The 121,156-nt window shown below is 55.2% G+C and overlaps 4 protein-coding genes across 10 annotated transcripts; 1 reads left to right on the top strand and 3 right to left on the bottom strand.

Annotated features, from left to right (window-relative positions):
* The first annotated feature begins 5,881 nt into the window (after positions 1-5,881).
* TMPRSS4 (transmembrane serine protease 4) lies at positions 5,882-22,952 on the top strand. Of its 3 annotated transcripts, XM_039496054.1 has the most exons (10): positions 5,882-6,203; positions 6,413-6,542; positions 9,252-9,353; positions 10,940-10,980; positions 12,364-12,523; positions 14,150-14,316; positions 15,538-15,633; positions 15,742-15,884; positions 16,330-16,479; positions 19,438-22,952. In XM_039496054.1, the coding sequence occupies exons 2-10, from the start codon at positions 6,499-6,501 to the stop codon at positions 19,447-19,449; spliced, it is 915 nt and encodes a 304-aa protein (XP_039351988.1). In that variant the 5' UTR covers positions 5,882-6,203; positions 6,413-6,498; the 3' UTR covers positions 19,450-22,952. The 3 variants fall into 3 exon arrangements, with proteins under 3 accessions (XP_039351988.1, XP_039351987.1, XP_039351989.1); XM_039496053.1 differs by lacking the exon at positions 19,438-22,952 and having other exon boundaries at positions 16,330-16,735; XM_039496055.1 differs by lacking the exons at positions 15,538-15,633; positions 19,438-22,952 and having other exon boundaries at positions 16,330-16,735.
* A 2,403-nt stretch (positions 22,953-25,355) lies between these two features.
* SCN4B (sodium voltage-gated channel beta subunit 4) lies at positions 25,356-54,073 on the bottom strand. 2 transcript variants are annotated; one of them, XM_039496555.1, is made up of 5 exons: positions 53,975-54,073; positions 34,653-34,816; positions 32,932-33,154; positions 31,932-32,061; positions 25,356-30,827 (listed from the first exon to the last, which is right to left on the bottom strand). In XM_039496555.1, exons 2-5 carry the CDS (start codon positions 34,797-34,799, stop codon positions 30,734-30,736), a joined length of 594 nt encoding a protein of 197 aa, XP_039352489.1. In that variant the 5' UTR covers positions 34,800-34,816; positions 53,975-54,073; the 3' UTR covers positions 25,356-30,733. The 2 variants fall into 2 exon arrangements, with proteins under 2 accessions (XP_039352489.1, XP_039352488.1); XM_039496554.1 differs by lacking the exon at positions 53,975-54,073 and adding an exon at positions 40,831-40,975.
* Positions 54,074-60,391: 6,318 nt separating this feature from the next.
* Positions 60,392-71,384, bottom strand: SCN2B (sodium voltage-gated channel beta subunit 2). Of its 4 annotated transcripts, XR_005586857.1 has the most exons (5): positions 70,448-71,384; positions 65,787-65,953; positions 64,193-64,403; positions 62,738-63,128; positions 60,392-60,536 (listed from the first exon to the last, which is right to left on the bottom strand). XR_005586857.1 is itself a non-coding variant. In XM_039496878.1 (4 exons), the coding sequence occupies exons 1-4, from the start codon at positions 70,515-70,517 to the stop codon at positions 62,929-62,931; spliced, it is 648 nt and encodes a 215-aa protein (XP_039352812.1). In that variant the 5' UTR covers positions 70,518-71,384; the 3' UTR covers positions 62,131-62,928. The 4 variants fall into 4 exon arrangements, 3 of the variants coding, with proteins under 3 accessions (XP_039352812.1, XP_039352813.1, XP_039352814.1); XM_039496878.1 differs by lacking the exon at positions 60,392-60,536 and having other exon boundaries at positions 62,131-63,128; XM_039496879.1 differs by lacking the exon at positions 60,392-60,536 and having other exon boundaries at positions 62,131-63,128; positions 71,038-71,384.
* Positions 71,385-74,765: 3,381 nt separating this feature from the next.
* JAML (junction adhesion molecule like) lies at positions 74,766-120,622 on the bottom strand. The gene is made up of 8 exons (XM_039496708.1): positions 120,518-120,622; positions 117,690-117,744; positions 115,649-115,812; positions 79,175-79,400; positions 78,469-78,607; positions 77,621-77,681; positions 75,983-76,078; positions 74,766-75,609 (listed from the first exon to the last, which is right to left on the bottom strand). Exons 2-8 carry the CDS (start codon positions 117,736-117,738, stop codon positions 75,367-75,369), a joined length of 978 nt encoding a protein of 325 aa, XP_039352642.1. The 5' UTR covers positions 117,739-117,744; positions 120,518-120,622; the 3' UTR covers positions 74,766-75,366.
* Between the last annotated feature and the right edge of the window lie 534 nt (positions 120,623-121,156).

Raw genomic sequence — 121,156 nt, 5'->3', positions numbered from 1 at the left:
TCAGTGAACATGGAGAACATCGGATCACTGCTCTCTTTATAACAGCCTTTACCGTAGTTAAAGACACTGCTCAGGTCCCCCCTTCAGTCTTTTTTTCTTTTTGTATGACTAAACATAGCCAGTTTTTTCAACTTTTTCCTCATAGTTGAGATTTTCTCCCATTTGTCCATATCTTTCCTAAAGCGCAGTGCCCAGCTGAGGCCTCACCACTGCCAAGTAGAGTGAGAATTACCTCCCGTGTCTTACATACAACACTCCTGTTAATACACCCCAGAATGATATTAGCCTTTTTCACAACTGCATCATGTTGTTGACTTATTCAGTTTGTCAACCGATAGAACCCCCAGTTCCTTTTCAGCAGTACGACCACCTAGCCCAGTGGCTCTCAAACTTTTTTTTTTTTTTTTTTTTACCGGTGACCCCTTTTACATAGGAACCCTCTGAGTGTGACCCCCCTTATAAATTAAAAACACTTTTATATATATTTAACACCATTATAAATGCAAAGTGGGATTTGGGGTGGAGGTTGACAGCTCGCAACCCCCCATGTAATAACCTCGCGACCCCGTTTGAGAACCCCTGACCTAGCCAGTTTTTCCCCATTTTGCACTTGTCAAATTTCAACTTGTTGATGTCAGACTGATTCTCCCATTTGTCAAGGCCATTTTGAGTTCTAATTCTGCCCTCCAACGTGCTTGCAACCCCTCCCAGCTGGGTGCCATCCACAGATTTTATAAGCACACTCTACTCCATTGTCCAAGCCACTAATGAAAATCCTGAATAGTACCAGCCCCAGGACTGATTCCCGTGGGACCCCACTACACACAGTCTCCCAGTTTAACAGCGAAGTAATGAGAACTACTCTTTGAATACGGTTCGTCAGCCAGTTCTGCACCCACCTTACTAATTGCGTCTAGAGCACATTTCCCTAGTTTGTTTATGAGGCTGTCATGTGGGACGGTGTTTAACGCCTCACTAAAGTCAAGGGGGAAGGATCACATGCTTCTCTTTAAGCAGGTGAGTAGCCTAATCAGCGGGACTATTTCCCTGCGTATGTCCTAAGAGACCTGGGAGGTCTTGTGTCCACTTGCCGTGCTGGGACGCACAGAACAATGCAACACAGCCAGGTCATTGCAGCCAAAGGCCTGCTGAGCTGTCACCTTATAGGTGACATGGGAACATGCAGCCATTTCCCTCCATTTGGCATATCCTAGTTCATCTCATCTCCAGGGTATCTCCTCAGTATCTAAGGCCTGAATATGGTGGAATAATATCAAGGTCCAGAACAAAATGGTCAGAAATCTCTCCTTGCGATGACCGGGAGCTGCAGAGGCACAGCACCTGGGACAGCCAAGCCATATAGGCTTTGAGGAGACAAGCACGTGGTGACAACACAGACTTCTTGGAGATATTTGGTTACATGAGCAAATGCAGAATTGGGACCTGAGCCTTTAACAGAAAGCACCAGGGTCATTCCGTGGGGAGACCATGGCCAGATCCAGTGGAAAGACTCCCCTGACTTCAGTGGGCTTTAGATCAGTTAGGATCAAGGTCTTTGGTACCCAAGCAAGCAGCCCTGCACCATGCACACAGACTCCCGTCCCAGGATCCTGCCTTTTCCAGCACCCCCTGTACTTTTAATGCACGTATTCAGTTCACTGACTGCTGTTCCCTTCCATCTGCAGGACACAGACTCTGAGCGGCCCCTGAACAGGAGAGGTAATGGCCTTAGGATCTCAGGCGTGGTTGTAAGTGTTGCTAACTGTGCTGGGCTGTGCTCCAAGACCATGTGCTCATGAGCTGCTCTCTGTGTTGCAGGTCCTTCTCCGGCACGCAAACCCCCAACTGGGACACAAAACCTCAAGCGATTTGGCATCCCGCTCATTGCCACCGTCCTGAGCATGGCCACCGTCATTGTAATTGCCTTCCTAAGTAAGGTCCCTTCTCTCCTGTCCCACTTGCATGCTGGGGGCTTGCACAGCAGCCACACTTCCCTCTTGCTCCACACTCCACCAGGTGCCTAGCAGCCCTGGCCAGAGCACGCCTGACAAGGCCCTGTAGCGATCATAGAATCATAGAATTCAAGATCAGAAGGGACCATTATGATCATCTAGTCTGACCTCCTGCTAGATGCAGGCCACATAAGCCAATCCACCCACTCCTTTAGCAAGCGACCCCTGCCCCATGCTTCGGAGGAAGGCGAAAAACCTCCAGGGCCACTGCCAATCTTCCCTGGAGGAAAATTCCTTCCCGACCCCAAATATGGCGATCAGCTGAACCCCGAGCATGCGGGCAAGACTCTCCAGCCATACCCTCTGGAAAAATGTTATATCATATCATTGACCCATTGTACTATTTACCAGTGTGGCACTTAATTGACCTATTGACTAAGCCCGTTATCCTATCATACCATCTCCTCCATAAACTTATCTAGCTTAATCTTAAAGTCATGGAGGTCCTTCGCCCCCACTGTTTCCCTCGGTAGGCTGTTCCAGTATTGCACTCCCCTGATGGTTAGAAACCTTCGTCTAATTTCAAGCCTGAATTTCCTGACTGACAATTTATATCCGTTTGTCCTCGTGTCCACATTAGCACTGAGCTGAAATAATTCCTCTCCTTCCCTGGTATTTATCCCTCTGATATATTTAAAGAGTGCAATCATATCTCCTCTTATCCTTCTTTTGGTTAAGGAAAACAAACCGAGCTCCTCAAGTCTCCTTTCATACGACAGGCCTTCCATTCCTCGGATCATTCTAGTGGCCCTTCTTTGTACCTGTTCCAGTTTGAATTCATCCTTCTTAAACATGGGAGACCAAAACTGCACACAATACTCCAAATGAGGTCTCACCAATGCCTTATATAACGGGACTAGCACCTCCTTGTCCCTACTAGAAATACCTCGCCTAATGCATCCCAAGACCGCATTAGCTTTTTTAACGGCCACATCACATTGCCTACTCATAGTCATCCTACGATCAACCAGGACTCCTAGGTCCTTCTCCTCCTCCGTTACTTCCAACTGGTGCGTCCCCAGCTTATAACTAAAATTCTTGTTAGTCATCCCTAAATGCAGAACCTTACACTTCTCACTATTGAATTTCATCCTGTTACTAATACTCCAGTTTACAAGGTCATCCAAATCTCCCTGGAGGATATCCCGATCCTTTTCCGAATTGGCAATACCTCCCAACTTGGTGTCATCCGCAAACTTTATCAGCCCACTCCTACTCTTGGTTCCCAGGTCAGCAATAAATAGATTAAATAAAATCGGACCCAAAACTGAACCTTGAGGAACTCCACTGGTAACCCACCTCCAACCTGACAGTTCCCCCTTCAATACGACCCTCTGCAGTCTCCCCTTTAACCAGCTCCTTATCCACCTCTGGATTTTCATTTCGATCCCCATCTTTTCCAATTTAACCAGTAATTCTTCATGCGGTACCGTATCAAACGCCTTACTGAAATCCAGATATATTAGATCCACCGCATTTCCCTTGTCTAAAAAATCTGTTACTTTCTCAAAGAAGGAGATCAGGTTGGTTTGGCACGATCTACCTTTCATAAATCCATGCTGTAATCTATCCCAGTTGCCATCGGCCTCATGCTCCGGAACCACTCTCTCTTTTAAGATTTTTTCCATGACTTTGCATACTACAGATGTTAAACTAACAGGCCTGTAGTTACCCAGGTCACTTTTTTTCCCCTTCTTGAATATAGGAACTACATTAGCTAATCTCCAGTCAAACGGTACAACCCCCGAATTTAGAGACTTATTAAAAATTATCGCTAACGGGCTAGCAATATCACTCGCCAATTCCCTTAATATTCTAGGATGAAGATTATCCGGGCCCCCCGATTTATTTCCGTTAAGTTGTTCAAGTTTGGCTTCTACCTCAGATACCGTAATGTCTACCCCCATATCTTCATTCCCATCGGTCCCTCTATCACTATTCCTTAGCCCTTCATTAGCCTCATTAAAGACCGAGGCAAAATATTCGTTCGGATATTGTGCCATTCCAAGATTATCCCTAATCTCCACTCCGTTTAAAGTTTTAAGCGGTCCCACTTCTTCTTTCTTGGTTTTCTTCCTATTTATATGGCTAAAAAACCGTTTGCTATTGGTTTTAATCCCCTTCGCTAGGTCCATCTCCACCCGTCGCTTTGCCTTTCTCACTGCTTCCCTACACCCTCTGACCTCAATAAGGTAGGTTTCTTTGCTGGTCCCTCCCATTTTCCACTCCTGGTACGCTTTCTGTTTTTTCTTAATGACCCCTCTAAGACGCTTGCTCATCCAGCTCGGTCTAAAACTGTTACCTACGAGCCGTTTTCCCCTTCTCGGGATACATGCCTCTGACAACTCTTGCAACTTCAACCTGAAGTAACCCCAGGCGTCATCTGCCTTTAGATCCCTAAATATGTTAGTCCAGTCCACTTCCCTAACTAGTTGCCTTAATTTAGTAAAGTTAGCCCTTTTGAAATCGTAAACCCTAGTCTCAGATGCACTATTGATTATCCTCCCATTTATTTTGAAACGAATTAGCTCATGATCACTCGAGCCAAGGTTGTCCCCTACAACAATTTCCTCAACAAGGTCCTCGTTACTCCCCAAAATCAAATCTAAAATGGCATCCCCCCTCGTCGGTTCAGCAACCACTTGATGAAGGAATTCATTAGCTATCACGTCTAGGAAAAGCTGAGCCCTAGTATTATTACTAGCATTTGTTTCCCAATCTATATCCGGGAAGTTAAAGTCCCCCATGATCAAGCAGTTCCTATTAGTATTTACCTCCTTAAAAACATTAAAGAGCTCTCTATCTGTCTCCAAGCTAGATCCCGGCGGTCTATAGCACACCCCAATCACTATCCCGGGTGAGGCTCTGGTAGTTTTTTTCCCCAATGTGACCATTGCCCAGACAGACTCTGTATTATCCATTGCATTGCGAGTTATCTCATTACATTTCACCTCATTATTGATATACAATGCTTCTCGCGCCTGAGGCTACAGCCTTTCCCCTGCAGAAACAGGACCTCACGCCTGCTGAGGCCAGTATGATTTGGGGAGAAACAGGGCAAGATGCAAACTTCAGCTCCAGATCCCAGCCCCATCCCAAAGCCTGGGGCTGTTGGGATCCAGGGTTTGGGGGGAGGGGCGACTCTATCCTCAGGGATCTCATCCTAATGCCGCCTTTGGGCCAGGTTGTGTCTGACTCCGATATTTATGCAGAAGTTGGGGGGCAAACTGCAAGGAGCCTTTGCCCTCCTATGGGGGGGTGTATTGAGGACTGTTGGACTTTTGCAAGCTGTTGCTTTAAGAGTGGGGGGGTTCCCTGGTCCTGCTTGCAGGCTCTGGGGCTCTGTAGTAATGCCTGCAAGTGGAGTCAGTCTGCCAGGCTGGAAACAGACAGCTTAAAGCACAGTGGGGTATCTCATCACCCTAGGGAGCAGCCTGTTTTCTCCTTCTCTGTTTTTGAGCTCTTGTTCTCAATGCTAAGAAACAAAATTGTGTTACGTCGCAAGCTTCCAAGGAGAGATCTCATCTCTGTGTGCGTATGCCATGAACATAACTCTGTGCAGAAGCCAGGCACAACCGGGCACACGACACCTCCCTCCCTGTTACTGCCCCCAGGGCAATGGGAATGGTGCAGGGCTATGCTTAGCCCCACTGCGCTGGCCAGCTGGATGGGTAGGGGACACCTCTATGTGCTGGTGCAGAGACATGCTACCTCCCTGTGTCACGGAGGCACTGTGCATCTAAAACACACACCCCCTCCTGGTATCCACCTGGCCCCTAGAGCTCTTGGGGGTGTGTCCAACATCCTAACAGCTTGAAAAGCTCAGGGCATGGCTTACGCCAGACCTGAATCTACACTGGGAGAGCATGCATGGAAAGCTTCCCCCCACTCACAGGCCTGCAGAGTGAGTGCTGCCAAACCCCTAGCTCTCAGGAGAAGCCATTTGCAACAAAGATTTAAACCCACCCCCCAATGTTCCCTGGCAGACATGAGACAAACATCACAGACCAAGTTGGACTCTGTCCCTTTCCCCTCTAGTCAAGGCAACTCTGGAACACTACTACTTCCTCTGCAGTAAGACAGTCAAGTTCATCCCCCTGCAGCAGCAGTGTAATGGGCTGGACGATTGCTCCTGGGGAGAGGACGAGGAGAACTGTGTGCAGCAGGTCCCAGAAGGCCCACCCGTGGAAGGTGAGTTGTGGATGTTAAGCCAGTAATGGCAGGTTGTGCAGGGGGCTGAAAGCAGCATTCAGAGCCATTTGCTGCATTTTGAAATCACTGTAATCAGGGGCCAATGGCTGTACCAGCAATTAGCATGCACCAGATACTGCTAATGTGCCAAACTGCAGCCACCTGGAGGGGAGCCTGCAATGCAGCTGACTCTGTGTGTTTCTCCCTAGTCCGCATTTCCAAAGACAGATCCACCTTGCAGGTGCTAAACAAAGAGACTGGAGCCTGGTTCTGGGCATGTCATGATAACTTTCACATGACCCTGGCAAAAGCAGCTTGCAAGCAAATGGGCTACAGCAGGTACCTGCCTTCTATCTCACTCCTGCTCTCTGGCCATCCCTCTCCCTGGTATGGAGCTCACTGCCTCTTTAATAAAAGGATTTCCTGGGGGGACATTTGAAATAACTATTAATGCTCATTAGCATGCAAAGCTCTGGCCCAGTGTCCTCTCTCCACAGAGCAGGAATAACCCAGGTGTCCCCTTCACTGCCCCTGTAGGCATGAGAGGGAGCTCAGCCTCTGGGGCCCATTCAGTCCTTCCTCTCTGCTGAGGCTGCACATGGCTTTGGGGATGCAGACACCTAGACAAACTCCCAGTAGCCCTGCCTGCCTGCGGCACTGGGCCTCAGCTTTCCCTCTTCTCCAGGACCTGACTCCATATAGTCTCATGCACCCAGCGCAATCACCCTCAGATCTCCCCTGCTGGGCTTCCATTTATCATCTTAAACAGCACAGCAGCAGCACACCTAGCCTTGTGTCCTTGTAGCTATCTGCCTGCACCCCTTCCAGGGGTTACGCAGTCACCCTCAGACCAGAGCTTCTCTGCATCTCCCTAGCCAGCTCTGCCACTAGTTTTGCTCCTGAGGTCCTCCCCTTGCACAGGGAGGATCCCCAATCCCCCTGACCTCGTAGCCATTGCCATTGCCATTCTACCCAGCTCTACAGCCAGCCCCACCAACCCAGCACCTTCCCACTTCTCCTTTCTCTGAATGAGTGCCAGGCTCTGCCGTTTATAGCCTGCCTTGCTCACATGATCAGTCACATGATCTCAGGGTGCTAGTCCCGCCCCCAGTATTCCCAGCCTTAAAGGACTGAGGGCACAAACACTCTGATATTCCCACCGTCATTTCATGCAGAGCCCCAAGCTGCCATCCAGGGGTTCTGGGTGTTGCTGACCACCAAGCAGAGCCAGATCTGAAAGAACAAGCTAGCTGTGAAAGGCTGTCTCCCCTCTCTAGCCTGCACCTGCTCTTTTCAGTGAGCAGAGCTGAGCTAATACTGCATGGCTAATTAAAGCCAGGATTTTCTAAGGAGCCTGGCCAACCCTGAGCATCCAAAAATCATGAGATTGGCTAAAAAGCATGAGTTTAAAAAAATACATTGGGGTGTGTTGGAGAGGTTGGGTTTTTGTTTGTGTTTTCCTCCTTCTGGTGTTGGAGCCTTTAAGGTTCAAGTTTGTAAATGTTTCTCCACGATCATGGGGGCTAGAAATTTACTTCTTTAAAAAATAAAAGTGAGGATTCTCACCTAATCCCTGACTCAGGGAGCTGGGACTTAAGCAAAATACCAACTAGGGTGAGAACTGGCAAAAGATTATAGGCAACTAACTCCCTTAGGCTCCTTTGAAAATTCCAGCCTGATTGTTTTCACACTGCATCTTCCCCAGACCCAGAGTCCTTTCCACTCAACCAGCAGCTGATGCATTTTACTAGCAGGTGAGCATGTAAAGTGCCATCAGCAGGGGAGCCTGACAAATCAATACACCCTCCAGGAATCCCAGGGGGCATGAAACATGAGCAGGCTTTCAATTCCTGACGCAAATGGAAATGAAAGTAAAGGATAAAGCACACACCCTCCAGACTCCCAACGGGCTCCTTCCTGGGGTGCATTTGCTGCAGGGACCAGCAAGAAGGGCGTCCATCTGCAATGCTTATTTTAACGAGAAAGGCTCCCTTTGTTCCTCAGCCATACTGGCTCCACCAGCTGGAACAGCCTCCGCCCTGCAGGAAGGGAGCTGGCACTGGCCTGCTGAGCTTGCACTTTGCAAGTGACCAGGGCCCCTCGGGAGGGGTTGTGCAAGGGGGGCAATTTGCCCCAGGAATTGCCCCAGGCCCCACAGGGGCCCCCATGAGAATACAATATTCTATAGTATTGCAACTTTTTTTATGGAACTCTATTGTTGGCGTTTCTGTAGCAAGCTGATTTTTACAGGGTGGAGTTGCTAGCCCCACGCCCAACCCTCCTCCCCTGAAATTGCTTTGCCCCGGGCCCCCTGAATCCTCTGGGCAGCCCTGCAAGTGACACTCCAGGATTCTGGGGTCGTTTGGGGTGAGCAGCGGGTTTGGGGTCTCCCTTTCGCTGTGGCCATTTGGGTTGTTTTTCTCTTTCCATCCCCGTTTTTCTCTGCCTTCTTCTTGCTTCTTTCTCTCCTTCACCCTCTTTTCACTGGTCCTTTCCCCCCTGGCTCATGTTGTAAATCCGCTGCGGGTGCCCTGAAGCGAGGCCGGACGTGCTCTGGCACGGTACAGAGACAGACCTGCCCTTCCCCTACCCCAAGATGATCTGAGCTGAGAGTGGTTCGGTGGGAGCAGCATCTGTCCATTGTCCGGGGCACGCTGGCCTGCAGCAGCTTTCTCCCCGGGGGTTGTCCTTCCTGGGCAGCTGGCCCAGACTCAGTCCCTCTGCCCATGAGGGACCCCTGGGTCTCCTCACAAACCCACTGGGACAGGATCCCCAGCTTTGCCCAACTGAGGGCAGCACTGGCACTTTGCCAGGAGCCGCAATGCAGTATGAATTGAGGCAGGTTGCCTGGCCACCCCAAACTATAACAGGGAAATGTCATGTCCCACTATGCAATGCTCCATCACTGGCCCGGCAGCAGGGAGGTCCTAGCGTCTCTGCCACTCACAGCTCGGATGGATGCAGGCACAGGCCGGCATGGGCTCTGCTGCCACTGGGTGTGCTGCTGGGATGGGGCCACTTGGATCAAACACTGTCTGTATTTTCCAGCGTCCCCACGTTCAGTGCGGTGGACGTTGCAGACACACAGGGCCTGCCCGTCAGGGAGGTCACACTGAACAATGGGGTCCTCCGAGGGCAAGACTCCGGCAGGTGAGTGGAAAAGCAGCCAGTAGGTGATCTGCGGAATGGATTAACTTGGCTGTTTCAGTGCATCTTGTGGAGAACGGCTGCTGCGATCAGCAGGGCTCACTCCTGGGCTGAGAGCAGAGCAGCAACGGTTCTTAGCCTTAGCGCTTAGACAGCATTTCCTTGCTCATCGCACGTTATAGGCAATATTACTGCTCTGCTCCTCAGCACGGGAGGCAGCTGTGTGCCACTCTCCCCATGCTACAGTTGAGAAACTGAGGCACATGATTGTCTAAGGCCACAGAAGGGCTCAGCATCAGAAATGAAGCCCAGGATGCGTTCCTGGCACCCAGCCCTGTGCTCAGACCAACCCTTTCTCCATGAGGTTTATAGAGGTTTGTCAGCTGGTGCCCCCGTGATTCAACACGGCTGGCTGGCACCCATTGCTGACAGCCCCCAACATGACAGCTGACTGACCAGCTCCCCACAAGTGCTCTGTTAGTGATGCTGACCTATAAGCAGGCCCCAGAGTGCTACTGAAATCCCTCGGAGCCGGAGACAGAGATGTTCCCTTGCTGGGAACAAGGTTTAATTGTGACCAGCTCCCCGTCTGCCATGGTGCACACTGAGCTGTCAGCGATGGGTCAGTAACTGAGGGCCTCACCGCTGTGTGTGGACACCACTACGCTGGGGAGCTGCTGAACCTGGGCGGGCTCAGAGCCACACAGCCCCACACGCCGTTCCGATGGGACAGGATTTCTGTCCCTGAGCAGGACCTTTCTGCCAGGCAGTGTCCTGTGAGGTGCTTCTGGCAGCTGGCCCTGGCTGCCCATTGACACACCCTGGTTGGGGCCGTGTTAGGAACATGGCTACACCTTGCCAAACCAGAGGAACGTATAAGCCACTTGCTTGGGGCGGCCTGGTGGGAAGCCTCTGACCCCAGCCTCTCTTCCTATCCCGAGAGCAGGGCCAGGCAGGGGTTAGTGCCAGGGCCGGCGAGCTGGGGGGGGGGGGGGTGAAGCCGGTACAAATTACCGGGGCCCGGCGGTCCAGAAGGGGCCTGGGGCCCAGCTTCCCCGGCCCTGTTTAGCCGGTCCGCCCTTGCTGGGGGGCCCAAACCTGCTCTCGGCGGCCCTGTTAGTGCACAAGAGGACACTGCTCAGCTCTGCAGCAGCCTCCCTCTGTACAGTGAACTCCCCAGGGCCCGGGCCCAGGCCCAAGCCAGCTGCTGACCCCCTAACTGTCAGCCCAGCCCCTGCAGAGTTTATCGTCTCTGTGGTGGCCACTGCAGAGTTTGTCACAAGGTGCCGGTTAAAGCGCTGCTGCTTCAGTCCATTCGACCTTTCTAAACTTGGCACGGCTCAGAAACACGGCCAATCAGGAACCCAGAACAGTCACCCCTCTGAGCAAAGCCCCTGGGTTTGAGGAGGCTCCTCACAGGCGTACTATGAGCAGGATTCACACATTGGGATGGGGGTTCAGTCCACAGGCCAAAGGGCTGATTTCAAGGTAACCGCGTACTAACCACTGCAATGTGCAAACCCCATAGCTCAAGGGCAGAGAGGTGCTGTGAGAGATGTAGCAGTTAACATGCCATTTTCCTGTTCCAGGCAGTGCCTCTCTGGATCCGTCGTTTCACTCACATGTGCCAGTAAGTGTGATTCTGTTATTAACACTAATAATAGAATCTCAGGGTTGGAAGGGACCTCAGCAGGTATCTAGTCCAACCCCCCGCTCAAAGCAGGACCAACCCCAACTAAATCATCCCAGCCAGGGCTTTGTCAAGCCTGACCTTAAAAACCTCTAAGGAAGGAGATTCCACCACCTCCCTAGGGAACCCATTCCAGTGCTTCACCACTCTCCTAGTGAAATAGTGTTTCCTAATATCCAACCTAAACCTCCCCCACTGCAACTTGAGACCACTGCTCCTTGTTCTGTCATCTGCCACCATTGAGAACAGCCGACCTCCATCCTCTTTGGAACCCCCCTTCAGGTAGTTGAAGGCTGCTATCAAATCCCCACTCACTCTTCTCTTCTGCAGACTAAATAACCCCAGTTCCCTCAGCCTCTCTTCATAAGTCATGTGCTCCAGCCCCCTAATCATTTTCGTTGCCCTCCGCTGGACTCGCTCCAGTTTGTCCACTTCCCTTCTGTACTGGGGGGACCGAAACTGGACACAGTACTCCAGGTGTGGCCTCACCAGTGCCGAATAGAGGGGAATGATCACATCCCTCGATCTGCTATCAATGCTCCTACTAATGCAGAGAGCAGCAGGAGGTTTGACAAATCCTGGCATCATTCTTACCTAGTCTTTACTCAGGCCAACTCCAACCTGGACTCAGACTCAGGAGTGCAGGATTTGGCTCAGGGAGTTTAATGTGGACAGATGTGGTACAAGGTATGGATCCGGCACAAGCACGGAGCTGCCAGAGCTGGCAGTTATGGAGCAGTGGAAGGAAGTGCAGCTGGTCTGTGCCATTCTTATGTCATGAGGTGTGACACCGGGCACTGATTCAAATCCAGCCCAGGGCAGTAGTGACTTAGAGCTGTCATCATTTCAGTCCTTGTCTGTACTAGAAAAGTTCGCTTAAGAGCAACGATTTAAAATCTATCCAGCTAAAGCAGTGCAAAAACTAATGTTGACACACTTATGGTGTAACCCCTACTTACACTGGGTTAGCTAGTGCAGGTGAATTATCTAATTAATTATGCTAAGCCAACTAAGGTTTACAGTGTGAAAGGGAAGGCAATACATGAATTGATTTAAGCAAGTGTGGCAAAATTCTAAAGAAAGCTACAGAGTCTGTGATATATGTGTAAGCCCTACAGTGTCAATGGAAGGCAATACACACAAACACACATATACATATATGTTCTTTACCAGCTCTCTGGCTCATAGGAATACAGTCTGCACAGACAGGTCTGGAACATGCATTTCCCCCCCAAAAGGCACGTTCTCGGGCAGTGTGGGGGAGTCACTCTCCCACGTGCTGAGCTAAGATGTTGATTTGTTATCTCTTACCCTTGGATGCAGCCTGTGGAGAAAGTGTGAAGTCTCCACGTGTGGTTGGTGGGGGCCAGGCCAGGATCCACTCTTGGCCATGGCAGGTCAGCTTACAGCACAAAACCCAGCACCTCTGTGGGGGCAGCATCATTGACCCGAGGTGGATCCTCACAGCAGCACATTGCTTCAGGTGAGTCACCCCGTGCAATCCCACTGGGAATTGTGGGTGGGGGACTCACATTAACCGCAGACACAAGCTGAGACTACAGACTGTAGATTAAGTGTATAAATACTGGGGGAGCCAGGGCTGCTTTCAGGAGCTGAGGGCTCGAGCTGCTTGGAAATAGCATTTTACACTCCGTGAAATGTTTTGATGAAAATGGAAAAAAAAATCATATTCATTTTTTTAAATTGTGATGGGAGAGTGATTACTGAAAAATTGAATAAACCAAATGTTTTTGGTTTTCAGTTGTGAAAAAAACAAAACAAAAAATCAGTTTGAGATTTGTTTGTGAAAGCCCCAAAATTTCCATAATCGAGAAATTTTCTCACAAAACCTTCCAGTTAGTCAAAAAGCCATTTCACGTCAACAAGCTCTGCTGAGTGCCCGTAACTCCAGCAGCAGTCTGGGGGGGAGTGGGAGGTGCTCGGCAGCTCAGCCAGCCTGGCTATATACACACTACGGGCTGATTTCCCCGCCCTCTGTGCTGTCATTTACCCCAGTGCAGCGCACGTGTAAAGTACAGCCAACCTTGAACTCCTGCCAGTAACTGGAATTCCCCCGTCCTTAAGCAATTTCTTTTACTATTTCAAAATTAAACTCTGGTTAGGCGCTTATATCTTTCAGGGTTCTCTTTGCTTCTTGTGCCTTGTCCTGTCTGTAATGCAACAATAGTTTGGAAAGAAAACATATAAAATTCCTTGTAGTTCCTCTAATCTTAGTGGACCTAGTCTGTATATTCTTTGAGTATATCGAATGCCTTTCATTTCACATTCTTCAAGGCTTAGGGTAATACATGAGCCATTATTGTGACGGAACAAGGCGGATGATCCATCCAGAGAGTGACCGTGCCTTTGAGCCATAAAGCAAACAAATGGGCAGCTTCAGAGTTCAGATGAAAGCTAGTTTGTTTGGATTTCTTGGAGCATCCAGAAGTTTGACCTCTGGAACATTTTGTATTCTGGGTCTCACAGCAAGTTATTGCCTAGACAGTTCACTTGAATCCCCTCCCCTTCACCCCAATCTATCCCCAAAGTCTGGCACTTAAGCCCCTGTAGCCAGACAGTGACGTGGGAATTCTAGACACATGCACAACTTGAAAGGTTCCTGCCTAAACAATCATTTGAAGGTTTGTTAAGCAGGGGAACTTACATTCTTGAGTGTATTTCAACCTCAGTTTATCTGAGATTCTTTAGTCAACGTCTCATGCTTTGAGTTGTGCAGGTTGATCTTCCAATTCTCCTTAGCTCCTTTAGGAGGGAACTAACATCAGGAATAAGTGAAGATTGCTAAAATGCTGGCTGGAGGCAGTGTAGTTGTACCCTGTGGGGCCCAGGAGATTGGAGAGACCAGGTGGGTGAGGTAATATCTTTTATTGGACCAACTTCTGTTGGTGAGAGACAAGTTTTGAGATACACAGAACAATTCTGCATGTCGTTGCTTCCTGACTAAGGGACAGAGAGGGAGCTATAGTTCTTATTACCAATACATATTCAAGGTGTATTTGACCTCTATACATCTCACATGAGCACCTATCATTATGGAGAAGTCACGGAAGGAAAAGAGCCACTAACCATTCGCTGAATTTGTGCATAGGAACAACCTGGCCCTTCAGAACTGGCGAGTGAAAGCAGGATCTGAAATCCTCTCCAACTTCAACACTATCCCCGTGGAAAAGATCTTCATCACTGACAGTAATTCTATGTTCCCCAAAGATAATGACATTGCCCTGGTAAAGCTGACGTCTCCCTTAAGTATTTCAGGTGAGCGAGAGTCTACTCTCTAAAATCACTTTCAGACACTTCTTTGAAATAAGCACCCCACATAATACCTTGGCATCCATTGCCTATGGATTTGTCTAAATGCGTGATAGGGCCGGATCCTCTGCTTTGGCAAAGTGGGGAGTGCATGACATGGGACAGGCACAAGTCAAAGGCTCTGAGGACACATGAAGGAGATTGATAAGTCCATCTGGGACTGCGTGAAACACCAGTGTGTGAACGGTGCTGTTAGTAAATCAATGTGTGTGACGTAACGACTTGCAATGGCTGTGCCTGGCTCAGCCCGTGAGCGTGCCTGACTGGCCAGACTAATCTGTGAGTGTGAACGTGCCTGATCTGCAGGGCCGGTGCAACCATTTAGGTGACCTAGGCGGTTGCCTAGGGTACTGGGATTTGGGGGGCACCATTTTCTTCGGCAGTGACCGCAGCGGCCCGATCTTCGGCCGTCCCCATCACCACCGGCATTTAGGCGGAGGGAGCTGGGGCAGGGGAGCGCGGGGAGGGCCGCCTGCAGCAAGTAAGGGGGGGCGGCATGCAGGGGAACTCCCCGCCCCGCCTCCTCCCGGAGCACGCCGTGGCTGCTTCACTTCTCCCGCCTCCCAGGCTTGCGGCACCTAAGCTGATTGGCGCCACAAGCCTGGGAAGCGGGAGAAGTGAAGCAGCCACGGCGTGCTTGGGGAAGAGGCGGGGAAGAGGTGAGCTGCTTCACTTCTCCCACCTGGCGCCGCAAGCCTGGGAGGTGGGAGAAGTGAAGTGGTGACGGCGTGCTCGGGGTGCTCGTGCGCGGAGCAGGGGTGAGCTGGGGCGGGGAGCTGCTGCAAGGTGGGCGCCTCAGGGCGGAGGAGGGTAGCTGCCCCGGGGGGGGCACCTCAGGATGGAGGGGGGGAGCTGCCGCCGGGGAAGGCGGGGCACCTCAGGGTGGGGACGCGGGGGGGGCGCAAGGTGGAAGTTTTGCCTAGGGCACGAAACATCCTTGCACCAGCCCTGCTGACCTGCCAGAACTCGACAGAACACACTCACTTCTGCCCCTGTGCACACTGCATTAGGCCTGTCAAGCGCTGTGAAAAACCCACTCTGATCATTCTGGCACGAGTTTAAGATGATCCATCTCTAGTGCCTGGGCAGCCAGGCGATCCTTTCTCCACAAGCCTAGAATTGAGACCCTCTCTCCTGATTCTGTCGTTCATATTCTCGCCCTTCCAGACACGGTTAAGCCAATCTGTCTGCCTTTTTTTGATGAGCAACTGCCCTCTAATGCCCCACTGTGGGTGACAGGCTGGGGCTACACACAGCAGGATGGTGAGTTCAGTAGGTTCGTTCTCTGCCACACAGAACTGAAACCTGCTCTTTAACCCTGGCGCTCAGAGAGGCAGGGCGGAAGCTCTCATTCGTCTCTCTTTTATCGAGGTACATTGTCCAAGTCTCTGCAGCAGGCCCAGATCAGACTGATTGACAGCAACGCCTGCAATGCTCTCGACGCCTACCAGGGGCACGTCTCAGAGAAGATGCTATGTGCAGGCCTCATGGAAGGTGGTGTCGATACCTGCCAGGTGAGTACCTTTCTCCCCTTCGCCACTGTGTAAATCCTGCGTGCTCGTTCCTGCAGCCCCTCTGAAGAGGAGCAGAGTGGAGCCCTGACTAACATCCCTCTAAGTCCAGGCATGTTCGGGGTCCTTGCTAGCCTGTGGGACTGGGGCAGAAGGGAGGCTGGGCCAAGGCTTTGAATGAGTCTGACTTTCAGAAAGCACTGAGCACCTGCCCCCTGAAAATCAGGCCCCTCTAAGGTGTTTCAGGTTTCCCCCGCAGCTCACTGGTCACTTCTGACGCTCTGGCTCCAGGGCCCTTGGCCTTATGGTAAGGCCACACTGCGTGCATATGGGCTTGAGCCAGTCCTGAACTTTATATCTCGGGCCGAGCTCTGCTTCCTCCAGAGCCACTGATGTCTGGAGAGGAGCAGGGTTCCCTGTAATGCCTGCTTGTGTGTCCCCCTCCCAGGGAGACAGCGGCGGCCCCTTGATGTACAATCCAGGGCACTGGCAGGTGGTGGGGATCGTCAGCTGGGGACACGGCTGTGGCGGACGAAGCACTCCCGGCGTCTACACCAAAGTTCAGGCCTATCTCAACTGGATCTACACCGTCCAGAGGGTCAGCGTCCTTGTCTCTGAAACCTGACACTGATCATGAGCAGATTCCTCCCTGCTCCAGGGCTGGCAGCTTGTGCCACCCCTATGCTGTGAGTGCCAGAGGCCAGTTGAGCTCCTGGCATGGCCGATGGCAGCCCTGTGACCTGCCCTACACTGTTACTGCCACAGCACAGAATGGCCATGCCCACCAGAACGCTCACTGCCCCAGGGCCTGGTGGGGTTTGCATGCCGCACCATGGCTGGCACAGAGGTAGCGAGAGTCCATGAAGCATCTGGATTGCACAGAAGCAGAACTACGTTGATGGGGGCTTGCTAGGGCTTCTCAGTGTTTAGTTCACCAGAAAAAAACATACGTTGCTCCTGGGCGCTGAGCTAATCAAAAATCCAAAGTGTTTGCTGCTCCTAGGCTTCCTCAGCACGACGAGTGCCGCTAAGCAGGAGATCTGGCTTCAGGCCCTGACCCCTCAGCAGTAGGATCTGAGACGGGGTGGGCAAACTACGGCCCGTGGGCCGCTTCCAGCCCATCAGACGTTTTGTCTGGTCCTCAAGCTCCAGCCGGGGAGCAGGGTCGGGGTCTTGCCCCTGCTCCATCCGCCCGGTGTTCTCCAGCCCCCGACTCACAATTCCCTTGATGGGCACCATCTTCCAGCATGCGCAAAGTCACACTGCACAGGCACGGCTTCCAGGATCGGAACCCACCCCCTACGCGGCAGCCCCCCACTGCGCAGCAGCCACCCCCTACGCGGCAGCCCCCCACTGCGCAGCAGCCACCCCCTATGCGGCAGCCCCCCACTGCGCAGCAGCCACCCCCTACGCGGCAGCCCCCCACTGCGCAGCAGCCACCCCCTCAGCAGCAGCCACCCCATAAGCAGCAGCCCCCCACTGCGCAGCCCCATGTGGCAGCCCCACTGCGCAGCAGCCACCCCATAAGCAGCAGCCCCCCACTGCGCAGCAGCCACCCCCTACGCGGCAGCCCCCCACTGCGCAGCAGCCACTCCCTAAGCAGCAGCCACCCCATAAGCAGCAGCCCCCCACTGCGCAGCAGCCACCCCCTATGCGGCAGCCCCCCACTGCGCAGCAGCCACCCCCTATGCGGCAGCCCCCCACTGCGCAGCAGCCACCCCCTATGCGGCAGCCCCCCACTGCGCAGCAGCCACCCCCCATGCGGCAGTCCCCCACTGCGCAGCAGCCACCCCCATGCGGCAGCCCCCACTGCGCAGCAGCCACCCCATGCGGCAGCCCCCACTGCAGCAGCCCCTATCGGCAGCCCCCACTGCGCAGCAGCCACCCCTATGCGGCAGCCCCACTGCAGCAGCCCCCTCCATGCGGCAGCCACCCCTATCGGCAGCCCCACTGCACAGCAGCCACCCCTAAGCAGCAGCCAGCGGCAGCCCCCAGTGCGGAGCAGCCACCCCTAAGCAGCAGCCACCCCCTACGCAGCAGCCCCCCACTGCACAGCAGCCACCCCCTCTGCGGCAGCCACCCCCTATGCGGCAGCCCCCCACTGCACAGCAGCCACCCCCTCAGCAGCCACCCCCCACTGCACAGCAGCCACCCCCTCAGCAGCAGCCCCCACTGCACAGCAGCCACCCCCATGTGGCAGCCCCCACTGCACAGCAGCCACCCCTATCGGCAGCCCCACTGCACAGCAGCCACCCCCTAAGCAGCAGCCACCCCTAAGCGGCAGCCCCACTGCGCAGCAGCCCTCCATGCGGCAGCCACCGCCTATGCGGCAGCCACCCCCTATGCGGCAGCCCCCCACTGCACAGCAGCCACCCCCTAAGCAGCAGCCAGCGGCAGCCCCCCAGTGCGGAGCAGCCACCCCCTAAGCAGCAGCCACCCCTAAGCAGCAGCCCCCACTGCACAGCAGCCACCCCTATCGGCAGCCACCCCTATCGGCAGCCCCACTGCACAGCAGCCACCCCTCAGCAGCCACCCCACTGCACAGCAGCCACCCCTCAGCAGCCACCCTCAGCAGCAGCCCCCACTGCGCAGCCACCCCATGTGGCAGCCCCACTGCACAGCAGCCACCCCTATCGGCAGCCCCACTGCGCAGCAGCCACCCCTAAGCAGCAGCCACCCCTAGCGGCAGCATGCCCAGTCCCCTCCCGGTCTCCTATGGGCCCCCCCCGCCAGAGCCGTGAAAACACCCCGGGGCTGCCCCCGTCCCTGCTAGGTGCCTCCACCCGTGGCAGTGCCTGGTACAGCCACCTTGGTGTCATTGCCGGCAGGACCCCTAGGAGTCCCAAGTACTGCCCCTCCCACCCCCCCACCCCACACCCCATGTGTCCCTCCTCCCCACACCTCAGTAACATCCCTTATAGAGCCCCCATGCTATACCCCATAGAGTCCCCCTCCCCCACTGGGCATTGATGGCCCACCATACAATTTCCATACCCAGATGCAGCTCTCGGGCCAAAAAGTCCCGCCGTCCTCCCCCGCCCACACACACACACATTCTGAGAGGGGCACATGGTGCTGGTGCTGCAGTGCCTGCTAGCTAATCAACAGGGCCATGACACTGCTAGCTGCACGCGTGAGCTCAGCTGAATGGAGCTGAGGTGCATTTCTGCTCTTCCTGGCAGAGGAGACTCTCGCTAGCCAAAGCTCCCCGGCGAGGACAGGGCTGGTGATGCAGGGGGGTAGACACGGCCTTCGGGAAGGCTCGATTCTAGTTCTAGACGAGCTTTTTGTTGCCCAGGCTCTGGGCCCTGAGGACCTGCCCAGCCTGTGGGGAATTGCCCCTACAGCTAGAGGGGGCTGGAGGGAACTGGGGACTGAAGGGGTGAATGGAAGCAGGTGGGCCAGGAGTATCATGGGGCATGTTCCACCCTCACGCTTGGCTGTGGTTTGGTTTCCTTGGGAACTGAACTGACATCTGAGGCTAGAGTTTGGTTCAATGTTTATTCCTGCATTTTTGTGTTGCCGGTTTTAATTTCTTGTGTGTCTCACCTTCCAGTCAGAGCTCTGAGGACTCCCGCAGCGGCAGCTTCTCGTCACGGCCCCTGCGTTCAACATCTGGTTGCCCTGGTTCTGAGACCTGCTGGGAAACGACTTCCAGCCATTGCACCTGGGACCTGCCCATCCCTGGGTTCACGTTCTGAAGGCCCTGCACCATGCCATGATTTAGCAGCAGCTCGGGGCCCCGGGGGTGGTTAAAGGGGAGCTACAAGCAGAGGCCCCCGTCACATCCAAGGAATTTGCCTGGCTCAGAGAGGATGAGGTATTGCTCTCTACAGCCACGCCGGGCCAGGCAGGGTTGCTTGGATCCAAGCTGCCATTTGCTCAGCCCAGTTCTACCCCATCGCGGGGCTGGTGAAACAAGCAAAGCCTTTCCCCTGTCGCCTGGTCTCGCTCAGGAAAAGTTTATTCTTCTTAAGAAAAGACCTTTGCAAAAGGATGTAATCCCTATTCTTTGCTAGATCCAAACCTCTGATCCCAACAGAACCAGACTTTGGGGCCCATCCAGCACCACCAGTGGCCCAGGCCCATCTCCAGCCTCTTGGGCAGAAACCACGCTTTGTGGCCTACAGAATATGGAGGTTCTCTGACTCCTCTTTAAATCTCCACAGTCTTAAACCAAGCCCCAGTGCTCAGCTGGGGAAAACGGGCTGCACTGCCACCTGCCAAACTTCTTTATCTGAAATAAGAGCACACTATTGTGTACCCCACATTGGATGATTTTCTGTTGGCAGAACAAGTGCTGTTCTGGGCTGTGGCTGCAGATGGCTGTTTGCTGTGATTGTCACCGGAATGAGCAATTATATTTAGTTCAATATCAGCCTTAGGCGACACCAAGGCTTATGCTGAACCCTGTAATAACTACAGGTCCACAAACAATCTCATGCCTTGCACATGAGACCAGCATGTACTAGTGAACTGAGCGCAGGAACTCCTGCCTTCAAACCTGAGTCTGCCACTTACCTTGTCAGGACAACGGAGATAACCAGAGCACCTCTGGTACAACTCCAGCGGGGTGAGCATAGCGTAAACGTGGTTGGAACGAGAGGACAATTGGCCGCATGAGAAATCTGAAATCTGACACAAACCGTTCGGTGACAATGATCCGCTGGGCTCTCGGGCCAAGACTCGGCACTTCTCCGTCCCGTGGCTGCTGCAATGAGCCTGTGAGGCAGAAACAAAGAGCAAGTCCCTCTCCAGGGTGCATGAGACACAAATCAACAGGCTGAAAGTGACGCTTCTGAGCAAGGCTGCAGGCTGGTGCCAGGGGCTCGGAGACTGAACCCGTGGGGAAGGCGGGAGGGAGGAAAGACACAGAGCAAATTGTATTTCAGGAAAGAATTCCAAGCAAGTGGGCTGGAGAGCAAGAGTGCAATGCCAGAGGCAGCAAATAACTGGACCCGTGGCACTCTCTGCTGCCTCTGCTGCACGGGGTCCTGGTGAGCACTGGGGCCCGGGGGAGCGTGACAGACGCTACAGCAGGTTAAAAGCAAAACCAGCAATCACACAGCGTCTCATTCATTAACGATTGTGCCCCAGTGAGTTTCCCCAGAGCACCCTGCAGTGGGATCCACGTGTCCTACTCCCAGCTCTGGCACAGGCTCCCTCATTGGCCTTGAACAAGTCATGTCACTGCTCTGTGCCTCAGTTTCCCATCTGTGAAATGGGGACAATATCTGCCTCTCTGGGGTGTCGGGAGGGAGAATCAGCTAGTGCCTGTGAAGTGCCTGCAGCCCTCAGGGCAGCAGGTGTCATGGAAGTGCCACGTTTTCTCATCATTGCCTGCAAATCACACACCTGAGTCCATTTCAGGAGTCAAGTTCCTGCTGGTGCTAGATGGAGCGACTCACCATTGGCTTTAGCAGCTAGGGGCGGGAGCCAGCCACCCTTCCCCTCGGTAAAGCTTGGCGCACACACAGCCCCAGGAACGGGGTCGCCGTGTCTGTCAAGCAGCATGTTCCCTGACCCCACTGACAAGTCCTGCCTCAAAAGGGAATCACTCGTGATCATTCCCTGCCCTTCCAGGCTCCAGCACTTCACACAGCCCGTACCCCCATGGCAGTGCAGCTCCTAGTACCGAGGCACGCCTAGGCACTACCACAGGTCCCAGAGCACTCTGGGCCCAGTTCAGGCCTGGCATCATACTCCAGTGAAGTCAGAGGGGTTGCCCCAGGGAGGGATCTGGCCTCTTGTACCTGTCTCAGCCTGTACTAGCCATCTGAGCTCTTTTAAATGCTGCATTTCCCACAACCTCTCAAAGCCACAGGCTTCCAAACACTAGTAGCCTCAGCCCCCGCTCTGTGCCTTCTGCAGGCCTCCAGCCCCCGCATCAGCTCCTCCAGGCTCAGCGCAAGATCTTCAACAGCGAAGGCTTTCAGGCAGGCTCCTGAGTCCACAGCCAGGCACCTAAGCAGAAGGGCTCCAAATTTCAGAGGGGTGAGCCCCCAGCAGCTCCCCAAATCAGGCCACTAATTTCAGTGTCTACAAAACGATTTAGGAGCCTACTTTATATCTCCCATTTCTGAAAATCTGAGACAGTGTCTCTGCTCCAGACCCCACTGCGGCTGCTGCCCCTTCTCCAAACTCCTACTCAGCCTGCTGCTGGTGGGACTGGCTGCTCGAGAGGGGAACATCGCGCCATGGGAACCACAGTAGCCAGGTGTCACTGCGTAGCAGAGAGAGGGTGAATGACTAGCTCTTCAGAAGAAGGGAGATTTGGTGAACAGAGAGACCCGATTCTGAGAACAGCCGGGAAAGGAAAAACAAAAATACCCTTTAAAAGTTCATTTGTGTTTAGGCAAATCCTAGTGGGTTACAACGCTCTCGTTAACCCTCCGCTAATAATGATGATTCCTCTGAGATGCCAAGATTACTCTCACCTGGCCATTGTTCCTGATTCCCATGGGAAAAGGGATGGGGGGAGAACAATCAGAGTTGCTTCCCTTCCTCTCATGAACAAAGCTTTATTGTGCAGAAGTAATGAAGAAAATGCCTTGTGACATTCGCTAGCAAACTGCATTAGTCTAGAGGGATACTGTCATCTTGAATTATCTTAAATGACTAATTTGTTTGGGCTTTTTAAATCAACTTTCTGATATATCCTTAGTCTAACGAGGATCAGGCCTATTCACCTTGAACTTCATCATGAGGGTGTCCAGCATTCTAATTAACCTTCTGTTAGAAGCACTTTGCCCTTCTACAGCTGTACAGCACTTTTCATCTGGATCTCAACACACCTGACGTCATTAATTCTTGTAACACCCCTTTAAAAGAGGGCAGCAGCAGACTCCCCGGTTTACAGAGCGGTGAAGAGACTTACCTTTGGCTACAGCCTGAGGCAGTAAGGGCCAGGAACAGAACCCAGGAGTCCCAAGTCCAACTCTCCTGCTATGATCACCATTCAGTACCCTGGCTGGAATTCCATGTTCTTTCGTGAATAAAAGGAGAGCAAAGCAGCAGTTTTCCATTTATATCAGTCTTGTAAAATACAAAGTGCCTTTAATCTGCTCTGAATACGCTACCACACTGCTTCTGGCACAGTGCTGGGCCTACGCTTAGGGCCAAAGCCAGGATCATCCTGCGACCTAATGCACTGAGCCACTGCACAGAGAATATTGCCACTCTAGGCTGCTGGCACGAGCCAGTGGCGGTGGCAGGAACAGAACCCAGGAGCCTGAATGTGCAAGGCCCTGTATAAACCCTTGCCACACTTACCCCGCCCGGCTATTGGGCACATAGTGACTGAGTGGCACATGCTCAGCACCTTGTCGCTATGTCCTGTCCTCACTCGAGCACCTAGAGCCAGGGGCTTAGCTAGTGCCAACTTTCACTGTCAGCGTCGCCTTCCAGTGAACTAGTCCTACCGCCGCTGCAGGTGACCCAGCGGAACCGGGGACAGCATGCCAAGGATGTCGCACGGCATTGCTTGTGGCACCAATGGTTTCTTGTGGCCCCCAGGGGAAGCGATTGCTCCACCCCTCCCCATTCCTTTGGGTATCCTATTGTTCCAAAGTGGCTGCAGTTTTATTCCAGAGCCAACCCTGACCTGGAGGGCAGAAGGAGAGAGAGAGAGAGGTGTTGTGTTTCTAAAGGCAGGATCCCCTCTTAGAGCCTGACGTAAAGCACTTCAAAATCAACAGCGTCTCCCAGTCTGCAGTGGGGCCTCAGTTCCGGAACCATTCCCCCTTGGTGCATCACTCAGAGCGTGCCGATGCTCCGGGCTCCGCTAGTCACCCAGGCAGCGGACAGAGGGTTTCTCACTTTCACGGGGGTGCTTTAAAGGTCAGGTGATTCTCGGCTTTGCTATGCAGCGCACATGCCCAAAGAGTGTCCCGTGGGCTCAGCCGAGAAAGGCAGAAAGAGTGCAGGGTTTTCTCCGCCCTCACGAATGCCAGGGGTATGGCTGAGCAACAGGGAGAGCAGAGCATGGGGGTAACACACTGCTGAGCTGAGAACAGGATTTGCCCAACGGATGTACCTGATGAAGATTAACATGGTACTCGGCTCATGCAGCTGAACCATCTGAAACAAAAAACCCACCAAAACAGTGACACTAATAATCCCTATAGCTCCCTGGAAAGGTTCAGCGCCGCACAATGCACTCACCCAGCGCAGTCAGGCCTCATGATTCATGGCACAGTCCAATGGCTCCAGGGTCAGGACGGACGGACGGACGCACACACCTGTTTAGCACTGCATGGGTAATTGGGAGATGGTGTCTCTGGTTTTGGCCACTCGGGGCGGGAGACTATCAGCCCTGAAAGATCAGCACGTGGAATAAATCTTGTGCTTGCTACTTCTGCTGCACTCCGCACATCCACACGTGCATTCACACCAAGCTTTGCAAAGATCCCAAATCAACATCAGAAAGAACCCAGGCGAGGGAGAGTTTCTCTATTAAACAAACTTTTATTTCATTCAAGGCAAAGCTAAATAAAATTCTATAGTGCAAAATGTGTTTTAAAGGCAACAGACAGAATGTTCCTCTACATTCTGAGTTTATTTACAACTATATACTATATGTATTTATATACACATATACATGTGTGTGTCTACAGTATACACTCATCCTTAACATCCCCTCTGTTTGAAAGGTTCTAGTGGGACACCCCATTTTAAAGAGAGGGAATAGCTCAAGAATTGGTTGAATTTTTCAAGCCAGTGGAACCTTCTAAGCATGCTCATTGTACAGCATATCTAAATCCATACAGGTACAGAAATGTATCTCAAAAATTGATTGTTATGTTTTCTCTACTCAAGTCAGGAATAATCCATGCATAGAACGGCATTGCATATCATGTGGTAAGTGAAACAATGTCCAGATACCACTTCTAAAAAAGACTAACAGGTTATGACAGCTAAAAATAATACTTTAAAAAATAATATTTTCCTCCCCAAACTTTACTTGTCTCTGGAAGTTCTTCACAAAGGCTGGATTGGGGATTTCATGGGGCAACTGGAAGATTTTATGTCTTTTGGTCTAAAACGTCATGAGCGATGATGATACATTAATAATACTTTGCATTTATACAGCACCTTTCATCCAAGGATCTTAGAGCACTTTACAAACAACCCCTGAGACAGGTCAGTGTTATCAGCCCCATTTTATAGATGGGGAAACTGAAGCACAGAGAGATTCCAATGATTTGCCCATGTTTACCCAAAGAGACGCAGCAGCAGCAGCAGCGCTGGGAACAGAACCCAGGAGTCCTAGCTGCCTACTCTAACCGGTGGACAAGACTGTCCGCCCCAAAGCCTACCCTTCCAGATCACGTCACCTTTGCCCTGCACCTTGTGAAGGTCTGTGCCCTGGTGTAAGCAACTAGGGCAGGTGCAGCACAGCCGCGAATCACTCCCCTCTTGAAAGGCACAGCCACAGACGCACCAGCACAGGGTGCTTCTTGGGGTTCCTCTATTCCAGCAGCTCCTGCAGGTGTTTGCAGACTTGAGCGCAGTTACAAGCAGGCAGGTGGGACGCCGTGTCAATCACGCTCGGATTCAAATGGCCATCATACTCCTGTCTGCAGATGAGGTTCACCACATCCCCCTCTTCTCCAGTAACCCCCCTGCACTGCTTTGGCAAGCCTGTTCATTGGCTGGGTCAGAAACCGACTCCCAAAGAGTCCCCTGCAGTTCAATGTTCTTACCTCCAGAACGGGCTCCCATTCCATTACAGAGCCGGAAAGCTGTCCCACCCCCACCCCGCTCCTGAAAAGCCAAGACCCAGCTCTGATTCCTACAGGGGAGAACAGCAGAGTTTAGTTCCTTAGCCTCATGAACAAAGGCAAAGATACAGCCCACACAAGTAATGAAGAAGTTCGCCTGTGACATTCAAACAACAAATCACATTAAAAGGGTCACAGTCAACTAGAATTATTTTAGATGGAGAATTTTTTAAATTTCCATTTTCAGCTACAGCACCTGGGAATAGCATGTCTGGGGCTGGTTTTAATCCCTTTCGTTTATATGGAGAAGGATTTTCTAGCTCCCCATGTACTCAAGGGTTTAAAGTCAGAGAACAACCCCAACTATCTCAGGCCTGTCTCTGCTCCCCCTCCTGGTTCTGTCCCAGGGTTTGTGTGGCCACCCATCACTGCAGTACCCAAGCCCCTTCAATAGCAATGTCCCTGGCACCTCTCCCTGAACACCTGCCTGCTCTCTCGTCAGTGTCAATATTGCTGCTGCTGTTACTGAGAGGAGCCTCTTTGCAGGACTGGGGAACAATGTGCATGGCAGCTTCCTGTCACCAGGCTAGAGCATGAGACAGGACGCGCCATCGATCAGCCATGAATCAGCCAGGCTGACTCTAGAGTGTGGACAAAGTCACAAACAGAACAGAACTGAAAAGGTCTCTCAGGTCTCGCCAGCTGTACCAACAGAAGGTGTAAGTGTCCAGAGAGAAATCCGATTTCCACATTGACAGTGAAATACAATATGTATGTTTCACCTGATCAGTTTCTACCCTTCCAAGTAGCTCTCGCCTAATGACACTGTGCCCGTCTATAGCACTTGTCATCCAAGGATTTCAAAGCACTTTACAAATGGTACTCACCTGTGAGGTAGGTCAGTATTATTATCCCCATTTTACAGATGGGGAAACTGAGGCACAGAGCAGCAAAGCGACTTGCCTGAGGTCACACAGTGAATCAGCAGCAGAACCAGGAACAGAACCTGAGTCCTGAATCCAAGTCCTCTAACCATGACTAGACCATACCCTGCATAGCGAATGGAGCTCCACATTCTTTCTTAAGTGAAAGGAAAACCGAATGAGCCATTTTTCCCATTTAAATCCATTATACAAATGATTTGCATAACTAATTAAAGCTTTGGGTAGGTCAGCTTCTTCCATGTCTGTTACTGTAAGCGCCAAGCTTTAAAGACTAAAACCGGAACTGATGGAAAAAATACGGCAACTTTTCCCTAGAAAACCGGCCAGGTACATGCCATGCAGTGGGGAGAGCAACTGAATGTACATCAGCCACAGCAGGACACAGGACAGGGTAAGCCAGTGAAGTCAAGGTGTGTATTCCAGGCTGCTCCCCCTGGCATGAGCGCAGGCAGGCAGCACAGAGCACGGGCCCTGCTCACAGGCCTACACAACACCTTTGTTCAGATGCATTTCACGGTGGTTTCTTCTGCCATTGGGCAGAGGCAGCAACTTTGACAACCTCGTCTTTTCGTGGCTGTGGGGCACGGCCTGGGAAGATGCCTAAGCATGTCCACGGCACAGAACACAAGGAGCCATGCGGCACTTCCACAGCATAAAAACAGGCAATCCCACCCCACCCCAGGGATAGTTCCTGGCTGAACGCCCTCAGAAATCCTGCATGTGAACTTAGCCTCGGTGTCGTGCTCCACCCTGCCCCTAAGGCGGAGCTGGGAACTCCGCTGCCTGGTTCTCTCTACAGACTCAAGCAGTTGGTGCAGACTTGGATGCGGACCTCAGTCCGTCGGGGATGGGGCTGAAACTCACGACTCACAGGCGCCACTGACAACCACCACAGCTCACCGGGTTTAAACAGGCAGCCTAGAAATGTAGCTCCATCATCTGCTCTCACTCCCCAAGCTGCCGCCTTCCCCACTCGCTTTGCTGTCTGAAGCTGCCTTCCAGCAGCCCCTCTCTCTGGCCTCTGTCCTGCTGCTTGAGCAGCCCCTCGCAACTGGGGCAACGGGAGCAGGGACAGAACTTTGGGCCCAGTTCTTCTCCCACGTACACCAGGTTTACACTGGGCTTACTCCACTGACTCCTGTGGCGTTACTCCTGATTTACACCCACATAAATGAGACAGGCAGCTGAGAGGTCTGCAACACGAAGGAAATGTAGCATTCGGTGTGAACCGCGCCCACCCATTTCCCGATCTCCCCTGAAGGAAGCGCCTGGTGGGGCAGGCAGGTGTACACGTGAGAAGGGAGGCAGACCCATTCACCAGCAGTCACAGGCGCCAGTTCTCTGGCCTTTCATACCCCGTCACTCACTTCCTGGGCATCAGGAGTGACTCCACTGAAACCAGCGTAAAGCAGGAGAACCAGGCCCAGTGCCCTACAGCAATCATCTTGTGGCCCGGGTTTACACACGCCAACACGTCAGTCTGGAGCCACGGCCTCGTCCCCAGCCAGCCTCTGGCCACTCTCCCCGCGATTGGACGTTTTCATTTTCTGCAGCACTAACTCTCATGATCATGGCCACTGAGGCACTGACCCGAAGCCCAGCGACATCAAGAGAAAGACTTCGGTGGGCTTCCTGCATCGCTCAGGGCTGTCCTCACCTAGCATTGGCCTCCCGGGCTCTCCAGTCCCATCGCTGGAGTTCCTCGTTAATACACAGCCCTCTCGCAGCCAAAGCCCCCAGGCAACCAACGCCCCCAGCTCCTCTCCAAGGACACGGCAGCCACGCTGGCTTCTCTCGGGGTTCCCCCGCTTGGTTCCGTTCCATGAGGTGCACTTCCCAGCACATCCCCCCAACTTCCGCTGGCAGGAAAATCCCCTGCGGGGCTGGTGCTATTTAAACAAATTCCGGAAGGATTCCCCAGTCCGCCTGGATTGGCTCCTTGTGCTTCGTACAATCCCCAGCTCCATTCATGCTGCTCCCTATGGCACAAAGCACCCGGACGTGGCAGGGATGTGCAAACCTGTTCTTTACAATCTGGTGCTCCCTACCCCCGTGGGGCTGAACAATGCAAAGAACCTGCAGCTCTGCTTGGTTCTGCAGCACTGCAGGGACAGGCAGGCAGCACCCAGGCCCATAAGGCGCTCGCTGCTAAAACAAAACTATTCCCAGCACTGCGGGTGTTACCAAGCAACACGGCAACTCTTTGGTAAAGCCCTGTGTTCCCTGGGATGAGACAAGGCTGTGTTTGGTGGAGACGTGACCGGCGTCATAGGGCAGAGCTCCGGGAGATGGCTGAGCCCCAAAGGAACTGTCAGTGCAGCTGGGACTGGGGTGAGAGACGGCTCGGGGAGAGGACGTGTTTGGTACCTCACCAGCACGTGTGGGAGACAAAACCTCCCGGGGCGGATGTCACAAAGCGTGGCACCAGTTCTGCACCAGCACACCCAGTGAGGGCATGGGGCTGCAGCAGCCAATCAGCATAGGGAAGAAGAAAGGATGCTCTGGTCGTTCCACAGAAAGCTCCAGAAGGAGTGGCCGTGCCGGGGGGGTTGTACCAGACCGGGAAGGGTGACAATATCCTCACCACCACCCTGTCACTCTGGGACAGCAAGGGGCTGCTCCCGTGCAGCTCACGGGCGTCACTGGGTCTGGGCACGCGTACCAGACGGCAGAATGTGGGCCTGGCTGTTTGGGAACGTTGCTAATGCAGCCTGGTGGGGATCGCCGTGCCAGGCTCCAGAGCCCAGCTAGGACCCAACGCGGGCTCTGGACTCCTTTCCCCTGAACGCTGCTCAGGGGGCAGGGGAGTCGAGATTTCTGAAAGTAAAAGCACAGCCAGCACTGGACACAGAAGCAGCCACTGCCCTCAGCTTGTGGGCTCGGACCCACTTTGTCACTATTTCCTCTGTCCCAGGAGGACAGTCAGAAACCTGAAGCTTGTCACCCCAGCTGCCTCCTTCCAGGTGTGCGCCCGTCGCCGCGGTGTCTTGGCAGAGTCACAAGGACCCTCCAGAAGGGAGAGAACAAGAATGACACGAGTGTCCCAGCTGCCCTTCCCCCACAAGCAGCACTGCTGCCAGCAGGACAGGGAACACCCCAGAGCAGAACAAGTGCCCTCACCGTGAGCCAGGCGAGTGCTAGTGACAAAGTGCAGGCAGAGGAATGAATCCTTCCCCCGACTCCCCCCAACACTTTACTATTGACCCAGCTTTTCCACGCGGAGCTCACAGGGCAGGTTTGCCAGGCAGCCAGACACAGGACCCCTGCACCTTGTGCTGCCATGTGCAAAGGAAGTCGGACTGGCAGTGCTCTGCACTCCCCTTGCACTAGTGCAAGTGAGGACACCAGGGGCAGGGCAGTGGAGATCCAGGCCCATAGCAATCACACAGGGTAGCAGGTGAATGGCTGCTGTATGTAACTAACGGACACAGCCCCCGTGACTACAGCGACCCCTGGCCGCAGCGTATTCCATCCTTGGCACCAACCGCGGCTGGTGACAATACCACCGAGCTGCACAAGCCCAGACTGACCGAGTGGGCAGCTCACCTGCTGGGGTGGAATGGAAGTGGCAGGGGAGGGAGAGCTCGTCCCAGGAGCCCCCGCTGCTACCTTAACCAGTTAGGGAAAGAGATTAAAGCCAGGCTTGGTAAAGGTGGCACTGGGCATTTGGTTCAGAAGTGTGCTTGGCAGCAGAGCCCCCTTCCTCCTTGGCCAGCCCCATGCTCAGGCAGGGACAGGGGCATCTCTCCCACGCAGCCTTGCGCTCCAGCGGGCTCTGCTCCAGGAACGAGCTGCCCTCTGCCTGATGCACAGCCTCCTCCCAGCGGTTAGCACCCCCGGGAGCCAGGCAGGCAACACCCCCCCTGCCACCCTCTCAGCTTCGCAAGGCACCGTTTCTGCTCAGCGCCCTCACGCCGCCTTTGTGTGACAACCCAGCCGCTCTCACGCACGCACCCACCCCAGCTCAAGCTCCATCGCAGGGAGTGCCCCCCTCCTCCCAGAGAGGATGGAGCTGGCCTGCTCCCAGGCCACACAGCATTCCAAGTCTGGGCTGAGGAGCGGCGCAAATTGCAGGCCTGTGCGTAATACAGAGATGGCTCAAGTATGGTTAGTTTCAAAATACAATAGATTTCCCCTCCCCCCGCCATTAGAGTTTTGCTGCCTCGTGGGTCAGACTGAGTTTGCTTCATGCCTTTGGTGGAGCTTTCTGTTCCGCCTTGGAGCCCGCCAGACCATTCTCAGTGTTGTCGATCCCAGAGGAGCTCACGAGGCACTCCTTCCTAGGAGAGAGAACAGCACTTACAGCACGTGGCTGGCGCCTGCAGCCGCGCTCGGCCTGAACGTGCACCTGGCCCCCTCTGCCCCTCCCCACCTGTCGGAGACCAGGCCGCGGGGTGTACGCACTCAGAGCTGGGAGGAAGCTCGCCCCTCACTGCAGCCATGGAGGGAGAGACGTGCAGGCATGGCTCCAAACACTAGACTGGCACTAGTGCCTGGATCCTCCCTGCCTGCCAAGAGGCACTCTCATTCCCACGGTCAAGTGACACATTGCAGGGCACAGAGGGAGTGGGCAGCAGACGCCAGGAGTCCCTGGCTCACACTAACCGCCCTAGGGTTAGGGTTCCGATGGGTAGGGCTTCCCGCCCTAGGGTTAGGGTTCCGATGGGTAGGGCTTCCCGCCCTAGGGTTAGGGTTCCGATGGGTAGGGCTTCCCGCCCTAGGGTTAGGGTTCCGATGGGTAGGGTTAGGGTTCCGATGGGTAGGGCTTCCCGCCCTAGGGTTAGGGTTCCGATGGGTAGGGCTTCCCGCCCTAGGGTTAGGGTTCCGATGGGTAGGGATTCCCGCCCTAGGGTTAGGGTTCCGATGCCTTCCCCATGCTGGGCAGAGGACTCAGGACTACAACCCCAACACAGAGTTTGTGCCACACTGTCCAAGGGAAGCCCTGTGCTTTGGGCACTGACAATCGGACTGGGCAAGGCAGGTCACAGGGAACTGTCCGGCCATAGGGCAGCAGCAGGCTTCCGTGCATGTCTGCACCGGTTAGACAAATCCTCGTGCCGGCCCCATGACCTGTTAGCTCAGTGTCCCTGGCCCAGTTTTACAGCTGGGGGAATGGGGAAGTGAAAAGCCAGCTAGAGGCAGAGCTGGGAAGAGAACTCAGAAGAGCCCAGTTTCCAGTCCTGGGCCCAGCTTGCTGGGTCATGCTGCCTCCTGCCTTCTCCTTGTGAACACCCAGGTGTCTGGGCTGGGGAGAAAGAGCACAAACGTCCATGCATGTGGTACGCATGACGCGGCACCCAGCACAACCCCAGCCCAGGATTACGCACCGCACCCCCCAGCCGGACGCAACGGGGGCTGGGAGAGGGAAGCCCATCCGTACTCACTTCTTGTCCTGAGACTTTTTGAGGATGAGCAGGACAATTTTCTTGATGACAAAGATGAGGATGAGGAGGCCAACAAGCCCGCCCACGGTTCCCACGATGATGCGCGTCAGCGTGTTGTCCACTGGTACCACTGCAGGAGAGAGCACCAGAGGAGATGTTAGTGGGTGCCAGCCAGAAGAGTCCCACCAGCACGGTGTCTCTGGCCCTGAGCAGCAGGAGACGGACACTCAGCCCTCGGCCATCACCGGAGCTGCAGGGGCCCCTCAGCTGCCTCTGCTCCGCAGAACAGTTCAGGTTTTTAAAGTCGAACAGCCATGGGTGTCACCCTCTAGTCTCTGCTGCCCCAAGCCTTCTCCAACAACTGCACAGCTCATGGTTCAACTTGACCGTACGCCATGGAGGGAGCTTGCCCCATGAATGCCCTCCTTGTGCCCCTGGCTACTGGTCTGTAGCAGGGCCCACAGGGGATGGCCCGTATCTTTATCTTAGCCATCGTCTCCTGGAGGGATTGTAGGTGTCTCAGGTTGTGGGTGCTCAGCGTGAGGGGTCTCAAGTTAGGCACCCAAAATAGATCAAAGGAGCTAAAAGCCAGAGCCCACTCTGTGAGGTCGGCCTTACTTCTTGGCAGGAGGAGGGGTGTGAAGTGAAAGACCCCCAATTCTGCCAATGCCCCTCGGCCAATCCAGCCTTGATCCTCTCCTAAACAGGTGCCTCTCCTGGGGCTCTTTTCTGAGGTAGACGTGGCCATTTGCTGAAGACTAACTAGAATATACACTGGTCACCCGAGCCAGACTAGAACTCCTGGGAGCAGACTCTACTTTCCTTTACACGGATGGAAACCCAACAGAACCCAGCAGTCCTGAGTCCCAGTCCCCTGGTATGACCCCTAGCAGCATATCTTGTTTTAGCTTTGCCCGATCCTGCTGGTCACTCAGGGCAACCTTTGTCTATCGGCACCAGCAGAGTGAGGGTGGGAGGGCTCCTCCTGGCAGACACTTACTCTCCTGGACCACCTTGAGGATGATGGTGGCATTGTGTTCAGCATGCATTTCCTTTGGGTTCTTGACATGGCAGGTGTACTTCCCAGCGTCCTCAAAGTCCACAAACATGGAGATGGAGATGTTGTTTTCCTTCCCAGTGGTTGTGCCAATTAACCGAACCCGAGGGTCTGCGTACAGCATCGTCGGCTCGGATGCTTTGTTCTTTATATTCCCGTGATATATCTGCAGTGGGAGGGAACGCAGCAGGATGCTGAGCAAGCAAACAGCACAGCCAGGCCACAAACTCAGCAAGCCCCAGACAAGAGAAGGCCTTGAGAGCTCTGCCAGCTGAGTCAGACACAACCCAGGGGTGGTACAGGCACAGAGCTACCAAGGCTGAGGGTTGGGGCCCGTCTACATGACAGTTTGCAACCATGTCGCATCCAGGTCAGGGACAAGCAAGCTGTAACAGTGCCATGGGTCAGCGACAGCTGTAGTGTAGACGTGGGTTACCAGGGGACGAGAAATTCTCTTTCCATCCCTCCCTTGCTTTCCGAGGATTTTGTCTCCTCTGGGCTAGGGATAGAATCACTCTAAATGCTTGGCTTTTGGCCAGGGCTCCCAAAGCCAGTTATTCCTCTCAACACATCCCTTCCCCACCCCCGAGATGTCTCCTGCATGCTAGGTATGCACCAGTGAAATGCAACAGTCATCAACAGGGAAACTCAAGGGGCTGAGCAGAGTGGAGGGGGGTCTTTTAATGGAGGCAGAGCAGAACCATACTCCATGCATACTGCCCTTCAGCACGAGGTTAACTCCCCCACTCCTCACCTGCATCTGGCCAAATGCTGGGGGGGCTCGTCTCCTTATTAAGCCACATGTGTCTGAAATGACGACTTTGTTTAGTGCCTGTTGGGCCCCAGAACTCTTCCCCTCCCTCGTTTCTGCACACGCACACACATACCCACCGCCTCCTGCCTCCCACATGAAAGGGCGAAGCAGCTGAATGCTTGGGGCAAGGAATGGGGCAGTCCAGTCAACAGGCCCCCATGAAAGCTGCCGGCCTGTCTCAGTTGCCAGGTGGCTGCATCGGCCACCTTCTGCCCTAGGAATCCATGAGCTGCAGTCAGCCGCAAGCGTGCCTGTCTCATACGCGCACATTGCAGAGGAGCTGTGCATTCCAGCAGCTAGTGCTGTGCATACCTGGCCAGAGAGGCAGGCTCCAAGGTCCTCTCCCAGCTGGCCAAGGCTGCAGGGCAGCTGGGCTGACAGGAGGAAGCAATGCCTCACACTAACGAGCAGGGGGCGAAAGGTGACGCCTCTCAGAACCAATGGCCCTTTGGCATCTCATGGCGAGCACGAGTAGGGGCCTGTTTAGCTGGAAAATTCACTGTGTTTTGCTCAGTGCTGACCTGCTCCTGAGTGAAATGGGACATTTCCGAGCCAAAGCTCACAGACATGCCTACAGGAAATGAAATGGTGACTTTGTGGCCAAACCGAGTGGGAGAAACTGCTCCACCTAGCGGTGTCTCCTGTGGGCAGTTATGGTGCCCAGCCAACAGGGTGCAGTGGGCTCTGAGAGGGCAATTGCCAAACTAGATCCCTCGTGGCCAGCAGGGTGTCCTAAAGCAGGAGAAACGGGATCCAAAACACTGTTTGAAGCGCTAGCCGCCGCTCTGTGCCGGGGGGACCCGGGAGGACTGGCAATCAAACCCGGCGAGGAGCAGAGCGTGCCACGCACCAGTTCAGTGCTGTTGTAATACCAAGTGAAGTCAAGGTCCTTGAAGCCCATGCAGGTGGTGAAGATGCAGGGCAGCTGCACTTCTGAGCCGTTCAGAGCCATCACAAGGTTGTTTTTCCCCACTGAGACCTCCAAGGTGACAGCCATGGAGAAGAGATGGAAACCTGCCCGGGGCAAGAGAGAACAAAGACACGTCAGTTTCCACAGGGGCAGCGCCCAATACCCGATTCCCATTCAGAGACAGCATCTCCTGGGGCATGCCCAGAGGCTACAGCCATGCAGTCCCCTGGTAACGAGATGAGATTGCTGCTCCATTCATTGGGCTCCCTGGAGGCACCACAAGCCAGGAGCAGCGAGGTTTTTGCAGCATTGTCCCATTTCTTCTCCACAGGGAACTACCGGTCAGGGGAACACCCACTGGACTGGCCTGGGGAGGAAAGAGCTGGCACGTTCCCATGGAATAACAATGCCCAGCTACAGCACCGTCAACCAAAACTCTCAAAGCCCTTTGCTAACATTAAACTTCCCCGTGCCCTGCAGCTTGGCTGAGTTCCCAGGGGGGGCCCACAGTCAGTGGCAGAAGTGGGACTGGAACCCAGGCAGGAGCTCTAACTCCTCATTCCCTGGCCTGCTCTAATCACTGAAAACAACCCTCACGTAACCCCGTCCGCATTGCACTGGGCTTGCCCGAGCACACTGCACCTGAAACAACCCACCCAGCCCTGGGACAGGTCAGGACAGCACCTGAAATCGACTGGAGCCGCCAGCGAGGGCCTAGTGCAATGGGCGGCTGGGATTCACCTAAATGGCCACTGGAGGCCTCTGTTGTTTTACGAAAGGGCTGCAGAAGAGCACTTCTGTCACTAACAACAATCAACCCGGCCCCGTCCCACAGACAGCTCACTGGGACAGAACCCCTTCCCCAGGCTAGATGGGCTCCACCCCCTGCCACACAGCACCAAGGAGGGAAGAGATCACAGTCCGCATGGAGCAGAATCCAGCTTTGCCATCTTAAAAGAACCTTTACATGTCAGCCCTTTTCCTAGGTACCTCAGCATGCTGGGGTGGGGGGGGCACAACCACCCCTTTGCGGTACAGGAGATGGACAGTCTATGAGGGTCCCTGAAGGAGAGCAGAGCTGATAGCACACCCTTTGTTGTAGTATCGAGGTACCACTCCCTCTCTGCCCCAGAGTCCTGCTTGGTGGTGGCTCTGGCTAACCAGACCTGACCGTGCAATGAGCCTCACAGCCGCAGCCACAGAAAAGCAGAATTAAATTACTCAGCTGCAGACAATTTGCACTGAGATTCCTCCCCCCAACCTTTTTTAAGCCTGGCTGAGTTGCCTGAGGTGCAAAGGGGTCCGATTTCCTTCCTGAGATCAGAAGAACCAGCACCTGGTTTTAGAACTCAAGATGACTCCAGCTTAAAATGTCTGAGCCTCTGTTCTAACTATGACAACACATGGCCAGTTTTTCCTTCTTAAAATGAGGCTGCCCTTGGATTATCTGGGCTGGGATTTCAAAGGGAATTAGGCACCTAAATCTCACTGGACTCCAAGCTCCTTTGAAATCCCAGTCCCTCTCTCTCTAATTTCTCCAACTCATTTAAAATTATCTTGAGAACCAACAGCTCCTTGCCCGACCAGAAGCCCCTCACTGGAGTTTTCCAACAGGCAGTGGGTTTTAAGTACTGAAAATTCAATTAAATTCTTGTTTTCAGGTTCTCTGTTCAAAGCAGGGCCAGCTCCAGGCACCAGCAAACCAAGCAGGTGCTTGGGGCAGCACATTTTCAGGGGTGGCATTCCACAGACAAGCTTTTTTTTTTTTTTTTTTGCACTTGTGGCTACAAAAGCTAGAGCCGGCCCTGGCAGCAGCGCGTCCTGCACGGGGGGTGCCCTGGGCTGCTGCGGTTTGCGTCTGGCCGGGCGTCTGGCCGGGCGGGCTCTGAGCACAGGATACTCGGGCTAGGGGCCGCCCCATGGGGTGCACGGGGCCGCCTGCAGGTGCCACAGGGCGGCCGCCCCCCAGCACTACAGCCGGGGCTGGGCGAAGCGGCCCGAGCCACCCAGGGACTGCGGCAGGGCAGCCAGGAGCAGCAGCTAGGCCATAGTGGGGACCAGTGCCCCGGGCGCTGCCGTGCGGGGCCCGCATCCCACTCTCCAGGGCTCCGCTCCCTCTGGGGCTGCCCTGCCCTGGCTCCTCAGCCCTCTGCCAGACGGTCCCCCGGCTCTGCCGTCCCAAGTCCTGGCCAGTCCTGGAGGGAGGAGCCCCAGCTGGAGGGACCCTGGGCTGACGCGTGACCCAGGAACCTCACTGCTTATCCCGACCCTGACAGCGCCGGACCGGCTGGAGGCGAGGGGGGGAAGCAGGCGGAGTCAGCACTGGTGGGGGGAAGCCCAGGGCTGGGGCAGCTGGGAGTGCGGGGTGGGGGGAGAGCCCAGGGCTGGGGAGGAAGGGGTGGGGAGGGGAGAACCCAGGACTGGGGCAGCAGGGAGTGCGGGGGGAGAGCCCAGGGCTGGGGCACCAGGGAGTGCAGGTGGGGTGGGGGAGAGCCCAGGGCTGGGGCGGAAGGGGTGGGGGTGGGGTGGGGAGAACCCAGGGCTGGGGCAGCAGGGGTGCAGGTGGGGAGAGCCCAGGGCTGGGGCGGAAGGGGGTGGGGTGGGGGAGAACCCAGGGCTGGGGAGGCAGAGAGTGCAGGTAGGGTGGGAGAGCCCAGGGCTGGGGCGGAAGGGGTGGGGTGGGGGTGAGAACCCAGGGCAGGTGTGGTGGGCTGGGGCGGAAGAGGGTGGGGTGGGGAGAACCCAGGGCTGGGGCGGCAGGGAGTGCAGGTGGGGTGGGGAGAGCCCAGGGCTGGGGCGGAAGGGGTGGGGGTGGGGGAGAACCCAGGGCTGGGGCGGAAGGGGTGCAGGTGGGGTGGGGAGAGCCCAGGGCTGGGGCGGAAGGGGTGGGGGTGGGGTGGGGAGAACCCAGGGCTGGGGCGGCAGGGAGTGCAGGTGGGGTGGGGGAGCCCAGGGCTGGGCGGAAGGGGTGGGGTGGGGAGTGGGGAGAACCCAGGGCTGGGGCGGAAGGGGTGGGGGTGGGGAGAACCCAGGGCTGGGCGGCAGGGAGTGCAGGTGGGGTGGGGGGAGAGCCCAGGGCTGGGGCGGAAGGGGTGGGGTGGGGAGAACCCAGGGCTGGGGCGGAAGGGGTGGGGGTGGGGAGAACCCAGGGCTGGGGCAGCAGGGAGTGCAGGTGGGGTGGGGAGAGCCCAGGGCTGGGGCAGCAGGGAGTGCAGGTGGGGGGGGCAGAGCCCAGGGCTGGGGCGGAAGGGGGTGGGGTGGGGAGAACCCAGGGCTGGGGCAGCAGGGAGTGCAGGTGGGGTGGGGAGAGCCCAGGGCTGGGGCGGAAGGGGTGGGGTGGGGGAGAACCCAGGGCTGGGGCAGCAGGGAGTGCAGGTGGGGGCAGAGCCCAGGGCTGGGTGGGGAGGAGAGCCCAGGGCTGGGGCGGAAGGGGTGGGGTGGGGAGAACCCAGGGCTGGGGCGGCAGGGAGTGCAGGTGGAGGGGGGGAAGAGAGAGCCCAGGGCTGGGGCGGCAGGGAGTGCAGGTGGGGTGGAGAGCCCAGGGCTGGGGCGGAAGGGAAGGGGGTGGGGGTGGGGTGGGGAGAACCCAGGGCTGGGGCAGCAGGGAGTGCAGGTGGGGTGGGGGAGGCCCAGGGCTGGGGCGGCAGGGGGTGGGGTGGGGAGAACCCAGGGCTGGGGCCGCAGGGGGTGGGGGTGGGGGGGAGCGCCCAGGGCTGGGGCGGAAGGGGGTGGGGGGAGAAGCCAGGGCTGGGGCGGCGGGGGGGGCAGGTGGGGTGGGGGGGAGAGCCCAGGGCTGGGGCGGAAGGGGGTGGGGTGGGGAGAACCCAGGGCTGGGGCCGCAGGGGTGCAGGTGGGGCAGAGCCCAGGGCTGGGGCGGAAGGGGTGGGGTGGGGGGGAGCCCCGGGCTGGGGCGGCAGGAGGTGCGGGTGGGGTGGGAGAGCCCAGGGCTGGGCGGAAGGGGTGGGGTGGGGAGAACCCAGGGCTGGGGCGGCAGGGGTGCAGGTGGGGGGGGTGGGGGGAGAACCCAGGGCTGGGGCGGCAGGGGGGCGCTGGAGGAGCCCAGGGCTGAGGTGGGGGGCAGCCAAAATTTTTTTTGCTTGGGGCGACAAAAAAACTAGAGCCAGCCCTGGTTCAAAGAACAACCCCCTACCCAGACTAGGACAACTGCCTAGCAGATAGCGACCCCCTCGGCAGGTACAGGACACTCTGAACCAGCCATATGTGGGGCCTGCTGGGACAGAGAAAACAGCACCAGCAAAAGCTGCCACGGCGTGCCTGGGCTCCTAGCCCCTGGATGTAGCCAGGGCACTTTACGGAACCTCCCCCAGGCTCAGATTTGGGTCTTATGCTCCAAGCAGGGCCCCAGATACGCATTTCTTCCTCTGCTGGGAAGGAAGGTCTGACAAATATTTTTAAATCCATAACTATGAATATTCTCAGCTGCATTAAACACTCACAATTGTTTCCTCTAGTCCCTGACACATATTTTCCCCATTTAATTTTAGCCGTTAGCTGGCTGTGCCCCCTGCTAGCAGATCAGCAAAGCGAGAATGATGGCGCCTATGAGAGCAAACACCAAAGGAGACACCACTGCGTGTATATTAGTATTTGACGCAGGTAGGGCAAAGGCCTGGGAGCCGGGGTTCTATTCCTGGAGCGACCTTGGGAAGTCACTTATCCTCAGTGCCTCAGATTGCACATCTGCAAAACGGAGATCATCCGCCCCAGTCCTGAGTGAAGCCCTGGGAGATTATGGATGAAAGTGCAATGCCGAGTACCCATGACTCTGCAGAGCAGCGGCAATCAAAGCAAGCTATGTGCTGGGGGTTGATCTTTCCTCATGGAAACATAGAGTTTACTTTTAAAATGTAAATATTTTTTGAGGAGGAAGAAACAATAACTTCAGTGTTTATGGGACTTACAGAAATGGTTAAAGCTACTAAATTACAGTAACATAGGAACAGAGGCTCAGAGGGGTCTAGTGTGTAGAAAGATACACACTGTCATACAGGACCATAGCATTACAACAGTGGGTGGGATCGTGCAAACTGTCCAGAATTAATTGACTCTCTCTATTTATTCGGGAGCCTTGTTACATTTGATGTTCTTCCTAAAGCACCAGCTCCTGGAGTCTTGTGATTACATGAGACTCTCGGATTTCCTTTAGAACAAAAGTAAGTTCCAGCCCTCCAGACTGCAGAGAAAAGCCTGAACACGTGGCCTGAGAGCTCCCGAAAGGCTGAGAAACCAGCCATCAAAGAAAGAGCCCAACATTTAGTATTTTGTAGAAGTCTCCTGATTTGGGGGGCCCTTGGCTTTGGCCACACTGTGAACCATTGCTCCAAACCGGTGCCCGTCTCCAAGCCCTGACGACCATGCGCTCCAGCCTCCAGACACAACTCCCTTGGACTAGTTACCAACAGCAAGTTCCTTCCCCACCCCTCAACACAGGGCACCCTCGCTGACAGGGTGCAAGTCCGGAGTCACTCCGCTGCCGTCACTGGACTCTGGCCGTCTCCTTTGGCCAGGAGAGCAGAATTTGGCCCAGGGCTGCGCAGAGGATTCAGGGGGCCTGAGGCAAAGCAATTTCAGGAGCCCCTTCCAGACAAAAAGTTGCAATACTATAGAATAGTATATTCTCGTGGGGGTCCCTGCCGAGCCCGGGGCCTGGGGCAAATTGCCCCACTTGCCCCCGCCCCAGCCCGGATTTGGCCTTGCGCTGTCTGAGGCTCCAGCAATGAAGAAACTCGGGCGACTAGCGGCAGGAGGTGGCTGGCACTTAGTCACCGGGGAATAAGCGAACCGTCACCCCGTAGTTACGGGTTAGGACCGGCCCCAGGAGCTAAGCTCTGCCTCGCCCTAACCCCGCGCACTGCAGCCGCGGTTTCTGCTCCGCACGCTCCCCTAGGGCAGAGCAGCCTTGTCCCCCAGGCGGGGGGCGAGTCCCCAGCCTCGAGCCGGAGCCTGGGGCGCCAAGCGGGTGTACCCCGGGGGGGGAGCCCCGAAAAGCGGAGCCCTCGGCCCGAGGTGTCTCGCTGATCCCGGGGGCAGCACGGCGATGCCTGGGCTACGCGCTCCCAGCCCGTGCCCGGGCCCGGGTCCCCTCGCAGCCGCTTACCCAGCAGAGCCGCCGCCGGCCAGCTCCGGCCGAGCCGGGCGCCGCTCCCGTCCGCCTGCGCCATCCTCTGGGCCGGGCCCCTGGGGGCAAGCGGCCGCCGGCGCGCCCGGTCCCGGCGCAGGGGGCAGGGGAGGAGGCTCGAGCCCAATTCCGGCTGGTCCCCGCAGCGGCTGCAGCATCCGGCCCGGGCTCCGCGCAGCCAAGTCGGAGGGACGCGGCGCCCGCAGCCGGGCGGGGCCGGGGGCGGGGCGGGCGCGCTGCCAGGGGCCGGCTGAGGATGCTGCGGAGAGCTGCAGCCGGGGAGGCGCCTGCCGGGCATCCCGCAGCACCGGGGGGCGGGCGTCAAACCGGCCCGGCTGCAGCTCTGCGGTGCGGTGCGCGCGGTGCCAGGGAGACGTGGCTCCCCGGCTGCAGGCAGGAGCCCCCCCAGGGCCGAGCTCAGCCTAGCGGGCCCCACCCGGCCCCCCGCTGCCTTATCGCCCCTGGCTTCCAAATCCCAGGGCCCTGCCCCTTCCGCTCAAGGAGACTCTCCCGTAGCTACCAGCAGCATGGAGTCTATGAGACACAGCCGAGCCGTGCGGAATCCACCCATCAGCGGAGCCACACAAGCACCGGACCCTGTATTACAGGGTTACTGTAGGTAGCTGCCCCCTGGGAAATCACTGCTCCTTTTCCTCAGCACTGAAACAATGTGTGTTTCTAGAGCAGCTTTCCTCTTAAAATAGTAAAGCAATTAACACCCCGTCATTGTCACCCCACTGGTAGGAGCCAGATAGAAGCGTGTGTAGCTGGGTAAAGAAGCGCTACTGTAACCACTAGACAACACTCTCCTGCTAGGCTTTTGGTGAGGACCCCTGTGTGCCTTTTCCCATGTTATTGTGTATACTTTTACTTCTAGTCTGGTTTCATCAGATTCCCCTTCACTCATAGGGCGCTTTGTTTCTCGGTCAAGTTAAGTAAACACATATTGTTGGGGGGGCGGGGGGTTAAGGAATCGTGACATAATTTTATTGGCAAAGTTGTGACTGCCATGAAAGAGATTCTTGGGTTTTCTCCCGTCACAAGGCATCATCAGCTCACCTGAAATTGCAATTGACTAGAACCTTTTATAATCCACTGTGCATTCTCACCGAGTTTATGTTTTGCTTACACAGGCCTTGGTGGGTGAGAGAATCTCTGTGTATAGTTGGCACAGTGATCATGTGCAAGAGAGGTGTATAGGGGTTGTGTAATTGCAAGGAAAGTTATCATTCAACAGGAGGGAAGTGCTATTAATTTGACTAGAAAATCCACATCTGGAACTAAGAATGGCACCTGCCCCTATATACACTGAAGCCAAAATGTTCAACAGTGGCTACTGGTTTGGGGTGTCTCTGTTTTGGAGGGCCCGGCCTGACAGCTCAGTTCTCATTCTGAGAGGTAATGGGCATCCACTGATTTTAACTGGCCCCACTCACCTGCTTGAAGAACATAACCATTGGAACAGGCTAGCAGGGAAAGTGGTGGCTCTCAGGCTCCTGCTGTCCTCAAATGGAGAGTTCTGCCTTTCTGGCAAAGATGCTTTAGTCAAGCAGAAGTTCTCAGAGCAGGGCCTGCTCCCTGGGTGACATGCGAGAGCCAAGGGTTTACGGGTCCGACCAAAGGAGCTGAGACACCCTTCTGGCTGTAAAACCAGCGATGAAGGGGCCTGAAGGCTGATAAAAGAACAACTGGTTCATGGAATTAAAACCTCTGGGTAAGGAAGGCTTCAGTCTAGCTCAACCAGCTCTTTCCAGCATGCCTGTCCCTGTGGCATCCAGTAACAGAATGCCTGACCCTGCAAGGTGCTGAGCACCTCCTGTGGTGCACTGGTGTCCTCCCTCAGCACCTCGCAGGCTAGGACCCTGTAGGGAACAGGGACCTGGCAAATGAGAGAAGCCATTCAAATGTTTCTCTCATGCAGCTAGTAGACAACCAGGGGGTAAAATCCAGCCCAGAATTTAAGCTCCTAATTAGTTATCAGCAGAGCTCTGCAGGCCTGAGCGCAGTGGAAGCAAGCCAGACATGGAGCCTAGGTATCCCCCATGTCACTGCAGATGACCATGACCCCAGGCTATGGCAATCCCAGATCTCTCCATGCCTGAATCCACATTGGCAGGATAAACAAAGCAAATCCCTCTGGTGTATGACTGGGAGGCATCCACCCAGTGCTCCGGACAGCAACTATTTCCTTCCAGTCTCTGAAACCACAAATAGCAGCACATGGCTACCGTGGCCCAGAGTGAATGTGGGAGAATAAAGAGGGGATGGTAGAGAAGCCAGAGAGAAGACTTTGGAGCCTATATTCATGCCCTGAGCATTTGTTTCAGGATAATTGCCTGAACATCAACAACCTCTTCCTAATAGCTGCATCCATTAGCCCTCACCTTCTGCGGCCCACATCCAAGCCGGAGCAAGGAAGAGCTTTCTTACGGGGGGCCTCTGATAATGCAATTGTGCTAGTGTGGTGCATTACCTTCCTCTCAACTGCATTAGAGAATCACTCTCCTTTACAGGGCACTGCTTCTTTGGAGCTTAAAACTCCTTGGCTCCCGAGGAAAGCCTTGGTGGGAAGGGAGAGGAGATTTTTGTAAATACCAAGGCCATGAGAGGTGCAATAACAGAACAATGATTATTCCTGAAATGGATGATGGGATACAGGATGGAGCAGTTCCTAAGTTACATGCTCAGGATCTAATCCAAATTCACTGGGGAGCTTGGAAAGACCATAGCTCATGAATAGCTCACTGAATATAGAACGCCAGGCTGACCCCATAGTCGTGTGAATTGTCCCTTCACTGGGAGGACTCGGGTCTGGGTGATTCAGCTGCTGGACTGGGCCCCCAGCCTGGAAGATTTGAGGGGCTGACCCATCCCTGTAGGCTGGGGAGGAGCTACCATTCACGTGTTCACCAGAGTCTGCAGTTTGTTCTGCTGATGCAGCAGAAGGCAGTTTGGATGGAAGCTGAGGACAGTGAAGGTAGTTAGGTGAGGTGAGTCACGGATGCTCCTTGGCCTGCCCTGGAGGTTTTAGAGAACGTGCATCAGGGAATGGTTTGTGAAGTAAGGAGGAGCTGTGTACCGGCCAGAGATGCATTAATTAGGATCTCAGAAAATTCTGCGTCACAGCTCTGCACAAACAGAGGGAGGGAGGGAAGAGACTTGCAATAGCACAATTCCTGTTTGATGCAGTTTGTTGAACAACGAACACAGTCAGCAGCTCTGCTGGGCCTCATCTCAGAGAACAGAGCAGGAGCGATAAATAAGACTGAAGCTGATTCTTGGGGCCCAAGTGAGCAGGATTTCAGAGATTCGACATGGTTAAACACTCACTAACACCAAACTTTTTGGCTTTGAGGAAGCTGATTTTGAGGCAGCTTGCAAAGCCCAGATGGCTCCTGATTGGAGCTGTGGGAAGGTGGGGAAATGTTTGAGAAAAAGTTCAGGGAGCTGGCAATAGAAATTCATCCTGGCTGAACCTCAGGCTGCTATGGCTGAGCAGTGAGGAAAGAATAATGGAAGATTTAAGCAGGAGGCTTTTAGAAATATGCACCATCGGGTAGGAAGGAGAATGAGGTGATCACCTCAAACCAAAGCAGCAGCACGTTGGATGATTAGCGGTCCAAGAAGAGGCACATGTTGGACCACAAAGAACATTGCAGCTGGTACCAAGGCCACGTTGTTCGCCTGGGGCATGGAGTGGGATTGCACCGCCTGGGTGTGTGGGGGGATACTAGGAGACATTCTGCAGAGAGCAGGCACCATGGTTCTGCACATCACCAGGCTGTACTTACTTAGCTATTCTTGGAAACTGATTTGCACAGGAAGAGAAAAGGTGTGAAGTGGATGTTGCTACATGGTCCAGGCCAAGTGCAGTGGCAGGCAGCGGACACAAGCGCAGGTGCCCTCTATACACAGCCACGTGATCGATCATTGAGTGTTAAAATAGAAACTGAATGAGCCTGAGAACATGTGCCGGGAGACCAGCTGTTCAGGAGAGCAAAGACATAGCAAGGGAGGCAGAAATGTCACCCCAAGGGGATGGGGGGTGTCACAGCCTTGGGGGGGCTGCACTGAGGTCTGAATGTGAGTGTTTGGTATCTAGCAGCTTTCTGAAGTGAGAAAAGGAACCTGTCCAGAGGCCAGTCTGTGGAGTGTGAAGGGACAGCAGCTGTGGTGAGTGCCTGGGCATGGCAGAACTAGGATCCCCCTGACCCTTCCCCTCCACCACTCCTGAACTGAACCTTTTCTAGGATTCAGAAATGTTTGATCTCCTTTTGTGTTTCTGTTATTTTTGTGCTGGTGCTGCCTACACACCCCTGCTTCCAGTAGGAAAAAGGAAGTGCCAGAATCCAGCACTGCCAATCCTGGTGGTCAAAACCCATGAGACTGGCATTAAAACTACAAGAGTTAAACAGGAATAACTTTGGTATTTGTCCTCTTGTTTCTGAGCCTGTGGGGGTTGCGTTTCCTAGCATTTCTCTGCAGCCAGGAGAGCTGGGAACTCCCTTTTTCATGACAGCTGAAATTCTCTTGCAATTACAGGCCTCCAGGAACTCAACCTTTAAGTAAAACATGAACTGTCACAAGACTCCTGATCCAATCACAACAGTTGGCAACTCGGTCAAATCTCTCCAGAGACATTCAGGCCAGTGCAGCAGGCCCCAGAGGTTCGGAGAATTCCTCTTCCTCCTGGAACGGCCTCAGCATCCAGAGACGCTGGCTCCCCACGTCTCTCCCACCCCTCTGTTCTCTGGCATTCTGCCTTGCACCTTGCCCATGTGGGTGTAGCACACTACCCATTCGGATGCCCGCCCCCACTCACACCAGGGGCAGATGAGAACACAAGCCCGTGGCCAGTTCTGCTGACCCACCCAAACAGCCAGGGGCCCAGTCCAGGTTTGGAGAGCGTTCCAAAAGGACTGTCCCAGCACATGCACAGCTGTCCCATTCTCTCCAAGAACAGGGTGAGCTGTTCACACCCCATTTGTCCAGGCCACTGGGGGTGCCACACAGCAGCAGGTGTCTCCCCGCTTTGGTCCCATTTGTGTAACCTGGGTCCCCTTCCAGCTTTGCTCAAGTGACCCAAGGGGTGTTGAGACCTGGAAGACTCTTGCCTGCTGCCTAGCCAGGTCCCTTCTCTGCAGAGTCTAGTTGTGTCCGATTACAGGAAAAGCCAAGCAGTCCTAGACTGGACGGTGTCACCTTCTCAGCATGGCAGGCAGAGAGAGCTCAAGGGCTCCTTCCCACTGGCCTGTGCAAACACTTAGTCACAGGGAAACCTGCCCAGGGGAAAGAGGGAGACTCATATTTCAAGGGCTTTAGAGTTATTCTGAGAGAAGGATGGAGACTGAGCCAACAGCCTCCGAACGGACATGGCCCTGGCACACAAATAGGCCTGGCCGTCTGCCCCTTCTCTTCTCCCTTGCCTTTGTTATGTACTCCCCACCCCCCATTAATTTCTGCAGCTCTCCTGGTTTCTTGGCACTAAAGCCCTCCGGATTCTGGTTTCCCAATTCCCAGGATTATTCTTTGCAGGACCCCCGATTCCCAGTGGTGGCAGGCAGGTGTTTTTCCCATGATTATTATGGGCTTGCTCCCATATCCCGGTGCCCCCTCCTGGTCCTGGCAGCAAGGATAAGTTATGCTCTTGATCTTCAACCTCTTTGAAAGGCCCGTGAGAGCAGAACTGGCCTGCAGCTTTCACCCACCCCAGCCCCGCACCTAACGCGCACAGACTGCACTCCTAAGTGCGCCGGGATCTTATCTTCCACCCACCTTCCCCTTGTCCCTGGAGAGAGTGTCCCACCACCCGCCTGTGCCAGTGGGGTCTGTCTGGAGTCTCACCTGGGTACTGCAGTGCTGAGTGCCAGAGCATCTCCCATGACGCAGGCACAGTTCTACTGGGTGCATGGGGCAAGCTCAACCCGTGTCGGTGTGCGTGAGGTTTGCCCTCTTGTCTCTGGAGGGGCTCAGTGGATCCAGACTTTCCCAGGGGCTCATGCAGATCTAGGGAAACCCCAGTGGTTTCCAACACATGTTGGATGTTTTCAAGTCCCACGGTCGGTAGCATCATCACACAAAGTGCTGCAGGCACAGCTCCCGGGTGCAGGCAGTGGTAGCCCAGGCCCTGAGTCTGTGTCCAAATTCAAAGGCCAGCCCGTGCTTCTGACAATACACTGTCATTTATTAGCAAAGACAACACACAATAATCTGCCCCCATGTCCACCCAGCCATCCCCCCTTGTGCCCCCTGCACCTCCCACCGCCTCTGCCTCCATGCCCCTGTGTCCCACAGGCCAGGCCTCTGTGCCCCCTGCTCCCCACCTTCTCTGGCCCCCTATTCATGCTTGTCATTCCCCCCACCCCCAGGCCACGCCTTCCCCACACAAGGCACATGGGTGAGGAGGCTGCCATGGAGTTGCTACGTCCCTGAGGCACAGAAGGGTTCCCAAGCTCAGGCCGTAGGGACACATTCCTGTCCCACTGCCATTGGATAACAAAGCAGGTTTGCACTAAGCAGGGCAGGCAGATCCCTGTGGATCCTCCTGAGACAGCGCCCAGCTCCCGCATACTCCCTCTTTGTAGCACAGGTGCCAGGAGCAGACCAGAAGGGGGGGGAATAAAGCCCCTGGGGCAGATGTGAGCCCCAGTTCCCAGCTAGGTAACCACCCTGCTCTCCTCCCCTTCCCACCACTGCTCCCCGAGCTGGGCACATCCCAGCACCCCAATCCCTCTGGAGGCAGATGGAGCGGGGGTGCCAGGGCCACAGAGCACTTTGCTGGGAAAGTCAGAACTCCTCGGCTGGGGAGAGAGGAGATGCTGAAATGTAACTTCCCATCAGCACCATATAGTTCCTGCAAGGTCCTGTCGAACGACCTTTCAATTCAAGCCTGGCAGCCAGCGAGCAGGAGGTGGGGGAAGTGGGAGGGAGAAACACTCTCTGATCAGATGCTCTGCCCTGCAGTCCCAAGTGAGAGAGACACAGAGACAGACCGAGCACCTAGGAACCTGAACAAGGACCGAATGCAGCAGACTGCGGTGAGTGCTTGGCAGCTTTTCCCATTCTAACCCTTTCCTTTCCCTTCTTCAGCGCAGTGTCCTTCTGCTTCTGCTGCCTCCCTTCCTGCTCAGAGCAAGGATTTGTCACTTACTAGTCCTAGGCAAGTCCTCTGCCATCAAATCCTACTGTTCTCCTCCAGCAGTAATGCCACAGGACCATAGAAGTTGGCCCCTTAAAACTCTTTGGAATATGGGGGTTGCCTGTCTGGATCAGACCAGGGTCAGTCTAGTCCAGGGTCCTGCCCCATCAGAGTCCAGAGCCAGCTGTTCCGGAGGAAGGTGCAGGACATTCAGCAGCCGCACCAGTTATGGGCTAATCTGCCCCCAGGGAAAGTTCCTTCCTGACCCCCAGTAGTTACCGGTTGGCTCATGCTCTGAAGCAGGATGATTAACAGCCCTTCCCAAACGCTTGGTTAGTTTCTTGTATTTACTATTATGCTTCTGGCTATTCTTAGTACCAGGGCTGGTGCTACCATTAAGGCGAACTAGGCGGTTGCCCTGGGCGCCAAGATTTGGGGGTGCCAAAAAGCGGTGCCCCCAATTTTTTTTTATTTTTTTTACAGCAGTTCCTCCCCGAGGTCGCTGCTCCACTTCTCCCGCCTCCCAGGCTTGCAGCACCAATCAGCTGTTTGGCACCGCAAGCCTGGGAGGGAAGGAGAATTAGATCGGGGCGGCGTGCTCAGGGAGGACGCGGAGCAGAGGTGAGCTGGGGTGGGGAGGTGCTGCACGGCTCCCTGGAGGGGGCACCTCAGGGCAGGGGGGGAGCTGCCGCAGGGCTGGGGGTGGGGGAGGCACAAGGTGGAAGTTTCACCTAGGGCGCGAAACTTCCTTGCACCGGCCCTGCTTAGTACTCATAGAAATGCCTCATCTCTTATTTGATTCTTGCTGAGCTCTTGGCCTCAGGCCACAGGCTCTTAAGCACAGTAAGCGTCATGCATGAAGAGGGAAGGTTCTCTCCTGGATCAGTAACTGGTTAAAATACAGGAAACTAAGGGTCAGTTTTCACAAGGGAGAGAGTGTCTCCCAAGGATCTGTACTGGAACCAGTGTTGTTCAACATATTCAGAAAATATCTGAAAAAAAAGGGAGCAAATACTGAGGTGACAACATTTGCAAATGATACAAAATTACTCAAGATAGTTAAGTCCAAAGCTGACTGCAGAGAGTTACAAAGGCATCTCACAAAACTGGATGACAGGGCAACACAATGGCAGATGAAATTCAATGTTGATAAATGCAAAGTAAGGCACATTGGAAAACATAATCCCAACTATACATATAAAATGATGGGTCTCCATTAGCTGTTATCACTCAAGAAAGAGATCCTGGACAGTTCTCTGAGAACATCCACTCAATATGCAGCGGAGCTCAGAAAAGCTAACCAAGTTAGGAACCATGAGGAAAGGGATAAGACAGAAAATATCATAATGCCACCCCGGGACTCTCACACCTTGAATACTGTGTGCAGTTCTGGTCGCCCCAGCACTAAAAAAACATATTACAATTGGAAAACATACAGAGAAGGGCAAGAAAAATTAGTTGGGGTATGGAACAGCTTCCATATGAAAGGCGAGATTAAAACGATTGGTACTAGTCAGCTTAGGAGAGAGACAACTGAGGGGGGCTATGAGGGAGGTCTATAAAATCAGGTGAATGAGGTGGAGAAAGTGAACAGGGGAGCGTTATTTCCCTTTCACATAACACAAGAACCAGGGGTCTCCCAATGAACGTAATTGGCAGCAGGTATAAAACAAAAGGAAGTACTTCTAACAATGCACAGTCAACCTGTGCAACTCATTGCCAGGGGATGTCGTGAAGGTCAAAACTATAACTGGGTTCAAAAAAAGTTCCTGGAGGATAGGTCCATCGGTGGGTATTAGCCAAGGTGGTCAGGTCTGCACCCCATGCTCTGGGGGTCCCCAAACAGAGTGTGGCAGAGTCCCACAGGTCAGTTGTGCATTGTGTGAAAACGTGTTCCCACTCGTCAGTTTGGAACGTCCCCCCTTTGAGTGCATCGACGGTCCCCTGGCTCCTGTGCATTGAGACATGGTGAACACGAGTGCCTGAGCTGCCTTCTTCACCCTGCTCATTATTTTAAATAGACTTTTGTCAAGTTCCCTCTTATTTGCCTCTAAGGTAAACAAGCCCAGTCTATTGAGTCTCCCATTATGAACGTTTTTCCAGGCCCCTGATCATTCTGTGACCTTTCTCTGAACCCCTCTAATTCCACTGTAGCCTTCGAGATGGGTTGTCACTTTGATTTACAGAGCAGCATTAGATTCTGCCCCCTGTTCTTGGTGTACCCTAACCTCCCCCCACCACCACCACCACAGGTGCCCATTGGACAGAGCTCTCCATCAATATGTTCACCTCATGCCCCACCCCTTTCCTGAGCTGATACTGTTAATTAGATGTAGGAGTAATTCAGATTATTCCCACTAAACATGCACCACTTTGCATTTAACACCACTCATTTTTATATGACAGCGTGTTGCCACAATTCACCTATTTTGGTTAGGTTCTTCCAGAGTCCTTAACATCTCTTCGGGTCTCGTCGAAGCTAAAGAATGTTGTTGGCAGTGTTGCTGCAGAGGTGTGGGTCCCAGGGCATTAACATGACAAGGCGGGGGGAGGTAACATCTTTTATTGGACCAACTTCCGGTGGTGAGAGACAAGCCTTAGAGCTCCATAGAGCTCTTCAGCAGGTCAGAATGGTGTCATCTGCAATTGTTGCCACCTCTCTGCTTAACCTAGGGTGACCAAATAGCAAGGGTGAAAAATCTGGATGGTGGGGAGGGGTAATAGGAGCCCATATAAATAAAAGCCCCAAATATCAGGACTGTCCCTATAAAATTGTGACATCTGGTCACCCTAGCTTAACCCCTTTTCCGGATTGTTAATGAATCTTCCAGACGGCTGATAGCATAGGGCCAAGAACCAATTTCTGAGTCTTTGTACAAAATTCTCCTTCCTAGCAGGATGGGAATTGCCATTAAAATCCATTATGATGCTGGTGGTAATGAAAATTGACCATTTATTCCTGCTTTCTGTTTCCTATTTAGCATCACTGAAAGTTTGCAGAGGACACAGAAGTTGGGGGAGTGGTAAATAAAGAAGAGGACGATGGGTCACTGATTCAGACCAGTCTATATCACTTGGTAAGCTGGGTGCACCGAACAATATGCATTTTAAATACAGCTAAATGTAAATGTGTACATCTAGGAACAAAGAATGTAGGCCATACAGACAGGATGGGGGCCTGGGAAGGAGTGACTGAAAAAAATTTGGGGGCTGTGGTGGATATCAGCTGAATGTGAGCTACTAGTGTGATGCTGTGAAATGCGATTCTGGGCTGCAGGGGCGGCTCTAGACATTTCACCGCCCCAAGCACGGCGGCATGCCGCGGGGGGTGCTCTGCCGGTTGCCAGTCCTGCGGCGCCGGTGGACCTCCCGCAGGCATGCCTGCCTGCCGCCCTCCTGGCGACCGGCAGAGCACTCCCCATGGCATGCCGCCCCAAGCACACCCTTGGCGTGCTGGGGCCTGGAGCCGCCCCTGTGGGCTGCATAAACAGGGGAATCTCCAGTAGGAGCAGAGAGGATTTTTCACCTCTGTGTTTGGCACTGGTGCGACTGCTGCTAGAATCCTGTGTCCAGTTCTGGTGTCCACAATTCAATAAGGATGGTGATAAATTGGAGGGTCAGAGCAGAGCCACAAGAATGATTAAAGCAGTGGCTCTTAACCGGGGTACATGTACCTCTCGCTCGGGGGACACCACGGTCTTCCAAGGGGCACATCAACGCTTTGAGATATTTGCCTAGTTTTACAACAGCCCTAGCGAAATCAATACAAACTCAAATGTCATACAGACAATGAGTTGTTTATACGGCTCTAGATACTATACACTGAAATGCAAGTACAACGTTTATATTCCAACTGATTTATAATTATACGGTGGAAATGAGAACAGCAGCCACTGGTCAGTACTAGTGGGCTGTGTCGCTTCTGTAGTCTTAGGTCTGATTTTGTAAGCAAGGAGCTTTTAAGGGAGGTGGAAGCTGTGGGTAGGCAAGACAAATCAGCCTCCGGGAAGGGGCACAGTAGCCTGGAAAGGCTGAGAGCTGAAGAGATGCCTTGTAGCGATAGACTCAAAGAGCACAATCTATTTAGCTTAACAAAGAGAAAGTTAAGGGGTGAGATCCCGTGGCTGGAAGTTGAAGCTAGACAAAGGCACATGGAAGTAAGGCACATGGAGTGATTAACCACTGGAACAATTCGGTTTTGAAATCCAGATTGGATGTTTCTCTACAAGCTCTGCTCTGGGAATGATTCTGGGGCTGGTCTCTGGCCTGTGCGATTCAGGGGGTCAGACGAGATGATCCCAACGGTCCCTTCTGGCCTTGGAATCGGTGAATGGAATGAATCAGGCAGGTACTCAGATACCACGGCTTTGGCTGCAGTACGAGAATGAAAGTAGCCTAGGCGAGAGGTAGTGGAAAGGGCCAGGACTGTGTGACAGTGCTCAATGCTATTATTATTGGCACCTAGGTACCACTAAGAGGTGTGAGGCAGGGCAGTAACGAGGGGGACAGAGTATGGACTAGGGTCAGTTTTACACCATGGAATGTATCGTTTCCACGGGTGTATTGTAGCCATGTGATCACCTTCCCCCACTTCATGGGGACTGGAAGGTATAAATGTTTCCAAGGGCAATTTTCGTTTACCCAGCGACATGCTGAACAGGAAAGCTGTTTCCAGTCAGGTTAGCGTCATGTTTACATTGACAAGTCAATGGGCAGACTGCACACATTGAACCCACCCTGTAACCAGACTGTGCAGTCTGGAAAGGTGTGTGCAAACCAGGCATGACCGGATCGATCAGTCACAAACCCTGCACATCAGCGGGTCAGTCATCCCCCTCCACACACACTGCAAACGATCACAGACCTTGTTTTGTTGTGCTGGAGCAGCAGGGTGGAGGGGAAGTTAAATGCAGCCTCTCTGCCCTGTGGCGGGGGAAGGGGGGTTCTGAAACGTGCTCTGCGAGCCACAAGCGGGTTGCACACAGGGCAGAGTGGCATTCCCTGCTCATCTAACCTAAACGGGGCTTGATGGGAGCTCGCCAAGGGAAACCCAGGTGCTGATGGAAGCCTGACTGAGCTGATTGTTCGTGATCTTCCCCCAGGGGCAGAACCCAACCATGCTCCAGGCCACCCAATGCTCAGGCTGGTGCTAGAGGCCCCACCCATGGGGCGAGATGCAGAACTTCAGCCCTCAGCCCTACATGAAACCAAGAGATTTCCCAGAACCTGCTGTCCTAGACCAATCCCAGCTCAGAGAATTACCCTCAGCCTAATTAAACTCCCCCTGCAGCGTCACCCGGATACAGCATTCCCTTCTCCTCCTGTCCCAATCTGTGTGTGTGTGGGGGGTCATTCTAGCTGCCATGTTCTGCCCTGGGGGCAGCTGCATTTCACTGGCAGGTGAAGTCAGCCCCAGCTCTGTGCCATTTGGGACCCTAGCAGATGAAAGGTGCTATAGACATGCAAGTTGCGGATATAGCTGGGACTGAGGAGTTGTGCAATGTTGTGACCAGTATTAATAAAGTGTGTAGTTATGCTAAAAATCAGGCCTCATGTTTCAGGGCACAAGCTAACTACTGACTGCAGGGGTCAAGAGGGAATCCACTCTTCTGCCCCACTGCATTCCCCAGCCGGCCAGATCATCATGGGGACATAGGAATGGGAACTCTTCCAGTGCCAGGCCCAGAGGGGCCCTGGATCAGATCCCACTGACCAAAGGAACCCCCAGCCAAGTAAGGAGGGCTCTGCACCACCCTGCCACTTGCAGGGCCACTTAAGAACTCCACACAGTGCAAAGACAACAAGAAAATCCCCCTACTTGATTTCTACTTCATTAAGTCCAAAAAAAGTTGAAATAAAATCTCTGGCCCCAGCTTCTCCCCTTCAGTTCAGGGGGGTGCACAACCCTCCTCCCCTGGGCCCTGCATGTCTGGGCTCTCAGCTGCTTCCTTCATTTAAGTATCTCTGTGTAATTCTTTTGCTCACCTCTGTGGGCTGAGGTCTACATGTAAACATCCTTCCCCTGCTCTGTTTACCAGTCCTCCACTGGTTACTCAGGGCCTCTTTGTTCTCCACAGCATCCTCAGCTCCCTAGGTTATGGGAAAGCAGTGAGCACTTTTCTCCTCTCCTGCTGCCCCGGCATAGGGCCCAGGTGCAGGGTAGCAGGTAATCAGTCACAGGTGCACTGAACCCTGCTCCCTCTTAAAAGGGCCAGTCAGCCTGGGATAGCTCTGCTCTTACAACTTGCTTTTGTAGCCAGAACATGGGATGACCCTTTAATTCTGCTCCAGCTAATAATGGAGGTTTCCAGTTTAAATAATAACCAATTAATTCTCTGCTGAGGGCTGGAGTCGGGGAGGGGAAGAGAGACATGAATTCTCTGTACCTGGGGTGGGAGCCCCACTGTACCCCCATCCTCTTAATTTCACCAGGCCTGAATTTCCAGCTGTAACGCAGAGAGCAGCAGTCCTGTCCCCTTGTCTCCTCCTAGACTTGCAACGACTGGTTCTCAAGGTCAGAAATGGCCAGGAAAGGGAAGGAGGGAGCTAGGGGGAGGCAAGGAGCAGCTGCAGGGACTGGCACACCGTCTGCACAGACACCAATGCACCTGCTCTCAAAGCTGCCAGAATGAGCAAGGGGCCTTTAGCAAAGTGTCTAGTCACCACTTCTCCCTCTGCTGCTAGCCAGGTTCATGGCTGCGGCTTTCACACTTCCCTGCCTCTTACAGAGCCTGGCCTCCCTGCTGGGGCTCTGTGGGGCGTGGGGACAATGCACTCACAAGAAACCGCATGTCACTGGCCTGGGCTTTGCTGGGTGGCTGCAGGCCCCCAGGGCACGGAGGCACCAGGGAGTCCCTGAGCCCACCGGAGGCAGGCAGGGTGGCAGAAGCTGCTCAGCTCCTTGGGCTGCATCCTGTCTCAGTATCTTGCTGATGCTGATTCAGCAACCGAGAGAAAAGCTGCTCCATGGATAATTGGTGGGGAACGTCAGAGACCAGGGAGAAAAGTGATGGCCAAGGCAGAGGGCATGACAGATAGTCTGGCATGACATACGCTCTGCATCAGGGGCTGCTTTCAGCTCAGGGTTCTGCACTGCCCGCAGAGGCATCTGGCTGCTGTCAGAGGGAAGCTCCTGGCCAGGATGACTCCCTCGCACGATCCAGCCTGGCACTCCCTGCATGCCAAGCACATAGCAGGCCTGGTGTGTGTGCGCCCTGGGGTCCCACAGAGCCCATGCTGGCCCAGGCCTGCATGCAGCAGAGGGGCCTGAGCTTGCCCTGCCTGGCTTTTTCCTGGGCCAGGCTCTGGCTCCGGCTCCGAGGGAGGCTGATTCCATTCACGTTGTTCTGATTGTTTTTCCTCACCTTCGCTATCGAGATAACAACAACTAACCCCAAGCTACCGCCCACAGCCCAGCCTTGCCACACCAGGGGCCATTTCAAACGCCTGCAAGCCACGAACTGGCAGGGATCCTAAACCCCAGTGCCTTCGAGGGGTGTTGAACCATGGAGAGGGTGGCAGGGGCTGGGATGCACACTGCAGTGGGAAGCCTGACGGTGGGATCGGTACCAGGCGGGTGGCACCTCAGCACAGGTGAGCACAGGGCCAGCCAGGGCCCTCACCACTCAGGGCGAGCCTAGCGCAGCCACCAACCACCTCGCAAAGGGGCTCCCATGGGAGCCAGGGAAGGTCACACCCCATGGAGCAGCCTTCACTGGGCTCTGCCTGCACAGCCGGGAGCAAGGGAACAGGGACTTCCGTAGTGTCCGCCCAGCACACTTCACAGGCAATGGCTAGCTCGGCGGGCGGGGTGAGCAGGCAGCAGCCATTCTGCAGCAAAGCCTGGCCCAGCAGCGCGTGGGGCGGGGGGGGGGGGGAGAGCAGCACTGCTGTGTCTGAGCGGGCTGGCCGCTGCACCCAGCCAGACAAGGGGAGGCGGGAGCGTGGTGCTGTCGTGCAGGGCTTTGGAGATGACTGTGCCCTTCGGGCCCCCCAGCCCAGAGACAGGCATCCGCACGGCTCCCCGCAGTGCAACCCAGCCACTGTGCAGTGGCACAACAGCAGCTGCCAGCATGTGGGATGGCCTCCTGGATGGCAGGGGAGCTCCCATGGCTGGTCAGCTACCCGCCCTGCCCTTGCTCACGCCCTGGCTTGTGGGACAGCAGGAGCAGTGTGGCTCTGTGGTGGAGGAAGCCAGTGGCTGGCAGTAATAGCACAGGGGAGCATGGCATGCACACAGGCTGTGCTCTAGTGCCGCTGGCCTGTTAGCAGATAAATCCCCTGCCCCTAGCTGCAGGAGAGGCTGAAATCAGGGCATTTGGGAAGGGTTTGTATCATGCCAACTTCAGGCATTGGCTACAAAACCCACTCCATGATATGCACCCTATCATGTGTGTGCACGCCCTGTCATACCCACAAACATATCATGTGCAAATGAACACACAAAATCATGCATGTACATACAATCACACAACCCCACAGTGTCACACATACACACACACACACACTATCCTACAGACGCCTTTAGGTGCAAGTGCACGTCTACCCCCTGGCTGCAGACGCACAAGCGCGTTGGTGTGGGAGGCACAGGCCATGCCTGACACCTCCTGTCCAAGTGCTAACAAGTCAGGTGCGGTCGCACTGCCTGCCCCTGGGACTCAGCAGCCAGCAGGAGGGCGCAGAGAGGAGCAGATTGATTCCTGACAGCAGAATAGCACATGACATTTTTCTTCCTCCAGTGGCACTGTCCGTCCAGCGGCTCCGCCTGTCGCTGCACTTTTATTGATTAACGTGTTTTAAAGCCCAGCGGAGGCTGCCTGTCTCCATTCCAAGGGGTGGGTCTGCCCTTCCCAGCAGCGCTGCAGAGGGTGGGCTAGCGCCCTTTTGCGACTGCCTCTCCCTGCCCCAGGCCCAGCGTGGGGGGGTGACCCTCTGCCTAACTCACCCCTCACCCGACGGCTCTACGAGAGGGTTTAAAAATCAAGTGCCCCATTGTAAAACGGGTCTTGCTGTGGCGGGTGCTGAGTGCCAGCACTATCAGTGGGCTCGGGGTGTGTAGCGCCGCATGGGTTTGGGCCCAGTGCAAGGAGAGCAGAGCAGCAGGCAGGATCAGGGCTCTGGGTGGTCACGCCCTGCCTCTCCTTACCAGTAACCCTGCTCAGCAAAGCCCGGGGGCCGTGGTGCCTTTCCAAAGGCGAGGAGGCGAGAGCAGGAGGGGGCTGGTGGGATTCTTACAAGCCCTCTGTCAGCACTGAAGCTCAGACCACAGGCCCATGCCCCTTGCGTCAGTGTCAGCGTGTGTCTCCACACCTGGTCGCTTGCAGACAAGCCAGTGCTAATGCTGCCCGCTAGCAGAGCTTGCCCGGGCCTTGCCAGGGAGGGCAATCCATCTCGTTCTGTCCTGCCGCTGCACCTGCTGGGGGTAGGCCTGCCTCAGCACAGCACATACACCCATGCTTACTTTAAGCACCTTCCTAATTCCCATTGATGTCAATGAGATGCAAGGTCATGCTTAAAGGCAAGCATATGAGCCCGTGCTTTGCTGAATAGCGATGGACCTAAGCACGTGCTTAAGCATTTTGCTGAATGCCTCCAGGGACAAGACTTCGGAGCTTAGGGTGAGGTTCACCCCCCCGTGCAGAGGGGCAGCCACAGGCTTCGGCACCAGTGAAATGCCATTTAAACCCCAACACGTGACTGTCAGATGGTGCAAGCAACTCTCTACATACGTCCCTCTCCATCCTGTCTCTGGGCCTTGCTGTTAAGGAGCTCCCAAGTGTGGACGTATGAACGGCCCAATCATCCCTCTTCCCTCGGCAACCCACATCCCAAGAAAGGCGACCAGCCTCATACTGTCAGGAGACACGTGTGTGTTTTGTTTTTATTCCTGTTGCCAGACAGTAATGCTGAAGGCTCAGCTGAGCCGACTCATCTGGGTCAAAGCATCGGCAGAGACAGTGGCAAACACACACCCCTGCACCCCGCCCCCAACAAACAGCACCCAAAAATGTTCAGGGCAGAGTCGGATTTTTGGGGGGTGGGGTTTATTTTGTTTGAAATGTACAAAGAGCAATAGAAACATTCCGCAGGCAGGCTTTGATGAGAACTTCTTCAGATCTGTCCAACTAGATCAGAAGATACAAAACCAAAACGAAAGAGACATTACCTATAACACCTTCCTGTGTATATATTTATACAGCGATAGACTCACACTGTGTATTCTGTGCAAACTCATTGGCAAATTGCAATCCAAGGACAATGTGTGCAGGACGTAAAAGGCACAAACAAGGTCAGTAGTGAGATGTTTTCCAAAGTCAAAGCTCTTTGGCCACACGAGTCACTCTCTGTCCCATGAGGAGCCTCTCGTCCCAAATTTAGAGCAGGCACCGGTCCCAGGAGAACCTGCCTTCTGGTTGGCTCTCCTCTGTGTACCTTTTTAACTGGGCCAGAGATGATGAGACCTGGGTGGTTGTGTGGCTTGTGCCCAGCCCTCCACGGCAGTGGAAGCCCCACAGGGATTGGGAAGCCACCCAACAGTCTGGAGATAAATAGCACATTCAGACTGTATACATAACTGATGATAATGAACAGCAAGGCAGGGAACGGGGACAGAGGGAGGAAATGCAAAATCCCCGCTGGAAAGCCATGAGGGTTCAGAGCCAGGAAACGGACACAGGCTTTTAGGAGGTGACTTCCCCACTGCAAATACATCTCTGTCCCCTCATTTCCTGGTGTGACAGCATCTCCTGCAGCATCAATACAGCACCGTACCAGTCTGGGCTCTAGAGGGGGGTGCCAGGAAGGCTGGCGGAGGGCCAAGGCTCTAGGCCAAGGGCTGTGTGGGCAGCATTGCAGAACCTCCTAGAGGAGCTCTGAGCTCCCCCAAGCCCCTGCCCCAGGGAAGCGTAGTGACCCTGGTCCCAAGTCGTGCAGCAGCAGCCCAGGGGGGTCCATGCATTGCTACTGCCTTGGCAGGGACCAAGCACGCGTGACGGGGACTGGCAGCTAGAGGGGAGCAAACTTAGGTGGGCAAGGAGAAGAGGCCCCTCTAATGAAGAGACAGGTTCCCCCCGCCCCGTCTGAGCTGGCAGGGGGAGAGTCCCGGGCCAGTTCCTCACACCTGTGTCCAGCATCCCTAACGGGCTGGAGTTCCAACCACCAGGTTCTGTTGTTATCCTCCAGCGACTGCTCCAATGCTGCCGTTCTCTAGTCCCTCTCGTTGAGGGGCCCCAGGACCTTCGCACACAATCCGGACGCAGCCCCCAACCACCCGTGATGCAGGCCTCCTAATCCCGCTTTGACGGCGGCACAGAGACCCACGGTAACAGAGAGAGCGGCAGAGCCAGGCCTACAGCCCAGGAGTTCTGGTCCCCCCAGCCCCTGTTTGAGCCCACATTACCTCCCGCAATCCAGTGCGCTTAGAATGGGCCACTGTGGAAGTGAATCTGTCCATTCACAGCACCTGTGCTACCCAGGCCAGTGGGTAAGTAAGATCTTTAATAAACAAACAGCCCCCGTAGCAAAGGCCCCCAGCTGTGCAGCTGCTGTGCACAGGGCAGGGAATAGGAACAGGCTCCGTTCATAAGAACATAAGAACGGCTGTACCGGGTCAGACCAAAGGTCCATCTAGCCCAGTATCTGTCTACCAACAGTGGCCAATGCCAGGTGCCCCAGAGGGAGTGAACCTAACAGGCAATGATCAAGTGATCTCTCTCCTGCCATCCATCTCCATCCTCTGACGAACAGAGGCTAGGGACACCATTCTTACCCCTCCTGGCTAATAGCCATTTATGGACTTAGCCACCATGAATTTATCCAGTCCCCTTTTAAACATTGTTATAGTCCTAGCCTTCACAACCTCCTCAGGTAAGGAGTTCCACAAGTTGACTGTGCGCTGTGTGAAGAAGAACTTCCTTTTATTTGTTTTAAACCTGCTGCCTATTAATTTCTAGCAAGCTGTAGAAATTCTGGGGGCTGAGCCCACCACCCCCCACTTGCGGAGGTTGGCAGGGAAAGCAGAGCAGGGCAGGTTCCCGAGGGACCTGCAGAGATGCCGCCCCGCTGGGCTGACTGGCAGTGTATTGACTTGGCAGTGGCATGTTGTCCTTTGCTCCTAAGAATGTTTGGAAGAGGCAGGTTTTGCATCACATTATTGCTCAAGGAAAGCAGAGGCCAGCCCCACCCTGGCCCCATTGTTTCCCTTGAAACCTTCCCAACAGCAGCCCAGAGTCCCCCCACCCCCACCCACTCAGCGAGTTCAATTTTACAGGCACCAGCATGAGATTTTCCACCAGACATACCCACTCCGGGAAAAGTAACAAAGCCAGTAACTTTGGCTTAGCTGCCTGGGCCCAAATATGGACTCGGACGCATGCGGATACACACTTCCTCCACGGCACGCTCAGCAGGCCTGCAGCAAGCCATTAAAAGGTTCCCCAAAGCAGCAGAGTTCTGCACCAATGCATGGGCTGATGGTCATCATCCAGCTAGCAACAACTGGGGACAACCCAGCCCAGAAAGCCCCCGCTCCTCCTCGCACTGTATATCCCTGCAGGAGAAGGCAAAGGCACAGTCATGGCAGTGTGTTCAGGTGACGTTAACAAGAGGAGTAAACGTCTCGACAGCAGCAGTGCTGCTGACGGGGCCCCACAGCCCCCAGGGAGGCAGGGCTGTTACCCGTGTAACAGACAGGGAAGCTGAGGCAGAGAGAGGGGAAGTAACGCCTGCCCCAGGGCTACAGAGGGCATCTGCCAGAGCCAGGGTTGCCATGCCGGAGTTCCTGGCTCCCTGGCCCACGCTCAGCCCATGCCAACCCCTGCAGAGTCCTCTCCACGCACCGACTGCAAACAAAATGGATCAGTATTTCCTCCTGGGAAACAAACCCAGGGCCTGACAGCTTTGTTTCCAGTCCTTGTGCGGGCAGAGAATCAGGCCCTTGGGATCCAGGCCATGGAAAATCAGTTGCAGGGTCAGGGGCTGGGCCCTGGGATGCTGGATGGTCTGTGAAGGGCTGGCAACGAGCATGAGCGCTGGCAAAGATACGGCTCCCCTCTTCTCCAAGACCTGACGTTAACCCAGCCGCCCTGTGCTGCCTTTCTCCCTCGACCAGAAACAGCCCCAGGCCAGCATGCCGCAGTGCGGTGTGCTCAGCAGGGTCTGTGCATAAAGAGGCTTCACTGGGGCTCCAGGTCGTCATGTCTGTATCCCTGGGGTAAGTCCCCTGTGGCCAGCTCTGGCACTCACAGCCTGAGGGACCCAAGCCAGGTCCTACCCCGCCTATCACATGAATGTTTAAAACACGAAACCCCTGCCAGTGCCCAGCCCGGGGACACTCGTCTCCAATCACACCCCTGGCGCAATCCCACTCCCTCCCTGGGGGGCAGCCCAGACTCTCTGTTCACCTGTGAGGGAACCCAGGTGCAGGGTTACATCTGCAATATTGGGGGGGAGGGGGGCAGAGGAGAAGGAAATGGACAGCCCCCCCCTCCCCCCCAGGTCCCTGTCTGTAATGCTTCCATGGCTCTGCTTAGCTGCGGAACAATCTCTCTGCCGGGGGCTGCTGCAGTCACTAGATTCCTGGCACTTCGGCAGTGGCTCTTCGCCCACCAGCGCGTGGCAGGAAGGCAAGGCCTGCTCAGAATTCATTTCCTGGGGCACAAGAATCAGACCTGGCATTTGCCCAGAGTTGCCCACTTGCTTCCAAGAGGGAGATGCTGGCTAAGAGGAGGCGGCAAGGGGTCCCCTTGGCTCAGGAGTCCCCGGGGGACAGGCCTCTCCCAATGCCAAGGCCTCATGGCAGGGTGCCTGGGATCATCCTGCAGCAGCAAGTGCCAAACTGTCCCACGCCCACACTTCCCTGCTCTCCTTTATGGGCCTTGGCCGGGATGGAGACGAGGCAACAAATTAGACTGTGTCAATCCCGGCTAAGGATGAGAAAATAACCAGCTAGAAAACACAGGCACCTGCATCCAATTGTCAGCTTCCCATCTCCTGCCCAACAGAGGCGCCACGCCCCCTGCCTTCCCGTCCCCTGCCCGACAGAGGCGCCGCGCCCCCTGCCTTCCCGGCCCCCTGCCCAACAGAGGCGCCGCGCCCCCTGCCCTGCCCGACAGAGGCGCCGCGCCCCCTGCCTTCCCGTCCCCCTGCCCAACAGAGGCGCCGCGCCCCCTGCCTTCCCGTCCCCCTGCCCGACAGAGGCGCCGCGCCCCCTGCCTTCCCGTAACACTGGTGCCCTGCTAATGCCCATTACAAATTTTGGATAGGAGCCGGGTGCCTTTGTGGATGGGCCCAGATCAGAAGGGCCTGGGGGGCAGACTGGCCTGTGGGGACGGAGCTCGAGGGGTTCCAGGGAGACCGATCGGATTACTTGACCTAGAAAAGGGTCCCCTGTGCTCGAGGCTCTGCCATGAGTGCAAGGCACAGGAGAACCCTCTGGCCTTCCCAGGAATCTACCCCCTGGCCAGCACACTAACGTCTCACACCAGTGCCAGGGCCTAGGGCAGAAGGGCTCGCTAGCCCCCCGTCCCCACTGCCCATCACGCTGAGAGGCTGCAGCCCTCTCTCCCTCCCCGCCTCCACGGTCCTCAGGGGAGGTCCTGCCTCCCTCTCAGCCACAGCCTGTGCATTGCTCCAGCCCCCGCCCTGGGCAGCACCTTGGCACTCAGGGGCGGGCTCTTCCCGGCTCATAGGGAGAGAGAGGCGGGAGCAGGCAGAGGGGACGGGCTCGTTAGGCTTAGGTTATTCACGCACCTCCGCCAAGCCCTAGCCCAGCCCAGGCGCACAGCAGTCTTCTGCCCAGGCCCTGCTGAAGCCTGGATTCCCGGCGGTCGGGGCTGGCTACGTAGATGAGGGATGCTCAGTAATTCTGGGGAGTCTGAAATCCGTTCTCTGGAGAAGCACACAAGGGGTCACACTGTACAGGGGGAAAGGAGAGGGGGCCGTTACTTGGTGCCCTCCTCGGGGTTCCCTTCGCCATCTGTCTTCCCTTCCTCCTCCGTTTTCTGGTCGTCTGTGTTCAGTTTCTGCTGCTTTTTCCTCCGCACGCACTTGACAATTACCAGCACCAGGATCACCACGGCTAGGAAGCCCCCCACTGAGGCCCCCACGATAACAGCCACCGTGGAGTCGCGCTCCGGGGGCACTGCGGAGAGAGAGCAGGGCAGGTGAGGAGGGAGGCCGGGGGGACGAGGGAGTCTGAGCCGCAGGGAAACCAGGCAGCTCCTGCCAGCACCAATGGGACCACGTTGGCAAATCCAGGCCCTGCCCTACCTTACATGGGGTCTGATGGGAGAAAAGGCGTGCAGGGCCCCGCACACAGACAGGCCATGGGTGGGAGTGGGATGTGCTGAGAGGCATGGCCTGGAGATGGGAGGACAAGCCCCTACATAGCCACGTAAATCACACGGGTCACGGCTGGCATTGCCCCTGGGCCTGTGGGGGGAGGGCGAACTGGGACCAGCCCCACAGCCAGCTGATGCTGGAATGTGGGGTAGTTTCCTTGATTGGAGACCCTGAAGTAAGTGTCTGGGGAGCGACAGTGCTGCCCAAGCAGGCTGCAGATCCTCAGAGCCGGGCGATCCCCACCTTGCCCCTCGCTGCAGGAGTCAGTGTCAGAGCCCAGACCAGGACTCAGGGGCTCCCAGCCCTTCGCTCAGGCCAGCTGACATCCTGCGCCTGCCCCCATCCCCTGCGAATGCCAGTCGTCCAGCTGCTGCAGAGAGCTCCCTGGGGCTGGGAGGGAACTGGGGCACCGCGGACGCTGATTTGTGCCCGTGTGCACGCTAATCCAGACAGAGAAGGGGAACTACGGGAGGCCTCGGAGACCCTCTCCCTCCTCTCGTCGTCGCTCCTGGCCGGTGAGGAGCCCGGCTCTGGGACCATGGCCCTGACCTGTCACACCGCCCCAGAGACAGGCAGGGAGTGGCACAAGGCAGCTCAGCCCGCGGGCAGGGAAGGCTGGGGGTCACTTCCTGGCCCCCTTGGTGACAGTCACCAGCCAGACGAGCCCAAGTCCCCACTGAACCGTCCCTGCCCACGTCGGCCTGGCGAGCTGGAGCGGGCGCGGGATGTGGGCAGGGCAGCGTGGGTCAGAGCAGCTGCCTACACTGTGCCAGCTCTTGCCTCTGCTCTCTCCACCATCGTTCAATATCAAACAGCAGCTCCCTCCCCGTCTGCCCCCTGCTGCCGAGCCTGCTGCGCACCCACCTTCGGTGATCACCTTCAGGAAGATGCGGGCGTGGCCCCGGTTCCTGTCGGGGGGGTTCATCACGTAGCAGTTGTAGGTGCCCTCGTCCTCCAGCTGCACCTGGTGGAGGGTGAAGGACACGTCGTTCTTGCTGGGGTTTCCAGTGAACTCCACCCTGTTCCCGAAGCGATCCAGCCGCCAGTGCACGATCTTCATCCGGAACTGCAGGAACTGGGCAGAGACGGGGGCGGGGCAGTGAGAACGCAGCGGGTGCTACACCCATGCTGGTGCCCACAGAGCTCAGCTGGCCAGACCTGGGGGGCCAGTCAGAGACCACAGCACCTCGCCTCCTTTCCCTGAGGCACCCGCCGCTCAGAGCTCAGCTCCCCGGCCTCGCTGGGATCACCCTGCCCTCGGACAATCACACAGCTCCCCCGAGAGCTACAGTGTCCTGGGCCTGCCAGCGGGAATGGGAGGGATCCCTTTGGTATCACAGCCTGAGAGTGGCCACCCTGGGCCAGGGCATTGGGAGCTAGGCTGCCAGCCAGGGCCAGGGCATTGGGAGCTAGGCTGCCAGCCAGGGCCAGGGCATTGGTCACTCATGACTGTCTCCTGCCTGGGCTTTGCCCCGGCCGTAACAGGAAAGTTTAAGCAAACCCAAGGGTCCAGCCAGCCGCTCAGCACCTGGAAAGAATCCTTCATCTCTGGCCTACAACCCTCTTCTGCCTCGTTTCCAGTTAGCCTCACCCACGGCTGGCCTGAGCAGAGGCCACATCCCGGGAAATGGGACATTCCTTCCGGACACAGGGGGCTTTACTACTCACGTGGGAGTGGGATCTGGGTACCTGCACAGACCCAGCGCTGGGTCAGTGATCCGCGTCCTCCCATACCTTCCCCCACTCAGTGTCTCCTTCCTTCCCCTTCGCCCCCAGGGAACGCTCTCAGGACCAAAGCCTGGGGCCTTGCTCTCTTTCTATTCAGTCCTTACTCAGGCCCGGACTACACTACGAACTGACATCGGCATAGCTACGTCTCTAAGCGGTGTGAAAATTCCTCCCCCTCCCCCCCGACAGACGTAGCTACACCGACCTGGCCCTGGTGTAGACAGCACTAGGGGGGCAGAAGAATTATTCCATCAACCTGGCTGCTGCCTCTCGGGGAGAGCGCCTCCCATCAGCACAGGCAGTGTCTACACAGGACGGTACTGCAGCTGGAGCCTCCCCTGAGCACACACTGAGACAGCCTCAGAGCGAGCCCAGTCAGCAGCGGGACCCGCAAACAGGGTTGTGGAACTCGAATCTGGGTCATCAACTCTTGACATTTTATAACAAGCCAATTGACATTCGGGGTTTTCCTTAAAGCCCAGCTCCCAGAGTCGCCGGGGCAGGAGAATCTCAGCTTTCTTTCCCTTTTGTTAAGGTAGGAAGTTCCCAGCCTGCCCGGAGCACAGAAAAGTTTGAAAATGAGACCCTGCTGGCTCTGAAAGCAGGCGAGAGCCCCAAGTTAGTACTTTGGTAAATCCGATGATTTTAAGCCAGTCTCATGGTTTCGGGGGAGGAGGGGCCTGGCTCATGATGTTTGATGGTTCAGGGCTGGACTGCAGGAGGTACTTACCATCTCCTCGCTGCAGTTCTCACATTCCTGGTAAGTCCAGTTCAGGGAGAACTGTTTGTTCTCCACTTTGTAGCAGGAGTTGAAGGTGCAAGAGAGGCGCACGGAAGAGCCATTCAAAGCACTGACGGTAGGTTGTGCCGTGATTTCCATGCCCAGCCCACAGGGCGCTGGTGAGGAGACAGGAATGAAACAGGAGGGAGGAGAAGAAAGGAAGAAGTGAACAAATACAGAAAATGGCAAGCGCTAATGTCAGTTCCACCCCTTGGGGGCTGTGGGCCTGGCCTGCTGGTGGAGCTGTCCAGGGGGCGGAGAGACCGGCAGGTACACAGAACACACACCTCACGGCTGCTGTGGCACTCCGGACACGGTCATAGGAAAAGAGGCTTTTCCAAGGGACGCTAATCAGCCCACAGCAGTGCACTGACCTCTCCGCTCCCCCTCGCCAGCGGCAGGGTGTAACGTACCCGCTGCCTTGGACACAAAAGACAGACACAGCTTGATCCCAGACTGGCCTGTCTGCCCCTTAGGGAGAGCTGAGCTGAAAAGACCTGCCTTAGCCCCTGGCTAGAGAGAGGGCTGTGTGTATGGGATAGTGGGATAACCCATCTACATGGGATTGCCTGGTTTAGCAACCTGTCACTGCCCCCGTGCTCCACTGCCCCCCTGCCCGCTGACTGCGCTGCAGGCGTTGGGATCTCTCCTGGCCCTTCCCCACTCAGCACTGACTGCAGGTGAATGCTCTTCACGGCCGCTTAAATCAGGTTTGCTATGCAGAGGCCTGGACGCAGCATCAGCTGTGCAGGGCTCAGTGCCACATCTGCTGGGGAAATTTATGGCTGCGCTCATCAGATTTCATTCCCGGCAGGACGCACTGGGGGAGTGACCAGCCCCTGCCAGCACTGGCCTCTGGGGGCTGCAGGGAAAATGCAGATTCACTTTATTTTCCCCCTTAGCTGGTGTTTGAGCAACACTCTCCGGCTGGAAGTCAAGCGGCCAAGCTGCCGGGTGCTCCTGCAGGCAGAAGGGGACAGAGCTGGTTTCTGCAGCAGAGCCCACGCTGCAGCGCAGAAATGGAGAGATTCACACACACAGCTCTGGGGCAGCACGGCATGGCACTCCCTCTGCCTCCCGCTCCCCACACATCCCCGTCTCCCTGCGCCCCCCACCCCAATCGCCTCGCCAAGCCGCACCCTGGCTCCCACCCACTCTGTTGGCCAAATCCAGAACTGAGGAGAGCAGAGACCACAGTGGCTCATGCGGCTCACAGCAGGGCCAGATCTGCGCGTCTCCCCTCTGCTCGCTCACTCCTCCTTCCTGACTCTCCCCTGCTCCCCCTGCCAGGCCTGTAAGGGCAGGATTCCCCAGAGCGCCCGCAGGTCCCGGGCTGTTCTGGGAAACCTGAGGGCTGATGCCATGTGACGGCTCTGGGACCACGTGGGTCCCCCGCTCTCTGCTGTTCTCAGCTCTGGTTGGGGAGTGAGCCCGGCTGGGCTGTGGGGCAGAGCCCAGCTGGCAGTTCCCCACCGGGACGAGCTACATGAACACTGAGAAGTTAAGCAGAGGGTAAGAGGCTGCAGGAAAGGGGCCAAGGAGCTAAAGTGGGGGGGGGGGGCCCACGGGCCTCTCCCCACTGGGCAGAGCACCCCAACGCAGTGCACAATGGGAGGGGTTTGGTGTAATGAGCAGGTGGGTCCTGGTTCAGCATCTGGGTCACAGAAACGCACCCCCAACCCACTCAGCACAGGCCCAGGGCTGAACGGGCCCTTCCCTGCTGCAGCCTGGAGCCTGGCCCGGCGCTGCAGAGCCCTGCTCTATGGAGACTGACACGCGTGCCGGTCTCGAGCACAGCCGAGCCAGCAGCAGATTCATACACCCCCACCCCCCACTTGCAAAGCTTGAGGCAGCCAGAGCAGCGCCCCAGCACAGTCAGGGGCTGGAGACCCTGTGCGAGCAGAAGCAGGGGCCCCTTCCCCCAGGACACAGCCCCAGCAGGAGGGTCTGACTCACTGCGTTCATGGCTGGTGCAGGACAGGAGCCGCTCAGCACCTGCAGCCGCAGGCTTCTGCCAGGCATTTCTGCCAACGCGCTTTGGCCCTCCTGGGCTGTGCTTGGCAGCGGGGAACTGCACTGCTCAGCCCCACGGAAAGCTGGGTCTCTGCGCCCAGCCCCATCAGCACCCCCCTACGGGCTGCCATGGCACACGGGCCTGACCTCACACAGGGGGCCAGGGCAGCGTGGCTAGGAGTCGTCCTTGGAACCCAGAACCAGGCCAGGCTTCCTGGGAGCGGGCTGCATGTGCGTAGCAGACAGCTGGCTGGCCTAGCTGAGCAGGGCCTGTCTGACAATGCAGGACCGTCTTGGCTTCGGCTTGAAAGCGTGTGGCGGGAACCTGCTGACCGAGACGCTGGTGTAGCTGAGCCAGCTAATTTGCTCCCTGCCCGTTAGTTTCTGGTGCTGGGGGAGAGGCAGGCGCACAGCTGGGTTTGCAGCAGTGGCAGCTAGGAAACCTTTTGTCTTGTAAACTGAGCACATTTGATCATTATGACATACCAAATCAGCAGCCCTGTAGCATCCTTCCAGGTTACTGCTCTGGGGAGGGCTGAGCCGCTCCTTCGAACACAGCTTGGAAAAGTGAGATCCAAACCTAAGCCCTGGCACCTCAATCCCACATGTGAAGAGCAGCCCTAGAGCTGACGGATTGCAACGAAGGGGAGATCGGAAAGAGCTGAGCGCCATGGGGCGGGGACTCTCCTCTGTGCCTATGCCTTTGGAAACTCTTCCTGCTTCTGCAGAGGGTGCTTTTAAGGATTTAAAGGGGCTGTAGACGAAGAATGAAGCCATAGCAGTTCCATAACTAAATACCCTACAGCACACACCACATACAAAGCCAGCCCTGGCCAGTCCAGGTCAGGGCTGCTGCGACAGGCCGTGCTGCCAGAGGGATGCTCAGAGAGCACCATGGTGAGTGCTGGCGAAAGCCAGCCCGGGCAGTAGGTCTGCCCTGGGGAATGATTCCTGCTGGCTGAATGCCAGGCTGTGGGAAGAGCCTCAGCCCAGCCTCTTGGAGAGAGGGCGGGAGGAAAGAATCCCTAGCACCAGGCCCAGGGGATCCATGTTGAGTGGGAGGGGGAAGCTGGAGATGGTAAAGTATGCACCTGACAACAGAGCATCCTGCACCACTCCAGCTACTGCAGCAGCTGTCAGACAGGCTTCCACCCCACTCGGCTCTAGGGGAGCGCGCTGAGCTGACCTGGCCAGCACCGCCAGCACTGGGGCTTGGGCAGTGTTTGCAACATGGGCTTAGGCTCAGTCAGAAAAAACCTTGCCAGGTGCATTCAGTGCTGCAGGCTCTGGCCAGGCCATGGCTGCAGACTCAGCTCATGCGGGCCCAGCCCGACGCTCTGACCAGCCTGTCAACACTGTCACTAAACGATGGTGACGAGCTCAGTAAGGGAGGTGGAAAATCCTAAACTGAGACTGGCTGGTGCCTTTCCCTGTCCGATAACCCTGAGGGCGACCTGCCCTGCTGGGACACGGAGACCTGCCCCACAGCTGTGGGCACATCAGGCCATGGGGTTCTCAGAGGCACGACCCCCAGGGACCCGCCCCTGGGACCGTGGGAAAGACGACGCCATGCAGTCTCCTTGGGGCTCTCTCGGTGAAGTCAGAGGGGGTTGCGACATCCGCGCTAGTCACCTGGCTGAGGTCTGACAGCGTCACAGCTAAGGGCTCCTGGGAGAAGATCCAGGGGACACCACGTGGCACAGTCAGCTCCTCAGTGTAAATACTTGTATTCCTCTCCATGCAAACATCAGGGCACGCAACGTGGGCTTCTTCCCCAGAGCTGATGGGCACTGCCAGGAGCCCTGCTAATGCGGGGTCCATTGCAGATAGCTTTGGACTGCTTCCTTCCCGGATCTCCACCCTGCCCCTTACACCCTTTTCCCCCAGTCTTGGGGGTAGCATTACACGCAGCCTCTCCAAAGCAAACGACAAGCAGGATTCCCAGTCGCTGAAGATGGGGAGTTGCTGTCATTTTTCTCCTCCATGTCCCAATCTGTCTGAAAGCACAGCCCCCCCCCCGAACACGACTTGTGTTTTAATCTGACCGTCTCCTGCCTGCAGGGAATCAATACAAACAAAAAGCTGCTGACACACATTCCTGGCTCCACGGCAGGGCAGAAAAGCAAGGAACAGAGCCTAACAGCCCAACATGCCGCACACCCTGCTCCCCACCAGCAGCCAACAAAACAAGGGGCAGCCCCTCGATTGCATTAGAACACATACCACACACGTTAGAGACTTCGCTTTTCAACCTGCCAGATCTGAGCAAAGGAGCAACATCCCCAGCCCTTCCACCTGCGCCAGGCGCTACCCACCTACAGCAGGCAGCCTTGGCGAGAGGCAGAGAGCCAGGCAGGCTAGCTCGGAGATGCAGGCACAAAGGTTACTGTCTCCTCTGTAACGTCAATAAAACCTGCACATTAGCCCCTCTCTGTCCCCAGTTCTCACGCCGGCAGCAGCCAGCCCCACGTCCCTCGCGCTCCCCAGGAGGATGTTTGGGGGTGATGAAGCTGCGTTAATGAGGATGGTGCTCCCCAGCTGTGGGCTGCTGGGTCCCTGTCGGATGCCTGCATGCAAGATGTGCAATAGACACTTACCCAGAGAGACAAGCAGGCTGAGCCCAGTGAGGCACAAGGTGGGCCGGAGAACCCAAGGCTCCTTGCTCATTTTCAAGGACCTTTGTGTAGGGCGAAGATTGTGGTGTTAGTTGTGGCTGGTTTTTGTTGCTGTTGTTTGGCTTTGTTTTTTTCAAGTGCAGGGGGTTATTTCCAAGACACACATAATTTTAGAGCAGCTTTATTTCCCAACCTCCAATATGGCCGGCTGGAGGGTTGCTGCTATTTAAAAAAAAAGCAGTAAATTTTATGGTTGGTGGATTTCATCAAAGAACATGGGAGGGCATCAAAATTTCCTCAGAAGCAAAGGAACATGCTCTCAGCTTCTCTCCTGCTCTGCACTCTGGGAGGTGGTTCTGGTGCCTGATCCTGTTTAAAATTGCCACCTTATCAAAGAGCAGAGTGGGTTTCCTCTGAGCCAGTTAGTGCCTGTGGTGAGGGCAGGAAGGGCTGTATTACTGCAAACTGTTAGTCTCTCTTCACCTTCTGGCCTAAGTAATCTGCAGGGTTTATTTCTCCTGCAGAGACTCCCACTGTGCTCTGGTGACCCAGCATGTTAGCTAAGCACATACCTGAGCAATGGGGCCTGTATTCTGGCTCAGTTTAACCCCCAGCAGGCCTGCCCCTTACATTGTAGCAGCTCTGTTACCTTGGGTGTTATCTCGCAGCTTCCAAAGCCCCGCCTGGCTTCCCTGCAGCAGAGAGTTACTTCCTGCTAGACCTTGCGCAGGTGTGTTGAGTTGGAGGCAGGAGATGGGCAAGGGCTGATTGCCAATCACGCTTTCCTGGGGAACGCCAGAGCTTTGGAATAACAGCTGCTTGGCAGTGGAGTGAGGAGAAGATGCCCTGGTAGGGCAAATGCTGCCCTGGGCTCTGACAAGGCCAGGCTTGGGTTTCCCTACAAAAGGAGAAGGAAACGGGCTCTTTGCTGAGCCAGCATCTCCCCTTCCCCCTTATGAGGGTGTGACATCCAGGCCGTAGGCTGCAAACCACCCCCCACCCTCCTTAACATCGCCACACCCTGCTGCTAACTCCCTGAGCACTGCTGTCCCAGGAGTCAATAAACCACCAGACACTGGGCCCTACCGGCCAGCCAAGGCAATGCAGCCATCTCCAGCGCAGAGCCGTGGTACAGGCTCTTACTAAGAGCAGGAGGTGGGGGCAGCTTTCCTGGAAGAAAGTTCTGGGGCTAATGCAGTTCCCTTTGCTAAGGGCTGGAGAGGAACATGAGCGCTGCGATCATCGCCCACTGGCATGAAGACATGCCAGGAAAATCTCTCACGGCCTAGTGGAGACTGAAACACAGATGGGAACTCAGCTCCCCCCCAGCCAGGACCCAGCCTGGGACTCAGAGCCCTGTTCTGCAGAGCGTTGGGGAAAACGCAGCCCAGCTCGCCACACACGGCTCTGCCCGTGCCCCAGTGCTGACTATTACAGCCCTGGGCCTCGCCTGCGTAGGCCTCCTGCTCTAACGGGTCAGTTAGGTGCATGCTACCTGCGTCACGTTTCCTGTGGCCCAAGCCCACATCTGAACTCTGTTCATCCCCCACCCTGGGGAGCATCAGCCACACCCGTCTGGGGCTGCCGCACTGACAGGCCATGCAGCAATGAGCCCCTCTCCTAGGCTCTGGGGGCAGAATTCTCCTCCAGCCCCGTGGATGGAGCTTGCCCATCTCTGGCCTCTCTCTCCTGCAGAGCACAGCCTGCCCTGGCTCTCCGCGTGCAGCAGACGCCGGGCGGTGCTGAGACCAGGCTCGGCCCAGACAGAGGGAATTCACAGCTCCATGTGGCCTCTGAGAACAGCTCTGGCTGCAGCAAAGGGTGCGCGCTCACTCCTCCCATCCCAGCCAGCATGACACTCACAGCTGTTCTTCCCAGTCGTGCAGAGGGGGCAGGCAGTGAGGGCTCAGGAGCAGGGCGAGCATCCAACCTGAATGGCTACAAGATATTCCCAGCTACTCCGTGGCTCATGCCATTGGGCGTGTCCCAGACTGACTCTGCACCTCGACCTCCAACAGGCTGATGGGCTCTCCAGGGCCTTGGTGCTCCATTGGGACATTCACTCCCTCGGTAGGGAGCAGCATAGGGACATTCACCCAGCACCTGCCCCCACCATACCTGGAAGTAGCACGCCCTGCCAGGCCCTCAGTTTTTCACCAGCACTGAATTCACTGATGGGTGGGATGAGGGAATGGGATCTAATCTAACACCCAGGGGCAAATGAGTACGGCTGGGGAGGGAATTGATGCTGCAGGACCCACAAGTAAGACCCTGTACTTTGGCTCATCAGCCGGGGAGCGGAGGGAACACCCCCACAGAACACAGTCCCTAACATGCGGGCCCAGCTTGGTGAATCCCCGGCACCCCGTGGATGAGTGAGGCTTGCTGGGCAGCCCCCGGCAGTGTATCACTTGTGTATCACGTGGCTGCCCCCCTCCTGTGCCTCTGAACTGAAAGGGGCTCTAGCCTGCAGCAACACGGGAAAGGGCTTTAGTCGGCTGATGCTGGGGAGAGTTCATACATCAGCCGTGGAATGCATGTGTTGGGAGAAGCCAGGGCATGGGAATCCCTGCAGACAGCATGTGCCAACTGTGACATGAAAACCAGCCTGTGAGATGCAAGCACGTGGCCTTTGCTCCGTGGACAGCATTAACCTGTTCCCCTTCCCCACACAGCACAGTTCGCGGGGTGGCGTTGATCCCTGTGCAGTAGGGAGCACAGGGGTGCTGGTCCCCAGGATGTGGGAGCGTGAGCCCATGTGTTCCCTACTACACCCCTCTGAACCATGCTGGGTCAAAAAGGGGAACAGGTTAAGGCCATCCGAGCAGAGGCCACCTCCACTGAGCAGGGGAGAGGTTCAACCACTTGCACGGTCAGTCCTTTACTCACAGTAGCTCAGGGAATAAAGAGGAAAGGGAGCACACGTGTCTGAGAAGCAGGCTCCTCGTCAGGCGAGCGAGGTGCTCAGCTCCCTGTTCCCTCCTGCCAGGCAGGACTTGGCAGACAGCAGCACTCGTGCAGGATCAGGCTCCCAGCTGTGCTCAGCACCTCCTTCCTTGCCCTTATGCTGGCAACAGTCCATTGCTCAGCTAGGAGGTGCCATGAACTGAGACACTGGCAACATCGGCCAGTGGTGCCAGGCCCAGGCAGTCGAAAATCACAAATCGGACCCCCAAAATCATGAGATTGGCTTAAAAGTTGTGAGATTTGGGGTTGGGTTTTGCTTTCTTTGCCTTCAAATGTCTAAGCCTTTAGGTTGCACCTGGGTCACATTTTCAAGCTTTTCCTTGCAACCATGAGGGCTAGAAGCGTCTCTCTCGTTAAACAAGAGCTGAGATTCTCACACAGCGACAGGACTCTCAGAGCCGGGGCTTCAAGACAAACCAAATAGCATGAGACTCGCCCTGGAATCAGGTTAGCAGAACTGTGGGGGACGGACGGATGGACGGATGCGCTGAGCACTGCGTATAGTTTGTAAAGGGCCTCGTGACCCTGCCAGAGAGAAGGCACCTGAAGTATCAGACTGTTCATTAAAGTACAGGATTGTTATATACTAAATCACTAAGCAGATCTATTGCTTGCGTAGCATGACATCTCCCGGCTACACTGAATAGCCCCAGGCACTCCTGGCTGGGGCACTGTTAGCTCTGACCTAACAGGCCCTTAGTCATCACTTACAGCCTTATGTTTGTTTCAACGTCAATAAAAACGTGTTGGCATATTTTTAAGCCACTCACGCTGGTTAGTCCACCTCACCAACAAAAAACGAGTGGGGTGGCAATGTGAAACAAACGACTGCAGCATAGAGCAACTTTTGCTGCATTGGCCCATGTGCCAGCGCTCAGGCTAGGAGCAGGGAGTGGTCCCCCATCCTTTCCAGGAATGGAGCGAGCCCATCTCAGGTCACTGCACGTGGAGGTGTCAAACAGCTATAGATAGCGCCTGGCGGGCGGGCGGGTGAGCGGCCCCAGCAGAGGCTGTGCTCTGGGGGAGGGTTCTAGCCCCAGTGCAAGGAAAGAGATCAGGGCAGGGCATCGACCCGCTCAGAAATAAGGGGCTCAATCAGTCCCGTTGTTTGCCAGCAACTTGGAACCTCAGATGCAGATTTTGCCCAGGTAGAAGAGAGTAAAAGCCCCCGGCCCTGGCGTTACGGATCTAGAATATTCCTAGTTATTGCAAGTGTATAGATGGAGACAGAAACACATGCAGGGATGGGGTGGTGCTGCACGTCTGTTTATACACACACAGCACTGGGGTTGCTACAGTTCAACTGAGCTATTTCCCCAGGAGGTCAGGCTGCTTGTTTCCCAGGCGGCTCTGGCGGAAGGTGCCAGGCGGGCAGCCCAGAGCCCGCTCGGTGCCCATGCAGCAGGCCAGCCCAGGCAGCTGCAGGGCACCCAACACCCGACCAGCCCCTCCTCCCTGTCTGGAGGTGGGACTCTCCCTGGAGTTCTCTCTCACTGGGTTTTGACGGCATCGGCCAATATCCCAGCCGGAGAGTGGAAGCTCTGCCACAGGGCACTGTCCCGCCCGCAGAATGAGGGTGAAACCAGAGCAAAGTCCATTTACCTTCACTGCCCTCGTGTGCCACGCTCCTGGCCCGCCCCAGTTAGCAAGGAGCGTCCTCCCACTGCCCTGTGCGCAGGCCAGGCCGCGCTGGGCTCATGGTGCAGACGCGAAAGCAGCAGCAGCCCCATCAGAGCGTGAAATGACCCTTTCGAAAATGTCCTCAAGGAGCAGCAAGTCTACACAGCGCTGGGCACAATGGGGCCCGACCTGGTGGGGGCTGGCAGGTGCTGCACAAATAGATTATAACCCGGACAGCGAGAGTGATACGGCCCATGCCCTGTGCAGCCCTGCGGCACACTGACGGAGTGGGTAGGGTTTGTCCCTGCGGGAGGTCAACGTCCCTGGCTGTCATGCCAGACTGGGCTCAGAGGTGCTTCCCCCCGATCCAGGGCACAAGGGAATTCCTCCTCTGGGCAGTTGGACTTTTCACAGGTTTTCTTGCTTTCTTGGGCTCCTTCAGTGCCCAGTCTCCCCCCATCCAGCCATTCCACTGGGATCTTCTTCCTCTGCAGCTGGACGTACACGTTGTTCTCCAGCGGTGCAGTGCCCGCCCCATGGAAAGCGGCAGAGGGGTGCTGTAGGGGACAAGGTGCAAAGCCATCAGCGCTGTCAGAGCCAGAGGGCTGTGTTAGGCCTGAGCTATACTAAAAAGTTGGATCAACTCACGACATCGGTCAGGTCCCCTTTGCTTTGCCTTGCCTTGCCGAGGGAGCAGACCCTGCCTTACACAGAGAGTTCTATTGCGTGTGCATCCAGAAGTCACCCTTGGCATTGCATCCCCAACCCCCCATCACCTCCAGAGAGGAGGGCTGGAGGCAAACGGCCCGCGCTGTGCCCTGCAGTGGGTATCAGTGGGGTCATGCCAGTGCATGGCAGGCCCTGTGTTTTGAGGAGACCCTGGTCTCTTCTCCTGCCCCAGCTGCTTGGACCTCCTGACACAGAGCTCACCATGGTAACGTAGGTCGCGTCGGTTCTGCTCCACAGCTCTGCCTCCTGCCCAGCCTGAAGCGTCTCAGCACAGGGTATGAGGGAGTAAATGCCTTCCTGCCAGGAAGATCAGAAAGAGACTCAGGCACTGTGTGGCCTGTGGCGTGCCCGTTCCAGAGAGTATTTCCAGAGGCTCATTTCAGCTGGTGAGCTCTCCAGAGCAGGACCAGGCAGCCTCTGTTTTGAGAGTTCCCAGCTTCTGGTGGGCAGGATGATAGACAAATGCTGAATAGCTCACCGGAGGGCCCAGCTCTGCTCCAAACTCCTCGGCCTGCTCCCCTCCCCACCCCCTCAGACATGCTGGGCGAGGGGGGCACTTACCCACACAGCTGCAGCAAAGTAGCCACCCGGGTAACCTACATTACAGTAAATACAGTGCATGGTGGCCAGCGGAGTCCCCAGCCTGGGCAGACTGATGCCCACTAACTTGTGACAACCACCACCACCAGATGCTGCAGAGGGAGCTGTGTAAAGCCCCCATAACACATCCAATGGGGCAGTCTTCTCCTCTGGGGGAAACACCTTCCTGACCCCAGTGAGCAGCTAATGCTCTGAAGCATGAGGATTGAGCACATTGATCAGCTTATCCTAGCTAGTGTCACTGCAGAGGTGACTCTTGTGCTGGCTGGGATTCATACTAAACCCCTTGCCTTCATAGTACCTAGTGTCAAAAAACCCTTGTATCCTCTGATGAAAGCTGAACAAACTGATACACTGTTAGACAAAGTAAAGGGCCTGTTTATTTCTAATGGGACAACAGATCCCCACAAATCCTGGGAATGCAAAGTCCCCACCACCCACTGAAGTCTATTCAGCAGTGGGTGGTCAGGGCCTTTGTACCTTTAAGGCCACAACAACACTTTACCCTTCTCTGGTGCTTGTCATCTGAGGACATCAAAGCACTTTGAAGACATTCATTAACGAAGCCCCATGCATGGTAAGGCAGGATCCTGATCCCCATTTTGAAGACAGGGAAACTGAGGCACAGAAGTGAAGTGACTTGCCAAGGTGGCTAAAGTGGAACTAGAATTCCAGAGCCCTGGTTCCCATTGCCCCGGCCCAACCACTAACTTACGGCACTGCCCTTCCATTAGTTATATCGCACACTGTCGTCTGCTCTAGAACATAGCAGCTCTTCTCCCACGTCCCTCCGATACCACGATAAATCCTACATCAGTCCTGGGCTGCACCAGCAACAAAGTAGCTGGGACAGAACATTGTCACAGGCCCCACACCTGAAAATAAAGCTCTCGCCTCTGCCTGGGCATTTAGGGAGCAGCAGGAGCCCATTAGCTCACTCTGCTCCGTGGACATTATCTCCTAATTAGGAGTCCCGGCAGGATGGAATTATCTGGGGTTTATTCCAATCACCTCCTACCCTAGGCCAATGATACAGCAAAACAAATGCCAGGCTTTCCTGCCTGGCCCTAGGCGTGTGTGAACAGGCGCATTCAGTGCCTGGGGCAGGCTGGATAGCAGCTCGGCTGTCCCGAATCCTCCTTTTATTCCAGGAATATCCCCTGGATTCTGGCATTTCCCTGTTACAGCGTCCGGCAACATTAGCCCCACTAGCTTGGCAAGCAGAGACTGAGCTCTCACCTCTGCTTTATCCCGGCTGCCGTCATCCCGACTCCTCGACAGGGGCCCGCTCTCCAGAGGTCTGGAAGGAATATCAATTGCATGCAGGTGAAGAGCTGTGCCTGCTCCCCCAGGAGCCATCATCTCCACCCCTCCCCTCCATACCTGAGGGTGTTAATTCCAGAGCTAGTGCCTGGCTCTGCCTGCATTTCCCCTGACACTCTGGCCTTCCCGTTGCTCAGGAACCCCTGGCGACAGAAAGGAGCAAGGAAAGACCAAGTCCACTGCTCAGCCATTCCATACCGGTGAGTCTGGGCCTCTACCCATGCTCAGGTGCAGAGTGACTCTCACTCTGAGTGACTGGCCTTGCATCTACCCCATACCCCTTGGCCTCGCTGCAACCTGTGGTGCACAGCAGTGCTACAGCCAGGGATGCAGCTCCTCCCCATCCACCTGGGCCATGCAGGGGCACATGGGCCAGGATATCTGGGACCCCAGCACTCTGCCTCCCGTCCCTACCAGACAGGAGATCTGTCTGTCGAACCAGGGCAATGCGGGATCAGGCATGTCAAGAAGAGGACACCCCCACCCTCCCTGCCAGGAGCGCTCCCAGAACAGGCGGGTTCGGCAGGGACGGGGAAAGGAGCACGGTGTGGAACCCGGGGAGCAGCCCTGCGCTGATGAGAGAGGAGAGGGCAAGGCAAGCCCATCAGACACAATTGAGCCACCAGGGGGCAGCAGAGGATAGTGTGTGTGGTCACCCCAAGCTGTCACAGGCCAGGATTCCCCAGGTGCTGAAATTCACCCACATCCCGCCAGCGTCCCCCTCTCCCCTCCTGGCCTGTGGCCCTGGAGCCAGGGCCTGTTACCTCTGCTTCTGGAGAAACTTCTTCAGCCCCAGTCCCAACAGGAGGGCCAGGAAGGTGGTCGCACAGACATAGCCCAGGATGGCCCCCCAGCCACTGCTACCAGTGCTCTCAGAGTACTGGGCCCCTGCAAATCCGGACCCTTGGGGGTGAGAGACACATGCAGTAGGGTTAGTGGTGTCTCTGCCCCAGCACACTAGCCATCAGGAGTCAGTCTCTGCCCAGCCCATGCTGATGGGTGCCCAATACCTGGGGAGGGGCACATCACCCCCAAAGGCATCCAGGGGAGGTGGCTGTCTCCTCCCCTTTGTAACAGATTGGTGAGTTCCCACAGGACTGGGGCAGAGATCCGTCCCCAGGGAGCACAGCATAGAGCCTAGGGGCTTCCCAAACCTGGGATTTCTGCCCCACTTCTCACACTTGGTGGCAAACCTGCCCTGGTGAGCCAGAACCACACTCCTGCTTGCACATCATTGTGACTGCATAGGGCTGCAGACGGCATGACCACGGGGCCCTCAAGCCAACCCAGCCCCATCCTGGGGCCAGACCAGACAGGCGTAGCTGGCACTAGAGACGGAAGGGCAGGGAGACACTTGGCTCAGGGAAAGGGGAGGGAGGCTGCCCCAAGCGAAGGGGTGAACCGGTGAGGCTGCTGTGAAATTGACCGCTAGCCAAGGGGAGGCATAAGCGAGCAATGGAGGGTGCATACCTCTCCGTCCGGCAGAGCCCACACGCAGCACGGTGTAGTTTTTGAAGACGCTGCTCCGCCCAAACACCCGGATCTCGCAGGTGTACGTCCCGCTGTCGTCCGCCCGTACATCCTGCAGCCTCACAGAGCCGTCCTTGCGGGCCACATCCCCCAACCACTGCACTCGGGGCCGGAAGCGTCCCACGGGAACGCTGTGGTTACTGTAGTAGTAGAAGACCATCTCCTCCTGCAAGCGAACATGGCTCATCATGTGACCAAGGGTGCATGTGACTGGATGCCAAAACACTCGCAAGGGTGAACTTAGTTCCTTGAATATCCTCCCCCTCTCCTGCTCCGCCCAGCCTCTCACCCCTACATCTCGTCCTGCCCTGGCAGGACGCTCTGCCAGGGGAGCGGTATCACAGCCTAGGCCCCACTGTCTCTCTGCTGAAAGGCCCCACAAGGGGTCAGTCAGTCCCAGTTGATATGGTGGATTCTGTGACTTGAGCACCTAAGAACTGGGCTGAGGTGCATCAAAATCGCCTCACCCAGCGACCTCGGCACAGCTGTGGGCTGGGAACAGCCTCCCCGCAGCCCTGGCTGACTTGGATTTCCAGCTCCCTTAGAGAGTGCTGCTCTCTCTCAGCTGCATATGCTGAACACCAGGGCCGGCTTTGGGAAGTGCAGGGGCCCAATTCAAAAAGTTTTGATGGGACCCTGGCAGGGATGACTTAAAAAAACACCACATGGAAAAAAAACACATGGGGCTTGTATTCACTGGGCAGTCCTCTGAGTGATTGGTGGCACTTGGGCGGTGGGTCCTTCATTCGCTCCAGGTCTTCAGTGGCCACGAAGGACCCGCTGCCGAACTGTCGCTGAAGATGGAGAATAAGCGAAGGACCCACAGCTGAAGTGCCATCGAAGACCCAGAGCGAGTGAAGGACCCACCACTAAAGTGCCGCTGATGACCCAAAGCGGTGACAGGTGAGTAAAAATTAAAAAGGCACCTCGACCCAGGGAAGGGATTCTCACTGGGTGCGGGGCCCTGTTAGGCGCAGGGCCCAATTCGGGGGAATTGGTGGAATAGGCCTAAAGCCAGCCCTAAGGCTAGGGCACTTGGAGCTAGGATTAGGGTTCCTATAGGTAGGGCTTCCAGCCCTAGGGCTAGGGTTCCTAAGGGTAGGCCTTCCTGCCCAAGGGTTCGGGTTCCTATGGGTAAGGCTTCCCGTCCTAGGGTTAGGAATATTAAGGGTAGGGCACTTGGAGCTAGGAATAGGGTTCCTATGGCTAGGGTTTCAAGCCCTAGGGTTAGGATTCCTATAGGTAGGGCGCCCCACCCTAGGGTTAGGGTTCCTATGGGTAGGGCACTTGAAACTAGGGTTAGAGTTCCTAAGGGTAGGGCACTTAGACCTAGGGTTAGGGTTCCTATGGGTAGGGCTCCCGGCACTAGGGTTAGGGTTTCTATGGGTAGGGTCCCCCGCCCTAAGGTTAAGGGTCCTATTGGTAGGGCACCGGGAGCTAGGGTTAGGGTTCCAATGGGTAGGGCACTTGGAGCTAGGGTTAGGGTTCCTATGGGTAGGGCACCCAGAGCAAGGGTTAGGGTTCCTATGGGTAGGGCACTTGGTGCTAGGGTTAGGGTTCCAATGGATGGAGCTAGGGTTAGGGTTCTAGAGCTAGGGTGAGGGTTCCTGGTAGGGCTGCAGCAGCGCTAGGGGGGTTACGGTGGGTGGCACCACAGACTAAGGTTAAGGTTCCTTTTGGTAGGGCTCTTGGAGCTAGGGTTAGGGTTCCCATGGGTAGGCCACCCCGAGCGAGGGTTAGGGTTCCTATGGGTAGGGCACCCCAAGCTAGAGTTAGGGTGCCTATGGGATGGAACTTGGAGCTAGGGTTAGGGTTCCTAAGGGTAGGGAACTTGGAGCTAGAGTTAGGGTTCCTATGGGTAGGGATTCCCGCCCTAGAGTTAGGGTTCCTCAGGGTAGGGCACTTGGAGCTAGGGTTAGGGTTCCTATCCGTAGGGCTCCCGGCGCAGGGGTTAAGGTTCCTATGGGTAGGGCACTTGGAAGTAGGGTTAGGGTTCCTATGGGTAGGGCTCCCGGCACTAGGGTTAGGGTTCCTATGGGTAGGTCACCCCGACCTAGGATTAGGGTTCCTATGGGTAGGGCCACCCGAGCTAGGGTTAAAGTACCTACGGGTAGGGCTCCCGGCACTAGGGTTAGGGTTCCTATGAGTAGGGTACTTGTAGCTAAGGTTAGGGTTCCTATGGGTAGGGCACCCTGAGCTATGGATAGGGTTTCTATTGGTAGGGCCCCCCGAGCTAGGGTTAGGATTCCTATGGGTAGGGCTCTGGTCGCTAGAGTTAGGGTTCCTATGAGTAAGGTTCTTGGAGCTACGGTTTGGGTTCCTATGGGTAGGGCACCCCGAGCCAGGGTTAGGGTTTCTATGTGTAGGGCTCCCAGCGCTAGCGTTAGGGTTCCAATGGATAGGGCACCCCCAGCCAGGGTTAGGGTTCCTATGGGTAGGGCACCCCCAGCCAGGGTTAGGGTTCCAATGGATAGGGCACCGCGAGCTAGGGTGAGGGTTCCTATGGGTAGTGATAGGGAATTTTGAGGGGTCACACACTATTACTCAGGCCTAGGCAGGCTGATTTTAGCTAACCTTTGCTCAGGCTGTTTTGCTCAGGCTGTTGGCCTGGGCCTGCAAAAGCAGAAGCTAAGCAATATACTTATATGGGCATGTTTATCACAGCAGGCTGACCACTGGGGAAAGGAGGAGTTGGGGAAAGGGAACTAGGTGGGGAGTATTGCAAAGGAGACCCCAGTGTGTGCCAACCTAGGTAACTGAAGTGCTTTGGCAAGGACTTTTGCAAAATGTAACCGCAAGTAGGGGTGCAAGGAACAGTCAAACTACCAACTACTACAATAATAGGAAAAACCCAAAATGGCAAAGACATTGATTAGCTTGCTTATGATACAAATTATAATACAAATAAGGTAATGAAGTGTGATACGCGTGCTACCTGTGAATCTACGTTTTGCCGTTTTAGCCTTTATAAGCTTGGTAAAATATTTCCAAAGGAGGGCAGTTAACCCCTTGCGTGGGGCCACGCTGACCCTCCCTGTATGCATACTTGTGTAACAATAAAGGTGTCTCAGGCTGTCTGATATAAAATCAACCGTGTGGTCAATTTTCCACAATAGTAGGGTACTTGGAACTAGGGTTAGGGTTCTATGGTAGGGCCCCCCGAGCTAGGGTTAGGGTTCCTATGGGTAGGTCTCCCGGCGCTAGGGTTAGGGTTCCTATGGGTAGGGCACTTGGAGCTAGGGTTAGGGTTCCTATGGGTAGGGCACTTGGTGCTAGGGTTAGGGTTCCTATGGGTAGGGCACGTGGAGCTAGGGTTAGGGTTCCTATGGGTAGGGCACGTGGAGCTAGGGTTAGGGTTCCTATGGGTAGGGCACGTGGAGCTAGGGTTAGGGTTCCTATGGGTAGGGCACTTGGAGCTAGGGTTAGGGTTCCTATGGGTAGGGCACTTGGAGCTAGGGTTAGGGTTCCTATGGGTAGGGCACGTGGAGCTTGGGTTAGGGTTCCTATGGGTAGGGCACTTGGAGCTAGGGTTAGGGTTCCTATGGGTAGGGCACTTGGAGCTAGGGTTAGGGTTCCTATGGGTAGGGCACTTGGAGCTAGGGTTATGGTTCCTATGGGTAGGGCACGTGGAGCTAGGGTTAGGTTCCTATGGGTAGGGCACTTGGAGCTTTAGGTTCCTATGGGTAGGGCACTTGGAGCTAGGGTTAGGGTTCCTATGGGTAGGGCACTTGGAGCTAGGGTTAGGGTTCCTATGGGTAGGGCACTTGGAGCTAGGGTTAGGGTTCCTATGGGTAGGGCACTTGGAGCTAGGGTTAGGGTTCCTATGGGTAGGGCACTTGGAGCTAGGGTTAGGGTTCCTATGGGTAGGGCACTTGGAGCTAGGGTTAGGGTTCCTATGGGTAGGTCACTTGGAGCTAGGGTTAGGGTTCCTATGGGTAGGGCACTTGGAGCTAGGGTTAGGGTTCCTATGGGTAGGGCACTTGGAGCTAGGGTTAGGGTTCCTATGGGTAGGGCACTTGGTGCTAGGGTTAGGGTTCCTATGGGTAGGGCATTTGGTGCTAGGGTTAGGTTCCTATGGGTAGGGCACGTGGAGCTAGGGTTAGGTTCCTATGGGTAGGGCACTTGGTGCTAGGGTTAGGGTTCCTATGGGTAGGGCACTTGGAGCTACGGTTAGGGTTCCTATGGGTAGGGCACTTGGAGCTAGGGTTAGGTTCCTATGGGTAGGGCACGTGGAGCTAGGGTTAGGTTCCTATGGTTAGGGCACGTGGAGCTAGGGTTAGGGTTCCTATGGGTAGGGCACTTGGAGCTAGGGTTAGGGTTCCTATGGGTAGGGCACTTGGAGCTAGGTTAGGGTTCCTATGGGTAGGGCACTTGGAGCTAGGGTTAGGTTCCTATGGGTAGGGCACTTGGAGCTAGGGTTAGGTTCCTATGGGTAGGGCACTTGGTGCTAGGGTTAGGGTTCCTATGGGTAGGGCACGTGGAGCTAGGGTTAGGGTTCCTATGGGTAGGGCACTTGGAGCTAGGGTTAGGTTCCTATGGGTAGGGCACTTGGAGCTAGGTTAGGTTCCTATGGGTAGGCACGTGGAGCTAGGGTTAGGGTTCCTATGGGTAGGGCACGTGGAGCTAGGGTTAGGGTTCCGAGGGGTAGGGCACTTGGAGTTAGTGTTGGGGTTCCTATGGGTAGGGCACTTGGAGCTAGGTTAGGTTCCTATGGGTAGGGCACTTGGTGCTAGGGTTAGGGTTCCTATGGGTAGGGCACTTGGAGCTAGGGTTAAGGTTCCTATGGGTAGGGCACTTGGAGCTAGGTTTAGGGTTCCTATGGGTAGGGCACTTGGAGCTAGGGTTAGGGTTCCTATGGGTAGGGCACTTGGAGCTAGGGTTAGTGTTCCTATAGGTAGGGCACATGGAGCTTGGGTTAGGTTCCTATGGGTAGGGCACTTGGAGCTAGGGTTAGGGTTCCTATGGGTAGGGCACTTGGAGCTAGGGTTAGGGTTCCTATGGGTAGGGCACTTGGAGCTAGGGTTAGGGTTCCTATGGGTAGGGCACTTGGAGCTAGGGTTAGGGTTCCTAAGGGTAGGGCACTTGGAGCTAGGGTTAGGTTCCTATGGGTAGGGCACTTGGAGCTAGGGTTAGGGTTCCTATGGGTAGGCACTTGGAGCTAGGGTTAGGTTCCTGTGGGTAGGACACTTGGAGCTAGGGTTAGGGTTCCTATGGGTAGGGGACTTGGAGCTAGGTTAGGGTTCCTATGGGTAGGGCACTTGGAGCTAGGGTTAGGTTCCTATGGGTAGGGCACTTGGAGCTAGGGTTAGGTTCCTATGGGTAGGGCACTTGGAGCTAGGGTTAGGTTCCTATGGGTAGGGCACTTGGAGCTAGGGTTAGGGTTCCTATGGGTAGGCACTTGGAGCTAGGGTTAGGGTTCCTATGGGTAGGGCACGTGGAGCTAGGTTAGGTTCCTGGTGGTAGGGCACTTGGAGCTAGGGTTAGGTTCCTATGGGTAGGGCACTTGGAGCTAGGGTTAGGGTTCCTATGGGTAGGTCACTTGGAGCTAGGGTTAGGGTTCCTATGGGTAGGGCAAAACGAGCTAGGGTTAGGTTTCCTAAGGGTAGGGCACTTGTAGCTAGGGTTAGGGTTCCTATGGGTAGGGCACTTGGAGCTAGGGTTAGGGTTCCTATGGGTAGGGCACTTGGAGCTAGGGTTAGGGTTCCTATGGGTAGGGCACGTGGAGCTAGGGTTAGGGTTCCTATGGGTAGGGCACTTGGAGCTAGGGTTAGGTTCCTATGGGTAGGGCACTTGGCGCTAGGGTTAGGGTTCCTATGGGTAGGGCACTTGGAGCTAGGGTTAGGGTTCCTATGGGTAGGGCACTTGGAGCTAGGGTTAGGGTTCCTGTGGGTAGGCACTTGGAGCTAGGGTTAGGGTTCCTATGGGTAGGGCACTTGGAGCTAGGGTTAGGGTTCCTATGGGTAGGGCACTTGGAGCTAGGGTTAGGGTTCCTATGGGTAGGGCACTTGGAGCTAGGGTTAGGGTTCCTATGGGTAGGGCACTTGGAGCTAGGGTTAGGGTTCCTATGGGTAGGGCACGTGGAGCTAGGGTTAGGGTTCCTATGGGTAGGGCACTTGGAGCTAGGGTTAGTGTTCCTATGGGTAGGGCACTAGGAGCTAGGTTAGGTTCCTATGGGTAGGGCACTGGAGCTAGGTTAGGGTTCCTATGGGTAGGGCACTTGGAGCTAGGGTTAGGGTTCCTATGGGTAGGGCACTTGAGCTAGGGTTAGGTTCCTTTGGGTAGGGCACGTGGAGCGAGGGTTCGGGTTCCTATGGGTAGGGCACTTGGAGCTAGGGTTAGGGTTCCTATGGGTAGGGCACTTGGAGCTAGGGTTAGGGTTCCTATGGGTAGGGCACTTGGAGCTAGGGTTCGTGTTCCTATGGGTAGGGCACTTGGAGCTAGGGTTAGGGTTCCTATGGGTAGGGCCCTTGGAGCTAGGGTTAGGGATCCTATGGGTAGGGCACTTGGAGGTCGGGTTAGGTTCCTATGGGTAGGGCACTTGGAGCTAGGTTAGGGTTCCTATGGGTAGGGCACTTGGAGCTAGGGTTAGGTTCCTATGGGTAGGGCACTTGGAGCTAGGGTTAGGGTTCCTATGGGTAGGGCACTTGGAGCTAGGGTTAGGGTTCCTATGGGTAGGGCACTTCGAGCTACGGTTAGGGTTCCTATGGGTAGGGCACTTGGAGCTAGGGTTAGGGTTCCTATGGGTAGGGCACTTGGAGCTAGGGTTAGGGTTCCTATGGGTAGGGCACTTGGAGCTAGGGTTAGGGTTCCTATGGGTAGGGCACTTGGAGCTAGGGTTAGGGTTCCTAGGGGTAGGGCACTTGGAGCTAGGGTTAGGTTCCTATGGGTAGGGCACTTGGAGCTAGGGTTAGGTTCCTATGGGTAGGGCACTTGGAGCTAGGGTTAGGGTTCCTATGGGTAGGGCACTTGGAGCTAGGGTTAGGGTTCCTATGGGTAGGGCACGTGGAGCTAGGGTTAGGGTTCCTATGGGTAGGGCACTTGGAGCTAGGGTTAGGGTTCCTATGGGTAGGGCACTTGGAGCTAGGGTTAGGGTTCCTATGGGTAGGGCACTTGGAGCTAGGGTTAGGGTTCCTATGGGTAGGGCACGTGGAGCTAGGGTTAGGGTTCCTATGGGTAGGGCACGTGGAGCTAGGGTTAGGGTTCCTATGGGTAGGGCACGTGGAGCTAGGGTTAGGGTTCCTATGGGTAGGGCACGTGGAGCTAGGGTTAGGGTTCCTATGGGTAGGGCACGTGGAGCTAGGGTTAGGGTTCCTATGGGTAGGGCACTTGGAGCTAGGGTTAGGGTTCCTATGGGTAGGGCACTTGGAGCTAGGGTTAGGGTTCCTGTGGGTAGGACACGTGGAGCTAGGCTTAGGGTTCCTGTGGGTAGGGCACTTGGATCTAGGGTTAGGGTTCCTATGGGTAGGGCACGTGGAGCTAGGGTTAGGGTTCCTATGGGTAGGGCACGTGGAGCTAGGGTTAGGGTTCCTATGGTTAGGGCACGTGGAGCTTGGGTTAGGGTTCCTATGGGTAGGGCACTTGGAGCTAGGGTTAGGGTTCCTATGGGTAGGGCACTTGGAGCTAGGGTTAGGGTTCCTATGGGTAGGGCACTTGGAGCTAGGGTTAGGGTTCCTATGGGTAGGGCACTTGGAGCTAGGGTTAGGGTTCCTATGGGTAGGGCACTTGGAGCTAGGTTAGGGTTCCTATGGGTAGGCACTTGGAGCTAGGGTTAGGGTTCCTATGGGTAGGGCACTTGGAGCTAGGGTTAGGTTCCTATGGGTAGGGCACTTGGAGCTAGGGTTAGGGTTCCTATGGGTAGGGCACTTGGAGCTAGGGTTAGGGTTCCTATGGGTAGGGCACTTGGAGCCAGGGTTATGGTTCCTATGGGTAGGGCACTTGGAGCTAGGGTTAGGGTTCCTATGGGTAGGGCACTTGGAGCTAGGGTTAGGGTTCCTATGGGTAGGGCACTTGGAGCTAGGGTTAGGTTTCCTATGGGTAGGGCACTTGGAGCTAGGGTTAGGGTTCCTATGGGTAGGTCACTTGGAGCTAGGGTTAGGGTTCCTATGGGTAGGGCATCGTGCGCTAGGGTTAGGGTTCCTATGGGTAGGGCACTTGGAGCTAGGGTTAGGGTTCCTATGGGTAGGGCACTTGGAGCTAGGGTTAGGGTTCCTATGGGTAGGGCACTTGGAGCTAGGGTTAGGGTTCCTATGGGTAGGGCATTTGGAGCTAGGGTTAGGGTTCCTATGGGTAGGGCACTTGGAGTTAGGGTTAGGGTTCCTATGGGTAGGGCACTTGGAGTTAGGGTTAGGGTTTCTATCGGTAGGTCACTTGGAGCTATGGTTAGGGTTCCAATGGGGAGTCCACTTGGAGCTAGGTTAGGTTCCTATGGGTAGGGCACTTGGAGCTAGGTTAGGTTCCTATGGGTAGGGCACTTGGAGCTAGGGTTAGGTTCCTTTGGGTAGCACACTTGTCGCTAGGGTTAGGGTTCCTATGGGTAGGGCACTTGGAGCTAGGGTTAGGGTTCCTATGGGTAGGGCACTTGGAGCTAGGGTTAGGGTTCCTATGGGTAGGGCACGTGGAGCTAGGGTTAGGTTACCTATGGATAGGGCACGTGGAGCTAGGGTTAGGTTCCTATGGGTAGGGCACTTGGAGCTAGGGTTAGGTTCCTATGGGTAGGCACGTGGAGCTAGGTTAGGGGTTCCTATGGGTAGGGCACTTGGAGCTAGGGTTAGGTTCCTATGGGTAGGGCACTTGGAGCTAGGGTTAGGGTTCCTATGGGTAGGGCACTTGGAGCTAGGGTTAGGGTTCTATGGGTAGGTCACTTGGAGCTCGGGTTAGGGTTCCTATGGGTAGGGCACGTGGAGCTAGGGTTAGGTTCCTATGGGTAGGGCACGTGGAGCTAGGGTTAGGGTTCCTATGGGTAGGGCACTTGGAGCTAGGGTTAGGTTCCTATGGGTAGGGCACTTGGAGCTAGGGTTAGGTTCCTATGGGTAGGGCACTTGGAGCTAGGTTAGGTTCCTATGGGTAGGGCACTTGGAGCTAGGGTTAGGGTTCCTATGGGTAGGGCACTTGGAGCTAGGGTTAGGTTCCTATGGGTAGGCACTTGGAGCTAGGGTTAGGTTCCTTTGGGTAGGGCACTTAGAGCTATGGTTAGGGTTCCTATGGGTAGGGCACTTGGAGCTAAGGTTAGGGTTCCTATGGGTAGGGCACTTAGAGCTATGGTTAGGGTTCCTAAGGGTAGGGCGCTTGGAGCTAGGGTTAGGGTTCCTGTCGGTAGGGCACTTGGAGCTAGGGTTAGGGTTCCTATGGGTAGGGCACCTGAAGCTAGAGTTAGGGTTCCTATGGGTAGGGAACCTGGAGCTAAGGTTAGGGTTCCAAGGAGTAGGGCACTTGGAGCTAGGGTTAGCGTTTCTAAAGCTAAGGCTCTTGTAGCTAGAGTTAGGGTTCCTATGGGTAGGGTACTTGGAGCTAGGGTTAGGGTTCCTATGGGTAGGGGCACTGGGAGCTAGGGTCAGGGTTCCAATGGTTAGGGCACTTGGAGCTAGGGTTAGGGTTCCTATGGGTAGGACACGTGGAGCTAGGGTTAGGTTCCTATGGGTAGGGCACTTGGAGCTAGGGTTAGGGTTCCTATGGGTAGGGCACTTGGAGCTAGGGTTAGGGTTCCTATGGGTAGGGCACTTGGAGCTAGGGTTAGGTTTCCTATGGGTAGGGCACTTGGAGATAGGGTTAGGGTTCCTATGGGTAGGGCACTTGGAGCTAGGGTTAGGTTCCTATGGGTAGGGCACGTGGAGCTAGGGTTAGGGTTCCTATGGGTAGGGCACTTGGAGCTAGGGTTAGGTTCCTATGGGTAGGGCACTTGGAGCTAGGGTTAGGTTCCTATGGGTAGGGCACTTGGAGCTAGGGTTAGGGTTCCTATGGGTAGGGCACTTGGAGCTAGGGTTAGGGTTCCTATGGGTAGGGCACTTGGAGCTAGGGTTAGGGTTCCTATGGGTAGGGCACTTGGAGCTAGGGTTAGGGTTCCTATGGGTAGGGCACTTGGAGCTAGGGTTAGGGTTCCTATGGGTAGGGCACGTGGAGCTAGGGTTAGGGTTCCTATGGGTAGGGCACGTGGAGCTAGGGTTAGGGTTCCTATGGGTAGGGCACTTGGAGCTAGGGTTAGGGTTCCTATGGGTAGGGCACTTGTTGCTAGGGTTAGGGATCCTAATGGGTAGAGCACTTGGAGCTAGGGTTAGGGTTCCTATGGGTAGGGACCTTGGTGCTAGGGTAAGGGTTACTATGGGTAGGGCACTTGGTCCTAGGGTTAGGTTCCCATGGGTAGGGCACGTGGAGCTAGGGTTAGGGTTCCTATGGGTAGGGCACTTGGAGCTAGGGTTAGGGTTCCTATGGGTAGGGCACTTGGAGCTAGGGTTAGGGTTCCTATGGGTAGGGCACTTGGAGCTAGGGTTAGGTTCCTATGGGTAGGGCACGTGGAGCTAGGGTTAGGGTTCCTATGGGTAGGGCACTTGGAGCTAGGGTTAGGGTTCCTATGGGTAGGGCACTTGGAGCTAGGGTTAGGGTTCCTATGGGTAGGGCACGTGGAGCTCGGGGTTGGGTTCCTATGGGTAGGGCACTTGGAGCTAGGGTTAGGTTCCTATGGGTAGGGCACTTGGAGCTAGGGTTAGGGTTCCTATGGGTAGGGCACTTGGAGCTAGGGTTAGGGTTCCTGGGTAGGGCACTTGGAGCTAGGGTTAGGTTCCTATGGGTAGGGCACTTGGAGCTAGGGTTAGGGTTCCTATGGGTAGGGCACTAGGAGCTAGGATTAGGTTCCTATGGGTAGGGCACTTGGAGCTAGGGTTAGGGTTCCTATGGGTAGGGCACTTGGAGCTAGGGTTAGGGTTCCTATGGGTAGGGCACGTGGAGCTAGGGTTAGGGTTCCTATGGGTAGGGCACTTGGAGCTAGGGTTAGGGTTCCTATGGGTAGGGCACTTGGAGCTAGGGTTAGGGTTCCTATGGGTAGGGCACTTGGAGCTAGGGTTAGGGTTCCTATGGGTAGGGCACTTGGAGCTAGGGTTAGGGTTCCTATGGGTAGGGCACTTGGACCTAGGGTTAGGGTTCCTATGGGTAGGGCACTTGGAGCTAGGGTTAGGGTTCCTATGGGTAGGGCACTTGGAGCTAGGGTTAGGGTTCCTATGGGTAGGGCACTTGGAGCTAGGGTTAGGGTTCCTATGGGTAGGACACGTGGAGCTAGGGTTAGGGTTCCTATGGGTAGGGCACTTGGAGCTAGGGTTAGGGTTCCTATGGGTAGGGCACTTGGAGCTAGGGTTAGGGTTCCTATGGGTAGGGCACTTGGAGCTAGGGTTAAGGTTCCTATGGGTAGAGCACGTGGAGCTAGGGTTAGGGTTCCTATGGGTAGGGCACTTGGAGCTAGGGTTAGGGTTCCTATGGGTAGGGCACTTGGAACTAGGGTTAGGCTTCATATGGGTAGGGCACGTCGAGCTAGGGTTAGGGTTCCTATGGGTAGGGCACTTGGAGCTAGGGTTTGGTTCCTATGGGTAGGGCACTTGGAGCTAGGGTTAGGTTCCTATGGGTAGGGCACATGGAGCTAGGGTTAGGGTTCCTATGGGTAGGGCACTTGGAGCTAGGGTTAGGGTTCCTATGGGTAGGGCACTTGGAGCTAGGGTTAGGGTTCCTATGGGTAGGGCACTTGGAGCTAGGGTTAGGTTTCCTATGGGTAGGGCACTTGGAGCTAGGGTTAGGGTTCCTATGGGTAGGGCACTTGGAGCTAGGGTTAGGGTTCCTATGGGTAGGGCACTTGGAGCTAGGGTTAGGGTTCCTATGGGTAGGGCACTTGGAGCTAGGGTTAGGATTCCTATGGGTAGGGCACTTGGAGCTAGGGTTAGGGTTCCTATGGGTAGGGCACTTGGAGCTAGGGTTCGGGTTCCTATGGGTAGGGCACTTGGAGCTAGGGTTAGGTTCCTATGGGTAGGGCACTTGTAGCTAGGGTTAGGATTCCTATGGGTTGGGCACTTGGAGCTAGGGTTAGGGTTCCTATGGGTAGGGCACTTGGTGCTAGGGTTAGGGTTCCTATGGGTAGGGCACTTGGTGCTAGGGTTAGGGTTCCTATGGGTAGGGCACTTGGAGCTAGGGTTAGGGTTCCTATGGGTAGGGCACTTGGAGCGAGGGTTATGGTTCCAATGGGTAGGGGACTTGGAGCTAGGTTAGGGTTCCTATGGGTAGGGCACTTGGAGCTAGGGTTAGGTTCCTATGGGTAGGGCACTTGGAGCTAGGGTTAGGGTTCCTATGGGTAGGGCACTTGGAGCTAGGGTTAGGGTTCCTATGGGTAGGGCACTTGGAGCTAGGGTTAGGGTTCCTATGGGTAGGGCACTTGGAGCTTGGGTTACGTTCCTATGGGTAGGGCACTTGGAGCTAGGGTTAGGGTTCCTATGGGTAGGGCACTTGGAGCTAGGGTTAGGGTTCCTATGGGTAGGGCACTTGGAGCTAGGGTTAGGGTTCCTATGGGTAGGGCACTTGGAGCTAGGGTTAGGGTTCCTATGGGTAGGGCACTTGGAGCTAGGTTAGGGTTCCTATGGGTAGGGCACTTGGAGCTAGGGTTAGGTTCCTATGGGTAGGGCACTTGGAGCTAGGGTTAGGTTCCTATGGGTAGGGCACTTGGAGCTAGGGTTAGGGTTCCTATGGGTAGGGCACTGGAGCTAGGGTTAGGGTTCCTATGGGTAGGGCACTTGGAGCTAGGGTTAGGTTCCTATGGGTAGGGCACTTGGAGCTAGGGTTAGGGTTCCTATGGGTAGGGCACTTGGAGCTAGGGTTAGGTTCCTATGGGTAGGGCACTGGAGCTAGGGTTAGGTTCCTATGGGTAGGGCACTTGGAGCTAGGTTAGGTTCCTATGGGTAGGGCACTTGGAGCTAGGGTTAGGGTTCCTATGGGTAGGGCACTTGGAGCTAGGTTAGGGTTCTTATGGATAGGGAACTTGGAGCTATGGTTAGGGTTCCTACGGGTAGGGCACTTGCAGCTATGGTTAGGGTTCCTATGGGTAGGGCACTTGGAGCTAGGGTTAGGGCTCCTATGGGTAGGGCACTTGGAGCTAGGGTTAGGTTCCTATGGGTAGGGCACTTGGAGCTAGGGTTAGGTTCCTATGGGTAGGGCACTTGGAGCTAGGGTTAGGGTTCCTATGGGTAGGGCACTTGGAGCTAGGGTTAGGGTTCCTATGGGTAGGGCACTTGGAGCTAGGGTTAGGGTTCCTATGGGTAGGGCACTTGGAGCTAGTGTTAGGTTACCAATGCTTAAGTCACTTGGATCTAGCGATAGGGTTACTATGGGTAGTGCACTTGGAGCTAGGTTTAGGGTTCCTATGGGTAGGCCACTTGGAGCTAGGGTTAGGTTCCTATGGGTAGGGCACTGGAGCTTGGGTTAGGTTCCTATGGGTAGGGCACTTGGAGCTTGGGTTAGTGTTACTATGGGTAGGGCACTTGGAGCTTGGGTTAGGGTTCCTATGGGTAGGGCACTTGGAGCTAGGGTTAGGGTTCCTATGGGTAGGGCACGTGGAGCTAGGGTTAGGGTTCCTATGGGTAGGGCACTTGGAGCTAGGGTTAGGGTTCCTATGGGTAGGGCACTTGGAGCTAGGGTTAGGGTTCCTATGGGTAGGGCATTTGGAGCTAGGGTTAGGTTTCCTATGGGTAGGGCACTTGGAGCTAGGGTTAGGGTTCCTATGGGTAGGGCACTTGGAGCTAGGGTTAGGTTCCTATGGGTAGGGCACTTGGAGCTAGGGTTAGGTTCCTATGGGTAGGGCACTTGGAGCTAGGGTTAGGGTTCCTATGGGTAGGGCACTTGGAGCTAGGGTTAGGTTCCTATGGGTAGGGCACTTGGAGCTAGGGGTTAGGTTCCTATGGGTAGGGCACTTGGAGCTAGGGTTAGGTTCCTATGGGTAGGGCACTTGGAGCTAGGGTTAGGGTTCCTATGGGTAGGGCACTTGGAGCTAGGGTTAGGGTTCCTATGGGTAGGGCACTTGGAGCTAGGGTTAGGGTTCCTGGGTAGGGCACTTGGAGCTAGGGTTAGGTTCCTATGGGTAGGGCACTTGGAGCTAGGGTTAGGGTTCCTATGGGTAGGGCATTTGGTGCTAGGGTTAGGTTCCTATGGGTAGGGCACGTGGAGCTAGGGTTAGGGTTCCTATGGGTAGGTCACGTGGAGCTAGGGTTAGGGTTCCTATGGGTAGGGCACTTGGAGCTACGGTTAGGTTCCTATGGGTAGGGCACTTGGAGCTAGGTTAGGGTTCCTATGGGTAGGGCACTTGGAGCTAGGGTTAGGTTCCTATGGGTAGGGCACTTGGAGCTAGGTTAGGTTCCTATGGGTAGGGCACTTGGAGCTAGGTTAGGTTCCTATGGGTAGGGCACTTGGAGCTAGGGTTAGGTTCCTATGGGTAGGCACTTGGAGCTAGGGTTAGGTTCCTATGGGTAGGGCACTTGGAGCTAGGGTTAGGTTCCTATGGGTAGGGCACTTGGAGCTAGGGTTAGGTTCCTATGGGTAGGCACTTGGAGCTAGGTTAGGTTCCTATGGGTAGGGCACTTGGAGCTAGGGTTAGGTTCCTATGGGTAGGGCACTTGGAGCTAGGGTTAGGTTCCTATGGGTAGGGCACTTGGAGCTAGGGTTAGGGTTCCTATGGGTAGGGCACTTGGAGCTAGGTTAGGTTCCTATGGGTAGGGCACTTGGAGCTAGGGTTAGGTTCCTATGGGTAGGGCACTTGGAGCTAGGGTTAGGGTTCTATGGGTAGGGCACTTGGAGCTAGGGTTAGGTTCCTATGGGTAGGGCACTTGGAGCTAGGGTTAGGGTTCCATGGGTAGGGCACTTGAGCTAGGGTTAGGTTCCTATGGGTAGGGCACTTGGAGCTAGGGTTAGGGTTCCTATGGGTAGGGCACTTGGAGCTAGGGTTAGGGTTCCTATGGGTAGGGCACTTGGAGCTAGGGTTAGGTTCCTATGGGTAGGGCACTTGGAGCTAGGGTTAGGGTTCCTATGGGTAGGGCACTTGGAGCTAGGGTTAGGTTCCTATGGGTAGGCACTTGGAGCTAGGGTTAGGTTCCTATGGGTAGGGCTTGGAGCTAGGTTAGGTTCCTATGGGTAGGGCACTTGGAGCTAGGGTTAGGTTCCTATGGGTAGGGCACTTGGAGCTATGTTCAGGGTTCCTATGGGTAGGGCACTTGGAGCTAGGGTTAGGGTTCTTATGGGAAGGGCACTTGGAGCTAGGGTTAGGTTCCTATGGGTAGGGCACTTGGAGCTAGGGTTAGGTTCCTATGGGTAGGGCACTTGGAGCTAGGGTTAGGTTCCTATGGGTAGGGCACTTGGAGCTAGGGTGAGGGTTCCTATGCGTAGGCCACTTGGAGCTAGGGTTAGGGTTCCTATGGGTAGGCCACGTGGAGCTAGGGTTAGGGTTCCTATGGGTAGGGCATTTGGAGATAGGGTTAGGGTCCCTATGGGTAGGCCATTTGGAGCTAGGGTTAGGGTCCTATGGGTAGGGCACTTGGAGCTAGGGTTAGGGTTCCTATGGGTAGGCCACTTGGAGCTAGGGTTAGGGTTCCTATGGGTAGGCCACTTGGAGCTAGGGTTAGGGTCCTATGGGTAGGGCACTTGGAGCTAGGGTTACGGTTCCTATGGGTAGGGCACTTGGAGCTAGGGTTAGGGTTCCTATGGGTAGGGCACTTGGAGCTAGGTTAGGTTCCTATGGGTAGGGCACTTGGAGCTAGGGTTAGGTTCCTATGGGTAGGGCACTTGGAGCTAGGGTTAGGGTTCGTATGGGTAGGGCACTTGGAGCTAGGGTTAGGGTTCCTATGGGTTGGCCACTTGAAGCTACGGTTAGGGTTCCTATGGGTAGGCAACTTTGAGCTAGGGTTAGGTTCCTATGGGTAGGGCACTTGGAGCTAGGAGCTAGGGTTAGGGTCCTATGGGTAGGGCACTTTGAGCTAGGGTTAGGGTTCCTATGGGTAGGGCACTTGGAGCTAGGGTTAGGGTTCCTATGGGTAGGGCACTTGGAGCGAGGGTTAGGGTACCTATGGGTCGGGCACTTGGAGCTAGGGTTAGGTTCCTATGGGTAGGGCACTTGGAGCTAGGGTTAGGTTCCTATGGGTAGGGCACTTGGAGCTAGGGTTAGCGTTCCTATGGGTAGCGCACTTGGAGCTATTGTTAGGGTTCCTATGGGTAGGGCACTTGGAGCTAGGGTTAGGGTTCCTATGGGTAGGACACGTGGAGCTAGGGTTAGGTTCCTATGGGTAGGGCACTTGGAGCTAGGTTAGGTTCCTATGGGTAGGGCACTTGGAGCTAGGGTTAGGTTCCTATGGGTAGGGCACTTGGAGCTAGGGTTAGGTTCCTATGGGTAGGGCACGTGGAGCTAGGGTTAGGTTCCTATGGGTAGGGCACTTGGAGCTAGGGTTAGGGTTCCTATGGGTAGGGCACTTGGAGCTAGGGTTAGGTTCCTATGGGTAGGGCACTTGGAGCTAGGGTTAGGTTCCTATGGGTAGGGCACTTGGAGCTAGGGTTAGGTTCCTATGGGTAGGGCACTTGGAGCTAGGGTTAGGGTTCCTATGGGTAGGGCACTTGGAGCTAGGGTTAGGTTCCTATGGGTAGGGCACTTGGAGCTAGGGTTAGGGTTCCTATGGGTAGGGCACTTGGAGCTAGGGTTAGGGTTCCTATGGGTAGGGCACTTGGAGCTAGGTTAGGTTCCTATGGGTAGGGCACTTGGAGCTAGGGTTAGGGTTCCTATGGGTAGGGCACTTGGAGCTAGGGTTAGGGTTCCTATGGGTAGGCCACTTGGAGCTAGGGTTAGGTTCCTATGGGTAGGGCACTTGGAGCTAGGGTTAGGTTCCTATGGGTAGGGCACTTGGAGCTAGGGTTAGGTTCCTATGGGTAGGGCACTTGGAGCTAGGGTTAGGGTTCCTATGGGTTGGGCACTTGGAGCTAGGTTAGGGTTCCTATGGGTAGGGCACTTGGAGCTACGGTTAGGGTTCCTATGGGTAGGGCACTTGGAGCTAGGGTTAGGGTTCCTATGGGTAGGACACGTGGAGCTAGGGTTAGGTTCCTATGGGTAGGGCACTTGAGCTAGGGTTAGGTTCCTATGGGTAGGGCACTGGAGCTAGGGTTAGGGTTCCTATGGGTAGGGCACTTGGAGCTAGGGTTAGGTTCCTATGGGTAGGGCACTTGGAGCTAGGGTTAGGGTTCCTATGGGTAGGGCACTTGGAGCTAGGGTTAGGTTCCTATGGGTAGGGCACTTGGAGCTAGGGTTAGGTTCCTATGGGTAGGGCACTTGGAGCTAGGGTTAGGTTCCTATGGGTAGGGCACTTGGAGCTAGGGTTAGGGTTCCTATGGGTAGGGCACTTGGAGCTAGGGTTAGGTTCCTATGGGTAGGGCACTTGGAGCTAGGGTTAGGTTCCTATGGGTAGGGCACTTGGAGCTAGGGTTAGGTTCCTATGGGTAGGGCACTTGGAGCTAGGTTAGGGTTCCTATGGGTAGGGCACTGGAGCTAGGGTTAGGTTCCTATGGGTAGGGCACTTGGAGCTAGGGTTAGGTTCCTATGGGTAGGGCACTTGGAGCTAGGGTTAGGTTCCTATGGGTAGGGCACTTGGAGCTAGGGTTAGGGTTCCTATGGGTAGGGCACTTGGAGCTAGGGTTAGGGTTCCTATGGGTAGGGCACTTGGAGCTAGGGTTAGGGTTCCTATGGGTAGGCACTTGGAGCTAGGGTTAGGTTCCTATGGGTAGGGCACTTGGAGCTAGGGTTAGGGTTCCTATGGGTAGGGCACTTGGAGCTAGGGTTAGGGTTCCTATGGGTAGGGCACTTGGAGCTAGGGTTAGGTTCCTATGGGTAGGGCACTTGGAGCTAGGGTTAGGTTCCTATGGGTAGGGCACTTGGAGCTAGGGTTAGGGTTCCTATGGGTAGGGCACTTGGAGCTAGGGTTAGGGTTCCTATGGGTAGGGCACTTGGAGCTAGGGTTAGGTTCCTGGGTAGGGCACTTGAGCTAGGGTTAGGTTCCTATGGGTAGGGCACTTGGAGCTAGGGTTAGGGTTCCTATGGGTAGGGCACTTGGAGCTAGGGTTAGGTTCCTATGGGTAGGGCACTTGGAGCTAGGGTTAGGTTCCTATGGGTAGGGCACTTGGAGCTAGGGTTAGGGTTCCTATGGGTAGGGCACTTGGAGCTAGGGTAAGGGTTCCTATGGGTAGTCCACTTGGAGCTAGGGTTAGGTTCCTATGGGTAGGGCACTTGGAGCTAGGGTTAGGGTTCCTATGGGTAGGGCACTTGGAGCTAGGGTTAGGTTCCTATGGGTAGGGCACTTGGAGCTAGGGTTAGGTTCCTATGGGTAGGGCACTTGGAGCTAGGGTTAGGGTTCCTATGGGTAGGGCACTTCGAGCTAGGGTTAGGTTCCTATGGGTAGGGCACTTGGAGCTAGGTTAGGTTCCTATGGGTAGGGCACTTGGAGCTAGGGTTAGGTTCCTATGGGTAGGGCACTTGGAGCTAGGGTTAGGGTTCGTATGGGTAGGGCACTTGGAGCTAGGGTTAGGTTCCTATGGGTAGGGCACTTGGAGCTAGGGTTAGGGTTCCTATGGGTAGGGCACTTGGAGCTAGGTTAGGTTCCTATGGGTAGGGCACGTGGAGCTAGGGTTAGGTTCCTATGGGTAGGGCACTTGGAGCTAGGGTTAGGGTTCCTATGGTTAGGGCACTTGGAGCTAGGGTTAGGGTTCCTATGGGTAGGGCACTTGGAGCTAGGGTTAGGGTTCCTATGGGTAGGGCACGGCGAGCTAGGGTTAGGGTTCCTATGGGTAGGGCACTTGGAGCTAGGGTTAGGGTTCCTATGGGTAGGGCCCTTGGAGCTAGGGTTAGGTTCCTTTGGGTAGGGCACTTGGAGCTAGGGTTAGGGTTCCTATGGGTAGGGCACTTGGAGCTAGGGTTAGGGTTCCTAGGGGTAGGGAACTTGGAGCTAGGGTTAGGCTTCCTGTGGGTAGGACACTTGGAGCTAGGGTTAGGGTTCCTATGGGTAGGGCACTTGGAGCTAGGGTTAGGGTTCTTATGCAAAGGGCACTTGGAGCTAAGGTTAGAGTTCCTAGGGGTAGGGCACTTGGAGCTAGGGTTAGGGTTCCTATGGGTAGGGCACTTGGAGCTAGGGTTAGGGTTCCTAGGGGTAGGCCACTTGGAGCTAGGGTTAGGGTTCCTATGGGTAGGGCACTTGGAGCTAGGGTTAGGGTTCCTATGGGTAGGGCACTGGAGCTAGGGTTAGGTTCCTATGGGTAGGGCACTTGGAGCTAGGGTTAGGGTTCCTATGGGTAGGGCACTTGGAGCTAGGGTTAGGTTCCTATGGCTAGGGCACTTGGAGTTAGGGTTAGGGTTCCTATGGGTAGGGCACGTGGAGCTAGGGTTAGGGTTCCTATGGGTAGGGCACTTGGAGCTAGGGTTAGGGTTCCTATGGGTAGGGCACTTGGAGCTAGGGTTAGGGTTCCTATGGGTAGGGCACTTGGAGCTAGGGTTAGGGTTCCTATGGGTAGGGCACTTGGAGTTAGGGTTCCTATGGGTTGGGCACTTGGAGCTAGGGTTAGGGTTCCTATGGGTAGGGCACTTGGAGCTAGGGTTAGGGTTCCTATGTGTAGGCCACTTGGAGCTAGGGTTAGGTTCCTATGGGTAGGGCACTTGTAGCTAGGGTTAGGTTCCTAAGGGTAGGACACTTGGAGCTAGGGTTAGGGTTCCTATGGGTAGGGCACTTGGAGCTAGGGTTAGGGTTCCTATGGGTAGGGCACTTGGTGCTAGGGTTAGGGTTCCTATGGGTAGGGCACTTGGAGCTAGGGTTAGGGTTCCTATGGGTAGGGCACTTGGATCTATGGTTAGGGTTCCTATGGGTAGGGCACTTGCAGCTAGGCTTAGGGTTCCTATTGGTAGGGGACTTGGAGCTAGGGTTAGGGTTACTATGGGTAGGGAACTTGGAGCTAGGGTTATGGTTCCTATGGGTTGGGCACTTGGAGCTAGAGTTAGAGTTCCTATGGGTAGGGCACTTGGAGCTAGAGTTAGGGTTCCTATGGGTAGGGCACTTGGAGCTAGCGTTAGGGATCCTAGTGGTAGGACAGGCGCACCGAGGGTTAGGAGTCCTTTGGGGAGGCCACTTGGAGCTAGGGTTAGGGTTTCTATCGGTAGTGCACTTGGAGCTAGGGTTCAGGTTCCTATGGGTAGGGCACTTGGAGCTAGGGTTAGGGTTCCTATGGGTAGGGCACTTGGAGCTAGGGTTAGGGTTCCTATGGGTAGGGCACTTGGAGCTAGGGTTAGGTTCCTATGGGTAGGCACTTGGAGCTCGGGTTAGGGTTCCTATGGGTAGGGCACTTGGAGCTAGGGTTAGGGTTCCTATGGGTAGGGCACTTGGAGCTAGGGTTAGGGTTCCTATGGGTAGGGCACTTGGAGATAGGGTTAGGGTTCCTAAGGGGAGGGCACTTGGAGATAGGGTTAGGTTCCTATGGGTAGGCACTTGGAGCTAGGGTTAGGGTTCCTATGGGTAGGGCACTTGGAGCTAGGGTTAGGTTCCTATGGGTAGGGCACTTGGAGCTAGGGTTAGGTTCCTATGGGTAGGGCACTTGGAGCTAGGGTTAGGTTCCTATGGGTAGGGCACTTGGAGCTAGGGTTAGGTTCCTATGGGTAGGGCACTTGGAGCTAGGGTTAGGGTTCCTGGGTAGGGCACTTGGAGCTAGGGTTAGGGTTCCTATGGGTAGGGCACTTGGAGCTAGGGTTAGGTTCCTATGGGTAGCGCACTTGGAGCTAGGGTTAGGGTTCCTATGGGTAGGGCACTTGGAGCTAGGGTTAGGGTTCCTATGGGTAGGACACTTGGAGCTAGGGTTAGGGTTCCTATGGGTAGGGCACTTGGAGCTAGGGTTAGGGTTCCTATGGGTAGGACACGTGGAGCTAGGGTTAGGGTTCCTATGGGTAGGGCACTTGGAGCTACGGTTAGGGTTCCTATGGGTAGGGCACTTGGAGCTAGGGTTAGGGTTCCTATGGGTAGGGCACTTGGAGCTAGGGTTAGGGTTCCTATGGGTAGGGCACTTGGAGCTAGGGTTAGGGTTCCTATGGGTAGGGCACTTGGAGCTAGGGTTAGGGTTCCTATGGGTAGGGCACTTGGAGCTAGGGTTAGGGTTCCTATGGGTAGGGCACTTGGAGCTCGGGTTAGGACCTATGGGTAGGGCACTTGGAGCTAGGGTTAGGTTCCTATGGGTAGGGCACTTGGAGCTACGGTTAGGGTTCCTAAGGGTCGGGCACTTGGCGCTAGGGTTAGGGTCCTATGGGTAGGGCACTTGGAGCTAGGGTTAGGGTTCCTATGGGTAGGGCACTTGGAGCTAGGGTTAGGGTTCCTATGGGTAGGGCACTTGGAGCTACGGTTAGGGTTCCTATGGGTAGGGCACTTGGAGCTAGGGTTAGGGTTCCTATGGGTAGGGCACTTGGAGCTAGGGTTAGGGTTCCTATGGGTAGGGCACTTGGAGCTACAGTTAGGGTTCCTATGGGTAGGACACGTGGAGCTAGGGTTAGGGTTCCTATGGGTAGGTCTCCCGGCGCTAGGGTTAGGGTTCCTATGGGTAGGGCACTTGGAGCTAGGGTTAGGGTTCCTATGGGTAGGGCACGTGGAGCTAGGGTTAGGGTTCCTATGGGTAGGGCACTTGGAGCTAGGGTTAGGGTTCCTATGGGTAGGTCTCTTGGAGCTAGTGTTAGGGTTCCTATGGGTAGGGCACTTGGAGCTAGGGTTAGGTTCCTATGGGCAGGGCACTTGGAGCTAGGGTTAGGGTTCCTATGGGTAGGGCACTTGGAGCTAGGGTTAGGGTTCCTATGGGTAGGGCACTTGGAGCTAGGGTTAGGGTTCCTATGGGTAGGGCACTTGGAGCAAGGGTTAGGGTTCCTATGGGTAGGGCACTTGGAGCTAGGATTAGGGTTCCTATGGGTGGGGCACTTCAACCTAGTTTTATGGTTCCTATGGGTAGGGCACTTGGAGCTAGGGTTAGGGTTCCTATGGGTAGGGCACTTGGAGCAAGGGTTAGGGTTCCTATGGGTAGGGCACTTGGAGCTAGGGTTAGGGTTCCTATCGGTAGGGCACGTTGGAGGTAGGGTTAGGGTTCCTATGGGTAGGGCACTTGGAGCAAGGGTTAGGGTTCCTATGGGTATGGCACTTTGAGCTAGGGTCAGGGTTCCTATGGGTAGGGCACTTTGAGCTAGGATTAGGTTTCCTATGGGTAGGGCACTTGGAACTAGGGTTAGGGTTCCTATGGGTAGGGCACTTGGAGCTAGGGTTAGGGTTCCTATGGGTAGGCAACTTGTAGCTAGGATTAGGGTTCCTATGGGTAGGCAACTTTGACCTAGGGTTAGGTTCCTATGGGTAGGGCACTTGGAGCTAGGGTTAGGGTTCCTATGGGTAGGGCACTTGGAGCTAGGGTTAGGGTTCCTAGGGGTAGGCAACTTGGAGCTAGGGTTAGGGTCCTATGTGTAGGGCACTTGGAGCTAGGGTTAGGGTTCGTATGGATAGGCCACTTGGAGCTAGGTTTAGGGTTCCTATGGGTAGGGCACTTGGAGCTAGGGTTAGGTTCCTATGGGTAGGGCACTTGGAGCTAGGTTAGGGTTCCTATGGGTAGGGCAGTTGGAGCTAGGGTTAGGGTTCCTATGAGTAGGACACTTGGAGCTAGGGTTAGGGTTCCTATGTGTAGGGCACTTGGAGCTAGGGTTAGGTTCCTATGGGTAGGGCACTTGGAGCTAGGGTTAGGGTGCCTATGGGTAGGGCACTTGGAGCTAGGGTTAGGGTTCCTATGGGTAGGGCACTTGGAGCTAGGGTTAGGGTTCCTATGGGTAGGGCACTTGGAGCTAGGGATAGGTTCCTATGGGTAGGGCACTTGGAGCTAGGGTTAGGTTCCTATGGGTAGGGCACTTGGAGCTAGGGGTTAGGGTTCCTATGGGTAGGGCACTTGGAGCTAGGGTTAGGTTCCTATGGGTAGGGCACTGGAGCTAGGGTTAGGGTTCCTATGGGTAGGGCACTTGGAGCTAGGGTTAGGTTCCTATGGGTAGGGCACTTGGAGCTAGGTTAGGGTTCCTATGGGTAGGGCACTTGGAGCTAGGGTTAGGGTTCCTATGGGTAGGGCACTTGGAGCTAGGGTTAGGTTCCTATGGGTAGGGCACTTGGAGCTAGGGTTAGGTTCCTATGGGTAGGGCACTTGGAGCTAGGGTTAGGGTTCCTATGGGTAGGGCACTTGGAGCTAGGGTTAGGTTCCTATGGGTAGGGCACTTGGAGCTAGGGTTAGGGTAGCTATGGGTAGGGCATCGGAGCTAGAGTTAGGGTTCATATGGGTAGGGCACCTGGAGCTAGGGTTAGGGTTCCTATGGGTAGGGCACTTGGAGCTAGGGTTAGGGTTCCTATGGGTAGGGCACTTGGAGCTAGGGTTAGGATTCCTATGGGTAGGGCACATGGAGCTAGGGTTAGGATTACTATGGATAGGGTTTCCCACCCTAGAGTTAGGTTCCTATGGGTAGGGCACTTCGAGCTAGGGTTAGGGTTCCTATGGGTAGGGCACTTGGAGCTAGGGTTAGGGTTCCTATGGGTAGGGCACATGGAGCTAGGTTAAGGGTTCATATGCGTCGGGCACGTGGACCTAGGGTTAGGTTCCTATGGGTAGGGCACTTGGAGCTAGGGTTAGGTTCCTATGGGTAGGGCACTTGGAGCTAGGGTTAGGTTCCTATGGGTAGGGCACTTGGAGCTAGGGTTAGGTTCCTATGGGTAGGGCACTTGGAGCTACGGTTAGGCCTCCTATGTGTAGCGCACTTGGAGCTAGGGTTAGGGTTCCTATGTGTAGGACACTTGGAGCTAGGGTTAGGGTTCCTATGGGTAGGGCACATGGAGCTGGGGTTAGGTTCCTATGGGTAGGGCACTCGGAGCTAGGGTTAGGGTTCCTATGTGTAGGGCACTTGTAGCTAGGGTTAGGGTTCCTATGGGTAGGGCACTTGGAGCTAGGGTTAGGGTTCCTATGGGTAGGGCACTTGGAGCTAGGGTTAGGGTTCCTATGGGTAGGGCACTTGGAGCTAGGGTTAGGGTTCCTATGGGTAGGGCACTTGGAGCTAGGGTTAGGTTTCCTATGGGTAGGGCACTTGGAGCTAGGGTTAGGGTTCCTATGGGTAGGGCACTTGGAGCTAGGGTTAGGTTCCTATAGGTAGGGCACTTGGAGCTAGGGTTAGGGTTCCTATGGGTAGGGCACTTGGAGCTAGGGTTAGGTTCCTATGGGTAGGGCACTTGGAGCTAGGGTTAGGTTCCTATGGGTAGGGCACTTGGAGCTAGGTTAGGTTCCTATGGGTAGGGCACTTGGAGCTAGGGTTAGGTTTCCTATGGGTAGGGCACTTGGAGCTAGGGTTAGGGTTCCTATCGGTAGGGCACTTGGAGCTAGGGTTAGGGTTCCTATGGGTAGGGCACTTGGAGCTAGGGTTAGGGTTCCTATGGGTAGGGCACTTGGAGCTAGGGTTAGGGTTCCTATGGGTAGGACACGTGGAGCTAGGGTTAGGGTTCCTATGGGTAGGGCACTTGGAGCTAGGGTTAGGGTTCTATGGGTAGGGCACTTGGAGCTAGGGTTAGGGTTCCTATGGGTAGGGCACTTGGAGCTAGGGTTAGGGTTCCTATGGGTAGGGCACTTGGAGCTAGGGTTAGGTTCCTATGGGTAGGGCACTTGGAGCTAGGGTTAGGGTTCCTATGGGTAGGGCACTTGGAGCTAGGGTTAGGTTCCTATGGGTAGGGCACTTGGAGCTAGGGTTAGGGTTCCTATGGGTAGGGCACTTGGAGCTAGGTTAGGTTCCTATGGGTAGGCACTTGGAGCTAGGGTTAGGTTCCTATGGGTAGGGCACTTGGAGCTAGGGTTAGGGTTCCTATGGGTAGGGCACTTGGAGCTAGGGTTAGGGTTCCTATGGGTAGGGCACTTGGAGCTATGGGTAGGGTTCCTGTGGGTAGGCACTTGGAGCTAGGGTTAGGGTTCCTATCGGTAGGCCACTTGGAGCTAGGGTTAGAGTTCCTATGGGTAGGCCACTTGGAGCTAGGGTTAGGGTTCCTATGGGTAGGACACTTGGAGCTAGGGTTAGGGTTCCTATGGGTAGGGCACTTGGAGCTAGGGTTAGGGTCCTATGGGTAGGGCACTTGGAGCTAGAGTTAGGGTTCCTATGGGTAGGGCACTTGGAGCTAGGGTTAGGGTTCCTATGGGTAGGGCACTTGGAGCTAGGGTTAGGGTTCCTATGGGTCGGGCACTTGGAGCTAGGGTTAGGGTTCCTATGGGTAGGCCACTTGAAGCTACGGTTAGGGTTCCTATGGGTAGGCAACTTTGAGCTAGGGTTAGGGTCCTATGGGTAGGGCACTTGGAGCTAGGGTTCGGGTTCCTATGGGTAGGCCACTCGGAGCTAGGGTTAGGGTTCCTATGGGTAGGCAACTTGGAGCTACGGTTAGGGTCCTATGGGTAGGACACTTGGAACTAGGATTAGGGTTCCTATGGATAGGCCACTTGGAGCTAGGGTTAGGGTTCCTATGGGTATGACACTTGGAGCTAGGGTTAGGGTTCCTATGGGTAGGGCACTTGGAGCTAGGGTTAGGTTCCTATGGGTAGGGCACTTGGAGCTTGGGTTAGGGTTCCTATGGGTAGGGCACTTGGAGCTAGGGTTAGGGTTCCTAAGGGTAGGCACTTGGAGCTAGGGTTAGGGGTCCTATGGGTAGGGCACGTGGAGCTAGGGTTAGGTTCCTATGGGTAGGGCACTTGGAGCTAGGGTTAGGTTCCTATGGGTAGGGCACTTGGAGCTAGGGTTAGGGTTCCTATGGGTAGGGCACTGGAGCTAGGGTTAGGTTCCTATGGGTAGGGCACTTGGAGCTAGGGTTAGGGTTCCTATGGGTAGGGCACTTGGAGCTAGGGTTAGGGTTCCTATGGGTAGGGCACTTGGAGCTAGGGTTAGGGTTCCTATGGGTAGGGCACTTGGAGCTAGGGTTAGGGTTCCTATGGGTAGGGCACTTGGAGCTAGGGTTAGGGTTCCTATGGGTAGGGCACTTGGAGCTAGGGTTAGGGTTCCTATGGGTAGGGCACTTGGAGCTAGGGTTAGGGTTCCTATGGGTAGGGCACTTGGAGCTAGGGTTAGGGTTCCTATGGGTAGGGCACTTGGAGCTAGGGTTAGGGTTCCTATGGGTAGGGCACTTGGAGCTAGGGTTAGGGTTCCTAGGGGTAGGTCACTTGGAGCTAGGTTTAGGGTTCCTATGGGTAGGGCACTTGGAGGAAGGTTTAGGGTTCCTATGGGTAGGACACTTGGAGTTAGGGTTCGAGTTCCTATGAGTAGGGCACTTGGAGCTAGGGTTAGGGTTGCTACGGGTAGGGCACTTGAAGCTAGGGTTAGGGTTCCTATGGGTAGGGCACTTGGAGCTAGGGTTAGGGTTCCTATGGGTAGGGCACTTGGAGCTAGGGTTAGGGTTCCTATGGGTAGGGCACTTGGAGCTAGGGTTAGGGTTCCTATGGGTAGGACACGTGGAGCTAGGGTTAGGGTTCCTATGGGTAGGGCACTTGGAGCTAGGGTTAGGGTTCCTATGGGTAGGGCACTTGGAGCTAGGGTTAGGGTTCCTATGGGTAGGACACTTGGAGCTAGGGTTAGGGTTCCTATGGGTAGGACACTTGGAGCTAGGGTTAGGGTTCCTATGGGTAGGGCACTTGGAGCTAGGGTTAGGGTTCCTATGGGTAGGGCACTTGGAGCTAGGGTTAGGGTTCCTATGGGTAGGACACTTGGAGCTAGGGTTAGGGTTCCTATGGGTAGGCACTTGGAGCTAGGTTAGGGTTCCTCTGGGTAGGGCACTTGGAGCTAGGGTTAGGGTTCCTATGGGTAGGGCACTTGGAGCTAGGGTTAGGGTTCCTATGGGTAGGGCACTTGGAGCTAGGGTTAGGGTTCCTATGGGTAGGGCACTTGGAGCTAGGGTTAGGGTTCCTATGGGTAGGGCACTTGGAGCTAGGGTTAGGGTTCCTATGGGTAGGGCACTTGGAGCTAGGGTTAGGGTTCCTATGGGTAGGGCACTTGGTGCGAGGGTTAGGGTAACCAATGGGTAGGGCACTTGGAGCTAGGGTTAGGGTTCCTATGGGTAGGTCTCTTGGAGCTAGGAGTCTAGTTCGTAAAGGTTAGGCACTTGGAGCTAGGGTTAGGGTTCCTATGGGTAGGGCACTTGGAGCTAGGGTTAGGGTTCCTATGGGTAGGGCACTTGGAGCTAGGGTTAGGGTTCCTATGGGTAGGGCACTTGGAGCTAGGGTTAGGGTTCCTATGGGTAGGGCACGTGGAGCTAGGGTTAGGGTTCCTATGGGTAGGGCACTTGGAGCTAGGGTTAGGGTTCCTATGGGTAGGGCACGTGGAGCTAGGGTTAGGGTTCCTATGGGTAGGGCACGTGGAGCTAGGGTTAGGGTTCCTATGGGTAGGGCACTTGGAGCTAGGGTTAGGGTTCCTATGGGTAGGGCACGTGGAGCTAGGCTTAGGGTTCCTATGGGTAGGGCACTTGGAGCTAGGGTTAGGGTTCCTATGGGTAGGGCACTTGGAGCTAGGGTTAGGGTTCCTATGGGTAGGGCACTTGGAGCTAGGGTTAGGGTTCCTATGGGTAGGGCACGTGGAGCTAGGGTTAGGGTTCCTATGGGTAGGACACGTGGAGCTAGGGTTAGGGTTCCTATGGGTAGGCCACTTGGAGCTAGGGTTAGGGTTCCCATGGGTAGGGCACTTGGAGCTAGGGTTAGGGTTCCTATGGGTAGGCATCTTGGAGCTAGGGTTAGGGTTCCTATGGGTAGGACACGTGGAGCTAGGGTTAGGGTTCCTATGGGTAGGGCACTTGGAGCTAGGGTTAGGGTTCCTATGGGTAGGGCACTTGGAGCTAGGGTTAGGGTTCCTATGGCTAGGGCACTTGGAGCTACAGTTAGGGTTCCTATGGGTAGGGCACGTGGAGCTAGGGTTAGGGTTCCTATGGGTAGGGCACGTGGAGCTAGGGTTAGGGTTCCTATGGGTAGGGCACTTGGAGCTAGGGTTAGGGTTCCTATGGGTAGGGCACTTGGAGCTAGGGTTAGGGTTCCTATGGGTAGGACACTTGGAGCTAGGGTTAGGGTTCCTATGGGTAGGGCACTTGGAGCTAGGGTTAGGGTTCCTATGGGTAGGGCACTTGGAGCTAGGGTTAGGGTTCCTATGGGTAGGACACGTGGAGCTAGGGTTAGGGTTCCTATGGGTAGGGCACTTGGAGCTACAGTTAGGGTTCCTATGGGTAGGGCACATGGAGCTAGGGTTAGGGTTCCTATGGGTAGGGCACTTGGAGCTAGGGTTAGGGTTCCTATGGGTAGGACACGTGGAGCTAGGGTTAGGGTTCCTATGGGTAGGGCACTTGGAGCTAGGGTTAGGGTTCCTATGGGTAGGGCACTTGGAGCTAGGGTTAGGTTCCTATGGGTAGGGCACGTGGAGCTAGGGTTAGGGTTCCTATGGGTAGGGCACTTGGAGCTAGGGTTAGGGTTCCTATGGGTAGGGCACTTGGAGCTAGGGTTAGGGTTCCTATGGGTAGGGCACTTGGAGCTAGGGTTAGGGTTCCTATGGGTAGGACACTTGGAGCTAGGGTTAGGGTTCCTATGGGTAGGGCACTTGGAGCTAGGGTTAGGGTTCCTATGGGTAGGGCACTTGGAGCTAGGGTTAGGGTTCCTATGGGTAGGACACGTGGAGCTAGGGTTAGGGTTCCTATGGGTAGGGCACTTGGAGCTAGGGTTAGGGTTCCTATGGGTAGGGCACTTGGAGCTAGGGTTAGGGTTCCTATGGGTAGGGCACTTGGAGCTAGGGTTAGGGTTCCTATGGGTAGGGCACTTGGAGCTAGGGTTAGGGTTCCTATGGGTAGGGCACTTGGAGCTAGGGTTAGGGTTCCTATGGGTAGGGCACTTGGAGCTAGGGTTAGGTTCCTATGGGTAGGACACGTGGAGCTAGGGTTAGGGTTCCTATGGGTAGGGCACTTGGAGCTAGGGTTAGGGTTCCTATGGGTAGGGCACTTGGAGCTAGGGTTAGGGTTCCTATGGGTAGGACACTTGGAGCTAGGGTTAGGGTTCCTATGGGTAGGACACTTGGTGCTAGGGTTAGGGTTCCTATGGGTAGGGCACTTGGAGCTACAGTTAGGGTTCCTATGGGTAGGGCACTTGGAGCTAGGGTTAGGGTTCCTATGGGTAGGTCACGTGGAGCTAGGGTTAGGGTTCCTATGGGTAGGTCACTTGGAGCTAGGGTTAGGGTTCCTATGGGTAGGGCACTTGGAGCTAGGGTTAGGGTTCCTATGGGTAGGGCACTTGGAGCTAGGGTTAGGGTTCCTATGGGTAGGGCACTTGGAGCTAGGGTTAGGGTTCCTATGGGTAGGGCACGTGGAGCTAGGGTTAGGGTTCCTATGGGTAGGGCACGTGGAGCTGGGGTTAGGTTCCTATGGGTAGGGCACGTGGAGCTAGGGTTAGGTTCCCATGGGTAGGGCACTTGGAGCTAGGGTTAGGGTTCCTATGGGTAGGGCACTTGGAGCTAGGGTTAGGGTTCCTATGGGTAGGGCACTTGGAGCTAGGGTTAGGGTTCCTATGGGTAGGGCATGTGGAGCTAGGGTTAGGGTTCCTATGGGTAGGGCACTTGGAGCTAGGGTTAGGGTTACTATGGGTAGGGCCCTTGGATCTAGGGTTAGGTTCCGATGGGTCGTGCACTTGGAGCTAGGGTTAGGGTTCCTATGGGTAGGGCACTTGGAGCTAGGGTTAGGGTTCCTATGGGTAGGGCACGTGGAGCTAGGGTTAGGTTCCTATGGGTAGGGCACGTGGAGCTAGGGTTAGGGTTCCTATGGGTAGGGCACGTGGAGCTAGGGTTAGGGTTCCTATGGGTAGGGCACGTGGAGCTAGGGTTAGGGTTCCTATGGGTAGGGCACGTGGAGCTAGGGTTAGGGTTCCTATGGGTAGGACACTTGGTGCTAGGGTTAGGGTTCCTATGGGTAGGGCACTTGGAGCTAGGGTTAGGGTTCCTATGGGTAGGGCACTTGGAGCTAGGGTTAGGGTTCCTATGGGTAGGACACGTGGAGCTAGGGTTAGGTTCCTATGGGTAGGGCACTTGGAGCTACAGTTAGGTTCCTATGGGTAGGGCACATGGAGCTAGGGTTAGGGTTCCTATGGGTAGGGAACTTGGAGCTAGGGTAGGGTTCCTATGGGTAGGACACGTGGAGCTAGGTTAGGTTCCTATGGGTAGGGCACTTGGAGCTAGGGTTAGGGTTCCTATGGGTAGGGCACTTGGAGCTAGGGTTAGGGTTCCTATGGGTAGGGCACGTGGAGCTAGGGTTAGGGTTCCTATGGGTAGGGCACTTGGAGCTAGGGTTCGGTTCCTATGGGTAGGGCACTTGGAGCTAGGGTTAGGTTCCTATGGGTAGGGCACTTGGAGCTAGGGTTAGGGTTCCTATGGGTAGGACACTTGGAGCTAGGGTTAGGGTTCCTATGGGTAGGGCACTTGGAGCTAGGGTTAGGGTTCCTATGGGTAGGGCACTTGGAGCTAGGGTTAGGGTTCCTATGGGTAGGACACGTGGAGCTAGGGTTAGGGTTCCTATGGGTAGGGCACTTGGAGCTAGGGTTAGGGTTCCTATGGGTAGGGCACTTGGAGCTAGGGTTAGGGTTCCTATGGGTAGGGCACTTGGAGCTAGGGTTAGGGTTCCTATGGGTAGGGCACTTGGAGCTAGGGTTAGGGTTCCTATGGGTAGGGCACTTGGAGCTAGGGTTAGGGTTCCTATGGGTAGGGCACTTGGAGCTAGGGTTAGGGTTCCTATGGGTAGGACACGTGGAGCTAGGGTTAGGGTTCCTATGGGTAGGGCACTTGGAGCTAGGGTTAGGGTTCCTATGGGTAGGGCACTTGGAGCTAGGGTTAGGGTTCCTATGGGTAGGACACTTGGTGCTAGGGTTAGGGTTCCTATGGGTAGGACACTTGGTGCTAGGGTTAGGGTTCCTATGGGTAGGGCACTTGGAGCTACAGTTAGGGTTCCTATGGGTAGGGCACTTGGAGCTAGGGTTAGGGTTCCTATGGGTAGGACACGTGGAGCTAGGGTTAGGGTTCCTATGGGTAGGTCTCCCGGCGCTAGGGTTAGGGTTCCTATGGGTAGGGCACTTGGAGCTAGGGTTAGGGTTCCTATGGGTAGGGCACTTGGAGCTAGGGTTAGGGTTCCTATGGGTAGGGCACTTGGAGCTAGGGTTAGGGTTCCTATGGGTAGGGCACGTGGAGCTAGGGTTAGGGTTCCTATGGGTAGGGCACGTGGAGCTAGGGTTAGGGTTCCTATGGGTAGGGCACGTGGAGCTAGGGTTAGGGTTCCTATGGGTAGGGCACTTGGAGCTAGGGTTAGGGTTCCTATGGGTAGGGCACTTGGAGCTAGGGTTAGGGTTCCTAAGGGTAGGGCACTTGGAGCTAGGGTTAGGGTTCCTATGGGTAGGGCATGTGGAGCTAGGGTTAGGGTTCCTATGGGTAGGGCACTTGGAGCTAGGGTTAGGGTTCCTATGGGTAGGGCACTTGGAGCTAGGGTTAGGTTCCTATGGGTAGGGCACTTGGTGCTTGTGTTAGGGTTCCTATGGGTAGGGCACTTGGAGCTAGGGTTAGGGTTCCTATGGGTAGGGCACGTGGAGCTAGGGTTAGGGTTCCTATGGGTAGGGCACGTGGAGCTAGGGTTAGGGTTCCTATGGGTAGGGCACGTGGAGCTAGGGTTAGGGTTCCGAGGGGTAGGGCACTTGGTGCTAGGGTTAGGTTCCTATGGGTAGGGCACGTGGAGCTAGGGTTAGGGTTCCTATGGGTAGGCACGTGGAGCTAGGGTTAGGGTTCCTATGGGTAGGACACTTGGAGCTAGGGTTAGGTTCCTATGGGTAGGGCACTTGGTGCTATGGTTAGGTTCCTATGGGTAGGGCACGTGGAGCTAGGGTTAGGGTTCCTATGGGTAGGGCACTTGGAGCTAGGGTTAGGGTTCCTATGGGTAGGGCACTTGGAGCTAGGGTTAGGGTTCCTATGGGTAGGGCACTTGGAGCTAGGGTTAGGGTTCCTATGGGTAGGGCACTTGGTGCTAGGGTTAGGGTTCCTATGGGTAGGACACGTGGAGCTAGGGTTAGGGTTCCTATGGGTAGGACACTTGGAGCTAGGGTTAGGGTTCCTATGGGTAGGGCACTTGGAGCTAGGGTTAGGGTTCCTATGGGTAGGGCACTTGGAGCTACAGTTAGGGTTCCTATGGGTAGGGCACGTGGAGCTAGGGTTAGGGTTCCTATGGGTAGGGCACGTGGAGCTAGGGTTAGGGTTCCTATGGGTAGGGCACTTGGAGCTAGGGTTAGGGTTCCTATGGGTAGGGCACTTGGAGCTAGGGTTAGGGTTCCTATGGGTAGGGCACTTGGAGCTAGGGTTAGGGTTCCTATGGGTAGGGCACTTGGAGCTAGGGTTAGGGTTCCTATGGGTAGGGCACTTGGAGCTAGGGTTAGGGTTCCTATGGGTAGGACACGTGGAGCTAGGGTTAGGGTTCCTATGGGTAGGGCACTTGGAGCTACAGTTAGGGTTCCTATGGGTAGGGCACATGGAGCTAGGGTTAGGGTTCCTATGGGTAGGGCACTTGGAGCTAGGGTTAGGGTTCCTATGGGTAGGGCACGTGGAGCTAGGGTTAGGGTTCCTATGGGTAGGGCACTTGGAGCTAGGGTTAGGGTTCCTATGGGTAGGGCACTTGGAGCTAGGGTTAGGGTTCCTATGGGTAGGGCACTTGGAGCTAGGGTTAGGGTTACTATGGGTAGGGCACTTGGAGCTTGGGTTAGGGTTCCTATGGGTAGGGCACTTGGTGCTAGGGTTAGGGTTCCTATGGGTAGGACACGTGGAGCTAGGGTTAGGGTTCCTATGGGTAGGGCACGTGGAGCTAGGGTTAAGGTTCCTATGGGTAGGGCACTTGGAGCTAGGGTTAGGGTTCCTATGGGTAGGACACTTGGTGCTAGGGTTAGGGTTCCTATGGGTAGGGCACTTGGAGCTAGGGTTAGGGTTCCTATGGGTAGGGCACTTGGAGCTACAGTTAGGGTTCCTATGGGTAGGGCACTTGGAGCTAGGGTTAGGGTTCCTATGGGTAGGGCACTTGGAGCTACAGTTAGGGTTCCTATGGGTAGGACACGTGGAGCTAGGGTTAGGGTTCCTATGGGTAGGGCACTTGAAGCTAGGGTTAGGTTTCCTATGGGTAGGACACGTGGAGCTAGGGTTAGGGTTCCTATGGGTAGGGCACTTGGAGCTACAGTTAGGGTTCCTATGGGTAGGGCACTTGGAGCTAGGGTTAGGGTTCCTATGGGTAGGACACGTGGAGCTAGGGTTAGGGTTCCTATGGGTAGGGCACTTGGAGCTAGGGTTAGGGTTCCTATGGGTAGGGCACTTGGAGCTTGGGTTAGGGTTCCTATGGGTAGGGCACTTGGAGCTTGGGTTAGGGTTACTATGGGTAGGGCACTTGGTGCTAGGGTTAGGGTTCCTATGGGTAGGACACGTGGAGCTAGGGTTAGGGTTCCTATGGGTAGGGCACTTGGAGCTAGGGTTAGGGTTCCTATGGGTAGGGCACTTGGAGCTAGGGTTAGGGTTCCTATGGGTAGGACACTTGGTGCTAGGGTTAGGGTTCCTATGGGTAGGACACTTGGTGCTAGGGTTAGGGTTCCTATGGGTAGGGCACTTGGAGCTACAGTTAGGGTTCCTATGGGTAGGGCACTTGGAGCTAGGGTTAGGGTTCCTATGGGTAGGACACGTGGAGCTAGGGTTAGGGTTCCTATGGGTAGGGCACTTGGAGCTACAGTTAGGGTTCCTATGGGTAGGGCACTTGGAGCTAGGGTTAGGGTTCCTATGGGTAGGGCACGTGGAGCTAGGGTTAGGGTTCCTATGGGTAGGACACGTGGAGCTAGGGTTAGGGTTCCTATGGGTAGGGCACTTGGAGCTACAGTTAGGGTTCCTATGGGTAGGACACGTGGAGCTAGGGTTAGGGTTCCTATGGGTAGGGCACTTGGAGCTACAGTTAGGGTTCCTATGGGTAGGGCACTTGGAGCTAGGGTTAGGGTTCCTATGGGTAGGGCACTTGGAGCTAGGGTTAGGGTTCCTATGGGTAGGGCACTTGGAGTTAGGGTTAGGGTTCCTATGGGTAGGGCACTTGGAGCTAGGGTTAGGGTTCCTATGGGTAGGGCACTTGGAGCTTGGGTTAGGGTTACTATGGGTAGGGCACTTGGTGCTAGGGTTAGGGTTCCTATGGGTAGGACACGTGGAGCTAGGGTTAGGGTTCCTATGGGTAGGGCACTTGGAGCTAGGGTTAGGGTTCCTATGGGTAGGGCACTTGGAGCTAGGGTTAGGGTTCCTATGGGTAGGACACTTGGTGCTAGGGTTAGGGTTCCTATGGGTAGGACACTTGGTGCTAGGGTTAGGGTTCCTATGGGTAGGGCACTTGGAGCTACAGTTAGGGTTCGTATGGGTAGGGCACTTGGAGCTAGGGTTAGGGTTCCTATGGGTAGGACACGTGGAGCTAGGGTTAGGGTTCCTATGGGTAGGGCACTTGGAGCTACAGTTAGGGTTCCTATGGGTAGGGCACTTGGAGCTAGGGTTAGGGTTCCTATGGGTAGGGCACGTGGAGCTAGGGTTAGGGTTCCTATGGGTAGGACACGTGGAGCTAGGGTTAGGGTTCCTATGGGTAGGGCACTTGGAGCTACAGTTAGGGTTCCTATGGGTAGGGCACTTGGAGCTAGGGTTAGGGTTCCTATGGGTAGGGCACTTGGAGCTAGGGTTAGGGTTCCTATGGGTAGGGCACTTGGAGCTAGGGTTAGGGTTCCTATGGGTAGGGCACTTGGAGCTAGGGTTAGGGTTCCTATGGGTAGGGCACTTGGAGCTACAGTTAGGGTTCCTATGGGTAGGGCACTTGGAGCTAGGGTTAGGGTTCCTATGGGTAGGGCACTTGGAGCTAGGGTTAGGGTTCCTATGGGTAGGGCACTTGGAGCTAGGGTTAGGGTTCCTATGGGTAGGGCACTTGGAGCTAGGGTTAGGGTTCCTATGGGTAGGGCACTTGGAGCTTGGGTTAGGGTTCCTATGGGTAGGGCACTTGGAGCTAGGGTTAGGGTTCCTATGGGTAGGACACTTGGTGCTAGGGTTAGGGTTCCTATGGGTAGGACACGTGGAGCTAGGGTTAGGGTTCCTATGGGTAGGGCACTTGGAGCTAGGGTTAGGGTTCCTATGGGTAGGGCACTTGGAGCTAGGGTTAGGGTTCCTATGGGTAGGACACGTGGAGCTAGGGTTAGGGTTCCTATGGGTAGGGCACTTGGAGCTAGGGTTAGGGTTCCTATGGGTAGGGCACTTGGAGCTACAGTTAGGGTTCCTATGGGTAGGGCACTTGGAGCTAGGGTTAGGGTTCCTATGGGTAGGGCACTTGGAGCTAGGGTTAGGGTTCCTATGGGTAGGACACGTGGAGCTAGGGTTAGGGTTCCTATGGGTAGGGCACTTGGAGCTAGGGTTAGGGTTCCTATGGGTAGGGCACGTGGAGCTAGGGTTAGGGTTCCTATGGGTAGGGCACTTGGAGCTAGGGTTAGGGTTCCTATGGGTAGGGCACTTGGAGCTAGGGTTAGGGTTCCTATGGGTAGGACACGTGGAGCTAGGGTTAGGGTTCCTATGGGTAGGGCACTTGGAGCTACAGTTAGGGTTCCTATGGGTAGGGCACTTGGAGCTAGGGTTAGGGTTCCTATGGGTAGGACACGTGGAGTTAGGGTTAGGGTTCCTATGGGTAGGGCACTTGGAGCTAGGGTTAGGGTTCCTATGGGTAGGGCACGTGGAGCTAGGGTTAGGGTTCCTATGGGTAGGGCACTTGGAGCTAGGGTTAGGTTCCTATGGGTAGGGCTTCCCACGCTAGTGTTAGGGTTCCTAAGGGCAGGGTCGGCTTTAGGAAGTGCAGGGCCCCATTCAAACCATTTCGACAGGGCCCTAGCAGGGATGACTTAAAAAAAAAAACACCACATTAAAAAAAACACGTGGGGCTTGTATTCACCGGGCGGTGCTCTGAGTCTTTGGCGGCACTTCAGCGGTGGGTCCTTCACTCGTCCAGGTCTTCAGCGGCACTGAAGGACCCGTTGCCGAAGTGTCGCCGAAGACCCAGTGTAAGCGAAGGACCCGCCGCTGAAGTGCCGTCGAAGACCCAAAGCGCCCCCCGGTGAGTAAAAATTAAAAAGGCGCCTCTAGCCAGGGAAGGGATTCTCACTGGGCACGAGGCCCGATTCGGGGGAATTCGTGGAATAGGCCTAAAGCCGGCCCTGCTGAATGCTATCTCTGCCCCCAGGCGGCCTATTTGCCCTGGACCTGTGGTGCTACCCTGGTCCCTTCCCAGTGATTGGACTCACCGCCTGAGTATTGTTTTCCGGCGTATGTAGCCAGTCCACTTTGGTCACGTTCCAGTCCCCTGGCACCAGGCTTTGGAAGAAACATTCCAGCATGACAGAGTCCCCTAGGCGAGCCTTCAGCTCCGGGCGAGTGATGACCAGGCCAGCCAACACCCCACCATTCTCTGCAGGCACCAAGGAAGGAAGAGGGATGAGCCTGGAACTGAAGAATCCAGCACGGTGCAGAGAACAGCAGTGCTGCCTAGATCCACCTGTGTCTGCCAGGGGCCTGCTCATCCTTGAGACATCCCTTCCAACCCAAAGAGACCAACCCCCTCCCCACATCCAGCCTGGCAGACCCTGCTCCCTTCACACAGGCAGGGCCCTCCCCCACCCTCTGACTGCCCAAAATGCTGTACCCCCTGAACCAGCTCCTTCACAAAACACCAAGACATGGGGAGCCAGGGCAGCTCCTTCCTGCCAGAGGGAGGGTCCATGCAGCTGTCCCACTGCAGAACCAGCCCTGGGGCCAAGTCTCCCCAGAGTCACAGAGCCTCCCGACCGTGACATCAGAGCCAGCAGAGCAGGCTTTCCTTCTCTGCCCTCCCAGCAGCACCGGAGAGGGAGCCCTCGGACCAGCTCGGTGGAGGTGAGGGGCATTGCCAAGGACTGGAAGCAACGCCACATGCAGACCCACTGCTTTCCACACGTCACAGCTTGTTACGCCCAGGCTGGGGCCTTGTCCCGCCACAGCCTGAAGCCAGGGTGATGCCGTGATGGGCTGCTGCTAGCCTGGCCTCTGGGAGGTGGGCAGAGCTGAGGGTGAAGTGCTAGGTCTGCTATTGCCCCCGCTTATGGGCACGGTCTCCCCTAGGGCCATGCTTCCGATTCACGCCTCCTACCCTCCATGGCAGGGGCCCGTGGTGCAGCCAAGACCCAAACTAAATGCTTCTGGCCCAGCCATTCCTCAGGACAGGGTCATGGCCGTGAGCCCCTAGCACTGCTGCCCTGGCATCACGACATGGGAAGATCCCTTTTACCAAGTCTTAGGGATGGAGGGGTTGTCAAAAACTGCACCCCAAGATTCACAGCTGGGACAGGACGAGGCCGCTTCGCTCTGCTCCACAGCGGCAGCCTTAGCGCTGCCAGTCCAGACGTTCTGGCTAAGCCGGGCAGAGCAGCCTACAGTGCCGGTTCTCCCAGCAGGGGAATCCCGGCCTCACTTCCTGGTGGTGGAGGCACGTCTGCATGGAATAGGAAGAGGGGGAGCGCTCCTCGCACGAGCCCCAGCCATGGTGCTCTTTGGAAGCAGAAGGTTCTGGCTCCTCATGAATGGCTTTCATCTACCACTGCCTATCACCAGAGTATCTGAGCAGTTCCCCTCCCAGCCCCCCGGGGCGCCAGGGCAGGGCTATTATCTCCATTGTGCAGATGGGAAACTGACCCAGAGACTAAGTGACTGACCCAAGATCACATAGGAAGTCTGTGGCAGAGCAGGGATTTGACCCTAGGTCCCTAGGTCTTAAACTAGTGCCCTGACCACCGGACTGGCCTTGCATCCTTGTGGCAAGAGTCATTCTAGCACCCTCTGCCTGGCATAGCACCGGGGCAGGGGCTGCATTTAGTGTGTGAATGTCAGTTCTCACAGCCCTTCCCTGTTTCCTTCCCCACCGCTGGCCCTGAAGCTCTGACCCAGCTGGTTGAGTCCTCGGCTTGTTTGCACAAGCCGTGACACAGCTATTGCTCAGGAGGCTGCTGGAGAACCCTGGCAGAGGAAACGAATAGAGCCGCGTCCACATGTCCTGGCCTACGCTGGCACCAAGCGCAAGCTGGAGACCTGAGGCACAGGAGGGGTATGTGACTTGCCCCAGGCCACACTGACTCAGCAGCAGGCCTAGAAGAGTTCCGGGCTCCCAAACCCATGAGCTCCCTGGGCTCTGAAATTCACTGTCAGTAATGTCTTGTGGAGGAGGGATGGTGGGTCTCTAAGCAAAGGGAGGGGAAAGCAGGCAGTGTTTTCAGGGGTGCAGGCGAGGGGGGCAAAAGCAGGATCTCCGCTTACCCAGTGACATCAGTATCCGCATGAGCGTCAGGGCAGGTACCATTCTCATTTCGCTCTAAAAAGGGGAGAGACAAGTTAACACAGGCTGCATGGGGCCCTGCTCTGCCCAGGGGATGCACAGCACCTTAGTCACTGCCTTGGCCCAAGCTTTAACAAGATGCACACCCAAACCATGGCAAAACAGGGGCCAGGTGGCAGGAGACTTTCTGGTGACTGTGCTATTGCGTTGGTACAAACTCCCTTCAGGTAACAGGCAGGGCTGGAGTCAACCCTAGTGAAAGCCCAGAGAGCAGAGCTCCCACCTTCAGGGAGCAGTTCCCTCCATCACTGTCCAGTAATTATATCACACCCACACCCCATTCTATCGCCCACAAGAAGGCGATTCAGAGGCGGACTGGGTTGCTGGGCTGACAATTCCTTTGCTCTCACTGAGATGGATTTGACCTATACTCCCTCAGAGCCTCAGGGGATTTAGTTTAATGAATCCATCAAGTCCCAGCCATTACAACACTCTTTGAAAACCAAGAGGCAGCTGTCTGATACGTTTCTGGTTTGAGACAACTCTGAGCTACGCGAAGGGGAAGTTGACGAGAGCTCATGCTCTGGTTTTAAAATTTCCTTTTGTGTAATAAGCTTTGAGCTTGGTTTGAGGCCTAAGGTTTCTGTAGAAATGTGAGGTGGTTAGGTTGGGTTCGTTCACAGATGCCGAGGCAGGTGATAGGAAGTAAATGTTTATGCTGATATTAACAATCCAGACACCTTAATCTTCAGACAATCTCCCTGTGAAAGAGTGCTCCGGAAAAGTCTGAGCCCCCCTCAATGCGGTCAGGTCACACAGTAACACCTTTAGTCACTAGCAACAAGGGCTGGATTTCAAACAGTGGAAACCTCTATAAGGAGAACTTCTTTTGGGACACCTGCAATGTCCCATTTTTTACTAAATGAATAAAAAATTGTAATAATGACTGAAAGTTTGTTCCAGCTGCATTTCTGCACCGGTGTGACACTGTGTTCCAAGCGAAGGGAAAAGCTGAATGAATGCAGGTACACTCAGAGCTGTGCTTTTGCTCAGCATCTGATGATCAACTCTTTAAGAACAAGAAGTTCTTGGGAAAAAATCCTCCAGTCTGAAATACATGAGTGTCACTGTTGAATCCAAAGCTGGCAATAGCAAGAGTAGCAAACTATACCCATACAACACAAGCACAGTCTTTTGTGAGAGAATTTTGTTACTCTAAAAACTGTCACCACTAAATCATCCTGTTTTTTATTTTGAAACTCTTCTGCCTTTCTGTCTGTCTCTCATTCCTGCGGCCCTGGAAAAACCAGTGCCTCTAAAACAAATTTCAATACGATTTGGAGATGGGGTTTATCAATCCCCAAGAAACAAGGATGCTAATGAAAAGGAACTAGAGTAAACCTGCCTCGTGTAGTTGGTTTAAAGTAAAGTCGTGTTTATTCCTGTCCGCTCTGAGAATAAAAATCACTGCTTTCAGCACTGGCGCAGTAGGAAGCAAGGAGTGGCCAGTCTGGGGTATTTAGATGGCAAGTTCCATGAGGCAGAGACTGTCTCCTTTGTGCTCTGCAGAGCTGAGCACCCAAACACCAGTAACCAGTGAAATGGATGGCACACATCTGGGGATGTAAGAGAGTGTGCTGGCTGGATTCATGTGCTATGGAATGGTCTGAAATGATAAAATGCTGCTGGGATAGTATAAAACCAATTGGGAGAGGAAAATTCCACACCAAGTCTGGGGATCCTCACTACAAAGGATTTCATCTCTTCTCACAGACTGACATGGCTGCAGATTTCTTTTCCTCATGCAATTGTAGTTGCACAGCTCTGTGGAAACTGATAAAGCGCCTGGGGCTCCCGGAATGGAATCCAGAGCCCTCACCAGCTACCACGGATGCAAATTTGTTTTTGAGATTGAGAAATGAAGACTTTCCAAGCTGCTTGAGTGCTTGGCTAAATACAATAGTATAAAATGGACCCTGCCTTCCATTGCCCTCTGTGTGTTTGTAGAATCAAAGTCCAGCTAGCAGTAGCAAGGATCTCTGTAATTCTCCTTGCTTGTGCTTCTCAGTAAAGAAATGTTTGTAAAAACAACTAAGTATTTAGAATCTGCCCATTACAGTTCTGCCTGAGCAGTCTAGCCTGCACTCAGGGCTTGCTTGGAGCATGTGTTGTACATACGTATGATAAAGCAAAGCTCCATGCACACAGCTCCAAAATCCCTGGCTGCAGCATTCCCAAGGCAGGTTGGTCGGGCTCCTCCTAATTCTCAAGTGGGGCTAGACTGTCAGAACAGCATCTCCAGTTAGGCACTTAAATAGGGGGCAAGATTCCAGAAATGCTCACTATCCAGCCGCTCTTAACATGACACGTATGGCCAGAGTTTCAAAACACCGCAGCACCCCACTGGCCCCCAACCACTGAGCTCCTTGGAGAATCTGACTCTTAGCATCACTAAATCCTCCATGTATTTATTATCTTATTACTCAGAGTCTCATCACTGACTCACTTTAAGTATTTCTGCACAGCAAATCTGGCAGCAGGTGCTGTGTGTGTTGCAACTGACAATGGAGTTAGCTCCTTGGGGTTCTGTCAAGTATATTATGACACTAAGATATCAGAATCCTGCCATGGTATAATTGTCCCTCGCGAGAACCTTAACTCAATGGATTTGGAACCAACAGTGCCCTTCTGTTCTCCTGCTATTGAGCACTGGGAGCTTTCAGCTGCTAGGTAGCTGAGCTCAGAGCATTTAACATTCCCGAGCTCTGCTCTCAGAAAGAAAATGAATACAAATTATTCAGACACTCACCAGTTTGTAGCAGACCTCCAGCTTCTCACGCAAAGTGTACTCCGCTGACTAATTCAGAGACCTACAGAGCCTCTACAATGGCGTAAGCGAATCAGATGCTTGAGGTTGCACGTGCGGGATTTACAACGTAGTCTGTTTCAGATCTTTTATTTGTCCCATTCGCAGGGAGATGGTCACTTTAAGTTAAAAGGGGAAGGTGCTAACAATCAGAAGGCAGACAGGGTTTTGGTGAACAAAGGGGAAGAGGATTATATACAGATACTTGTAGATACACACGGCACTCACATTACCATGGGAAAAGCTGCTAATCACAGACTTAGAACATGCCTGAACCCCAAACTTTGAATCACAGCAGACCGCTCCAATCAAATCTACTATACATGTCCTCCTAAATGGGGTCACAGATTCTCAAAATTCAGCTCCCTGGTCTCCCCTCACTCTTAGCCTGAGCTCCTGAGACGAAGTAAGTTATAAAATAACTAGCTCAAGGAGGGATGAGGCTCAGAACCCCAACGCATACGGTCGCTGTAGGAGCAGTATAGCCCAGCTTATGTCTTTGTGCCAAGAAGCTGCTATTTAAATGCTAACTTTTATCAAGTCATGTGTCTGATGTCATGCCACTAGCTTTACTGTTTGGAC

The sequence above is a fragment of the Mauremys reevesii genome, linkage group 12 (assembly GCF_016161935.1).
Source record: "Mauremys reevesii isolate NIE-2019 linkage group 12, ASM1616193v1, whole genome shotgun sequence".
NCBI lineage: Eukaryota > Metazoa > Chordata > Testudines > Geoemydidae > Mauremys > Mauremys reevesii.
This window is presented reverse-complemented; position numbering and strand designations above follow the sequence as displayed.

Excerpts from the sequence above, each read along its gene's own strand:
- TMPRSS4 (XM_039496053.1), top strand. The coding sequence starts at position 6,499 with ATGACCCTGGCAAAAGCAGCTTGCAAGCAAATGGGCTACAGCAG. Across the intron at positions 6,543-9,251 it reads AAGCAAATGGGCTACAGCAG|CGTCCCCACGTTCAGTGCGG; the intron begins GTACCTGCCTTC and ends TGTATTTTCCAG. Across the intron at positions 14,317-15,537 it reads GTCTCCCTTAAGTATTTCAG|ACACGGTTAAGCCAATCTGT; the intron begins GTGAGCGAGAGT and ends TCGCCCTTCCAG.
- SCN4B (XM_039496554.1), bottom strand. The coding sequence starts at position 40,894 with ATGGCGCAGGCGGACGGGAGCGGCGCCCGGCTCGGCCGGAGCTGGCCG. Across the intron at positions 33,155-34,652 it reads ATTACAACAGCACTGAACTG|ATATATCACGGGAATATAAA; the intron begins GTGCGTGGCACG and ends CTCCCACTGCAG. Across the intron at positions 30,828-31,931 it reads AAAAAGTCTCAGGACAAGAA|GAAGGAGTGCCTCGTGAGCT; the intron begins GTGAGTACGGAT and ends TCTCTCTCCTAG.
- SCN2B (XM_039496878.1), bottom strand. The coding sequence starts at position 70,517 with ATGAGCAAGGAGCCTTGGGTTCTCCGGCCCACCTTGTGCCTCACTGGG. Across the intron at positions 64,404-65,786 it reads AGAACTGCAGCGAGGAGATG|TTCCTGCAGTTCCGGATGAA; the intron begins GTAAGTACCTCC and ends GTCTCTGCCCAG. Across the intron at positions 63,129-64,192 it reads CCTGAAGGTGATCACCGAAG|TGCCCCCGGAGCGCGACTCC; the intron begins GTGGGTGCGCAG and ends CTCTCTCCGCAG.
- JAML (XM_039496708.1), bottom strand. The coding sequence starts at position 117,738 with ATGAGAATGGTACCTGCCCTGACGCTCATGCGGATACTGATGTCACTG. Across the intron at positions 115,813-117,689 it reads GCGGATACTGATGTCACTGG|AGAATGGTGGGGTGTTGGCT; the intron begins GTAAGCGGAGAT and ends TGGTGCCTGCAG. Across the intron at positions 78,608-79,174 it reads GGGCTCTGCCGGACGGAGAG|GGTCCGGATTTGCAGGGGCC; the intron begins GTATGCACCCTC and ends CTCACCCCCAAG.